Raw genomic sequence first — 125,909 nt, forward strand, 5'->3', positions numbered from 1 at the left:
GTAAAATAACATAACTTATTATAACTCAAAAGAAAAAAGAACGTAGAAGATGGTTATAATCCTAACAAAAAGTGTATCCTATAAAAGGCATAGTTCCAGAAAAGGGGAAAAAGAAAATGAGAAGTATAACTAAAAACCTGGACCACCATATTCAAATTATACCTAAAAAATTTGACACAAGACATTATTATCCATAACGTAACTATAGAGTAATAGGGTTGAGTAATAGAATCTAGGACCTCTTTTTTGTGGATAAATATGACAAAATAGAAATAGAAACTATTATAGCTTATAGTAATATAATGTTTTTTTCTATCAATTGGATAATGTTAATTTAATATTTATTATATCTTGCAGTGTATTTTTTTATCTTAAAGAAAGAGAGCTAAGTTTAAGAAAGTATAGAATAAACTCGCTTTTTATATATGTAATATTCACATAAATTTAAGAAAAGACAATTTATCATTATAATCAAATATATATTTTAAAGAAAAATATTTGTATAATTATATCATTTATTTATAATTTAATATAACTTATATAATTTTAAGAAAAAAACTATATAAAATAAAATATTGTATAATTTGTTTGAATTTTATGATAATATGTATCACAATTTTTCATTTATCATCTTTTCTTATATATAATTATTGTGAGATATGAATTCAAACTATATTTTTTATTTAAATTTAACTTAAATAATAATTATTTAAATTTTTTATGTATAAATTAGTTACAATTTATTATATAAGAGAACAAATGTAAATTTTGTGAATATAATTATTTATTATTTATGTTATGATAATATAGAAGCATGTAATGCCCCGTACAAACTGCTCCAACAAACCATGCACGTGTCATTTCTCATGCGTCACGTTTGTGTCCTCTTATGACAAACACAAACTCAACACAATTTCAGTCTTTTTCAACCTTTATTTTTGAGGCCCAGATTCTACACTTATTCTTATCCATTCAAATTTCCAACCCTTCGTTTTATCATTCACTTCCAAAATGCTCAATAATTATATTAAAAAACAAATATTACTACTCCAATAAATATAACTAACCATATTAAATCATAAAAAAATTGCATATGAGAGATATAAAAATTAATATTTCCATTAAATCAACGTCTTATATTTTCAATAAAAAAAGTTCAGTTCATAATATTACAAAATATATATATTCAATAATCAAGTATTTTGACACCTAAGCTTATTCATATTCAATAATCCGAATATTTAAGTTTATATGATTGGACATGTCCTTTTCAAAATATAGACGTAGTGGAAACATACTTTTGCTTTGAAGCCTTGTGCAGATGCCACTCTCTTTGTCCTGTTTAATGTCTTGCTCTGCAAATAAACCCATTCTTGATATGCTCTAAGATATTTTTCCTGCTATTTTAATATAATTCTATACTTAAGACAATTAAATAAATTTAAACGATCTAAGACGATTCACGTGTACAGTAGTTTATTTTGTTATTATATTGCTGCCAGATATTTTACTAATGTTGTTTTAATTTAATGCATTCTTTAGAATTAGACTCCAAATTTTATGAAAAGAATGTCCGGCGCCTGTGACACTTGTCACGCGATCAACAAAGGATATTATATTGGATAAACTTTTAAGATATGTTTTATAACAAATACAAACCACATGGTTTTTTTTATTTTTATTATTATCATTAAGAGAGAGAAAAATACAATGATGATGTGATAAAAAATTAGAGAAAAAAATAAAAATAACAATATTAATGTTAGTTTAAACAAAATGATAGTATCTTGTGTTAAGCAACTGATTAAAGTTCGAAAACTAGTGATGATTTTACTTTAAATATAAAATAATAAATGCTGAGGAAAAATATATAAATGTTTAAGGTTTTTCAAACTCCATAGAAATTCATTATTTAAAAAACGGTTAAATATCTTTTAGTCCTTAAAGTATAAAAATTTTATTTATGTTTTAAACTTTAATAGTATTTGGTCTCTAAACATAAATATAGTGATGGAGCTCCTTGCAGGGTTTTTAGAAAGGAGAAGCTCCTTGATGCAACGAGAATGGAATGGAAGCAAGGTTGAAGATCCTTGAGTCTTTTAAGGTCTTGGATTAAATCAAATGTTAGTTTCTGATAAAATATGTTTAATATGAGTATTTTAGAATGTGTCTTTTGATATTTCTCTTCTTAAATATTTTTAATGATGTATTAGATCCATGTGTGTGTTTAAGTTTGATTGATTAGAATTGTTCATGAATTGATAAGGAAGTTGTTCCTTTTATATCACTCTTTTACCTTGTAAAAGTTTATTTTCAATAAACTATCTTTGTATGTGTTTTTGTTTTGTGAAATATTATGAATGTACAGTATACACTATTATATATAGAGTTATAAGAAAAAGTTTGGAGGTGAATAAAGTTTTTTATTTTATTTTAATTCTCTTTCTATACATATTTGTATCTATATATCACTTCAATAAGATGTCTCATTAACAATTAATATTGGTGATTAAAAGTTCTTAGTCACTACTAATTTAGATGTCAATTTATAAAATAAAAAATTATTGGTTACTAAAATAATTATTATCATGAATAAAAAATTATAATTGGTTGTTAAATTGGTCCCTAATTAATTAGAGACTAATTTAGAGATTAATTCCTTTTGATAGAAAAAGTCGTAGTAGTTAATGTTTAGTGACCAATTTCTTTTGACAGTTAAAATCTTAGTAACAAAATTTTAAAAACAAATTTAGAGACCAATTATAATTTTTTATTTATAATAGTAACTAATAATATTTTATTTATTAAATTAGTATCTAGATTGATCACTATGCTAACTTACAAATTTTGACCAATAAAATTTGTTGATGAGATTTTTTCTTATAGTGTATATTTTTGTGTATATGTAGACTTGTGTTGAGAAAAATATTTGATAAGTTTATGTTATAATTAAGATTTTAACGGTTAAAAAAAAACGAGTGTTTGGTGAAAAAAAAAACATGAAATTATAATTTTTGAAAATAGTAAAATACCTTTTTTTTTGTTTATTTTTATTTCAATGAATCAAAATGAGTTGAGAAACTGAAAATGTCAACCTATTTCATGAGTCTTATCAATTTTATCACTAGTAAGTTGATTCTGACAATATTTATTCATAAATATTAATTTATTTATAATACAATTACAGTGAATTTAAGTGCCTAAACACATGTTTATCAAATGAAAGAGGAAGAGATAAATTTGAGTAAGAAGAAATATGAGGAGAGGAAATTTTTTTGTTATTTAGTTGGAACATAATTTTAAAAAAGTTGATTTTCTTTACATTTTATAATTTGTAATTTGAAAATATTTTCTAATACATCTAAAATTGTTAAAGAACGATGAAAACATGAGAAATATAAGGGAATTGAAAAGGGCACGAGAGAAGGGTGAGTGGGAGCGCGATTGGCTCACAAATTTGGACTTTTTTCTATAACTATTAACAACCGCACTCACTCAGTCACTGGTGGCCCGCACAGCCACCACCAATTCCGTTACATGTTTCAATTCAATGCCCTAACTTTTTCTCCCAATAAATCTTCTTTATTCTTTCTTTTTCTTTGCTAGGTTTAACATGATGTTATTATATCATAATAATATTATGCCTTATTTGAATTTTTTTTATAAAGACTAAAATTATAACTCTTAAATTTTCATTTTGCAGGAATTCAAATATAATTAGGGAAAAAAGTTATATAAACAATATATTATAATTATAAAAAATATCAAAGCAATGAAATGTTTTTTAAGTTCAAAGTTGATAGTTATACTTATAAAAAAAATATTCAGGATCTAAATTAACAAACTTAATATTGATATATAGTAGGAAAACTTGTATTCTATGCTTAACTAATTAGGAGGATTGAAAAAAAAAAGTTGTGTTATCACCAGCTAGATTAAATCTTTACCATAATAAATTAAAAAAGTTGTTAAGAAATATTATTTAAGCAAAAATAATGTAATTAGTGTGCTTTAACTGTATTCTCTTTTTTAAATATGAAAAGGAATAAACAACTTTTAAATAAACATTAATAGTTACAATTATCAAAAATCAATACAGTATCTTAATTTAGGAATCAAGCATAAAAATATACTATTTGAAAATATTTATTAATTTCTTAATCGATTTCCTTTAGTTTTTAATGAAATTTTTTTATTGGAAATCACCTTTTAGAGTAAGGATTAATCAAAAATAAGATTGCAAATGAATTCATCTGTGTTACTTTTTCATTTTATTAAGATTATTTATAGTAAAATAAGTTATTAATGTAAGACCTATTAATCAGATATATTATGCTTAATCATATGAATTACACTTAACATTTTATCATGTATAAATAAAGAAATATACAATCCTCCATGGGTAGTTTTTAGATCTCTAATCTCGATTGACAAGTATGACTGTCTCTTACATAATCCTCTGTTCCCGTGCGCCACAAAATCATTACAACCAACCATAAACAAGACCCAAAGTATTTTTTTTTTATAAAGTTCTAACATAAATTTTATAATTAAAACAAACTTTAACAAATCAATCATAAATTTCTAACGCGTAATCGTTAATAAGAAACAATCAATTTGCTAAGTAATTGTCATTATCTAGGATTAAGCTAAATACGCATTAAGTCACATTATGTTCATAAAATTTTTTATCATGGATTTGAGTTAAATAAACGATGTGGCTTCGGTTGACTCATGTATATTATAATATGGTTAATTTTTTATAGCATCGCTGCTAGACTAATTTTATTTCAAATTAAAATTTTGCTATAGAAACCTTCTCTAACTTTCACCACATAAACTTCAGTCTCTATATGAGTATGAGTTTAGTAGAGTTAGGATGACTCAAAGTCGGGACTCTCGCTCAATACATATAATAACCCATTCATAAGTAAAGCAATTATCCTTAGAATTTCTTTCATTAATTGCAAAACAAACAAGAGAATTCTTCATAGAGCATAAAGCATCCCTAATTCCAATTTTAGAAGATAAAATAGAGTACACCTACGCTCAACACAAAAACCAGGGCTCAACGCCAAGTGCCTAGTGCCACCAAGCTAGCACACAACATTAAGACCACTAGAGCTCTCAGTTAAATGAGTGTTTGGTAATCCCTACAACACCTAGCATCCCAATCCACGAAAAGTTCAATGTGCCCAACGATATATGGACAGCAGTCGATTTCAGGAACCCCTGGAACTCACTGTCTAGAAGGCACCTAGTGATGCTTAGGTGGCACCCAATGCCGGAGCCCTTGGAGCTCCTTGCGCTTAGCCCATATCAGTTACTTGATTCCTATTCTTATGTTATCAATTTGATTCAACAGTTTATCTAAGCAAGTTTTCCTTTCTTCAATTCCTAATTAAGTGCCATTTGACTTAAAGCATCCTTAGATAATATCATTCAACAAATTTGATAACATCACACTTCAAAATTTCATAATTAAATCAAATAATCCATCACAAAGCAATCAATTAAATTTCACAATTTTAATAATACAACTATATCAGTTATAAACCAAATCAAGTCACTACATCACAGTTCACCAACCAATTAAGAAATCATTTAGTTCATTCACATGCATCAACCACACATAGTTTTGAACTTGAACAAAATAAAAATTATATGCTTCCATTACCTTTAGAAGATTAGTCTTTGACTTCAATTGCTTCTTAGAACTTTATTTCCCACAAGAGGAACTAACTATATAAACAAAAATCCAATTAAAAATCTAAGCATATCCATAAGTTCACAAATAAACAGGATTCACTTTGAATTATTGAGTCACATGCATTCGACTATAAATCACATGCAACTCATAAGCCTCATTCTCCTATGAAAGGGCAAAATATGAACTGATTATGTTATCAACTCTGATCAGATGGATGTGTAGTGTTATCTGCTAATGGCCTTTGATCTTCAAAATGATGAATAGAAAAAAAAAACATCATATAACAATACACTTAGACAAAATTAATAACATTTAAAAATTTTAAAAGTCATTAATAATACCATATAAAATAGGGGAACATTGCTCAAATGAGACATTCTTGTTAGGGTGATATTATTTTGTATGAGAGAAAATAAATGTAGTACCTTCCTTGTTCAAATGATTGACCATTAATTGAGTGACAAAACTTAATCATTTAAGTGACTCTCAAGCACTTAAACAATATTCTTCTTACACGAAAAAATTGATACGATTTATTTCTCATTTAAATGGGAAACAAACGTTTTGATAATGAGATTATCGCTTGGATAATACTTTATCTCTTGGTCAAGAAGCTTTAAAATTAAAACTCTTGCATTCAACCTTTATCTCTCATTTGAGATAGTACTTAATTAAAATATACATACAATAACAATTATTATTTCTACCAAATCATTTATCTAATTGTTTCTAATTTACTGAATGGTTTTCAATAAGATATCGCAAGTTAACAGTTTGATCATGAGTTTCAAAATGTTAATTCAAAACAATTACAATTTAACCATGAAAATTAATAAAATGAGTAACCAAAGTAAACTTGTTAATGTAATTCAAATATATGTCTAAATACTATCATATTCTTATTTGTCAAATTAAATTAAGGATAGGTATGGATTAAATTTTTAAAGATCCAATCAAAATCCATTTTAGAATAATTGGATCAGATTTTCAATCCAAATATATTTTTGTTGCATAATTAGAATAGATTTTTTTAAATCAATATCCAAATATTTGAATCAAGATTTGAATCCAAATCTAAATATTTAGATTAAGTTCAAAATTCAAAACATACTTTGTATAAAAGAAATTTAAATTGATTTTTTTAGAACATGTGTTGTTGGCTCAACCCAGTCTATCTCCATCTCGACTCTGTCCAACAAGTCTCAATCACCACCTTCGGCCAGCTCATCTCGACTCTCGATCCAGGCCAGATCCTCTCACCCTTCAATCCACGTCATCTTGTCTCGACCTTCAACCCAATCCAACCCCTCTCGATCTCATGCCCATATTGACTAGTCTCGACCTTTTGGTTGGAGCCGACTCGGTCGAGTTTCGTTCAGGGTCGATTCGGTAAAATTCAGTCGAAATTGAATCTGCTAAACTTGGTTGAGTTTCTATCAGAGCCAACTTGGTCGAATTTTGGTTGGGGATGGCTTAGTCGAATTTAACCAGAGTCGAATCAACCGAGTTTTAGTCGGAGGCAACTCCACCAAATTCGGCCAAATCTTGGTTGGAGTCGACTCGGCCGAATTTTGCCGAGTTCTAATCGAGGCGAATTCGTCCAAATTTGGCCGAGGCTGACTCGATTGAATCTGACCAAAATTTGGTCGATGCTGACTTGATTAATTTCGACTGAATTTTGATCGAGGCTGATTCAATTGAGTTTTTGCTAGGGCGACTTGGTCAGGGTTGACTCGACCAAATTTGGGCAAGTTTTGGTGGGCTTCGACTTGGTCGAAATATAGTCAAGTTTCAGTCGGGACTGACTCGGCTGAATTTGGTCGTGATTGACTCTGCCCAATGTTGTTGGGGCCAAATTCAGTCGAGTTTCGACCGTAGCCGTCTCGCCCTAATTTGGTAGAGTTTCGGTCAAAGCTGACTTGACTGAATTTTGGTTGAATCTGACTCGACCGAATTCGGCCAAATTATCGAGGTCGACTCAGCAAAATTTAGTCGAATTTCGGCCGGGAAGGACTCGGTTAAAATACACAAAATTTTGGCTAGGACCGACTCGGTCAAGATCGACCAAATATTTTTCAAGGTTTACTCGGCCAAATTTTGGTCGGGACCGACCTAGAAAAATTGTCCCGGGACAACTAAGTTCAACCTTGTGTTCTGGACGACCCATCTTGACTTTCAATTTAAACTTATCCGTCTCGACCTTTAGTATGGGCTAGTCCATCTCGACTTTCAACTCATCCCAATTAAAATTTTAAATTAAAATTTGGATTGGATATTTAAATTGTTTATATTTTAAAATATGAATTCAAAAAATGATATCCAATTGAAAATTTTATAAAATTTAAATAAGATTAAATCTAATTTTAATAAAATAAATTTTAAATGGATTAAATTTTTAATAAAATGAATTTTAAATAAATTAGAGTAAAAGTGAATAGATAAAGAAAAGTGATTTTTCTCTAACTCCTAAATTAAATAGTTAATATCAGATCATCAATCCACACGTGAACTCAACAAACTATTACAATTTAGTATTCAAAACTATTACAATTCTTGAAACATTACAACCAAAATTGAAACCAATTTTTTTAATTTAAAAAGCATGACAACTTTTCCAATATCAAATCATCCAACACAACCCACTTAGTTTAACAACTTCTAAAGCTTTGCTCTATAAAAAAATAAAATCATCACCTAAAACCTAAATAAGAATTTTGAAAATAGTTTGCTTCCGTTGCTTAAAAATCTTTTACTTTCCAAGAAATCTAATCTTAATGAAAGATAATAAAGATAATGAGTAAAGAGTGTTAAGAAATTTTCAAAAAGTAAAACCTAAAAAACAAATAGAATACGGTAAACTCAAACTACTTAAAAATCCATTTTTTTTTTCTCAATTGATCATATATGCTGCTACTATCGGCACATGCAAGCACAAATAGAAATGAGAACTTGAAAAATAAAAAAATGAATAAGAATTCTTAAGTGGATCCAAGTCTTCTTTACGTGTTAGAATTACTTTTAGTTATGTCGTAACTTGTAACGTCAGGAAGAGAAGATGATGATTGTATATTAAATAAAAAAAGAAACTAAGAGATTTACTAAAATAAAATATCTTTCAATGACTAATTTCAGAGATAAAAAATAATTAATTATTATAGTGATCAATTTAAATATTAATTTATAAATTAAAAATTATTTAATTTTTAAATTGATCATTATAGTGAATTGATGTCTAAATTGGTCATTAACATTAACAATCAAGGTTTTAGCTAAAAAAATTAATTTTTCTAAATTTGTTCCATCAATGACCAATTTAGATATAAATTTAAAGACATTTTTTATAACTAAAACATTAATAACTAATATTAGTGTCCAATTTAGAAACAAATTCATTATAGTGACCAATTTAAAAATTATTTTAGTTATTAATAATTTTTAATTTTTAAATTAATCTCTAAATTAGTTAGTATATAATGACTAATTATTATTTTTATTAAAATTAATTACTAATAATATATTTTCTTATAGTGATTTATATGTTTTAGAAATGGTGATTTTTTTTTATAAATGAAGAATGCAATTGTTTGGTTTTAAATTCTATAACCTTTACAGTCTACTAAAACATGTATACGTATTTTTTTTATCAACTTGTATCTCTCTTTTCTAATACTCATAATGGTGGATTCTTAATACATACATGCGTGTGTGTATATTCACTTTATAATAATTTTTTAATATTTAATATAATAAATTAATACCAATTTTCATCAAATAATTTAACTAGTGATATTTAATGATACATTTTGAAGAGTAGATTTTAAGTTTAACTCAGTCCTATCAAATGATTTATAAAGTGAAATTCTTATTTACTTATATATTATAATTTGAAGTTTCTAATCAATATAAATCTCTAATTAGAGCTCTCAATTTGGGTTGACTAGTCTCAACCTTTGATTCGAGCTGGTCCGTCTCAGCCTTTGGTCCTGGTGAGACCGTCTCGGCCTTCGACCTGAGATGACCCGAGTTGATCTTCAACTTAAACTCAAAATATTGTTTTCAAAAGTTAATTAAAATATTTTAGTGGGACTTAACTCACCTTAGCCTTACTCCAAACTCACTTGAGAAGAAAGCTTTGGGGATTAAGACTAATTTTTTGACCCCTCATTTAGAGATCCCTAAAAGAGACTTAATGAGGGGTGGAATAGGGTGACCTATGAATCATCGGTCAAATTGACCAAATTAACATCTCTATGTCTAATACATCATTTCACACTAATAACTAATTACATAAAAACGTGAAAATAGATATCTCAATAACACAAAACACTATAGATTTAAAACATAATATTAATATGGACTATAATATCATCTTAAAAAATAATTTTTTTCTCAAAAAATAGTTTTGTTTTAAATATAACTAATCCTTAGCATAACTTGTAAAATGAGATATGTCGATAATTATATATTATAATTTTGTCATATATTTAAAAAATTTGTTAAACATTTTGAATTTACATCTTTAAAAAGTTGAACCAACGTCTGCTTATTACTTTTTTCATGCTTAGACAATTACGGTTTATTATTGATTTATTTAAAACATTTATTTTAATCTTTTTTGTAGCATTTTATCTTTAAAAATTTAAATAATAAGGCTAAAAGATATTAAAATTATATAGATAAAGTAAAGGATTAAAGTAATATATATGTAGGAAATAATAAATTATTAAGTTAAAAGAAAAGGTTTACACAATTTATGAAGAGTGAACAAAAAATTAAGGAGAATGATCCCATGAGTCCTCTATTATTCTTTAATTTTTGAGGTGATTTAGTGTAGATTATTAATTAATATACTATTATTTTTTAAAAATAATAAATAATTCACACTAAATCACATAAAAAATGAAAGATATAAGTAACAAATGGAATCAAAGTATAATTTTCTAAAAATTAAATCTATAATTATTCATCTGCACAAATGAATAAATAATGTAGTGAGCTTTTATTTTACAGGAACAATGTAAAAAATGTAAAAAATGTGTGCATTGTTTTGTTTTGCTACTATAGATAAAGAGAAGGGTTACGTGTCATTTTACGAGTGCCGAGGGTTTTGTGTGAGCAGTCAAATAAGAGAATGCGACACACAGTTTGGTCCTTTTGAAAACAAACGCCATTCGATCTCTTTCCCTCTTGTTTCCGGTAGAGTAACCGACACAACCATACAACGTTGAAAACATGATACCACATCATCCCTTTCAAAATCCTAAAATGCCCTTCTCTTACTCTTAAACTCTGAGGTCAAAGAGAAATACCCACAACTATTTATTTCAGCAAAAGTGACGTAGAAAAGCAAAACAAGATGGGATAAAAATATTAATTTTACTTTTTATTTAACAAAATAAAAAGAAGAAAATTTAATTTTGTGAAACTAATGACAATATATCCACTTCCCAACTTACAATGAAAGAGCAAGAAAACTGACTTCTCTCATGGTGATATTACTTTAAATACCTAATAAATTATATTAATTATTATTTTCGACATTTCAATCATTCCTGTAAATTTCATGATTAAAAAATTAAAATAAATAAACGATCTTTTTTGTCTTTTGATAAATCCATCTCATCTAAAGTTTTGAGAAGAAATTGTTAAACAATATCAAAGATTCAAACTCTATATGAAGCTTGGCTGTAAGAAACTTGACCACATTTAGGATGTTCAAGTTATTATAATAATTTTCAAAGAATTTTTTAGTATAAATATTATCGTATGTCTATTATGCTCAATATTTTTTGTTTAAATGCAAATGATTATTTCTTTTTCTATTTACTTTTTTTCTATATAAGTGATGATGCTCATTTTTATTGTGCTTCCTTATTCTTTCGTTGAAATTTTGTTGCTATTATATTCTCGCACCACATTTTGGCGTTAGTGTTATCTTCGAGTGTACTCTTTCCTTGAGGTCAATTAGTACCACTCCAAATTAGTATAGGTTAGGATTATATTTTTTTAATTATATTCTCCCACCATTTATAGTGTAATAGCACAATTGAATTTTATAGTAAAGTTAGATAAACGGAGGTTTAATTTGTTAATATTCATACATTTAATTAGAAAGTCTTATATTCAATGTATTTGTAGTTGGAGTTATTTTTTAGAATGATATTTAACAAAGATTTTTTTAACAAATTTTGACAAACTAATTATTTAGGTAAAAAAAAAAACTCATTATTACTTCATTTTGGTTAAATAATAAAAAATAATAATCTATTATGTAAATTTTGTCAAATTTATACAAAAAAAAAATTGTCAAAATTTTTTTTTCTATTTTTTTATGTCCTTATTAAAGTATTACAAGTGACCATTTGACGAATTAGAACTTGATTTATTGATTTTTTTTCTTTTGCATAAAAATTTGATTGAATTATTATATAATTTGTATGTTAATTTTGTGTGCAAGATCATGAGAATGTGGAATTCCACATTTATAATTGTGATGTGCAATCTTATTCAAATTAACATTGTTTCTATTTATTCTTCTATTAAACCTATTTTAAACCTATTTGTATAAGTCTCGAGATATTTGACTTTGACAAATTTTATTATTTATATTTTAATAAGTTCATAACTGAAGTGTTATGATGCTAAAATTTTGGAAGAATTGCGTTATATATATTTAACATGGAGTGAATCTTAATTACTATTTGATATTTAATACAAAAAGTTATGTATTGTCTTAATTCTAAATTGTCACTATGATTTAATTTATACAAAAACAAGAGAGAAATAACATCCATTGTATTGAATCTTAAATGTTTGGTTGACAATTTGGATAGATCAATTATAATAGTTCATTAGTACATATTTTAATTTACATCTCATATTTTATGGAACTTCAATTGATTGCCTTTTGTGTTAATCTTCACTTGCATTTTATTGTAGTTGAGTTTATGTCATTATTGTTATTTTGTGTCACTTAAAAGAACAAAACAAAATGTTCCTATTTTTTTTTTTTTATGAAATATGAGAAAATGATTAAAGTTTACATGCTAATAAACTATTAAAAAATGGGTTTTCCTAAAAGGGACAAGGTCACATGTTTTGATTTTAAAAATGAGTTTACATGATTTTTAACAAAACTAAATTTCAATCATCCACGTAAAAGCTTAAATATAAAATGAAGTTGGATTAACCCAATACACATAAGTGATTATTATTATAGAAGATTAGAAAATTTTATACAATGTGCTCAACATCATGTTGATCGTAATGAGGATGGAGTGTAATGATTAGGTATCCTTGTGTGAATTGTTTGAACAACAAAAAAAAAATTATATGTTACAAAATTATGTTAAATAATGCACAGGCTCTACTAAATTTACACAATTATTAACAACATTAAGGTTGATGAATTTAAAAACAACAAATGGGTTGACAGATAAAAGTTTCACATAATTGTTGTAGTTGTTAAATTTTTTTTAGAAGGAAATACACTACCCAATCAAAATTATCAAACAAAGAAAAATTTTATTTTGTGAGAGTATGTAGTATATAAGAATACATTTATGTCCTAATGAGTGTATTGTATATAAACAAATGTTTGAAGAATTGAAAAACATATCTCTAGTATGGATCATCATATTGTATTTTAAATTTTTTTTTGAAGAATTGAAAAATTTGTCTCTAGTATGGATCATCATGTTACAAGATCAGGGACTGATAAAGACAATAACGGGGAGGTGGCAAAAAATAGTTCCCTATCAAGTTTGTTTGGTATTTTAAAATAATTTTAAGGCTACATGTTTGTTTTCAAATTCAAATGTCACAAAAAATCTTATATGACATGTAGATGAGAGAAATGTAATGGACTGCTTTGTCATAAATCTAGAAATCTAAGACTTGTACTACCAATAAATGAAATGAATTTATTTAGTAATGTAAGTATCAATCATAGTTCATGACATATTTTTTTTAATTATTTGTAACTTACCTATATGGTTGTATATAGAGTGAAAATATGCGATGCTCTCTATGATAATTCCTAGTTCAAGACAACCATAAATTGGTATAAATGTTTATCATAGTTAGTTGATTGAAGATTTAAGATTGTTGTGTAATAAGGCAATTGAAGTATTTGATGAGTTTTCCAATGGGTTATTTTAGATGTATGGCATGTGCTATTTTATACATTTAATGACTTTTATACATATGTGAACTTATTAAGTTATAGTGTTAAAGATCATGGAGCATGTCATGTGTGTGTAGAGAACATGTTGCATAAGTAGTCGAAACATGGAAGGAACATAATATATTCACAACATTAGAGATTTCTAAAGGTCCTCCCATAATGTAGATGAAGAAAAACTTGTAACGAACACCAAGACAATGTCATATGGATGTCCATCTTATTTGATCTCCCATATTGGTGCAAGTTAAACATCAGACATTGTATAAATGTAATGCATGTGAAGAAAAATGTGATAAGGAATCTTCAAGTGAGACAAATTTGAGAATAAATTGTCTTTAAGAAGGAGGGTATGATAAAGGATTATCTCCTAAATTTCAAGTGATATGAATTTAAGGACAAATTCTCTTTAAGAATGAGGGAATGATAGAGGATTATCCCAAAATTTCATACAAGAAGAACTTGAAGATGAATCTTTACACTTTAAAGGACCTATGACAAGGCCAATGAGCAAGAGATTGGAAGATCAAATCTATTCAAGGCTCATGATGCTACAAATAATTGGAAATTCAAAGGATATGAATATCATGGCTTGAAGCACATTTGAAGGATAGTTTTTAGGAAAACTAGTTTATGTTTCATTTGCTTAAACAGTGACCTATCAACCACTACTACAACCTTTCAAGGATTGAATTGGATATTTATACATGAAACAACTTACCTCCCTACACATCCCAACCTAATCACTCACACCATTCTCTTTTCCTTTGACACATGCTATGTTTGTTTCTAATGATGTCTTGTATATGAAGAAAGAAAAATAAGTGGCACGCTTGTTTGTTTAAAGCAAAATGTGTTGATTTGAGAGCACGAATTTAAGGGAAAATATTGAAGAAGTACTCTTGCTTGGGTGATGAGAAGAGGTGAGAAAGAAATGTCACCATGATTGAAGTTACAAAATTACCCTATAATATTCACAACCCTTCTTCGTGTTTTTTGCAGATAGGTGTTTTGTGAGTGGAATTGTGTAAAGAGGGGTTGAAAGATAGTCTTGTGTGGTATTGTGAAGATGAATGGAGGTAAGTGGATGGTTTGTGTGTGAATGAAGAGGGAGGTTTAGAACTCTCTGAAAGTGGTGTCCAATGTAGATGGAATATGTAATAATAAAAAAATAACAAGTATAATAATAATAATAATTTACACTAATTATGTTTTATTTCAAATTACTTTTATGACTGAGGATAAAATGATAATATTTCATTTTTATCAATTAAAAAATATATTTTTAGTATATCTCGTCCATCATACCACTCACTAACTTTTACAAATTTTCATTTCAAATCCCTTTATTTCTCACTATCTTTTTGTTAATCTAAAGGACCTTATTTTCACCTTTCTTTTTTCTCAAATCCACTCTCCCAAATCAATCTTCCAAATAAACACACTCCAAGTCAAACAAAACTCCACAAACAACAATTTCATGTCACAAAACAAAACATCAACTACACAACATCCTTTGAATCATTAAAAATAAAATCAAACATATCTTCCATAAATAGAAAATTAAGGTTGACTTTCTTAAACCAATAAGCAAAACTCGTGGGAAATGGGAAAGGGGTAGGACATTAAATTGATTTTGAAAACTTTCTAAATAAAACTTCTTTCTTCAATTTTTTTATTTATAAATTACAATTTCTTGAATTCTAGTTGATACAAGAATTGAAAAAGTAAATAAAATATGATAGAGAAGAATGAAGGGCACATAATAAATCATACTAATTCGGATAACCACTAATCTTAAATCTAGTCTTAACTTTTTTCTTAAAAAAAATTAGTTTCACTATCAACAAAAGGGTTTATAGAAAGCAACAAAACAATTACAAACACACTAAAATATATCAGCCTTAATGAATTCAATATCCTAAAGTGAATATCAACTTATCAATTATTGAATAACTTTACAAGGATTTGTGCCTTATCCATTTTTTAGTTATCCAAAAAGATGTTTAGTCTCATAAAATCTCTTTCGGACAATCCAAAAAAACTCTAATAGAACATCAAGTATATAACAATACAAAAAAAAAAAAAACTTGGAAACACCTCTAAGAAAACAAATTGATAAAAAGTTACCATAGCAAAAACACATTTTGAAATCTTTCACACAACACAACCTTTGGATGATTTTAAAAACTTTTGAGAGCACTTGCAAATTGCATTTAGATCTTAGAAAATGTGAGCATAATTCCTTCCCTATAATTGTAAAAATTACCTCAAAGAAATTGATTATCTACTTATAGAGTTTTAAAAATATAAATTGAAAATGTACTAATATTCATAATCTATTATTTTACTTGTTAACATTATCTTGACATATTTTTCAAAATATTTTGCAACGTCTATATGTTATAATTGATTATTACACAATTTAATTGATTAAATATGTTATTCACTAATTACAAAAATAATTTTAATTGATTCAAAAAATCATAATTAATTATATTATGACAAGTTAAAAAACTTGCAAATGATTTTTGTTTCAATCGATTATTTATCTAGATTATTTTGTTTTTAGAACATCTCAAGATCAAATTAATTGATTATTTAAACCTTTCATTGATTAATCGGTTAAAAGCATTAAATTTCGTTTCAAGCTTAATTTTAGTTTATAGAAAACGTTTTCACTCGTTACCATAGGGTGTATTGGTTTAAAAAATTCTAATAAATACCTTATATGAAGAGTCAAATAGAAACAAAAATAGATACTAAATTAAAATACTTTCACACATGCAAACATAAACACAAAATATTAAATAAACCTTTATGCCAACTTTAAAGTCAACAATCAAAACTATGAAACATACATTTTTAAGCTTCTAGGGTTCTTTGAACATTCTTCACACGATTCAATTTATAATATAAAAATAAATATGATAAAGTAATTACTAAAAAAATAATAACTTATTTGCACAAAATCTATTATTGGATAAAAGTGTAAAGTTTGTTGTCGCCATCATTAAATTTTAATTAAATTACAATATGGTACTTAGTATTAGGATTATAAAAACTTATCATAAATTTGAATATTTTTAAATATTGATTTTTCGAAGCAATGATAACAAATCCAAAAAACTGAACACGTATGCGATGTTTGAATTTTTTCTGAATGAGATTGGACATGGCGTGGTCAAGAATGTGATAAGAAGTTGAAAATAGAAAATATATAATTAATTTAATACGTTAAAATAAAATATTTAATAATATATATTTTATTTACATTACATTTGCGATTACCCACTAAAATAATAAAATAACATTTACAAAAGTATAATGAATAAATAAGATGGCGTCATGTTTTATTATTTAAATAGCATATTTTATATCTGTTTTTCATATATAGAGTATGTTAACTTTAAGTATAAAGAGTATAATAAAACAAACTGTTACATGACGCATGATAAGTTTAGTTTTCATTTATCTTTCTGAAATGAGATAATTATAATAAGGGTTTTAGTGTGTGTATTCTTAGAGTATGAATTCTCTTTCACGGTCAAAATATTTCAGTAGAAGAGAGATGAATATAATATATTTAAAAGATATGTTAGGAAATTATAATAACTCAAGTTGTATGACTTTTTTTCTTCTTGTAATAATATACAAAGATAAAACGTTTTAATAAGATGAATAAATTATTTAAAAGTATGAAAAAGCAATCCAAAATCACGAAAATCACTTGGTGGAGATTACCGTGTTTAAGGGAGGGTATTCTCGTCCTAAAAATACCTGTGATGAAGCTAAAAGGGAACAATGGCGGAAGGAAAGGAAAGTGAATAGAGGCCTCAAAAACCTCAAAAACCCTCTCTCTGTTTCTCTCTCTGTCTCTCTGTGTCTCACTCACTCACTCACCCAAACACACACACACACACACTCGAACTTCACTGTGGAAGCTTCATCCATTCATCATTGAAGGGTAGTACTAGTAATTTGACCGAAGAAATGGCGACTCATCATCTTCCCGACCACTTCAAGTGTCCAATTTCCCTAGAAATAATGTCGGACCCTGTAATCCTGTCTTCGGGTCACACCTTCGACCGTTCCTCAATCCAACGTTGGCTAGACGCAGGCTACAGAACATGTCCAATTACCAAGTTGCCCCTCCCCGACCAACCTTCCCTCATTCCCAACCACGCGCTCCGAAGCTTAATCTCCAACTACACCCTCCTACCTCCTCTCCACCAAACCATTTCCCAACCTCAAACCCTAATTTCCACCCTCACCTCTCCAGCTTCTTCCTCCGATTCCAAAATCGATTCCCTCCGCCACCTCACGCGCCTCTCCAAGCGTGACTCCGCCTTCCGCCGCCACCTCGCGGACTCAGCCGCCGTCCCCGCCGTCCTCGCCGCCGTCGTCGACCCTGCTCTCCAGGAGACGGCGCTCCCGCTTCTGCTCAACCTCACCCTCGACGACGACTCCAAGGTCGGCCTCGTCGCCGAGGGCGTCGTCGCGCGCCTCGTCGCCGTTCTACTCAACGCGCCGCCTGACTGCCGTGCCGTCGCGGCCACCATCGTCACCAGCCTCTCCGTCGTCGAGGTCAACAAGGCCACCATCGGCGCTTTCCCGGCGGCGATCGCGGCGCTCGTGGCGATAATCCGTGACGGAAAAGGAAGGGAGAGGAAGGAGGCCGCCACCGCGCTTTACGCGCTCTGCTCCTTTCCGGATAACCGGAGAAGAGCCGTGAGTTGCGGCGCTGTGCCGATTCTGTTGCGGAACGTAGAAATTGGATTGGAACGGTGCGTTGAGGTAATTGGCGTTCTGGCGAAGTGTAAGGAAGGGAGGGAGCAAATGGAAGGTTATAACGGTTGTGTTCAGATTCTGGCTAGCGTTTTGAGGAACGGAAGCTCCAGGGGGATTCAGTATGCGCTTTTCGCACTTACTTCACTTTGCTTGTACAGTCAGGAAATGGTGCTGTTAGCTCTTGAAGAAGGTGTTCTGGAAGCTTCTATTGTGTTCGTGGAAGATGATAATGAGAAGGTAAGGAGGAATGCGTGTAATTTGATTCGGGCTCTCCGTGGCAACAACAGCAACCACGATCGGGTGGAGTGATTATGGAAAATGAATGGAACTGGGATGTATGAAGTATCAGTTTTGATGGGAAGAAAGATTTGTTTGTCTCTCCTCAGTGGAGGTGAGTTGTTGTTTTTTGTTTATTGGTTCTGCCATGTTGGGTGGGTCCTCTGTACAAAATGGAAAGAAGATCATTTTTTTTTTGTTTTGAATGTGATAGGGTTCTTTTGTATGTTGTATATTGAATAATGATGATGATGGGCTAGCTCTCTGTTGTTAGTTTAGCTGTTCGAAATGGGAAAGTTAAATCCTTTGAACTGTAGTGCTTCATAGTTAGAACATTTCTTCTGGTTTCTTCGTAATTTTACTGGGTTAATTCTTAACATCTTGATTTTAACTTCCAAGTTGTGTTTTTTTATGTCTTTCCTTCGTATGTAAGTAGTAGTTCTGTTGCTGTGCATTTGAAATTTTAGTGTAACTCATGAATCGTTTGAATGAAAGAAAAAAAAAAAAGTGATTGAAATGAAGCTTGAATTCAGGATATGATTTTGGAATGTTATGTTTCAACATTTTTATTTCTTCACTGCTTTCCTCTCCAACAAAACAAATTAATTTTCAAGCTCAAATTTTAATTTCTTCCGTATGTATAATTTTTATGTTTCCTGAATCAAACATAAATGTGCATTTCAATAAGTTTAGAAAACAGAACCTGTCAGGCTAGAATTGAAAGTCAAATTTGTGAAGACTTATGAGACATGGTTTTCATTGAGCTATAATTGCCTTGGATGGTTGATTTAGACCCGAATGCTCTATATGCTTTTATTGTTTATGTTAATAGGAAATCAGCATTTTTTTACTTGTGAGGTACATTTTAACTGGGAGGATATTGACTTGCAAGTTAGTTTTCTTTTCACTTTTCACCCTTAAAATGTGTTCAGCAACCAGTCATTCCTACTATATCAATTGCAAGTAAAATATCTTGTTCTTTTGAATTGGCATGCACAGTTTGTTCATTCAGTTTTATGTCCTTCATTTTATTACACCAATATGACTATTTCTGGACTTGGAATTGTTTTTGCATATGAATATGTACATGCATGAAATAAATTCCGAACAAATGAAATTTTAGAAATCCATCTGATGTAGTTATTGCTTTAATCTTAATATTGGTAAGATGCCAAGGTTTTAATGTTTTTGTTCAACAACAAATGACGATGTTGGCCTGCCAATTTGGGAAAATGTGTTTATTTTAGCATGATTGTATGCAAGTAAATGTGCAGTTTATCCGTGAAAGTTCTTACTAATAATTTTTCAGATGGCAACAAACAAAATACTTAAGTTCGAAAGCTATCACTGCTAATATCATATGGATATGAACTTAAAAGGTCACAGGAAAACATTTTTAGCCGTCAAATACACCGGTTGGAGTACAGATTCTTCACTGAATTTTTTGGTATTGTCTTCTGCTGTATTAAAGTATATTATATTGATACTTTAATATATTTTAAAATTTCAAAATTAATTGTCATAAATATATTTTGAAAGCAGGTATAACAGAGGAATAGTATAGGAAAACCGACCATAGAATCCAAATTCCACTGGCCGTAAAAGTATTTCAAACTAGTGGTTTATGTTTAATAGTTCTATACCACTGGTTTTCAGTTTACTTCAATTTTCTGACAACTTCTTTCTCTTCTAAATAGATTTTGCTCTGATTACTATGTGATATATACGAATTAAGAAAGTAATGCCGAGTGCTTTTGAGACAGGTAATTAGGGATTCGTTGCTTCTACCCCTCTCCCATCCTCTTCTCTTTTTTTCTATTTTTTTTTAAATTTTATTAATTGGTGTGATTTACTATAGGGTTGTGATTTTTTTGGAACATTTAATTTTTTTTACTCTCAAGATGAGGATAGCTACTTGAAATGGGAGGGGACTGATGGGTTAGTCCGATGCATTTTCTGCATTTTGGTAAATTCTTTACAAGATATGTTGACAAATTGGGTTAGGGCCCTGCATCATGTGATCAGTAGTGCTGCTTTATTAATATTTAAGTATTTTGAATTGTGGTTGGCATGTAGCGTTGAGAACTTCACCCATGCAATAAAATTGCTTTTTATCCATTAAAAAATGCGCTGTCTTGGAGTAAGGGAAGAGTTATGAATAGTTGGTCCTTGCAGAACTTATTGCAGCCTTACAAAAAAAAAAAACTTTCTGCAATATATTAGTACTGCAAACATTTTTTCGCCAATTGAGTACACTGACACGGTTTCAGTGAGGTTTGTACCCATGCCATGTTGTTAACATTAGTTTTAATATCAAGATTTTAGTTCATGTCTAGCGGAAAGACTTCTGTTCGCTTTAATTATGTGCTAATTCTCTATCGATTGTGATATTGTTAAAGTTTGTCAGAAATACTAATTGAAGATTGAGGATGTGCTGAGGGTATATCCTTTGCAGGTGCTATTTTCCTTGTGTTTTGAATTCATAGTGATTTCCAATATGCATGCCATCTAACTCTTAAAGTTTGGTTGGGCTGATTTAATGGAAAATTGCATCATAAAGTTTTCTGATTTCCCTACACATAAATACCCATGCACGCTTCTCCACCTGTTAAAGGAGGCTCTGCCAAGTGGTTAAACTTCAGCAGATAACACCGGGCAAGTTGCTACTTTGTTCGGTTTTGTAGTGTGGATAGCAAAACATTTGTGTTTCCAATGATGGTATTTGGCAGGTAATTTGGCTTGACGTCAGAAGTTTTTACCTGAAATCGTTACTACATGTTATTTAAAGTCCTGGATTTACAATATTGATGCAGAATTTGATGCAGAATTTAGTGCAATGGTTTGTTACAGGGCATACGATTCTCAGGGAATTTATTTTTGATTCACTTTATACGAGTTTTTACTCCAGTGGTGTGTATTACACTTTCAAACACCATTTGATGTTGGATTCATTTGTCCTAATATTGGTTTGGTCAGCACACTTTTTCTGGCATTTGGTACCTTTCTACACATCTCGATTCTTTTCATATACCTCGCGTCTTCCTTTTTTGATTGTTTGTTTCTGGGTTTTCTTTTTCATAACGATTCCCTGCAGGAGAGTGCAACGGGGTTTATGGAATCATTCTTATATTAAAAGAGTTGTCTTAAACAGACCTAGATATGTTTGGGATTAAGAACATAAAAACATTTTAATACAAACTTCTATTATACTATGTAGCAGGTAGCATCATCGGATCATGGTTGCAATGATTATTATAAAACTCTTAGCAATCCGTTTGGCTTTACATTTTACAATAAACAATGCGTAGCTCACGAATCTATGTGATAGCTAGCCGGATATGTTAACTGTGTGGTGGAGGGTTTTATCCGCGTGCGTAGAATTTTCTTTCACTTTTTTTTTACATTATCGCGTCACATCTCAGATGCTTCCAGGATTAGAAAATTATAATTTAGCTCTTAACTTTTAGTTAGAGTGTACGTTTCCACATACAGTTACTCTAGCTTGTATTGCTTCTGTCACACTTCATATATATATAATTAATTTAGTAAGTGGTTTTATCTTGTTTTTCAAATGACACTTGAAATATGGTTTTAATTGACTAATATTTTTATCAAGTTTTATTAAAATCATTAGACAATGGCCATTGGACTATTTGAGAAGATCGTTTGATGGCTGAGAATTTTGTTAAATTGTTTTCAAAAGCAATTTATAAAGGATAGTCAAAGGTTCAGAATAGGTGCAATAGAAAGTAATACTGGTTTGATTATAAAAGTATCCCCAAGTCAATAATTAATTATAAATATTTTCAATGTATCTTTTGGCTTAGAATTGCAAATGTTATTATTATTTCTGTCTTAGGATATACAATCAATTTTAGTTATATAAAATAAGTTTTTACGAAACCGCATTTAACTTTTTATAATATTGTTCAACTCTTATTTCTATCAATAACAAAAGAATTTATTTGAATATTATAAGGATAACTCTAAAAGGAAATATAAATTATTTGTTAAAGCATATAGAAGTGGATAAACAATTCTTCATGGATAGTCTAATCTTTATCAATTAATATTATCGTTTAAGATAATTCCAAGTAATATTATATTTTAATGATCTAATAATATATTTCGTAAGCATGAAAACAAGTATTTATAAGATGAGCGTACACGAATACTTGATCCTCCAAAGCAAGAACATATGAACTATGTAGAACAATTAAATAATGATTACCATAAAACGTTATCAACAAAGTAGCAAACACTAAAAATGTATAACACAAAATAAAAATTTAATTTGCTATACTATCAAATCTTCACTATACTCGACTCAAATCCTCATGTTGATCTAACATAGTAAACTAACTCATCCTAAGGTCGCAATTCCAATGGTCTTATTCGATATATTTATTGTATAATTTTTTTTGTGGATAAAAAATGATTCAAAGTGATTTGTTTGACTTTACGTGCTATATTCAATAATGTTGTAAAACTTCTCTTAGTGCAAGATCTTTCTTTATAGCATCTAAAAAGCTGACTACAAAATATTTCTTATTTGTAAAATCTTCACTTTGTGAAATTTTCTCACTTAAGTAGTTATTATTAATAGATTATATCCTCTCTACTAAGAAATTTTTCTATAATAATTCAAACAACTCTCTTGATGGCAGAAGTGACAACTAAAAGATATTTCAGAAAGCTATAGAATAGAAGTGGCTTTGTGAAAAAGAATACTTGCTCTTCATCTTAGGAGATAATAAATAAGATCAAGGAATAATTTTGTATACTCGTTGCAAGTTATAAGTGACGTTGATAATATTTCTAATCAATTTCTGATTAGAGAAACTTTTTATAATTTGTAAACGAGAACTAGACATATTGAGGTGAATCAATATAAAAATTTAAAAGTATTACACTATGTGCTCTGTTATACTTATACTTGTCCTTAATTGTATTTGTAAGTTGTTTGTGATTTTTTTTTTTGAAATCATTTTGTATTATTGAAAATTTATCAAAATCACTAATAATTATCTGAATTGAAGAGTTTCTATATATAGACATTTTGCATAAGATCATTGAAGCTTGCATGCAAATGTTTTGCCCTTTGTTAGAAGGGGTGGCAATGCGGGTTGACCCGGTCCATATTTGGTCAATACTATGCAGGTCGGCTTGTCCCGTCCCGCATTTTAACTGCGGACTGAAAAGTCTGGTCCATCCTGCATAAGTGTGGGCTAGTGGGCTCGTGGGTGAGTCCGTTTTTTTTCTTAAAAAAATTCTTATGATAAAACTTTCAATGTTCAAAAAATTGGAAAACTTTAAGAAGTTCACAAAATTAAGCAAAATTTTTGGAGAGTTGGATGATAAATTAATAATTCAAACATTTTCATCATATTCACATTCGTACTATGACATATACAAATGTATTCTTTAAATTTTAGCACATTAAAAAATACACAATACTTATCTTTTCTAATCATATAAAAATTTGGAACGTTAATACAATAGTCAATAAAGAAAGTAATTGATATACATAAGTATAAATTTTTTTATGCGGGCTTGTGGGCCAGCCTGCGCAGGCCACAGGTCATTACGAGCCTGCAGATTCACTATCCTGGCCCGCCTCGTGTTATTTTTTTTGGGTCTGCGAACTGGTCCAACGGGCCAGTCCCATATTGCCACCCCTATTTGTTAGCACTTTATCAAATGTCTATATCTTGTGAGATGATACTTTTTTAGTTACACTGAATTTTATAAGCAAATAACAACTTTTTCTCTAAACATCCCTACATAGTATTAATATGATCAAATTAAGCATATATTTTCAGAACAAGTTGGATTATTATGTTAGAATCAATGTGTGAGTAGATGGTCTAGCAAATTAATGTACATCTTGTGCTAAATACATGTCTTTAGTCTCTACTTATTGTGCTAAATACAATTGTGCTATATCTTCTTGTTGTCATCATCTAGTTGTTGTATGATGTCTAAATACTTCCATTTTAGATGATCTAATAATCTGTGTAGACTCATATTTTTTTAAGCTAAAGACTTATATTTCTTAAAGCACTCTTAAAAAATATGTGATTAACTTGCCAAAATTTTTGTATTGTTTGTTATGATAAAATAATTAATTATTTTGACAAGATTGCATTACGTAATGAGAATTATATGATTTATTATATATATATATATATATATATATAATAAATGGTTTTTATCTTAGGAATTATTAATTTTTCTTTTTTTTGGTGCTTTTAAGATCTTATCACTTTTGTTAAAATAAAGAATTTTATAAGATACATACATAGTAAAACTTTACATAGTTTTTTATGCTTTTAAAGTAAATGATAAAATCTTATAAATCCAGATCTTAAAACTTTGAGTATGATTGATTTCTAGAACAAATATGTTTATAAATGATATAATATTAAATTTGTTAATAAATAGCAGGTTGTATACTTTTACATCAACAATATTTTCTGAGTATGTGAAACTACTTTGACATTGTTTAAGTATTAATTGAGGTGTTTATGGTTGTCTTAGAACTTGAAAGCTCTAGGTATTAAACCCTATTTAGACCTATCTAATCTACCAGACCATCATTAGTTGTAACTCACAATTGTAGGAGATTTCATGTTAATTTTATTTACTTAAAACAGTACATAGAGTGTTGAGAAGGACCATAGCATTATTAAAATTGACCTGTCATAAATATGCATATTGCGTTGGCTAAAATACTTCAATTTCATACCTCTTCGGTTAATGTCACCAATTTGCTAAAATCTCCAATTGTTGGTTACAATAGTTTCCTAAAAGTCATTCAACACAAAAAACAAGGTTCGTGAGCATTACACAAGCGTTTGGTGAAACTGTGAATTTAGTTGGACCAAGTTCAATTAACTTTTAGGCTTTAATTTAAATTAATATTTTCTTCCTAAGATAGAAATTCCATTAACAAAACTATTAAATAATTTGATGTTATTTCCCTTTGTAACATCTCTTATACGCGCACGTCTATGTCCACGTCCACACGCATGCATACAAGCACACACACCACATAGGTGATTACATGCACATGCACACGCGCACACGCAAACACACATATACACCACGAAGGCAATTACACACACACACACACATGCACACACAAGCACACACCATGAAGGCGATTAGTTTCATTTTGATGTAATTTGAAACATCTTTACAAAAATTAGTATATATGAAAAGTGTATCTTAAGAAAATATCTTGGGTTTTTGTTCCAAAATTTTGGTTCAACTTGGATAACAGACAAAATCCATTCTTTGGAATGTAGTGAGTTTGAACTTTTGAGGTTGAATGGTTGGAACTGGTTTGGATTTCTTGATTTTGTTTTTTGGTTTACAACTTGTTTGGCTATTTTTGAAAAAATATATATAAAGAGTGCTAAATTCATATTTCCTTCCTTTTTGTTCTTCATATGAGGCAATTTCTGCCCAAGTTTTGTGTGGTAAGGATGTTAAGCCTTGCTCTTGAAGGGCTAATAAAGTTTGAATTTGTAAAACATAGTCCATCTTGGTTTGTTTGGTTGTTTAGATAGGACTCGATGATTGAATTCATGACTCAACAATTTGTTTTGATGTTTGTTGGATTGTTGACATAAACTACTTTGAAGGGGTTTGTGACCTTGGTGGTTGGCTAGGCCTTTGTAGTGCCAATCAAATGTCTCAACTTCTAGTTGAAGCCAAAGTTGCCTTTTAAAGGCATGTTGCTTTCAACTATTTTTTCCCTAAAAATATTCATGAGTGATGTAATTAGGGAGAGAATTTGAGGTGCCTCTAAGATATTTAATTTTAAAATAAAAAACACTTAAATTGCTTGTCATCTAGAAAAAAAAATTGTTTTGATGCTAAATTTTTAACATCTTTTTCTAAAATGTCTTTTGTAGATTTTCAATCAACACAGATAAGAAATTCATTAGCAATCAAGTAATGAGGATAAAGGTAATCATGTGACAGTTGCACATTTTAAGATAAAATATCTAGGCGAAGAAGTCTCTTCTAGAGATATTAGAAGTCTTATGGAACAAGCTAATTATACAAACAAATATCTTCAAATTTTTGGAGATAAATTAATCTTCCCTAAATCTGAACTCTTAAAATTAGGTAATTCCTCTTCTGTCCAGGTGTTTACCTCAAAGCAATTAGAGAAAACTCTATTTAAACCTTTTAAAACTAAAGTTAAAAGGCCAAGAAAATTTTCAAAAAACGTGAACCAAAGCTAATTATGATCAAAATCGCAATGATTTATTAAGTAAAATTAATAATTTACTAAATACAACTATTATTCCTGACACTCTATAAAATGTTGAAGAAGTCTCTTCAATACTCAAAATTAGAGAACCAACAAAATCCATAGTTGTCCACGATCAAAGTTTGGATTATGATTTCGAACCCAATACTAATCTTCCCTAAATTAACCCAATTAATATTACCACAAATAGACAATGGAACAACTTAACCAAACGAACAACTCTAGACCTCACCATAGAAAATATATACCCGAATCTTAGTAGTTTTAATGCCAACAATGTTTATGAATAGATCATTGATGGAAAATCTGAATATAACATCATGAAAATGCTTCAACATATGGCTATGGTTTGTACAACCTATGAAACTTCAGAGGAAGTTATAGCCAACATCATATTATTTGGATTTATCGGACAACTCAGAGGATGGTAGGATCAATATCTCATAAAGGACTAAAAATCATCAATCTTTTCAGTCATTAAAGTAGATGAAAATAGTGATTTTTTTAAATGGTGAAACTATCCCAAATGTTGTTAACACATTAATGTTTACCATAACACACCACTTCATAGGAGATCCCCCCTTGGGGAAGGACAGACATGTAAAATTATTTTTGAACCTTAGGTGCAAAACTTTAGGAGATTTTAAATGGTATAAAGACAACTTCATTACAAGAATTTATACTTAGAAAGATAGTCAACAACCTTTCTGAAATGAAAACCTTTTAGCCTATTTTCCTAGATCATTGGAAGATAAGGTTATGTATAAGATTGGAAGTTAACTCCTAATAATATTATTCCGTATGATTACCTAGACATACTAAAACAAGAGTTCAGAAATCTAGAAGACAATTTCAAAAAGAAAAATAACAAAAAAACCACTAGGACAAAAGTCTTCAAAAATTATGTTATAATTGTAGAAATCTTGGTTACATGTAAGTATAGGACAAAAGTAATATATATATATATTACTTTCTGTTACATGAGATTAGAATATAATATAATTTTGTATGAGAGTATCACTAAAAGAAATTCACTAATTACCTACGAAATATTATTGATGCTTAAAAATCTATCATTAAATTCTAATTCATCGATGAATTTTTTTTGATGAATTTCATATTTTAATTTATTGACAAATCACTAGAAAATTTGATTGTAAAATTCGTTGGAAATAGTTGCTACTAAATTATAATAATTATTATTAATAGATATTTTTATTGGTAACTTTTTATCGTAATTATTGATGATCATATTCTGTCGGTAAATCCATTAATATTTTGGGCGACAAATTTTCCACCCAATTTGATGGAGTTTATATATATATAATGGTGAGGGGAATAAGATAATAATAATAATAATAATAATAATAATAATAATAATAATAATAATAATAATAATAATAATAAGAAGAAGAAGAAGAAGAAGAAGAAGAAGAAGAAGAAGAAGAAGAGGAGGAGGAGGAGGGGGTGGTGCATGGGAGTGACGATGGTGGCCTAGGGTTGACTTTAAGGATGACAAAAATACTCGTACTCGTAGATATTTATGGATAAAATTTATGGCAGATAGTTAGTATGCATGAGTACACGTTTATAAACAAATCAGGGGCGGATATCATTGTACACATGAGTATCTAATACCTGCAAAAAATTAAAATTAAAATTAATTTATATTTTATTTAGTTAAATTTCAATTAAAACTAAAATTTATTTTATACTTTGGATGATTAAATTTAATTAACATTAAAATTTATTTTATATTTTATTTATTTATTTTTGTAATTTTAATTAAATTTTACTTAAAAAAGACTTAATTATGTTTTGGGTCCCTCATAAATTTGGGAACTTTCAATTGTATCCCTAATAAATTTTTGTAGTCTATTGAATCCTAAAATTTTAAAACTTTTCAATTGAGTCCCTATAGTTAAATGTTGTTGTTAACTTTGTGAGGTGACAGTTGCATTGTCACCTTCCTTGAATGTCGCCCACATAGTATTTTGTTATAAGAGTTCATGATGACAAAATTTTTATGAAATATTTACTGTTTTTGACAAAAAATATTTTTAAATTTAATTAATATTATAAAATTAAAAATTAGAAAAAACATCATATAATATAAAATATGAAATTATAAAATTAAAAAAAAAACTAAAAGATATAAATTACAAAAGTTAACATATTACAAAATTATAAAAATATATAATTTCATAATTACAAAATTATCAAATATATAAATATAAATTATATAAGTATATAATTATTAAATTAAATTATGAAATTATGAAATTATAAAAATAAAAAATTATGAAATTGTAAAATTGTAAAATTTTTAATTTTTGTAATTTTATAAGTTTATAGGTATGTATTTAATATTTTTACAATTTCTATTTTTTTATTTTAAAATTTATAATTTTAATTAAAGTTAAAATCAAATTTTGTTAAATACAATGAATATTTGGGAAAGATCTCATGATCAAGGTGTCTCCTAAGAAAATATTATGTGGCAATATGTAACGACATTTAAAGAGGGTAACAGTCCAAGATAACTGCCACATAATAACATTAACAATAAAATTTAACTGCAGAGACTAAATTGAAAAGGTTTAAAATAGCAATGATTCAATAGGCCATAAAAATTTATTAGGGACGCAGTTTAAAATTCTCAAATTTATTAAGTACTCAAAACATAATTAAGCCTTTAAAAAATTTATAAAATATCTTTTTTTAAGCGCAAAAACCGTGGGTATTTTTTAAGCGCGTACCCACACGAGTAACAAGTGGATTTTTTTTGTTAGGGTCGGGTTGCATGTAGGTACTATCCGCGTTTGACCTGACCTGTTGCCATTCCTAGGTGACATAGAGATTTGCTAGTGATGTCGGTGACACTAATGATTGTAGATGACATATAGATAAATGATGTTAATGACAGTGACAATGGTAGTGCAAAGACTGGCTACAATGATGAATGAAAAGATGATAAAAATAAGAGTAAGACGATGAGGAAACAAGATATTCAATCACCAATTTTATTGACGGATGTTACGAATAAATATTTATTAATAGTCATTTATCGACGAATTTGTGATAGTTGGTACTTATTGATCGATGTTTGTATTCATCATGATATCTATATAACTTGATGTTCAAAATTTATAGTATACGTATGAGAAAACTTTCATCTTACTAAACATGAAAAATATTCTTTAGCTTGTTCCTTTTACACCTCTTACGATATTTTAATAAGATATGATTTCTTAGACTTAGCATTTGCGTGACTACTTTGACATTAGGGGAAGAAACACTCTGAATTGTCAAAAAGTATTAACGCGGTGCACTATTATATAAATCATTACAACAACTGAAACAAAGTACGTCTTAAGCTAAGTTTAGTAGTGTACACACATTCACAGACATACTCAACAAAAGAAATCAAATTATGAATAATCATGTACATTGTAGCCGTCAAAAGCCAAAGAGTGTATTAGACGTTGGAACCATTCAAATTACAATGGCATACCCGTATCAAATATGCTGTAAATAACATAAATATTATAGATAACTATAAGAGTCATCAATTCAAATGTAAATGTATTTTCATATAACTAGATCACTGAAAAATCATTCTCTCAAACTCTTTATATATACATTCATAAGATCCTTGTCAACCAAGTTAAACGTAAAATAAAATAAATTATAAAAAAACTTAGACGTGTTTTAATAGTTTTAAATTAAATCTGTTTTTAATATTTCAAATTTAAAATTGGTGTCTCTATATTTCAAATTATTTTAACTCCTTCGTCTAAACATTAACAAATGAATATTTTAAAAATAATGTAAACGTATATTTCAAATTATAAGATGGTGAGTTAGGGATGATACCAATCACTTAATAAGTTTGACTCATAATCCATCCTATAAAAAGACCCAATACAAACTATGGCTAATATTTAAAATAGACATATTTCTTCTTAAAAATATAACATTTCAAGTTAATGTAACCTAGAACAATGTAAATAACTTATAATTATCTTTTGGTATGGTAAAAATATTTAATCACAATTTTAAATCCATCAAAATAACTTGAAAATCCTTTCCAACTTGGATCATGTAAGTAACACCATCTCCACTAGCTAAAGCCACAGATGGCGGGTGGCGACAATGATCACCACCAATAATTTTTAATTTATAAATTAGTATCTAAATTGATCACTATAGTGACTAATTATTTTTTGTCACTAAATTTGGTCATTATTTAAGATTTCCTAATGGTGGAAGTTCTTAATCATATATTGAAAAGATAAAATTATTTGAAATGATTATTAAAAAAATTACATTAAAAATTCAGTAATAAAAGTTTAAAATGATTAACAATGAATATATGGCTAAAATTAAACTATACAAATAAAAAAAAAAGTATACTTAACATTTATTTTATTTATTTAATGAAATATAAAAATAAATTATGTAAAAATGTGTAGAATAGAAACAATACATATACCCTAGATGTGTAATAGCTTTTAGTTACAACTAATTAAAACAGATAATTCATTTGAGGTTAGAGGTACAGAAATTTTATTTAAGAATTTTAAATTATTTTTCTTTATTATAATTTTTTATTTTTTTATTTTCTATTTTTTCTTCTTTTCAAAAAAATTGAATAATTTAATATTTAGGAGAGCTTAACTAAATTCTAAACATACAACCCAATCAGTCAAAATCTAATCTAAAAACTAAGATCAGAAAGTGGTAGGGAACTTTTCCAAATATCCATATCTAAGTTCTTGATATTTGTTCCAAATTTTAGTACTTTGGTCATTTTACGTTTATATGATGAATATTATTATACCCATCAATTTTTGGTTTGAATATGAGATTCGTGCCTCTGCTTTCCAAACCCTAAGCATTCTCTTCTTCTATAAAAATAGAAACTGGTAGGGAATTTCCCTAAATATCCATATCTAAGTTCATGAAACTTGTCCCAAATTTTGGTATTTTGGTCATGTCACGTTTATATGATGAATTATTATTATACCCACCAGTTTGGTTTGAATATGAGATTCATGCCTATTCTTTCCAAACCCTAAGCGTTCTCTTACTTCATCATTGCATTCCTTTTCAAGCTAATATTTCATATTAACAAAGAAAGATTTTTCTTTCGCAATTGCATTAGTAGAATTTGAATTCTCACTGGGCTGGGTCACCTTCAACTAAAGTTGTCGCGCGATTGGCTTCCTTGGATTTGCCTTCCCATTGGTCGTTCTTGCTCTGTTAAACTCGCCATTGACTACTCCTTTCTTGCATGTTTTGGTTTTCTTTTCATAAACGTTCTTTCTTGACAACTTTTTAATAAATGTAGTTGTATTTGTTGAAGAAAAGGTAATATTTTTTTAGTGTTTTTCTATTTGTTCTTCTTTTTGCAAATGTATTGTTATCCGTTTTGTTGATAGAAGGCACTTTTTGTTGTTTTGTTTCACTTTTATAAACTTTTTTGGTTTTTAAAGTGTTTCATAAACCTATGCCTCGAGTGAAGAAAAGGTAATCATGTTTGATCTTAGAAGGTAAATCTTTGGCTTTTGGGTTTTAAGGATTATTGTTTTTTTTTCTTTGTAGAAATTATATTTACAATTTTTTATTTTGTAATGTATGGCTTTGTTCATCAAACACAAATAGCATGTAGTGAAAAGGTAAGTTTTTAGAGTTTAGGATTTTGTTTGGTTAATTTATTTTATGGTTTTAGATATTATTATCTAGTTTAATTGGTATAATGTTTAGCTTCATCCAATAACCAACATCATTTGATTCATCTTTTAGAAAAAATTATGCATGATACTATTTTTTTTTGCGTATATAGCCTCCAATATTCTTTTGTCCAGATAAAAGATGGGTACTACGCTACTTCATTATTGGTAAGATCCTAGATTTTCAATAATTTTACTAATATAATAATCTTTTGTGCCTTTATTTGAATTGCTACAACAGTAGCAAGAAAAAAAATGGGAAAAAATATAATTTTGCTTATATTGTATTATGGTTACAATCACACTAGTTGCACATTAGTTAAATATTCATTTTTATTATCTTGGTTGTCATTTCTTCTATGATGTTTGGTTTGTGACATGTGTACGAAACACAAGTTTCTTGTATTTCTAATGGAATTTGAACTACTAGTAACCATATTTTTCACATTATAGAATGAAGCTATCGGGCCTAATAGAACCATGCCTCCAATAAGGAATTGGGTTGCTTCCTAGGATAACAAGTTTTTGGAGGTCTGTTTTACTTCTTGAACACTAGAATCAGCTGCCTTATGATATTAGCACAACGTTTTAAGCTTATATCAAGAAACTCTAAATGATAGGTTGTTGCTGTAAATCCAATACAATAATACCTTTTTTCTAAAAATGTTATTTTTAGGGTATGTGGTTTTGTTTCATTTTCTAAGGTTTGTGTTTTCTTTAACCATGTTTATTTTTTATTCCAGTTCATGTTTGTTTCATTTTCTAAGTATTCTTACTCCCCTTAATTGTGATTATTGTAGGCCTTTACTCTAAAAGATTTTCTTGCACCAATGTCGTTGTGTTTAATACTAAAATATTATTTGGCCTTTTTGTATGCATTTGAATTTATGAGTTATTTGGGTTCTAAAATTGTTTTACTTGTTGTTAGTTTTTTCTTTAATATTATTGATATTGACATTAATAGTTATCATGTGTTCTACAAGTGTTGGTATGGAAACTGGGGTTGTCTAAATGTGCTTTTACTTTTCTTCAAAGTTGAATGTCTTTTGAATAGTAAAAGTTTTTCTTTTTGTTTAACTATGATTTGTGAACTGATATTTTGATGCTTTGGAAAGTTTTACATGTTTGTTAGTCAATTTCCACGAATTGGCGAGGCGTGAAATTTTTGTCTTTGTTACTAATTGGTCTTTTGTTCAAGTTTTTTTTTTAGGATAATTATTCGGTGTTAGCAAGTATTCTTTCTCCATATTTTATTTTTTAAAATATGGAATTTTTATTGCTTGCAAAAGGAGTGGTTGGTTGTTTGGTAACATTTCTTTATTTCATATACATGCATAGCCTAATTTCTTGCATAATTCTATATTTTCATTATCAAAATATGCATGGAAGCATGTTACATCTCAAATGTAAAATAGCGTCCCATGTCGGTCGGTGAAGAACAGTGAAAATAATACTATGAAGTATAGTAGTATTATATGCAAATAATATAGGTCAAGATTTTACATGTTTTTGTTTGTGATTGATGCTCTATGAAAACTTGAAGTGATTCCTTTTGCCAATCATATTTGACTTTAAAAATAAAGCAATTTTGCGGTGCTTTAAATAATGGTTTGAACATCACATAAATGCCAATCAACTTAGTTTATTATATGCAAAAACAATTTGTAGTAATTTGATTACTTGACAATGTTATTATAAGACCGTGGAATTTAATTAATTAAATAAATAAATAATTAATAAATGCGGGTAGTGGAAGCCTTTATGACATTAAATTCTAACTTGTATGAAGTAGAAAAGTACTAGCTCAAATGGTTGACCAAGTCCTATGTATGCCAATTGTGTTAATTGTTTAATTATTATTATTTTAAATAGGGTTAAATATGTTTTTGGTCCCTAAGTTTTAGCAAAATTTGGAATTAGTCTCTCATCAAAACTTTTGACTAATTTAGTCTTTCATCTTTCAAAATGCATGAATCTAGTCCTTTTAACCAAATTTTGTTAAGTTTATTTGACGTTTTAAGCGCATTTCATGATCATATTTAAATTATTTACACTGTTTGACACATTTTTGCTTCAATGTTAACTTAAATACTATTATGAAATGTGCTTGAAACGTCAAATAAACTTAACAAAATTTGGTTAAAAGGACTAAATTCACGCATTTTGAAAGATGAAAGACTAAATTGGTATAAAGTTTTGATGAGTGACTAATTCCAAAATTCATTGAAACTTGAGGGACCAAAAACATATTTAACCCTTTTAAATATATGTTGATCATGTTGAGGGATAATATAATCATTGAATTATATTTGTCCATAGTCAATATGGACATTTGAAGGTATTAAGAGGTGCACGAGATCAGAGGCTGGACAGTGGAAGAACTTAGAGGAACCATTGAAAATCAAGAAAAGGACTCAAGCACTATATCTTAAGCAAGAAAACCAGATTAGGGGAACCTTTGAGAAACCGCATGGCGGTGAAGCCCTATACCACCAGGCAACGCAAGCTTGTAACCCATTTCTAGGTTCTCTAATGAAGGGCTTGACGGTGGTGATTGAACTATAATATAACTCAAAAATTGAATTATAAATTTTAATAATATAACAATATTATTTTCTACACATCACCTGTCAATGTCAATTTTATAATTTAAAAGAAAAAATTTCAAATCCAAATATTATCTTTTAATTTTATTATTGTTATTTGTATTATTATTGATATTATTAATTATACTTTTAATAATATATTATTTTAACATAATAAAATTAAAATTAAAATAACTTTATGTAATTTTTTATAGAAAATACCAATAATTCATTATTTATGTTTTTCTCATATCATTAAATTTTTATTATAATTTTATTTTTATAATTATATATAATTATAACACTTAATTATAATTATATAAATAAATTATTTATTTAAATATAAGAATAATTAAATTAATTTTTTAATATAAAATAAAATAAAAATTATTTTTTAAATATAATAAAAATAATTATTATTTTTAACACAAAATTAAAAAAATAAAATAAAACAAAGACCTGTTGCACGGGTCGAGTACTAAATTAGGAAATAAAGTAAAGTAACTGAAATTTGGGGAAATCCTTTTTTAAATTGAATTTACTTTAGAAAAAGAAATCGTATTTATTGATAATTATAGGAGAATTTAAGGACAAATAAAATAAAATGAAGGCAAGAACTGATTTACAGCTTGTCCTAGGGCATGCAGGAGAGATGTTAAAATGGGTTGTCCCGTCTGGTCCGACCTGATTCATTATGGATTGGTCATTTAGTGGATTAACTCAATCCAGTTCATTTATAAGTGAGTTAAAAAATTTCGAATTCGATCTGGTTCACCACATATTGATAGGTTAAATAGGTTGGCTTACTGGTCATCTTAATTAAAATAAAATATAATATTTTTTTCATAAGTCATAAATTATAATTCGGATTAAAATTTAAATATACTTCAATACAATCTAAGTACAATCCAAAATGATGTTAAACTTCAATACAAATCAAAATTAAAAAAAAAAATTACTATCTAAGATCAAAACATTCTTGTCACTTATCCAACTATACTATTAGAGTCTATAATGGATAAATCCACAACATTCATTTTTATCTCTTGAAGCATCTTCTTTATCCTTATCTATTTGAAATTAAGGTTAGGTTTCCATTTGCTGACTCACTAATGTATTCGGTTTAAAATATAGTCTAACATTGCAAAATCCAACCTTTATGACCTTACGAATTGGTGAACCGTTCACCACTGATTCAATTCGAATGAACCTGGTCAAAAATTGATTTATAAATTTTTTTTAACTCAAGTCAATCCAAACCCATGATGGACAGGCTGGCCCACGGGTGATGACCTACTTTAACAGCTCTAGCATGCTGTATATAAGCAGAAGTACCCTGTCAACCTTCTCATCCACCCATCAACGCCAATACCCAAACCTTCTTTTCTTCTCTACAGAGTAACACCCTCACACCCTTCAATGGCCACCAAAGTCTACATTGTGTAAGCCATTCTTTCTCCTTTTTTCCCTTTTTTTCTTTATTTTCTCATACCCAAGTTTGTAATGCCACTCTAATTTCACTGGGGCATCTGTCCCCATTCGTTTTCACTCTCTCTGCCTTTGCTTTATTTTCTTCCCTCTAACATGTTTGCATACATATGATGAGTGATACCACGATTGTTATTGTTGTTTCCCCCTCTTTATTGTTCTCTGATTCTTCAGTTTCTCTCTCTCTGCTTATCATTTTCGGTCACTATGGCTATGTGCTTCGTTTCCCAGTTTGTCAATTTGGTATTGACCCTGGTAAGTGCTGAAATATCGATAATTGGGAAGTGGGTGTTTCAGCGTGCACTATCATTATTTTGTGTCGTATATACGGCTTTCTATCAAGGAAAGTCAACTCTGCGTGTTAGTGCCATTAAGTCATTTTTCATTTTGGTATTTGAAGCTAGTCAGTTCTCTGTTTGTTTTTCGATAAAATACTGTTCTCAGAATTGCATGCGTTCTTTTGGGCCCTTGAAAAAGTTGAGGGACTGTGCCGTTTCTCATCGATTCACTTTCTTTTTTTGCAACTAATAGCTTATTTCTGTTGTGTCTATTTCCAGAATTTTTCTTCAGTATGATGATAAATTAGTTTTTCCTTCAAGGAGAAATATTGACACAGATCTGTTTCCTTATTCTCCGTTGATTGATCGTTTCTTTTACCTGTTCTTTTTCCTTTGAGAATGATTTGGGGGTATACAACTTGAGAGTTTTGATGTTCAGGATTTTTTTTTTCTATTAGGAAAGGAAAACCTTGGGGGTGAGGAGAGAGTGGTTGTATGGGGAAATTAACAATAACAACTAAGAAAGGTATGATTCTGAATCACCTCCCCCAGACCTACTTTTTCTCAAGAAGGTTGTAAAGGCAAGGCAATATCTCTATCCAAGGAAATGAGAGTGCAAGCCCCACGCACTTCAATACAGTGTGGTCCTGAAATTCATTATTATTGATGACTCTTCCTTTTCTTGCAAATTCCGATATAACTTTAGTATTTGAAAATGTTTCTTTGGCCCCAACCAGTTCAATTATGAGTTGTGCAAATACAAACGAGGCAGGCCTTGTTAAATGGTTTCTCACTGTACAGAGCGATCTGTCAATGTCATCATGTCCTGTCTGGTGGTACTAAAATTCCTATACTTGTCCTTGGTGATAACATAGTGCCACCATAATCCTCTGTTGATGCTTTAGTGGTAGGTGCAATAATCTTTCATGAATCAGTGAATCACGCCTTGTTTTGGGTTATGATGACTTTGATTGAGCTTTGGTGTTTTTGACCCGAATTTTAAGTTTTACTGCTGAGTTCTTTTGTCTGTGCTTTTTTATAAAAAAATAGTGTCTCGACCCTTTTCTGGTTCGGGGTCATTATTGATTTAGTACCTTACGGCCTATGATAACGTCCTTCTGAAGTTGTACTTAATGTCAATCATAATGCGGTAGAATGAATGTGATTAAAATTTACATTGCTTGTTTATTGTTTAGTTACTATTCTATGTACGGACATGTTGAGAAGCTAGCTGAAGAGATTAAAAAAGGAGCTGCTTCCGTTGAAGGAGTGGAAGCTAAGCTATGGCAGGTTTGTAATGACAAGTTTTCGGGTTATAAACCTCTCTGTTGAACTCTTGTGGTCAGTTATTTCACATTTGGAGATTAGTTATCTATCTGTCCAAGATTTGCTGTCAGTAATCAAAATGTTCAAATAATTATTATGCTTTAACCTACCTAGCTAAGAAATTCAGCAGTAGTAGTAGTAGTATCTTACACACTCTTTGTTCTTAGGTTGAATTCACAAGGGACCTATGTGTGTTACTTTCCCATCTATTATTTAGTAAGACTAGGATAAATTTCACTCATCAGGGAGGAGAGGAGTAGGATAAAAGAATGAGTTACAAAATATGTTGCAAGCACTTTCTAACCAAGTTTTGTATTTTCCACAATCCATTAATCAAAACAATCTGGGAATTCTCATTCTGTATTTACATGTTCTTATTCATACAGGTGCCTGAAACACTGCCTGAAGAGGTCCTTGGGAAAATGGGAGCACCTCCAAAGAGTGACGTTCCAATTATTACACCCAATGAGTTACCTGAGGCTGATGGCTTATTGCTTGGTTTCCCCACAAGGTTTGGACTAATGGCTGCTCAATTCAAAGCTTTCATGGATGCAACAGGAGGCCTATGGCGTACACAGGCACTAGCTGGAAAGCCTGCCGGAATTTTTTACAGCACCGGTTCTCAAGGAGGAGGACAAGAGACAACACCGTGAGTCACCTATTATTAATGTGGCTTTTTAAACAATTCTTTTTTTCGCATATTCCAATGATCCCAAGTTGCTTTCTGATTTTAAATTGTGCAGGTTGACATCTATCACTCAGCTTGTTCATCACGGGCTGATTTTTGTGCCCATTGGTTACACATTTGGTTCTGGAATGTTTGAAATCGAGAACGTGAAGGGTGGTTCCCCATACGGTGCAGGTACCTACGCTGGGGATGGCTCCAGACAACCTACTGAGTTAGAATTGGCTCAAGCTTTCCATCAGGGGAAGTACTTTGCTGGCATTGCTAAGAAGCTCAAGGCATCATCGTCTCAGTGATCTTAATACATCTACCATTACGACATCCAGTTTCAAGTTCCCGTGATGTCGAACAGAATAAGATTTTATTCAGAGAAAGAGAGAGAGAGAAATAATCAATACTTGGGTTCAATACCAGTGTGTTGTCATTTGTCATAATGTGTCCCCAAATACAATGTTGTTGTCAGTAACAAGAATTTGGTTATTGTTTGTATTTTCATTTGGAACAATTTTGTTTGGCATAATATTGATAGTACGGTGCCAATCAATTACAGTGAAAGTATATTTTGTTTTTACGATATGATAAACCGATAAGTCATAAGTGCATGACATTGATCATCTAACTAACTTTGATTAGTTCATTCTTGATGAGCAAAAGAACTAACCTAGCTTGGTAGAAAAGATTTCCCTTCCGTGTATAGTTGCCGACAATGGTTGATGAACACTAGATCCTCTTTGACGTAACCTAAATCAAAATTAAACTTGAAAAATGTTACTATAGAGTGGTGCATTAGTGTTTCCCTGTTGGCAATGAAAGTTAAGATATCAAATCGGGTTGTTATGCTTAACAACAAAAGGAATCAGTGTTGTATGATTTTTGACATGAAAATTAGACAATACACTTGGAAGCAGATAACACGCCCGTGCCCAATGAACTGTGAACGCTGTGTCAATACCTCTTGGCTTTTTTGTTCTTGTCTTTCAATCTTATTACCAACCACAACTTAATTGATGGATCGTCTCACGCGTAAACATCATTTTTCAATCTATCTGCTTGGAATTTTTTTAAAGGAACCTCACATTATAAGAGAGGTTTGGGTCATTCATATGAGAGATATTATAAGTTTAAAGTTTAAATATCATTGTCGTCGGTATTTTTCAAGGGTGACAAAATTTTTATATAAATATATAATATTTTATTAAACTGTCAAATATATAAAATATATTAAAATTAAAAAAATATTTTATGCATTAATTTTTATATATATAAAGAAAAAAATTAGTGAGCTAAACTGCCCCAATAAAGTTGTCTTTGTTTGTACTTTTAGTTGAAAGAATTGAAATCCAAAACCTTTGGCTGAGGTTGTTCTACTCACTACCAATGTCTTCGTAATATATACTTCTAATATATATTATAATTTGTTAAAGTTTACGTGGGTCTCATACTAGAATACTTTTCAAAATTTTCAATTTTTTTACTAAAAAATAAAGTTGTTTCAGTAAATATTTTATTTTATTACTAATGATTCAAACCATCGATAATTTTAAGGACTTAGGTTGGGCATATACTTTAAAATCGCTCTTCATCTTAATTATTTTCTCATTGTTACTTTTATACATTCGTGTTCCCATTTGGAGTAATTCTTGGCTTTTTATTTTTCAGTAGTGTTCTATTTATCATCATCATATCATATCTAATACCAGAAATATTAACATCTTTAGTTTAAAAATGGATAATTAAAAAGGCCTTTGTTATTGGACAATTGGGTTAATTATTGGGTTCTCCATGGGTGGCCGGGAATTTCTTCCTGCAACCCATGTTTTCTTCTTCACCTGCATATCTTTTAAAATTTCAATTATACCTCTATTATAATTATTGTTTCAGATTGTACGATTCATAGATATTTCAGATTATCGTAATGTAAATTTACATTTTATATTATACAATCCGTAATATAAATTTGGAAGACACAAATTTTTATTTGATTAGAAATATACACCAGATTCTACAGACATGTGATTTTGGATTTGAACAAGTTTCAAATTGTACAATCGGTATGTAAAAAATATGTAGCAGATTGTAGAATTTTCGAAATCATGTGTCATACTGTAGAATGTGTTATGTTAGTATTCCAAAATGAGTTGGGAATGCAAAATCTACACTGGAAAGTGACTTTGGGTAGTAGGGGGATCGAATTGGTTTGTTTTTGTTTCTTCGTTTGCACTAATTGATGAGATCTGAGGCTGTAAATAGAATGCAGCAGCCTCAACCTTCCAAAGCTAGAATTCATTTGAATAGAGATGCACTTGATGATTCTATGCACTTACTTTGAAGAATCCCTTGTAATGATGCACTTGTTAAATGGCACCAATTTTTGAAATGCAGCAGCCTCAATCTCAGAATTCAGTACTTCCTTAGGCTTGTGTTGTTCGACTTTATGAAGTTCGAACACAAGAAATCAGCAAATTTAAGAGAGAATGTGGAAGGGAGGTGCGGCGGTGCAGGTGAGTGAAGATTTTGGATTTTAGGATTTTTTAGTTTAAGGGTAAAGTGGAGATTTAAAATTTTATAGGGGTATAAGAAGAAAAAAGGGAGCTAATTTCTTAATTGTTTGATTAAGAATAATAACAAGAGGAAATCGTTTCTTCTAATTACATAATTCAAAAGTATCATACATATTACTGTCAGGTTTTACAGAGGGGTTTCACTGGGGAGATACAACACCAATGAGACCTGAGCCTAACCAGATAAGATACTGACACCACTCTCAACCCAAAACCTTAAGGTAATGGGTTTATGGGCCTTGATCCTTATATGGTGCTCTACTTTCTCAATTCTGGTCAATGTGGGACTTAGACTCACACTTGGATTCCTAACAATTACTAAATACCATATAATCTTGAGTACAACTTTATATTCCACAACATACAATTTTTTATTTCCTAATTGCATTTCTTCTTTAAGGTTCCAACTCTTAGTTTTCAATTTTAAGATTGCACTTTTATGGTAATACGATATTAACTTGACGAGGAAAGTGGAAGTGAACGAACACGTATAATTTGGAATTTACCAGCTAATAAAAACTCACATATTAAAATCTAAACTAACAGTATAAAACTCACATAAATTTCCAAGTTTCTAAATTACACATATTTATATGTTGCATAGAGTTTTGTTAAATATAAATGCTTTCTAAAATTGTTGGCACTTAATCCGTATAAAGAAAAGTTGAATTATTCATTTCGTTCATCTTCGTTTAAAAATATTAAGTTGGTTATTCAACAATTTGATTACAATTTGTGAAAATTGGTGCAATTTCGTCATGACTTTTGAAAAATTGATACAATTTAGTCATTTTTGTTAATTTCTTGAAATGGATCAAGATTTTTTCATGACACTACAATTATGTTAATTACACCAACAAAACAAAACATCTTTATTAATAACTTCAATTTTGATGAGAAATCATTGATTCATTTTAGGGATGTCAACAAGGTGGGTAGTAGGAATGACAAAAATACCCGCGCTCACGGATATCCGCGGCGGATAGTTACTACCCACAGGTATTTATTACCCGCGAGTAGTGAGTAGCGGGTATTTTAATACCCGCTTATAAACGGGTCGGGTACAGGTATCATATTATCCGTACCCGCGGATACCCGTTATACCAAAAAATTAAAATTAAAATTTAATTTATATTTTATTAAGTTAAATTTAATTAAAATTAAAATTAACAGTATATTTTATTATGTCAAATTTAATTATAATTAAAATTTAATTTAATTTATGTTTTACTTTTATAATTTTACATTACAAAATTTATAAAATATAATTATTTTTAAATATATGCGGGTATCGGGTATCTACGGGTACCTGCAGGTTTTAAAAATATTCGCGGGTATTTTTTAAACGGATACCCGACGGGTAAACGGGCGGGTAGCAGGTGGATTTTTTTTGGCGAGTCGGGTTGCGGGTAGGCACTATCCGTGCTCGACCTGACCCGTTGCCATCCCTAGCGGGTAGGGTACGTGTACTCTCCCATACCCTATCCACTAGATAAATATTCGTCCCGTATCCATCTTCATATTTGTGTGGGTATCCGTTATGCAAGTACATGCATATTTTTTAATATATCCGGATACCGGTGGGTACCTACTAGTATTTAAAAAAATTCTAAAAATATTTAACAACATATTATAAGCATAAATTCAAATGAAATAAAATAATCACTATCATAAATTTTCAAACAAAGTCCAAATAAACTCAAATTCATATAAGTGCAAATGAAATTACAAAAGTAGATTAATGACGTTGTACCCGCCTCCTTAACATACGAGTGTAAAAAACATTTGTACTCGTTACCCGCGAGTATCCATTTATGATATTCATCTCCTACTTGTTGCAAGTTTTATCTATGGATACCTGCTAGTACGAATTTTTTTAATATCTCTAATTCATTTCAAAAAATTTAACAAAAATTACTAAATTACATCAATTTTTCACAAGTCAAAACTAAATTGGATCAATTTTCACAAATAAAAAATGTTGAGAAAAACACTGCAGTTTAATCTCTAAGAATAATCTGACTAACAGAGAAATTAAAACAAAAACAAGGATACACGTCATATAACGTGGAAACTCCAAATACAGAGAAAAATCACGACCGTTGTCAAAAGACAACCAGACAATATTTATTATATGCAAATTTATACAATACACAACCTAACTCTCAACCCTTAACCCCAATTACACCCACACTCACTAAAGTAAGAACTTGGCTATATCTCACAACAATCTACTTACAAGAGTATAAGAAAGTCGACAGTAACTCAAAGTGGTAAGACTTGAGACAACTAAAACTATTAACCTAGAGTCTATTATATAACTATGAACACCCACTCTCTTACTTATACTAAGAGAAATGGAATTTTACAAAATATATATTTTCATCATACTCAACAAAAATCAAAGATTAAAAAAAAATTGAAAGACAAACTTAAAACAGAAGCAAATGATTAAACCTAAACAAAACTATTGATGTCACATACGCAGACATTAAATACATTAAAAATATTCAGTCTTTGAATGGAAGCAAAAGAAAAAGAAAAGGCTTAGAGTTTAACATTTGTGGTCTCTCTCACTTCATGGAATCACATCAATATTCTGCATTTATTCTTCCTATTATTGCAACTTTGGGAATAACCAATGTCAACTACCATTATTATGCTTAAGTCAGTATCTGAAGGTCTTTCACCCAAAAATAGTAAAATCCTTTTCATCTTCTTTACAAATGTAATCATCTCATTTACGTCAACCAGCAACTTGACAACACTGAAAGGAAAAGCTTCATGCATTTGGATGGAAGAGAACCAAAGAAAAGGGACATTTCAGAGTTCTTTTAATTTTAGGAGATTTTGAACCTCCAAATGAAAAAAAAAGAATAATTTTTAAGTGTTAGCCCTCATGATTTGTCATTCCATCTTTATTTTTTGAACAAATTCTTGTCTTCTATTTTGTTTCCTTCCTAACGTTGAAATATTAATAATATTGGTAGATCAAAGTTCTTCAGAAGCTTGGAAGATCAGATTCAAAGTACCAACAAAGAAGGAATAACATCTTTTTTCCTTTGTGAAAAGAAGGAACCCTTTTCAGGTGGGAAGAAAAACTTGTACTATAAGATAGATATATATTGTCATCATTGATTAGCCAAAACAAGAAAAAGAGAAAGTTTTCTATCAAAGAAAATAAGTGAAGACTCATAATTCGCATACTTTAATAAATAATGCCTCATGCCTTTTCGTTCCCCAACTTTTTGAAATTGGATGGACAATTTGGGGACTAAGAATAATGATATATTTAATAAATTTGTGACGATTTGTTATGTCATATTACACTTCAAGATTTCATGTATCATTTCAAAAAGGGATGGAAAAGGTTTAATATGTTTTAGAAAATTATTTTTTGACAAATTTGACAAAATTTTCATAAATAAAATTAAATAGATTAATTTTTTATTTTTTAATTAAAATGAAGTAATAAAATAGCACTTTTTTACCTAAATCGGTACTTTGTCAAAGTTTGTCAAAAAATTTCTCGTCAAACTATCACTTTCCTTATGTTTTTGTGTGTTAAACAATGGAAAAAAATTAGACGAAGATATGTATGTTTTTATTTTGTAAAAGAAAAATAATGATATTTATAATAAAAATATTTAAGTATTTATAGGTAACTATAAATTAAAATTACGTTATTCCTACAAATTACCATTTATTTTGAACAGAAATAAAATTATTAAATATTCATAAATTAGCATTTGGGTTTTATGATGAAAATTGTCCAAATCCAGCGGTATTTTTATCTTTTAATGTTCTCTACAATTGTTTGATTGTAAGTTTCATATTTTACGAAAGTTCTATTCAGTTATTAATTTGTCATATTTTGTTGGTTACAATGGTATAAATCAAATATAATGTGTGAGTTGATGAATGTAGTTCTTAATTTCTTGAATGTATATTTTATATAAATAATTTGCTATTGGTATAATAACCTTTTCTTGCACCAAATACATATGTGGTCATGTTTTGCTTGGATTGGCTAAATCTTTTTGTGAATAAAGAAAGAACATTTGATATATCATTATGAATCTATATTGAAAATAAACAAAATACTATTGTTCAAAAACTTATCAAGGATCTTAAAGACTGAAGAACTTATCTTGTATTTTTTATGATGAAACACAATGTATTGAGTGTTAATAGATTTCATGTGTGAATTTATGAGTCGTGCATTTACCTTAAAATAGCGAATATGTTCACACTGAAGCCTTCATTTTACTTAAGGTTTTTTCAAAAATATTTAAGAAAGGTTTTTATAACGTATTAATTGGTTATCACTTAATATAGTGAATTATCTTCAATTAATATGTGATAAATTATTTTTAAAAATAATCAATTATATTATAATTGTTTAAAACACGCATTTGCTCTTTAATTTTGGTTTAATAAAAATTGAATACAATTATTACTTAAATATGGTGAGATCGTTTTAGAATACCTATAAGATTTTTGAAGTTTGATATATGAGTGTCCTCAAATCCTAGAGATTTTTTTTTTTAAGTTAGATGATTTGGTAGTACTTAAAGCTTTAAAATAATATTTTTTTTTTTTGTATACATAATATAGAAGTCATAAGGGATTTAAATTTTGTATGATTTTAACTATTATAAATTTATATTACTCTTTTGAATATCATTTTCATTAATTATGTATATAGACTCATTAAAAGACATATTTAAGTTTGTTCAATCAACCATTGGATGATGACATTTTCTTTAATATTGAATGGACAAAAGAAGATCCATGTACAACTTTGTTTAAAGAGTGCAAAATTTAAACTTGTTTCCTTCAATTTCTTCAAATTTCATCATATAAGGTAAATTATAAACAAATGAAAAATCTTGGTTAAACTTATTTAAAGAAAATAAAAACTTGAAGGATATAATATATATCGATCTTCTAAGCAAAGTTGAAGGATAAAACAAGACAAACATTTTCACTAGTTAAACCTCCTCCTTCACTACAAAATGAGGATGAATCAAATGGTATTGACAATTGGTCATTGTAATTTTATGATATGTAGTTTTAACACATGTAAAACAATGTCTATTTACGTGAAACATTATATGAATTGCACATTTAAACTTTGTTTTCTTAAATATTTAGTATATTATTTTGATTAGAGTTTCATTCAAATTTTGGAAGTCATCAATATTTAATAGTTGAATCAAAACTCTAATTTTTAATTATTTATTTCTCAAATAATCACATTATTCATAAGAAATTCATTTTTTTTATTTTGCAATATTATTTTACTAATGTTAATCGCAAAAAGGATTTTTATGTTATAACCGTAGAAACAAGAAGAGTTAATAAGACGAACTAAATTATTTATCAAGTAAAATTTATTTGACTTCTCTATTGTTGTCAAAGATTGATAAAATTCAAATATAATTGATTAATTCTTCAAATCTAAATGGTTAAGAGCATCATCAATAAATGGTTAAGAGCATCACCAAGTTGAAATTTTAAACTAATATTCTTTTATTCATTAAAATCCAAAGGATAAAATTTGTTACAAAAGTGTATATATCTCGAATGTTGAAAGGAAAATTTTTTATATAATTAATTTGATTTTGAACTAAAAAGAAAAATTAAATATTGATAATCTATTAACTTTTTCCTTGTATATTCTTTCCTAGGAAGAATTACTATTGAAAATACTTATGAAATAAAAAATATTATACTATGAAATTAATATTTTACTATTAAGTGGTACAATAAAGTGTTATCTTTTTCTTCAAGAATAAAACATAATAGACGAGAAATAAAAATAAAATAATAAGTTTGTATTTAACTTTTTTTTCTTGAAAAATAATAGATAAGATGATGTTAACAAATAGATTTTAAGTCTAATTTAATCCTACAAAATTAACTTGTACGGCGATCTCCTATGCACCCCTTTCATTTTAAGGTACATCTCGAACGTGAGAGTAGACATTAATAAATTATCTGATAGCGTCTGATAGGCCTAACAAACAATGAATTTTGCTAGAAACTTTAATCCATAACTCTAATACCATGTTAAGAAATAAATTTTAAGTCTAATTCAATCTCGTAAAACTAACTTGTAAGATATGGTTTGCACCTACTTATATACTATAAAATTATCTTATCTTTAATCGATGTGAAATTTTTAACACATAATGATAATAAGAAAGGAATTGAAACAAAACAATTAGTCATTCAAAAATAAAAATAAAAAAATATATCTTAATCAATTCTTTTTACAATATTTAATTTTACATTTTACTACTTATTAATATCAAATAACTTATTTTATGTAAAAATAAATAAAAATTACTAAATTTAATTGTTATGAATTTCATAATGCATAAATTGTTAGGATCACACGAATTGTGACTTAACCCACCAAGAATCAAACTTGTAATATTGGCTCTAATACCAATTGATATAACCAAGTACTTACCACTAGGCCAAAAGTTATAGCTATTAGTGAGGGTGCAACTCTTTTTACTTAAGAGTGTAACACAAGCTCAAACACCATGATTCAATTGTGACTTGGTCCACCACTACTATGGTGGTTCCATATCTACTGTAGCTCATTTTGAGAAAATGGTACTTATTATATTTTTGTATATTTAATTGAAATATAATATATTAGACTTAAGATGCTAACTTTTACTTATGTTTAAATATATGTAGTCTAGGCAACTTGAACGAGAACCAACTGCTTGGGAGATTGTAGAAAGAACAAAGAAACTAAAGATTGGAGAATGGGTCAATGACAAGACTCGTGACCTTGCAATATGTTTAACATTTAATGTTATAATTTAGTGTTTGTTGTGTGTTTCCTTCTTGAGAATAGTTTACATTATTATTTTTCAGGAAAAATATAAGCAACGCCGAGCAGAAGTCCAACAACAACACATGCATGAAGGGTCATCTTTACAAAACGCTCATGTTCCCTCTATTGATGACAATGAAATATACTTTAGTGTTGTTGGAGGTGAAAGTAAGAAAGGGAATGTGTATGGACTTGGTACATTAAGCAAAAAGTTTTATAGTTATGCAGGTGCTCACTCTTCTACTAGCCAAGCTCCAGTAGTACATCAAATAGAAGAGATGCGTGAGACTATTCAGAAGTTGAATGTTGAACTTATGGCAAAGAATGCCAAGGAGAAGATACTTGAAGAAAAGGTTGAACACTTGCTGAAAAATCTTGCCGAACAGAGTGAATGTATGCATGAACAAAATGAATGTATGCGCCAACAAGATTAACAAATGAAACTTATTTTGCAACATATTCATTTGAAAAATGTTGTGGCAGGTCCTACTAATCCTACTACTATTGGAGATGGTAGAGTAGACCATATCAGTGATAGTAGACCAGGAGATCATTAGTTTCATGTTTAGTTATTTTGTGTGTTTCAATGTTGCACACTTTCAAACTATTTTTTTTTTGTTCTTTTGGATCATGTTATATATTTATCACTTGTAATGTGTGTACTACACTTTACTATATTATGTAATGTAGTTTGTTATTACTTAGCTAGATTAAATTTTGTCATTCATAAATAAGTAAAAATATTGTTTTTAAGCAGGTAAAAATCGTAAATAATACCAATAATATTTTTTTTTGTTTTTTTGCTAATCAACGACCGATTTTATGGGTCGCTATTAGTCTTCGAACTTTGTCACCAATTTAGCGACCAACCAATATTAGTCCCTATTGATAAAAAATTTGCCACCATTTCAGCGCAAAAAGAAAATCGTATATCAAGAGAATAATCATACTTTAGTGACTGATATAATTGGTCATTGTTTGTCTCACAACTTTGCCACCAAATTTAGCTACCAAAAGAAAACTGTACATAAATATAATAATCATACTTTAGCGACCGAAATAGTTGGTCACTAACTACCTACCTTCCACGACCAAACTAGCAACCGAATTTAGTATCACTTTTGGTTACTAAATTGGTCTCTTATGCTTGGGAAGTGACCAAACTTTTAGGGACCAAATAGCGACTCATATTTCGGTATCTATTTAGTGACTACATAAAAATTGGTTGCTATTATTTCTACAACTAAGGTTTTTCTTACCACATAAATTCAGTCGCTAATTCAGTCACAAATGGTATTAGCGATTGATTTATGTTATTTAGCGATCGAATTTGGTGGTCACTAAATTATATTTTTTTAATAGTGCATTTGACCTCTGTCATAATACAATTGATGTCACATGCAACATAAAAAAAAATCTAGATTATTTAAAGGTTTGGGTACTAATAGCGCCTCTAATCCTCCACCTACGGCTTCCAGGGAGAAATACACATTTCAAATAACTATCTCTTTCCATCTCATCTATAATGTTGTATTTGTCATTATCATTAATATAATGCACACGTGAAAAATAAGCACAAATTGAATCACATATATTTATCATTCTCCTATTAAATTAATGAAAGTTGAGAATGAGCTACACCTTCAAAGTAACCAACTCTTCCCATCTCATTTCTAATGTTTTTTCTTTTAATCAATGATTTATTTTATTCTCTTTTTTCTTTAAAACGGTTTATTTTATTCTGATAATTTTATGAGAAGAAGACTGGCCGACTAATGAACATTTCATTAAAATAATTACTCACAAGAGTGGATTTTAATTTTTTAGGACCACTTTTGGCTTTAAATTTACAATGTAAAGGTGCTATTGCAGAACCGGTTAAAGACAAAACAGCTGCCATCACTTACCTAGCAAAATGAACAACAAGACAATAAAATTAATTAAGCCTTTAAGGCAAAGAAATTATAAGATCCTCCATCTTTTATAATCATTTATCTATCTTTATACATTATAGTTAATTAATCATTATTAATTATTTTATTTTAAATTTAAAAACTTAAATCCATGTCACTTGATCGTCCAGACCACCCAATTAAATGATATCTTAGAAAGGTGAGTGAAGGGAAACACCTTACACCATTAAAATAATTGAAAGATAAAAATTACATTAACCAAAAAAATATGAATATTATGTACTGTTTAAATATTTTATTTTTCTCTTAAACAAAAAAAAAAAAGAATCTGTGCTAGACATGAATTTTTCCCAAAAGTAAATCGATTTAAAGAAAAGTTATGGAAATAAACTTATTTCCTTTTTAATTCTTAAATTAGACTCATTTATTATTCAAGAATTTGGTTTTCAGAAAATTGAATTATCAACCATAAACAATATCACTCAATTTTGTTTTCTCTTAAACAAAAAAAAAGAAAAGAAAATAAAGAAGTGGCGTTATTTCATGTTGAAAATTCAATCAACCGAAGATCGAACTGTCAGGGTGATAATAAAACTGTCTAATTTGATAATTAAAGGGGAATGTATTTATCTAAGTATTTTTATTAAAATAAGTTTATTTTTGTGACAAAAAACTGCTAAACAGAAATTGGAACAAAATATATTACGAGGCCAGATTTTTAATATTTTAGAAGCTTCAAAATACACTAATGTTATAATTAAAAAAAATCAATATATTTTAAAACATAATATCTATTAATATATTTTCAAAATAGAAGAGAAATACAATATAAAAAATAAGTAGAGAATCTAAATTGATATATTAATGTGATAATAAATAAGAAAAATGATTTTTTAATAACTAAATTGACAACTTTCTCATTAAAAATTGTTAAAATTTAGTTGTAAAAATATAAACAACGATCGAGTGGAAGAAATTAAAAGGCATTAAATTAGCCCATAGGCTGTGAATTGTCTAGAAGCAACAACTAATACGAAATGTGGGTGAATTTATATATGATTCTACTCTCACCAACCACAAATTAACTAAGATATGGGATGATAAAATATATGTATGGAAGTTAAATATTTTCTGTTCCAGTGGTCACTAATGATTTGGAAGCGCACATCATTGTGGTCGAGGGTGGCCCAGCTTCCCTGGTGAGGTTTGAAGGGTCACTTCCTTCGTTTCTTTTCTCACTTTTCCTTCTTTTTGATCCTTTGTTTTCTTCACCTTTTCTCATCTCCTTCATCATCTTACACATGCAAATAGTTAACAATACGTCATCAATTCTCCACTTTGCCTTTATCTTCCCTATCTCAACAGAGCGCCCCTGAATGTAGGCGTCCACAATTCACCACTGCTACTGCTTTCTGTTGCAACTGGAAATGTGCTTGAAATCGGTACCAGACACAGACCTCGGCTTTTTAAATCTTCATGTGCTCCTTCTGACTCTTTCAGATCATCACACTCCTTTCAACAAACATATAATTAATAAATCTTTCACTACAACAAAAACTAATCTCCTACTATCTCTTCAAAAACTAACATAACCACCTAATTCTAATCAAAACATACTGCATCTAATCATTTTAATTCATGTCATATCACCTACTATATTCATAAAACACATTTTTACTACCTGCTGCACTTGGATGGGAGCTCCGTTTTTCATATATGAGGTACTCAAAACCTGTAATTCATGTCAAGATAATATTTAAAACACAGCATAAAAAGGGTCTTACAGTAAAACCATTTTCCTATTAAAGATTTCTACATGGTACTCAAATAATTAGGGTTTTGTTCAAAACAATGTTGGGTCAATGGAAACATACATTGACTTGATCATGAAGGAACTTGATGTACTCGATGGCTTCGTGAAGAACGGATGCGGTGTCGGTCTGTTGAGATGAACAAGAGTAAAATATCTGAGTGAGTTTTTACATTTTTACCTATCAACGTGCTCTGAGAAAGTAAAGGTCTCAATTCTATCGTAGTCGTATGTGGAAATTAAAAAATAAAAATAAAAGTGAAAGAGACATATCCGAAAATGTTCACCTTTCCGAAAGGTGAAACCAATTGCTGAAGAGCAGTGACCCGGTCCCCTAGCTTCTCTTTCCGAACCTGTCCATACATGTCAAGTTGATTAAAATCTAAAGTGAAATTATTATAAAGGTTGAACAATATTGTTGCATAGTAAACAAAAACAGTACAATACCTTAAAAGTCGGTAATGGGGACGGAGTTTCAATCCTTGGCCTCTTTAATGCTGGTTCACAAGCATCTTTCCTCGCCATTGTTGCTGAATCTATAGTTTCTTCACTGTTGAGCTGCACTTCAGTACATATTTATCAATTACAGTGCTCAACGGAAAACCCTAGCTAGCTAGAGATATATATGGATATATATTTTTAAGCCAACATGAAAAACTGTACTAACTGAAACATATATATACCTTGTTTAATGGAGTACTTGGGAAATTGTGTTTCTCTGGATCGAAGGTTGGTGTTTGATATTGTGATTGCGATGAAGTAAAGGTACCTGCTCTTATGTCGTTAAGTGCGTCGGCGGAAGCATTCCAGAAAGTGGTGTTGTTAGAAAAGTGAAGTCCAATAGGGTGTTGCTTTGCTGTTGTTGTGGGCTTCAAAAAAGTAGAGACTTTAGACCATGTTGGTGCTAGTTCAGTGCAGGGTGTCCCATAACTTGCTTTTGATGAATAGGACATTGAACGGTTGGTGAAAAGTGAGTGCTGTGGTAATTGTGGGTGAGGATCAGGTTCATATAAGCTTTGTAACGTTGAAGGGTTACCATAGGAGGCTGATCCAATTGCAAAATCACGATTTGATGACAACCCATTGCTGGTTAAAGAACTTAGACTCTGGTAATCTACTGAAAATTCTTGGTTCAATGGTTTGAAATTATCAATTTGTTGGTCTCCTCCACCAGCAGAGGAGAAGCTCTTCGGAGTCCAATCCCTGCGGATTTGTGAATTAGAAGAATCTATTCCCGTTTCTTCCTGAAGCACGGAATCAAAATTGCTCTCTGGCCTTCCATTATTACATCGACTATGGGATAAAAAAAAAGAGACAAAATATAAGGTCATGATTAGGAGAATCCAATAGCTAAAGAAAAAATTGAGAGCTATAGTATAAGCTATATATGCTTTGATAAGATCAAGTTCCCTTTTTCAAATGAAATCAATGAGAAAAAGTTAAGAGAAATAAACTTTTTTGAACCCTAGTGGAAACGCTGGACCATATACTAGAAACCTTTCCACCCACACATATATTACATAAAAAATTTAATTAAAGTTCTCTTTGACAAGAAAATGTTAGCAAAAGTAAAGCATATATGATCATATACATATTACTTTTGGCGATGTCTTACACTAATAGAGGTTGATTCCAATTCTCTGATGTTGAAGATGTGAGGCCAAAACCCATCATCTGTATGGTAGAATCGATCAACAAGCTACCACTTCCACTGCTTCCACTGGCTGATTCACTCTTGGGTGGCTTGTGTGCATCAGAAAAACCCAGGTAAGTAGTGTTAGAAAGTAAATTGTTAGTCTCTTCAACACAACACTTGGTAGCCTTCAAATCTGTTTGGCGAGTGCTGTAGATTCCTGCATCATTATGAGCTGCCACGGAACAAGGAGAAGAAGCAATCGATGATGAGGTTACTGGGAATACACTTCTTGCTGAATCAATAGTACTACTCCACCAGTTTTCACCACAAATCCTAGCTTGAAACTCCTCAGCCATGGCAAGCCTTTACTTCTTCTTCTTCTTATGAAATTGCAGACTTGTTTGTATCTATGAGGTTTGCTAGGTTCTTGAGTTACGTGGTGAATATAAAAATATATGACTGACAAATATAGGTTTATTCGCAAAAGAAAGGGTTGGGGTTAAGTGATTTTATATATGAAACGGTTAAAAAGGTACGAACAATGGTGATTACCGGAATCCGGTTGACATTACAACGGGATGATTGGACAAATGAGAGAGAGAGAATTTTGAATCATATTCTAATTCTCCTTTTCTTTAAAAACAAATACAACTATATGTACTTGGCTCTGAATTTGTTTCTTTCATAATTGGCTTTGCTCTTTGTTTTATTTTCGTATTTTTATAAGTAAAGTTATGTAATATTTTTGTATTTAGGAAATTGATATGTAATAGTAGAGGATTCTATATTAAAATTAAAACAAATTCGTACGATATTCAAAAGCCTATTCATTTATCATTTTCTAATTCTAACCTCGAAATTGTTTCCTTTTTGTAGTGACTTTGTTAAATAATTAAAATTTAAGTAATGAATTCCAAATATATAATTTCATTTCATTTTTTTTAACTTTTATGAACTCGTGAAACTATTTTACCAACATAATTTTGTTATATAAAAATTAACAAATTATTATTATATATTTATTTTTAAATGTTAAGTATAATTAATTATTGTTTTGTGGAAGCTAGAGTTCTTATTTAAGCAAAAAGGGTTGAGAAAGAAAGGTTATCTTAGAATATTTATCAAAATTATTAACAATAATATGAAGAACTATTCCCAAAATTTAAGAGCACAAAACAATTTTGGGAACGTAGTTTTAAGAGCACATTTTGTTTTTTGAACTAAATACGTAATTTTATTTTGTTTTTTAGTGTATTTTTAATTACTCATCCAGGTGACTCATTTCAATCTGATCATACTATTAAAAAAAAATCTATTGTATTAAAACAGATTTGTTATTGTATCAAAAAAATAAATGTTTTTTTTGTACGAATGTATGTGTATGAAAGAATGTGGGCGGTATAATAATATTCATGTAGTGAGATTTTCTTTGCAGAGTCCAGCCACGTCATGATTTGTATATATAGAGTTCAAACCCTAGATTAAAATAAAACAATCATAACCTAATCATTTTTTTAGAGGAGTAAACTGTTTTTTACATTATCTTTCTGGAAAGATCTTAAAATATTGAGTTCCCTCCTCAAATTATGAATTCGAAAATGAAAAATGGAACTACAAAAAGAATAGCTAATTAATAATGAATCTAACTATATAAGACTAGGTGAGCTACTTATCTTCATTTCCTCAGTTTGAAAAAAAAAAAACATATTGAATAATAAAAGTTATATATCTATAGAAAATTATATATTTGTATAACTTAGTTCGTATAATTTAATAATTTAAAATAGTGATATGTTTTTAAAAGGACAGAAAAAGAATCTCTTTCCCTTGCACACTAACCTTTTTAAGTACTCGGTTTCTTTTTCCTCACAAAGGATCATAATCCAAAAATGTGTACCGTGAGATAAAATTGAGGACCATTTTCATGGTAATGTTATGATTGCAGAGGAGGTAGTACCTAGCAGTACTAGTACAACTAGCTGGGCCAGTAACCTAGTTCTTAGTGTGTACTAATGTTGTCATTTTTCCAAAGAACTACTACTTGGCCAAGGAACAGTGGGGTCGCACCAAGACGTCATGTAGGTCACTGAATCTTAAACCAAACTCAGAATATAATTAATTATCAAAGTATAAAAACATATTTTGAAATTATGGTTTTGAATTAACGCATTTAGATAACTTACTTTATGCCATAAACTCTTTATCAAAGATTGGAACATGGCAGAGCGGTTTATGCCATAAACTCTTTATTAGGGATGGGTAGAGTGGATATGTGTATTATGATCTTATTTTTATAATAAAAATTCATCTTTATCTACATTTTCAATACTAAACCTAATGAATATATAATTTTTAACTCATATTCATCTCTACCATCTCTACCGAATAACAAATATATTCCTATATTCATACTCACTATTTTTTTAATGTTTCAAATATCAATTAAATAATTTTTATAAAAAATTTTAAAAATCACATTAAGGGAATCATGATACTATCAAAATATTCAATATTAAAATAATATATTTTTTCTTTTCTTTTCATGATGTCAACTATTAAGAAAAATATTATAGTAGTATAATCTCAAATTAAATTATCAAATAACAACTAGAGAAAATTCAAATAATTGTATAAAAACTAAACAATTACACATTACTAAAATTTTATAATAACCAAAATATTTATTAATTTTACAAATGACTAGTGGTTTCATTTGCATTCGATCCACCTACATATAGAAAAAAGGTTAAAATGCCTTTTTGATCTTAATTTTTGTTTGGTTTTACAAATCCTAATTTTGTTTGTGTGTGCTCTAATACGTCCTAATTGTCGCCAATTTTGTTCAATTAGGTCATTTTTTGCTAACATCGTTTAAATCATTAACGACCATGAGCGGTGAATATCATGTGTCACTTTGTGGTTTTTTAATTTTTTTTTTAATTTTTAAAATTTTTTTAAATGTTCGTGTGTTAATCCAGTTGTGTGTTACGTATTAGAGTAAATGTTTTATATTCAATCTGGTCTTTATATTTGTTATTTTTATTCAATTTAGTCCCAATTTTGATTAAAATTGATCAATTTTGTCCTTATCGAATATGAGATCAAATTTAATTTTTATATAAAAATTATAATGATGTCAATTTTAATATATTATATAAAAATATTTATTTAAAAATTAGAATTTTATATTTGTTTCTTAAATTACTATTATTTAAAAAATAATATATATATATATATATATATTGATAATACAAAAAAAATTGTTATGTAATAAATTTCTCTTGCAAAAAATTGTCTATAAAAAATATATTTAACATGTTTATATTAAATATCTTATAATCTAAAAAAAATATTAAAAAATTTACTTTACTACCCATTTGTTGACAAGTGTCCAAATGTTGGTTTTTAAGTCATTTAATATTGTTAATTTATGTTTTTACGCATATTTATTTTGCTATCACATGATCATAGAGAGTTATTTTATTATTTTACCCTTTTTTTTACCTTGTTATTCATATTTATTTTAGTGTCACATGTCTCTAAAGAGTTATTGTATTCTTTTACCCATTTATTATGTTACACAATAACATATTTAAAATATTTATTCTTGTTTTCTATACTATTATTTTATTTTTAATTATATTCTTTAATGATTTCTAATTACTTGGTCATTTAAATTAAATTTTAAAAAATATATTCTACTTTTGTTTCTTAAATTAATATTTTTTGATAAATAAAATATATTTATTGATAATACAAAAATTGTTTAATATTTTTCATATTTAAAAAAAAAATGTATATCTATTATCCATTATCTGTTATATGTTATCTATTATCTATTATAATATCTATTATAATTTAATTTATCTAAATAAAAAAACTGAAATCTAAGATATTTTAATAAATAAAGATAATTAAATTGTAAATAATTCAAATGTTATGTATTTTAATTTTTTGAAATTGTTGAAAACCATCGTCTAAATACAAGATGAGGGTTATACAATATAGGCATACAAAGCAAATTGCTATATTTGTTAAGTATGTGTCAAACTAAGAATTTTATTGATTCAACAATGAATTACAAACAAGAAGACACAATATGGAATGTTAGAATAAAATATTTTACTCAAAAAATTATGTATGAAAATATGTCCCAATATAAAAATTTTATTGTACATAGTTTAACTAACTTCACACAATCATCATTATTGAGAATATTTGTTTAATATCTTTTTATTTAAATTAGAATTTAGGAAAACCTTTCGTTTTCATAAATATCTTTTACATAAAATTAAAGATATTTTTATTTATTATTTAGATTAAAGAAATTAAAATTGAGATATTATAAATATTTATATTTTGTCATATTTTGTTTTATACATAGAGTGTATGAATAAAATAAATTGACAAACTCCTTTATATCACATGTATTTCATATTTCTATAACTCGAATCTCATTAATGATATTGAGAATCATCATTCTTGTGGAATGTGTAGAATGGAAGAAAAACTATTACATGTTACTATTTCACTTTATGATGGTGAAAGTTATGATTTATGAAAGATAAGATTGCAAACTTATATTAGAATCTAGACTTATTGAATGTTGTGGAAGAGGATTACATTGTTGATATGTTACTTAAAAATTCCATCATGGTTCAAATTAATATGTAAAAGGAGAAAAAGACAAATAAGGAAAATGTGAAGTCATACTTGTTTGTTGGTGTTTAATGATCCTCACTAAGATGAGGTTCCTAAATTCACTCAAATAAATTTAGGATTACTTGGAAGAAGAATACAAGGAAAATGAGAAGAATTGAGACATGAACGTGTTAAATTTGATAAGGGAATTTGAGTTACAAATGATGAAAGAATTTAAAGGAATAATCGAACGAATTGTTGGATATTTCTAACAAGATAAAATTATTGGGTAAGGAGATTCTAGACTTGTGGATAAAATTGCTACAAAGATTAATGAGAGAAAATCATGCAATTAAAGGTACTTTACTTCTTACTAATGGAAGTGTTTTCACAATCAAAAATTACAAAGGAGAAAATGTAACAAAAAAACAACAGACAAGTTTTTCCATTTTGTCCCATTACAAGGAAAATAATCACCAACACTACAAGTATTGGTAAAGGCCAAATGCAAAATACCACAAATGTAGTCAATTTGGACATGTAAAAAAGGTATACAAATCCCAACCACCTAAATAAGAGGTCAAGATTGTAAATGACGAATTAAAAGATGAAATACCTCTCGCAATATTATGTGTTACAACTAATAAATCTACAAAAAGGTTTAATTATAGATAGTTGTACAAATACATGACTCATAATCAAGAAATTTTCAAAAAGTTCAACAAATCGTAATTTTTAGAGTAAGAATTTCAAATGAAGAACAACTTATTAGGAAAGGTACACAAACAATTGCACTTAAAATTTATTCAAGTGCCAATTTAATTGTTGATATCTTATATGTTCTTGAGATTAATCAAAATTTGTTAAATGTTTCTCATGTGTTAAAAATAGTTCATAAGATGACATTTGAAAACAAATTTTGTGTGATTAAAGGTATAAACAACAAAGAAGTATTCAAACTTAATATAAAAGATAAAAATTTTGTTTTATATTTTATAAGAGAGGAGTTTATTATTACAAAGGAAGAAGAAGAATCAAAATTAAAAGAAGAGGAATATCTCTTAAAGAATATTAATGTTCATAAAAAGAAAGTAGATGAATAACTACATTTTATCATCTATAAAGCCTAACTTTACTAACACTATAGACAAAAAAGATGAAATTGATAGAATAAAAATACAATAAAAAAATGTCAAATCAAATGAAGATGTAATCCATAGAAGAAAAAGAAAGACAAATTACAAATCAAAAAGAGAAAAAAAAAGAGAAAAAAAGGATGAGAATTAAATTTAAAATTTAAATTTCAAATAAATAGATATTAAAAGAAGAAAAATGTTACAAATATTTACTTTATATTTTGTATTTATATTAGATTTGAGAATTTTTTTTTCCGTTTTTCAAACATATATTTTACAATAAAAATACATTTCTTTATTATTTAAATTTATTAAGATTAAGATAATATAAATATTTATATCATATCACATTTTACTCTAAATACATAGAGTGCATGTTGATTCATTCATGTAGATATGTTTGTTTGTAAAACCTAAATCACATACATCAGGTGTATTAAAAAGTAACAATATACATAATTAATGATTTACGTTAACTACTAAAATTCAAAGTAGTACAAAAAAAAGTTGTGATAAGTACTTGACACAATCACGAAAGCGAAAGTATTAATATGTTTAAAAGTCAAAAGCATTTTATTATAAATTATTGTCATAAACGTCCATTTCTCCTTCCAAATGCTACAATCCAGCTGCTCCACCATAGAAGGTTAAACTGCTCCTTCCTATAAATTTATAACACCAAAAATAATAATCATCTTGTCTTATTATGCATTAATCTAAAAGATATATTTATACACTACTAAAATAAATATATTTCCTGTGAATTTTATTTTAAATTTTTTTAATAAAAAAATACGTATGAATTTATTATAAAAAACTTTTACAAAAAATTATTAACAATTTTTTTACAAAATATTTTAAATAAAATATTTTGTATAAAAATATTTGTAAATTTTATAATTTTATAGAAAATAATTATCCATGAAAAAATTATCTGTCAATCAAAATTTTTTAAAAAAATTACAAAAGATGTTTTTTTTGTAAAACTTTTTAATAAATTTTTGCAAGAACTTTTTTATGAAATATGAGAATTTTAGTAATAATATAATATAAAATTGAAAGAATTTTGAGTTGAAAGAAAGGACCAGCACAAATAATCAATTTTTTAATTATAGATACTAATTGCTTCAACATGTTACGGCAATAGATAAACTGTTTTGACGTTAATAAAACAAGGTTTGGTGTGTTATCTTGTTTGTGGTGGCTTCTTTCTTAATTATCATCTTAATATCCCCTAGTAATCGAGTTCTGATCAACTACGTACTTATACAATACCAAATTTAGAAGAAAAAAAAAAGTCTCAATTTTACATGTTACACACAATTACTTTTTGTTGTTTCTTCTTTCCAATCATTAAAATACAAGTTGGGTACTTAAGAATTGTTCGGTAATGCAAGGTTTCAATTTTTTATTTTAAAATATAAATTTTAAAATCAAATATATTAAGCTATAATAAAATTAACTTAAATATAAACTGAATTTTGTACTAAACCTTTGAAATTAAAAAGGTTCATGTTGTTTTTAAGGTTTTAGCTGTACAATCAAATTGTTCAACTTTATCTTATTTTCTTAACACACAAAAATAATCTTCATCATCACGTTTACGATCAAGCAAAAGTAATCATTAACTAAAGGTAAACTCAACCACCGTTTTGGTATCTCTGTTTGACCATTGTTTTGAAATTTATATTATTATTTTGAGTTGTTAATGTTGAAATAGATTCAAAAAAGTAGTAGACGGTTCCATTTTTATAAAATAAGAAAGAGAATTAATAGTATATTTATAACACTTAACTAAATTTAAGTATTTTTAATTGATTTCTTATTATTTTTTATATATATTAGATTCTCAAATTTGTTTTACGTTTTTCAATTGAGTTTTTTATTTTTTTATTTTTGTTATTTGATGATATCTTTATTATTATTTTATTTTCTTACTTATTTGTTTCCACGTCTTAATAAATATGAGATTTTATGATTAACATAAAATAATATTGAAGGAATAAAAATTATTTATCATTTTATATTAAAAAAAATCTCATATTATCAAAATAAGATGATAGAATGAAACAAAAATCACATTTTTATTTAATGAAAAAAGTGAATGACGAAAACTTAATTAAAAGATATAAATATTTTGAATAAGAAATGATGAAACAAATTTAATACAACTCCCATGATTTATTTGGGGTCAAATATGAACCCAAATTTATGAGTTCATTGAAGCCCAAATTAATTGGGTATTGAAAAACCGGCCCTGCTACTGACACTTCTGATATTGCTCTTCGAACTCAACCATTCAGAGTAAAGTTGATGCAGGCAGCATCAAACACCAACTTCAAATATTAGAAGGTCGACCAAGACATGTTATATTTTATGGATTATGCTGACAGGTTAAGTATTGTTAATGGCCTAAACTAATTCATATTTTATGTAAGAAAAGTTAGTGAAATTTTGTGGTTAGTTGCCAACACTAATTAACGTTTTATAAATAATTTCTGTTTATTCGTTAAAATTCTTTGCTAAATCTTTGTGTAACAAAAAAATGATTGTAAACATTACAAAGCCTATACATTTTATATGTAGATCATAATTAAGGATGAAGACCAAGACTTAAATAGAATAAATGTTATAACTGAATAATGATGAATGCAACTAAGTAATCATACATCTAAATAAAGAATCATAAACAATATAGTGTAGTAAATCATATGCGACTAACCATTCGAGAGGTAGAGTATAATGCACGATCATCGATCAACATTGTCATCAATATGATAAGTACGGTTAATCAATTAGGGTTTTATGATATTTTGATTAATATAAAATCTTTAAATAATGATAAAATTTAGTGATAAAAAATAATTAGTCACTATAGTGATCAATTATTAATCAATTATTAATGTAGATATCAATTTATAAACTAAAAATTATTGGTAACTAAAATATTTTCTATTATAAATAAATTATTATAATTGATTTGTGAATTGGTTTTTAAACTCGTCACTAATATTAGCTATCAAAATTTTGATTATAAAATGAATTGGTCTCTAAATTTATATTTAATTGGAGATTAATTTAAAGACCAATTTCGTTGTTAAGCAAAACTTTTTATTTTTAACTTTAGACAACATTAAACTTGATCACGGATACAAAACTATTGGCAAAATATAATATAGACATTTTTAGGGTCGTGACTTAACAGTTACTAAATGATGTCTTATGTTACATTTATATAAGTGTACTCTTTAGAATGTATAGGCTCAAAATTGAAAATATGGTCTAAAATAGATTAAAAAAAAAATCCACCAAAATTTTCGTGTTCCCTCCCTCTGTCCCTTGTATCAAACTAATAGATTTAGAAAACCATTTCATTTTTCCCTCACGCTCATAAACCCAAAAAATCCCTTCTCACCCACCCTCCCTCCCTCGTTGACCGAAAATCTCTTTCCCCCTCAGAGTATCCCTATGTTTACCTCATCCCTCATACCACACCATATTGTGCGTTGTGTAACCTTATCACCATTGGCACCTTAAAATTTTATCACCATTATCGCACTGCAACTTTGACCATTGTTTGTCACCTTGCAACTTTGACTGTTGTGCAAATTTGATCGTCGCTTTGCAAGTTCGATCGTCAAGCTTAGCTTTGGTACGTGTTGTTGTATGGATGTTGTATGGTGAAGAAAGTTTAGTATGTAACTAAGGGTTTTGCCTTTAGTTTGGTCAATTTGTTTGATTTTGTAAATGTCCAAATATATCTATATAAAGTAATTCCAAAGGTCTTTCAGTTGAAACATAATTTTTAGATTTAAAAGATATTTTGATTTGCTTTCCTTTTGACAAGTTTCACATACTTTGTTCTTCTTAATAATATTTAGGAATTGTAATAATATTTTAATGAAGGATAAAATGGTATATTAACTTTTATGGGGTACAGTAAGAAACAAGTGGGGTGCTGGAAGCAATGCCGCACTTGAGGACTTTGGGGTCGGGACAATTTTAGCCCATCTATTAAGTGGGTTAATAAAATAACACTTATTTGGAAATTACTTCATGCACCATATCCTGAAACACAATAAATAATTCTGAAATTTTTTGTTTTGAAAGAAAACATTCACTGGAAAGCATTTCCGGAAGCATTTTGACGAGGTGGGAGAAGAAATTTGATGACTACAAGAAGCAATTGTCCCTTATGTTTAGAGAATAAAGTTGACCCTGGGTTAAATCCACAACATATTTGTTTACTTAGTCAATATCAACCCATTTCCAACCTAATTCAGAAACAAATCTTCTTGGTAAAAATCATAACTAAGTGCATCACAAGCTTAATCTTTAATCACCTAGATTAATCCCAGTAATGAAGAAACTTGTTGGATAGAACTTTTATAATCATATAAGAGGGACTATGATATGTCACCATTTGTTTTTAAAAAGAATACATATTCAATGTTCAATTGAAACTAAAAGTGAAAATAATAATTCTAATAAACGTTAAAATATTAATTTATTGGAAACTTATATTATTTATGTAATTTAATCATAGTACGTATATAATATTGTGTTTTTAGGTTTAATTAAGTTTAAGTTCCAAATAAATTTAGATATTTTTAATTTTATTTAATTTTGTGGTCTATTTATTACAAATTTTTATATTTTTCAATTTAATCTTTATAGTTTAACTTTTTTGTATATCATTTTATTACTTATCTTCACATGACAAGGCATAGATAAGTGTCACATCATTCACTTAGTAAAAAAAAATTAAATATTAGAATAACCATAATATTATTTTACAATAATCAGAATATCTCATATTTTTTTAACACATGAAGAAAATAAATAAGTGACACACGAAAACAAGTAAATAAAAATACATGTTAACTACAAATAATAAATACTCAATTAAAAATATATAAAAAATAGAATACTTAATAGATATTTTTTTAATAAAATTTTAATTAAAAATGCTATGAAAGAATTTAAAACTTAATTAAATCCTATTTTCATTATAATTCAGACAAATTAAATGATTTAATGGTCTAAGACTAAGTAGCAATAGAAAAGAAAAGAAAAGTCATATCTCAGGTAAGATTTCACATGGCTTTTGTCCCACGAAAATCTCCCCATTTGAAACTTCAGACCTACCTTTTTTTTTAATTTTTTTATTACTTAATACCGTCCTCTTATTTCTAATCAAGGACTGAGATTTCATTTGATGCAAACAAACCCACTTAAATCCTCTCTCATCTACTTTTACCATTTATAAAATCGAAAAAAGTCATTAGAAGAGTATAATTATACAATTATACAAGGAAAGATAAAAATCAAAATATACTTTAATCTAAATATGACCAAAATTAAGTATCACATAGTTACTTAATGAGAAGTCACATTCAACTATAAGACCATAATGGCAGAATTAATAATCAGTTTAAAATTGTAGGTTGGAAATGCTGCAGACTTTAAAGTGTTGTTTTCTAAAAATATAATCTTTAAACCTTGCAGTTATTATATAACTTTAACGTCCATCGTCATTACCTAACGAATTTAATTTTATTCCTTTTCCAGCTTAGCATTTTCAAATTCATGGCTTTTACTGATAGTTATGAAACAAGACAGACCAGGCGGGTCGATCGATCGGACCGTGACTCGGTAAAAGAAATTGGTTTCTTCTACGAATCAGACACAAATACAAGGGAAGGGTATTATGGTCATCTCGCATCATGATGCCAACTCAGATCCTGACAACTCTGCCGAGTGTCCTTTCTGGCAGACACACACAATCACATCACATCGAGTTTAGATTCGAACATCAAAATGAAACCTTAAAATCCCAAAAGCGGTGTCCTCAATCATCGTCACCACGATGTCACTGACACTCAGATCTTCTGCTGTTCCCATATCGACACCCCTCTCTCTTCTTCTTGTTGTTATCGTGATCCTTCTTCCTCTCAGTGGGACAGCAACACCACAACATTCATCTGATCTTCACAAGGTGCTCCGGAGGCATGGGTTGCCGGCGGGGCTCTTCCCTCAGAGTGTGAGGTCATACGATTTGGACCGAACCGGTCGGTTGGAGGTGCACCTGGATCGTCCCTGTCTGGCTCAGTACGAGACCAGGGTGTTCTTTGACAGCGTGGTCAGGGCTAACCTAAGTTTCGGACAACTGAAGGTGTTGGAAGGGATGTCTCGGCAAGAGCTTTTCCTGTGGCTACCTGTCAAAGATATCATCGTCACCGATCCTTCCTCCGGAGTCATTCTTATCGATATCGGTCTTGCCTTTAAACACCTTTCATTCTCTCGCTTTGAAGATTCTCCGGTTTGTAGATCTCAGTCGGGTACATATTCTCTCTCTCTTTATTACTCTCATTCATGCATTTTCTTTCTGTTGAGTTCATTCAATGTAAGATTTTGACTGATTTTGTACGTAAAACAATGGAAGAGTTGATGAAGTTATTACTATTTGATTATGCGTTTTGACGTTGAAAAATTGGATCGATGTGGTGCAGCTCTTATGCTAAAGGTTAGTGGAAGGAAGGGTGTTGGATTTTAGAGATCAGTGACGAGGGTGTACGTGTGCCTGAGGATGGCTGCTTTTCTTTTTCTCTTCTGTTTCTTTGGGTTCTGGTTTTCCATATATGTGAAGAATCACCCAAAATTTATAATGTCATCCAATAATTTCATGAAGTCTATCACATGACAACCAGTATTACCTTGCACAAGAGAATGAATTCAATTCTAGCTAGAAAATACTTGTTAATTATGTATGTGTGGGTCCTTTAATTTTATAATTTTGTTTAGTGTTTCCTTCTAGTTTAGTTAAAAGGACTAAAATGTTAATTTGAAGCAAATTGATAGAATAAACTCACACGGGACCAAATTCATAATAAACTCTCTTCTTTTAAAAGCCTTATGTACAGTTTTGTTTTACTTCTAGAATGTACAAGTTATATATGTTTGTTTCCATTTTAGCACATTTTATAGTGCTTGATACTGTGGGGCCAGAGGTGGTGGGGTTTCTGAGAATGTTGTTCTGATAAATGGACAGTTACAGTGCTAAGCTGTTGAGAAGAGAATGTAGTTGTTGCACTTTCAAAGGTTTTGTGAGTGACGGTATTTAGATGAAGCTACGTAAGGGTTTGAATGTTTAGTGAATTAGTAAATTGTAGCAGTAAAAAAAGAAAAGGGTTGATTATAACCAAAAGAAATATCTGTATTGGATTTCAATCTCTAATTACATCTTAAACAAACATGAATTCTACAAATTGCAAGATTTTAACCTACTAAGATGGAATCAAACTTCTTATTACACATTCAAATCAAATATATAAGCATAAGGTGAAGTTTCTCAGTGTAGCAGCACATTGTAAAGTTTCATCATTCATGCGAACTATTCTCTGTTGTGATCATATGTTCTCATCCTTCATAATATGTCACCCTGCATGAAGGTTTGTAATCAGATATGCTTCTTTTGTGGTTCTAACATTGGTGTCTATTCGTTCAATACCACAAGTATTCATGAGCTTCGCATTATGCATTAAATAAACGTTTTTTCAGTTAATTTTAGTTGTACTAACTTAGATTGTATTCAGTAATAATACTAGCATTTACTCAAATATTCAATTTTAATTTCACAATTATGTTTGGAAATTTTGTGAAGCTTTTTCGTTATTCAAAGGGATAATATATATGAAAAATAATGATTAACTATTTAGTTTTTTATTAGTTCATTTTGTATGATTGGATTTTAGATGTCTCTCTCGTCACAAAACACTATTTATATGTAGTCCTAGGTAGGAATGACAAGGGAAGTATGGATGGATTTCACTATCCCACATTCATTTATAGAGAAAAAATTCATCTTCATTTTTATATCCAAACTCGACTGATATCAAATTTTTGTTTCATTTTTATTCCTACCGAGTAACGAATATATACTCGTACTCGTACCCATTCCATGTTCTTGTTGTTTCAATATTAAATAATTAAATTTTATAAAATAATACAAAATTACGGTAAAATAATACATAATATTATAAATAATCAATGATGTTTGTTTCTTTAATATCAAATATTTAAAAAGAAATTATAATTATATATCTTTCAAATTAGAATACCACATAAAATTTCATAAGAAACAAAATTTAAAAATGCTTTTGAGAAAATATAAAAAGAAAACAAATATTCAAATTAAAAAATATTTTAAATGTCTGTTTACTTTAATTTTTTAAATTCTAATGAAATTTCTTTTTTAATATTCTAATAAAAATTATAATACATTACTTGATCAAAATCAACAAAGAAGAAAGATTAAACTATTAATAATAAAATTTTAACATAGATTTTTTCTCTTTTAAACTTAGATATATATATTGAATGATGATAAAAGGGATTCATGACAATTACATTAAATTATTATTTCATAGTGAATAAAGTTAATTTATACAATTATAATGATAAAATTACACGAATGATAATGAGTTAGAAAATAAAAATAATTATATAAAAGTATCAAAATATCAAAATAGTACTATACATAATAAAAATAAATAACGAATAAAAATATTAAAAAAATAATCAAATATGTCTTAGAAACAATTTAAAAGACCATTGAATGAAATCGCACAAAAAGAAAACAAATGTATAATTAAGAGTATAATAAAATAAAAAATACCTTAAAGATCTAAGAAAATTTTTCAATTATCAATTTTATGACATAACTATATGAAGGTTGTGATAAGGAAAAAATATCTTGGAGATGTGGATGAATTTTATGACAAGTCAAACAATTAGAGAAAATAAAAATAGTAAGTGTGTAATATATATATATATATATATATATATATATATATATATATATATATATATATATATATATATATATATATATATAACATGAAAGTATATATAATTTAGTATTGACATCTCCTTCCCCTTCAAAAAATGATAATTTTGAAGTTGTTTTGATATGAAACTCATTTTAAACAAGCTTTATAATTTTATCTCTTTCACTCATTAGATATTTCCATATTCGAGAACCTTTTCCTAGAATGAGTTCTAGTAATTCTTTGAATCTTAAGGAGGGGTTCCTCTAATTCAACAATTGGATCCTTTAGTATCATGGTTCCTCTGATTCAACAATAGGATCCTTGGATCCTTAGTATCATGAAAATATGTAAAAATGTAAATTTGTATTACTTTTATCTCCGCATGTATATTTTCTTTTATTAGTATAAAAGAAATAAATATATTATTTTATTCTGCGTTAATGTACTTATTAAAAAAATTAATAAAACTAAAAAATAATTTATCAAAATCTAATTAAAAATTAAAAAATTTACTTACTAAAAAAAATATTTAATAATCAAGTCACATTTAAAAAATAGTTATGAAAAAAAACATATAATAAATAATTTTTCCTTCTATATTCATAAGAAAATATAAAAAAAACTCATGAGATGAAAAAAATACTAAATATCGAACTAGTATTTCATTATCAAGATACAAAATAGTTACATTTTTTTTATATTTAGAAATAGAATAAAACTGATGAGAAATGAAAAATGAGAAATTGGTATATAACTTTCAATTTTTTTTTTCAAAAACAAGATAAAATACGTAAGAGTAAAAAATGAATACATTAAAATAAGAAAAGAGTAAGGAAAATATCTCAATAAATTTTATTTTTTTATGGTATGTTTAATTTTATATTTTATTATTTATTAATATTAAATACTATATTTTATAAAAGAAATAAAAATTCATCTAAAAACTTTATTTTAAAAAATTTAACATATATTTTTAAAATATTTTAAAACTTTTGCTGGGAGTCATGCCCCTACAAATCTCTTAATATCCGTCTATATATATATATATATATTAGAAAATTGAGTGGGTTTCATTAAATAAAATATATTTTATTTCAAAAATTTGAAATTCGAATATTTAGAATTATAGAAAATTAAAATCAATAGACTCAGAATCAAAACATAAAATTAGCATAGAAAATTAGAAAATATTACAAGAAGAATTATTTAAACAGAGATTTGTTGTTACTTTACTAAAGGCTAAAACTTCCTTAAATTATTTATATGTGTTACAGTTTCCGACGTCAAACTGTTCCTTGAAATTGTGTTTCCCGATATTTTTTTGAACTCTGTGAAACACTAATCAATTGTCACGGTTTTTATCCTTTAGTATTTAATGGATGTTTGAAAACCCTTGTTAAGTTATGTGGGTTTAAAAACCCTACCACAGGTTTTAAAACCTCAAAAAATACTATGACTTTCAATTTTTTCATAAACTACCGTGTTTTAAAATCTTCATAAAATATCATAAATTTTAAAAATATTAATATTAATTTATTTTACTCATTTATCATGTATTCATATATATTTTTTCGGCTACAGTTATTTACATTTATTGTATTGGTTGACATTCACATATACTTTTCTCTTATTTAAAAGTTTTGATTCTTACAAAATATATTTAAAACACATTTGTTTAAACACTTTCTAACATGCATTCTTTTTAGAAGTGTTATTATCATAGACTATATTCAATCCTTGCTGATGTACACTAATTAGGTGATGAATGTTACTTGACTTTCCATTTCATATATAAATAAATTACCAATGAGTATAGTATAATACTAAGATAACAATAACAATTTTAAATTTTAGAAGGACTAAAAATAAATATTTTTTAACATAAAATACATTCATTTTACATGACTAAAAATTTGTTTAACCCTTAATCGCCTTTAGTTTTTTTAGTAAAGTTTCTGTCATTAAAATTTGATACCAAAATAAGAAAATATTTACAAATATAACTTCAATTAATTGAATAGTACTTTTGGGGTAGTATATATATTATTAATTAGATTAAAAGTAGTTTAGATTTTCTTATAATCTAGTATAAAAGTTTGCCAAAATGAGTCAACTTAAGTTAAGTAAAAGAAAACATGGTTGGTCTTAGATTAAATAGATCAATAGCCATAACTTATAAGCTGACTGTTCTTTTTAAATAATAATAATTATTTTATAAAATATTAGTTTATAGAAACATATTTAAGTATTATAATTTTATAAATCAAATTATTTTACATAAAAATAAAGATTAATTTCATAAATATAACTTTAAGAAAATATTTTATTTTAATTTTTATGCACATTATTTTTATTTTTTGAGGTATCCCAATGGCTTGTTGGTCACCAACATGTGGTAAAAAAATTATGTCAACTTTTCAAAATTTTATTTGTTGATCATTTGAAGCCTTGCGTTATTGATGGTAAAAAAATCATGTCTAACTTTTCACAATTTTATTTGTTGATCCATTTGAAGCCTTGGGTTATTGTACGGGTTCAAATAAGTTAAATTTAAAATTCTATAATATTTTATTTAATTAATTAAAATAAATATAAATTTAATAAATAATTGTGTTAGTGACGTTGCACATTAGAATTGACTTTGATTTTAACACAGCATAACAAATTAAATTTTTTTAAAAGTTAAAAGTATAAAATTATTTTTAATTAATTTAATGGCAGTTTAATAAATATTAATTAAAATAAATAAGTTAGTAGACATTAATTCAAATAAAAATTAAAAATTAATGTCAACTAAATGAATATCCTAACTAAAATAATTATTAAAAATAAATAAAGTTACATTGATTTTACAAAAAATGATTTTATTTATTTTTAATATTTATATTTATTTAGTTTCAGCTTAGCTAATACTAATATATATTATAAATTCATATATGATGATGGTAAGAACATTTAATCTAATGACATATTTAAAATGATAAGTTTTCTCATTTATATTTTCTTTTTTTTACTTATTGTATAAATCTCATTAAATTTATATTTTTTATTCACATTCATAAATCTCATTATATTTGTTTAGACAAATCTTCTTCACTCGTATTCATTTTTTTTACATACACACATCATTTTCGTTTACACATTTTCTCTCATTTCCTTAATCTACATTCTTTTCTTTATCTCCATCCACATTATTCTCTTCATATTTTTCATTCATACTAATCACCTTCACCCATATTTATCTCTTTCCTACACGTTCATCTACATTGATTCACTTCGTCCATTATAACTTATTTTTCTACTTTTTATTTATATTTTTTGAATATTTACTATACAAGACTTATTTTGTTGAAGTTATTATCATTAGGGTCAACCAAAATGATGCAAATTAAATTAATATCAAAAATATATTTTATTTAGTGTTACCAATGTTAAATTAAATAAATTTTAAAATAAAAACACATTAGTGTCGACCTGGTCAGAGTTAAACTATTTTAATTAAAAAATCAATTTAAAGTTTAGTGATGAATTAGTCAATTCACCATGAAGTGAGACTTGTTTTGCTTGATCATCTTCCTTGTATGTCTTCTCCAAAATACATTTCATGCTTCTTTTAAAGCTTTAGTGCTTGCTATCTTCTTAAAGTTGACTCATCAAAAGTTCGATATAACATGTACAAAATTGTCTTATCCTTCATGTTCATTGTTTTCATCATATTTGGACTATCATAAGTCTCGATGCTTGTTAGTTTTTCAAAACCATTTTAAACCATCTCTCAATTATCTTGGAAACTAAGAAGGACATTTATATGGGGACTCTAATTGTCATAATTGACCATCTTTGTCTTTGTTTATCAAGACCATCAGAAATCTCTTTAAACATTCAAACACTCAAATTTTGATGCTAATTTGAAGACAAGTTTTGTTTTTTTTTTTTTTGTGAATATTTTGATTCACGTTTTCATATATCAATAAAAACAAATACAAGTGTGAAGTTATAAATTGAAATTTGGCATTTCAATTTCAAACTTGAAGTCTATTAATTATATAAGTAAAGGTACAAAACAAAAAATTGCTAATAACTCTCATTTATGTTTATTGAACATAGTGGCTTGTTCACCTTTGCTAAATTAGGGAACCAGGTTGAGCAACCTTCTTCACTACGAGGAACATTTATGCCATCTTCTTCTTAAAAATAACTTTACCTCTTTTGCAAGTTACACAACCAACTCCTGTCTGCCCCCTCCGCTTACACCACCAAAGCCTTGTATTTGGAATTTTTGTATACATGTTGATATACGTTGCTATAATACAAGTTAATTTCTTTTAAGTAAGTCAAATTATTCAACTTACCAATCTGTGGTGCTTTGTTCAGACTCATTATTTTGTTGTTTTATTCTCAATGAATTAAGACAAATTAAAGTGGATTAGGTTAAATGGTCTAGAGGATCTAATTTTAAAAGTCCTATTTTACATTAACCATCATTTTTTCAAAAAAGTAAATCAAGACTTCTATTAAAAAGCCTATTTAGTTTAAAAAGGTCAATTTTAGGTCATTTAAAAAATCTTTTAAGTTCACCCGTTACAGAAAAATTATGGATGCAAGAAAAAAAGGCCATAAAAACAAAATATTTTTAATTGTTCACAACCATAGGAAGCTAAAATAGAGGATGTACTACCTATAAATTTCTAGGACACCCCCAATTTATTATTTTGCTAATGGAATTTTGGAAATGTATATTCCTGAGTATATTCCAAAAAGAGGAGATGCTCAAGAATTTTGAAGTGCACAAGGAAAAACCTAAAATAGATAGTCCAAATTGTTTGGGCCGAATGTGCTCCAAGCCCAACTTTAAAATATTTGCAAAAGCACGAGCACCAGACCTTGTTTTGTTCTAGTGCTTCGTACTGGTAGAAGAAACAGAAAACATCACAAAATGTATCGCGTTCTTCACCGCGCTTTGTGCACTGCGGCAGAGCCCGCCACCGTGAGCATCAAGTCTATTTCGGAGGATCTGTACAAGGAAGTGAAGTTAAAAACGTTGGTGGAGAAGTTCAAGAAAGCTTCCGACATCGATCGGTTCCGCAAAAAAACCGGCATTTACGAGGACACAGTGCGGCGCCTCGCCGGCGCCAAGCGCTTCCGGTGGGTCCGCGACATCCTCGAACACCAAAAGCAGTATTCCGACATTTCCAACGAGGGTTTCTCTGCGCGCCTCATATCCCTTTATGGCAAATCTGGCATGGCCAAACACGCGCGCACGGTGTTCGACGAAATGCCCCAGCGAAAATGCGATCGCACCGTGCTCTCTCTCAATGCCCTCTTGGCCGCATACCTCCGCTCCAGGAAGTACGACGTCGTTGAAGAGCTTTTTAGGACCCTCCCTACTCAGCTCTCAATCGAGCCTGATTTGGTGACGTACAACACTCTCATTAAGGCGTTTTGTGAAAAGGGTTCCTTTGATTCGGCATTGTCAGTGCTTAAGGAGATGGAGGAGAAGGGTGTGAACCCTGATTCCATCACGTTTAACACTTTGCTTGATGGGTTGTACTCAAAGGGTTGTTTTGAGGATGGTGAGAAAGTGTGGGGGCAAATGGGTGCAAAGAATGTTGCTCCTGATGTGAGGAGTTACTGTTCCAAGTTGGTGGGGTTGGCCGGGGAGAAGAAAGCGGGTGAAGCTGTTGAGCTTTTTAGGGAAATGGAGAAGGTGGGTCTGAAGCCTGACCTCTTTTGCATCAATGCTGTCATCAAAAGTTTTGTGAATGAGGGTAATTTGGATGAGGCTAAGAAGTGGTTTGGTGAGATTGCAAACTCTGATTTTGATCCCCATAAGAGCACTTACTCCACCCTTGTTCCCTTCCTGTGTGAGAAGGGTGATTTGAAGACCGCAATTGAGATGTGCAAGGAGATTTTCAATAACCGGTGCCGTGTTGACGCGTCGTTGCTGCAGCTTGTGGTGGATAAGCTGGTGAGTGAGGGCATGATTTCAGAGGCGAAGGAGATTGTGGAGATAGGGAAAACCAATAGGTACTGTCGCTATAGGCTAAATTTGCCTGCAGAAGAGTAGAGTTATGTTAGTTCTTAGTTGCACTTTATTATTGTTCTTGCAATTTGATTTGTTTTGTTATAATGGTGATTGGGAAATTGCCAAGAATGGCTTTTGTTTGGCATTGTGAGCTTAGTAACTGGTTTCTTCAAAAATGGCTTGCGTTGTCTGATTTCAATGGTTCTGTACACTGGTTAGCGATATTAGCCCTTAAACTCTCCACCCGAATGAAATTTTCCTTTGTGAATTTACATTTAGCAATTTATATATGGAATGCATATTCCTGCATGCAAATATGAACTAATATGTGGATATGTTAGAGTTTGGTCTTCCTACTTTTATCTTGGCATCCTATGTGCTATATAGAAATATAGATTCGGTTTTAACCAAGGGCATTAAAGAAGATGTTGAAGAGCGATATCCCTGGCAACGACCTATGTAAGTTTAGTTTCGGTAATGTGTAATTTTTTTAAGCAATGTTAGTGTGTAAAACTTCTGAAAATTTGCTAAGACCTAAAACCTTATCTATTTTTTCTTAACAGAGGCCTCCATATTTTAATTCAAAAGGATTTATTTGATAATTATTTGATATCTTTAAAAATAATTAAATTAGTGCCTTTTGTTCCTCTAGAGAAATACTATCGAGATATTATGATTTTTGATTGTAGAAATTAGTAGAGTAAATATTCACACACGATGTGTCTTACACAAAGACCTATAATATTAATATAAATATAAATATAAATATTCCAATAAAAGCAGTATTCCGACATAATTTTTGAGGTGAACCAATATAAATATATACGTTCTTCTGGTACTTATAGACAAATATATGATTACACGGTCTACTGATTTGCATGAAAGAAAATCGTAGACTTTATTCAACCCGTTTTAGAGCCAACTTGTAATTTTAATCGGTATGGTAGTTAAACTCTCGATATTAGTTTTTGACAAGGTATGAGGAAAATATTATTGAGACTAGAGAATAAAAGACAAGTGGTAAAAGTAGCTCCCTTGTTCAAATGTATCAAGTCTTATAACTAGAAAGAAAAATGTGACATTCTTTTAATTTTGTCATATTGAAATTGTGAAAAATAGAAACTACATTTCATGTGATACTAAACATAAATTTTTGCATGTCATATTGACATGTTAAATATCGTAAAAAATAGAAATTACATTTCATGTAATACTACATAATTTTTTGCCTAGATTTGCATGGATAAACAAACAAAGTACATGTACTTTATTAACTTTAAAGTTAGGAACCACCTATACAATTAAGGCTTTTTACGTATGTTATTTTGAACTTTTGATGTTTATTTTAGGTTCAATGTCAATGCAAAATATGTAGATTTATGTTATGTGAAAAACAATCGATGTAAATTTACGTCAAATTATACAAGGTCTGACGCGAAAGCCAAAATTTACGTCGAACAATATCATGTCTAATGTAAAAAAGTTAGTGACCAATAAAAAAATTATAATGAAATGAATATTTTTGGACATCTTTCACTTCTACTTGTGACGTATCAAATGAAGGATTTTGATAAAGTTGAAGAAAAGTTGGTGAACAGAGAAGTCAAACTTAGGACAAAAGTTAAGCCATAGAAAAAGAAGATTGAGCTACAAACATTGAAGTTAAACAAAGGTTGAAATCTCCAATTTTCAATTCATACTCGGCTTCAATACACCAACCCAATCTTCTCCCTGAGTGGCACAATTATCATCTTTGTTGTGGCACAAGTAGGATTGAGAAGTCATTTATTCTTGAATTGTTTTGATAAGTTGGCTTGAATTTTCTAATCAATAATTCTAAGCTTTCATGAGGAGATGGAGACGTTTAAGTTTAGGGTATTTTGATAATTGACATTATCATGTTTTTATTTTTGTTTATTTTTTTCTTTCTTTATTATTTGACCATTATCTTTTGGATATTTCAAGTTTCATTTAATAAATTTGGAAATGATAAATATTTGGTTTATATTTTACAAATAAGTAAAACATCTTAAAGATTTTGGAAGATTATCAACAGATTAGTGGAGTACTATCGACCAAGTTGGTTACTTCAATTACCAGACATAATATTTGAAGAATATCTTAAAGATATTAAGCTTCAAAAGATTAAAAGATATACATTCAAGATATTCAAACCAATCCCGATGAATGTTTTATCTTATATTTTCCTCAATCAAGCTATTTGATCTTGATTCCATTGTGTTAATTGTTGTTATTCTTTACATTTAATTTCAAATTTATCTTTTATTTAAACTCAAAAGAAAATTTTGTTATTCTCCCCTCCTTTATCATTCAAACAATGATATGTTGACAACTAAATTTTGACAACTTTCTCTTATAACTTGAGGTGTCATCTTTTATTTTGTTTAGAAATATAAAAAAAATGAAAAATGGGAGACCATTTAAAAGATGACACATCAAGTTGTAAGAGAAAGTTGTCAAAATTTAGTTGTTAAAAAATTATTTTCCTTATCATAAACTAACCAATTAATTTAAATCACATTAGTCCTTGTGGGAGATGATAACTGAACTTTTTTACTGTATTACTTATGTGTTAGTACACTTGTCAATTTCGTAACATTAACTTATCTTCTTTACTTTTGCTTTAATATATTTTTATCTTTTTTCAATATTATTTTATTTGACCGTCTCCTTTTATATATTTTTTTATAAGAACTAATCTATTAGGAATGGGAAAACATGGTTAATAGACGACAACAAGTCTAGTTGAGGTATTTCGGACCAAACAACACATAAATGGTCATCTAAGCCTTTCAAGAAACATATTATGAAGTCTTATTGATGATAAAGTCTGACAAAGCATGTGCAAAATATTGGGAAATCATGCACTAAAAATAATAATCTCTTCAAGCGGAAGCACACCCAAAATAAGAGCAGAAAAATCAATAAAAACACACAGGAAATTTAACGTGGTTCGACACCTCAAGGCCTACATCTACAAACTCAACAATAAGTATTATCTCCCAAGTGCAATTTTTCTAGCAAAAATTGCAAACCTTCTTACAATTTTTTATGGACCAAAATTACAAATCCTTCATAGTGCAATTTTTCTAGCAAAAATTGCAAACTTTCAAATGACACACAACTACCCAAGCCCCTCATACACCCAAGAGACCTATTGAGTTGTGGTGACAACTCCAAAACTAACTCTTCACTTTTATAGTATTTTTCTGCTACTCTCTTCTTCATATTACTCAATGTGGGACTTTGGTGAATACCCACTTGAGAACCAACATATCCTCCCTTCACCAAAAGTCTCACATGCTATGAAACAAACATTTGACACACTATCAACAAATTTGCTTGAACTGCTCTTGCTACTAGTGATTTGCACGGACTCTTTAAATATGACAATCTTTCCCATCAACGACCCTCATCGCCTTGCACATTAGACTCGTTGTTGGCAACTTTCACATCTTTATCCCTAACAATTCACTGATACTCAAGGAGAATCCATCATAACGCCACCTTGGTCAAGCCACGACACCGCCACAACATAACAACGCAACACCCACGGTTGATGAAGCATCGCGTGAGTCATGCAAAACACCACTGTTGGAGATCTCGAGCTCCACCCTCACCATGCATATCCAACGTTACCAAACAACGCAGTCCACCAGACGCAACAATCAGAGCATATCTATAAGCCGTAGAGCACTTCCTCCACGCACATGTCACAAATCGTGACTCACACATATCAGATCTCGGTCGTACATCACTCACGAGCCATGCGAGCACCAACTGCGACCTCCTCCGCATATCCAAGAGCATCTCACCACACACGAACTTTGCGACCTACCCCGCAGATCTGGGAGCATCTTGCCATACACGAACTTCACTTTCTTCAAAGGCGCAAGACAAAAGGTTGACTATGGTCTGTATGCCAAACTGCTCCTCTTACTCCCTTGATTAGAAACCCTTGGTCAAAACCTTAGCTCTGATACCACAGTTGAGAAATCACGCACTAAAAATAATAATCTCTTCAAGCGGAAGCACACCCAAAATAAGAGCAGAAAAATCAATAAAAACACACAGGAAATTTAACGTGGTTCGACACCTCAAGGCCTACATCTACAAACTCAACAATAAGTATTATCTCCCAAGTGCAATTTTTCTAGCAAAAATTACAAACCTTCTTACAATTTTTTATGGACCAAAATTACAAATCCTTCATAGTGCAATTTTTCTAGCAAAAATTGCAAACTTTCAAATGACACACAACTACCCAAGTCCCTCATACACCCAAGAGACCTATTGAGTTGTGGTGACAACTCCAAAACTAACTCTTCACTTTTATAGTATTTTTCTGCTACTCTCTTCTTCATATTACTCAATGTGGGACTTTGGTGAATACCCACTTGAGAACCAACATATCCTCCCTTCACCAAAAGTCTCACATGCTATGAAACAAACATTTGACACACTATCAACAAATTTGCTTGAACTGCTCTTGCTACTAGTGATTTGCACGAACTCTTTAAATATGACAATCTTTCCCATCAACGACCCTCATCGCCTTGCACATTAGACTCGTTGTTGGCAACTTTCACATCTTTGTCCCTAACAATTCACTGATACTCAAGGAGAATCCATCATAACGCCACCTTGGTCAAGCCACGACACCACCACAACATAACAACGCAACACCCACGGTTGACGAAGCATCGCGTGAGCCATGCAAAACACCACTGTTGGAGATCTCGAGCTCCACCCTCACCATGCATATCCAACGTTACCAAACATCGCAGTCCACCAGACGCAACAATCAGAGCATATCTATAAGCCGTAGAGCACTTCCTCCACGCACATGTCACAAATCGTGACTCACACATATCAGATCTCGGTCGTACATCACTCACGAGTCATGCGAGCACCAACTGCGAGCACCAACTGCGACCTCCTCCGCATATCCAAGAGCATCTCGCCACACACGAACTTTGCGACCTACCCCGCAGATCTGGGAGCATCTTGCCACACACAAACTTCACTTTCTTCAAAGGCGCAAGACAAAAGGTTGACTATGGTCTGTATGCCAAATTACTCCTCTTACTCCCTTGATTAGAAACCCTTGGTCAAAACCTTAGCTCTGATACCACAGTTGAGAAATCACGCACTAAAAATAATAATCTCTTCAAGCGGAAGCACACCCAAAATAAGAGCAGAAAAATCAATAAAAACACACAGGAAATTTAACGTGGTTCGGTACCTCAAGGCCTACATCCACAAACTCAACAATAAGTATTATCACCCAAGTGCAATTTTTGTGCAATTTTTCTGGCAAAAATTGCAAACCTTCTTACAATTTTTTATGGACCAAAATTGCAAACCCTTCATAGTGCAATTTTTCTAGCAAAAATTGCAAACTTTCAAATGACACACAACTACCCAAGCCCCTCATACACCCAAGAGACTTATTGAGTTGTGGTGACAACTCCAAAACTAACTATTTACTTTTATACGGAGTAGGTCTAGGACTAAATCAAGACTAAAGTAAGTAAAACACTAGTTTTAAATCTAAAAAAAAAAGAAAACTTCAAAAATTTATTTTTTAATACTAATATTTTTTTTATTAAATTTATTATAAAATCATGTTTAAGAAAAAAAGTCTTAATTTTTTTGTAATACTAATATATCTTTACTAATTTAATTATAAATCACTACTAAAAAAACTCATATTTCCTACCAATTTTGTTTTGAAATTTTTTTCGTAGGAAATACTTATAAATTTTGTTGTGGAAAAAATTGCAAGAAGTTGCTTCCAATTTTCTTGCAAAATATTTTGTATAAAACACTTTTTCCAACAAATTTTGTAGGAAATACTTGCAAATTTTATAATTTTTTAGGAAATGATTACCTACGAAGGAATTACTTGCCAATTAAAATTCTTAAAAAAATGGCAGAAAAAAGTCTTTTCTTGCAAATTTTTTTAACAAATTGGCAAAAAGAATTTCATGTAATATGAAAATTTCTAGTAATGAATTATATTTAAGAAAAAAAGGTCTCAAAATTTTTTTTAGTACTAATATACTTTTATTAAATTAATTATATGTTTATGTTTGAGAATAAATTTTAATTAAATTATTATTATGGTCTATTAATTTTTATTGGTATTAAAATAATATTTAATGAGTTAGAATTTTTTTTTAGTAAATTATAATTTTGTTTACGAAAAAGAGAATGATTAGTTATTTTTATTCTCTTATCATCAATTTTAATTATATTTTCTTTTTTTTTTATCTCTATGTAATTTCTTTTGTCTAGATTTTATTTTTTGTGCTTTGGATTTATGAGTTTCGAAAGTTTTTTTACATATATCTTGATGAGGAACTAATTTTTCTACATAACTATTAATAGAATAACATATTAATTGGAACATAAGAATTAACAAACCATAAGTGACAGAAAAATAAGATCTAGATTTAAACTCTACGTTCAAAATTGGGTTTTATGTAAAAATTCATTTATTTCTGCCAAGGATATTGCTTTTGAAATGAATATAGAAACTAAGCTTCATGAAAAAACGTATTACTCACCGAAAGAAACAATTTCATGAAAATGTTAAGAACAAAATTGTAAGATCTCTTCAATAATAATTTAGAATTGATTACTTTTTGTATATTGTAGATAAAACAATTACCACATTTCAAAGTAGATTTGAAAAAGTTAAAATATATAAAGATATTTTTGGATTTTACTTAGTGTTAAAAAATTAAAGTCACTGAATTATATACTATTGTAAGAAAAATGTTAAACCTTACAAAATCTTTAAAATATGATATTGCTGGATATTGAAGAATTTGATTTATTTTTATTAAAATTAAATATCTTAAGAGAGATTAGAAATTTAAAAAATATAAACCAGTTAACATTCTTAATTATATAAAAATAATAGTTTTTTTTCAAATACATTATCTTATATAATAATGTTAACAATTCTTGCTTTCAAAAGAAGTTTTTCAAAATTAAAGATAATAAAAACTTATTTAATATTAATCATGTCTCAAAAAAGATTAAAAAATTAGTTTTATTATATATTAAAAAACAATGTTGAATGAAATTAATTATGATAATTTAATAAATAATTTAAAAATTTTGAAAAACAAATTTTAAATAAAAAAATCTCATTTTTAAATTTGTTTTCAAGTCTTCCAAACTCTTAAATCACTCTTAAGTAAGTAACTTTGGAAGAATTGTTCATAAAGGCCTGTCCATGTAAAAGAAAATTACATTATGCACTATTGATGGAGATAAAGAGTTTATCAACTAAGAGATGACAAGGCTGTTACAACGTTCCCATGATGGATATAAATGGGATCTGTGTTAGCTGGAACTCGTTCAAGAAACATATCTTATTTTTAGATATTAAGACCATTTTAATGGAGCCGAATGCGTAATCAAAAGAAGAAAAAAAAGAATAACAAAAGAAAATATACCTCAACATAAGTTGTAGGATCTAGTAACATATTACACTTATGAATAAAAACAAAAGAGAGCGAAGACAAAAATGCTACAGATTTATGGGATAAAGATAATGTTTCTTGTTTAATTGTCATTTGCTTCTTCTTTTAGAGGTACAATTAGGTATATTTAATGCATTCCTTGATTTAAGAAATATAATTATTTGTACACTTAATTTTGTATTTCTTTTTGGTCCTACCTTACACGTGTATATTTATTTTTTCTCAAAAACGTACTTGAGCTTTTCAATAAAACGTGTGGTCCAAAGAAAACAAGAAAAATAATACGTACGTGAGGTCAAAATGTAATGTACGTAAGGGGTATATGAAATATGTCATTATTTTCCAGACACGACAGGTTGTGGTTTGTTGTAACAGTATCATAATATAATAATAATAATAATAATAATAATTATTATTATTATTATTATTTAAACTTTAGTGGCTATTGAAGTCTATGTATGTGTACAACGATGAGTTCGTCAAAATAAGATCATAAATTAGATTTTCTAAGATGCCGCGAAAGCGATGACTTGGAAAAATAGAAATGATCTTGAAAAATGTTTACACACCCCATTAATTGCATCGTTATTCGTCAAATATTCCACATTCTGAAATTTCTAAGAAGTTGTTATTTTGCTTCGCCGATTTTATAAATTCATTTTGAATTAAATGGTTAATTCAACTTATAAATATTCATTAGGTTTTTATCTGCAAATATTCATTTGTTGAATTAGATATATTCATACACTAAATTTCAAGAAGTCATTGGACAGCCCAGTTCAAAAGCTAGGGTTTCTTAAAATATTCTTAGTCAATATTTTCTAAAAAAAGTTATTTAATACTAAATTTTGTGATAATATTTATTAAAATTATTCAATATGATTATTTTTTTAGTGTAGTTCTAATATTTATTAAAAAGAATCAATATATTAAATTCGTATGGATGCTGTTTGAAATATAATAATATGACAATGTGACAGTGTAAATAACGTGTAATAACAATGAAGGAACAATGTCACATTGGATAATCCATGTTTTTGACAATAACACATGACATTTACAACCTGAGAGTGAAGAGTTGGCAATGCATTAGATAATTTAAATAAATTGGACTTCAACATCAATTTAACGAAAATAATAACAATGGTTCTTTGTAACAAATGCAAGGACAACGTTGAATTAAATTTGACATTGAACAATTAAACAAATATTAGAAACAAAAATAGTATTAAACAATATAATTATCTAAAAGAAATAAAATTAACTTATCCCTAATTTATTTAATAGAAACTCCATTTTAATTTTTTTTCTCATTTTTATCTTCTAAACATTTTTATGAAAAAATTATCTCAACATATTCCCGATGAATCCATGCACAACAACATTTTCAAGTCAGAGGTAAATATCTAAGGGTTACATCACACTTTCATGTCACTAAACGAAAACTTGTGTCAAATTTTGCTACCGTTTTCCATTTGTAAAATAATTCCAAAGTGGATGCAACATTGCTTTCAGTTTGAATTCATTACCTCGTTAGGATTCGAAACTGCGTATATTAGAAAAAAGAGCATGCATGTTACACGGTCCTAATATAGCAAAAATAATGTATATATTTGTCTCTATTGTGAAGAGAGAAAAAATACTGATCTCGGTAACTAAAATTTTTTCTATAGAAATAATAGTGTGATTAAATTTTCCTTCGTTAATTATATATATATATATAATATACCATTTTTTTTAGTATTTCAGTTTTAACTTTAATTATTATTTTAAAAATTAATTATTTTATAAATAATTTACCTTTAATTGTTATTATAATTTTTTTTTAAATTTTCATATTTTATTTTTTTAATTTTATATTTTAAAATTATTCATATATATATATATATATATATATATTTAATTTTATTTTTTATAAAATTAAAATATACAAACACAGTACGACAACATCTATGTTTTTAAAAAAAAATCGTTCATATATTTTTTTTTACAAAATATTTATGATTGAGTTGATTCAAATATACATATGCTTTAACATGAAGTACACTACCAATAAAACTTCATTATCTCATTTTGTTCAAGCTAGCCATTGTGTAGAAAAAAAATATCATGTTCTATTTGATATTAATTTATTTTAAGTTAAATTACTTATTTTTTTCATCTGTTTACTAAAAATTACTATTTTTTTCATCTGTTTACTAAAAAATCAATTTGTTCTTGTATTTATTTAAAAAAATAAATATGTTCAGTATAGTTTTTCAACTTTTGAGACTGATACAATGTTGTCCTTTATACCAAATTAGACGGGACCGACATTGTTATTGTTTTTAATACTTATATACTGATTTAGTTAAATTTTTCTTCCACTTTTTTTTAATTTGATCATACTTTTTTTAAATTTGTTTTAATATTTTTTAATTTTATTCAATTTAGTAATTTTTGTTAATACCATTTAAATAACCAATAGACCGTGGATAATGACTATTATATGTCATTTTGTGATATCTTTCTAATTTTTTAACTTTTTTAATTTTTTATTGAAAAAATATTCACTTGTCAAGAAAGTATCATGTGTTAGGACTAGTACCACATGTCAAAAGTCAAATTTTTAAATTCATTTCATCTTGATATTTGTTATTTTTTTTTCAATTTAGTCTCTTTTTTTTTTAAAATTAAACAATTTTGTCCATCTTTCAAACGAGACCAAATTTAACTTTATATAAATGTTATAATGATATTTTTGTTAAAATTTACATTTTTATTAAAAAAAAATTATTTAGGGAAAGTTGGTTTAAAATTAAAATCAAAATTTTAAAAGTGAGAAATAACGTCATTAATTTTAAATTTTAAGAGTCACATCAAGTTTTAAAAATCACATAAAAATGTCATACAACATTATATTAATCGATTATATTACTTATTTAATTTTTAATCTTTTACAATCTTAAACTAATGGAGTTATTCTCTATTAGGAATGTCAACATGACGAATATGGTACATGGCTCGTACCTATTCACTAGATAAATATATGTTTTGTACCTGTCTCCATATTCGTGCCGGTATCCGCATAATTCTTTAATATCCATAGGTGTTTACAAAAAAAATATAATATTTAAGAACATATTTTAAACATAAATTTAAATAAAATACAATACAAAACATTCATAAATCTCAAACAAAGTTCAAATAATTCATTTAAATAATGTTGAATGACAGTTTACTACACATAAATGAAATTTTTTTAAATCCAATCAATAAAAAATAACTTAGTCAAAATCAATGTGTTAATATTTCAATTATGTTTTGTTTTATTTCTTTAATTTAAATTAAAGTACAATGGGTACGTTTATCATGAATACATATATTATGATATCCGTATCCACCATATTAATATGCAAATATAAAAAGTACTAATACATGTTATCCACTAGTATCATTTACAATTTTCATTTTGTACCCGTTACGAATTTTATCCATGGATACTCTCGGAACAAATATTTTTGACATGTCTCTTTTTCACTTTTAACAAAAAAGATTAAATTGAACAAAATTAACGAATATTTTCAACAAACTAAAAAAATAATATGACCAACTTAAAAAGACACACAAATTTAGACCAAATCCATCTATAATTATGAATATTTATTGGTTTCTGTTTTATTTTTAATTATTTAAACATTAAAAACACAAATAGGAATTGTTGACATGGTTTTTAAATAAAACTTCACTATCTAAAATAGAAATAGTGAGATTTAACAATATCAGTAGATATCAATCAAGGGACAATTTAAATTTTTTCGAAATTATAAATTCTTCCTTCTTCAACTTTAACTGGACTGAGAGAGGGAATTTTAAACATAATGGGCCAAATAATACATTTTTTTAATACAAAACAAATTGATTTTTGATAATAAACAGGAGATAGAAATAACGATTTAATGTTTATTTTAATTTATTTATGTGTTTTTCTTCTATAATATGAAGTAAATCCCTTAGTTGGAGAGTTAAAATTTCATCCCTCTTATTCTATCAATCAGAGATTTCTCAGTACACTCCTTTTAAGGGGTATTTCTGATATTTATCCTGCATTAACTAGTTATGTAGTTTCTCTTTAAACATCACCCTCCACATATCCTTAGCAACATACTAAATTTTTTAATTCACTACCCTTTATGATTTTACGACAAATTAATATCATGATTTAAATTATTTATTATAAATTTTAAATATCATTAATATATTTAAAAATTTATTTCTAATGATTTACAACTATAATACGTTTATAATGAAAAATAATTTCCTATCATGAATTATTATTACAATAATATACAAGATTATTCTTTTTTAGATTCATTAGCTCTGTTTATTGAATTAATAAACTAAAGTATTTGCATGATTGCCTTAATATTCCAAATTCGTTTAGTTACCAAATTCATTTTAATTAGAAAATACACCTTTTTATATTTAACAAATAAACTTATAACTATTGTGTTTAGTTTGTTGGATGGAAATATTTGGAAAGTCTCCAGCCAATAGTGCACTTTGTCTTTGGACTGCGATGGGAATAGTGTGAACCAGCTCATACAAAATCTTATTTGTTAAAATGTGGCAGAAAATATAAAAGTATGTCATAACTAACTGGTGTGTACCTTTGTAACATACCCTACCATTTGTTCATCAATCACGTGTTTTTTATACGGAATATTCGTTCACATGTTGTAACTGAAACGTCCGTACGTACATGATTATCACGATAGACTTTCGAGTCAAGATATTTTGAAAATAGATTTAAATATATATTTACTTTCTATTTGTGATAATTTATTTATTTTGGTCCTTAATTTTATTTTGTGTTCAATTATATTATCATTTTTGTTAAATTTTGGTTAAATTAATTTTTTTATTAATAGTGTTTAAATAATTTTTGAATGACAGTTCATGATTTTTTTAATTTTTTAATTTTTTTTTAATTTTAAAAAAATTATTCACGTATTAAATCATAATTGTAATGTGTCAATGTCATTACCATGTGTCAATTTGTGATTGTGTTATTTTTTTTTCTAGAATTTATATTCTAAACTATTGATATTTTTAAAATTGATATTTAAAAATATTTCAGAAATATTTTAGAAAATTAAACTAATATTAATAAAATTAACACTGAAATATAAAAAAATTATATTCTAATATCTAAAATGCAATAAAAATATTAAATATTTTAAATTTAAATGTCAATTTTACAAATGTTAATATATATTTTTAAAACTTTTAGTAATTATATTTTAAATAATTATATTCTATTTAATAATTGAATCTAAGAATTATATTCAATTTATAATTAAATATAATAATTTATAATTGAATTTAAAAAATAATTAATAATAATAATATCAATTTTAACAATAAATATACAATTTATAAAAAAATAAATTTGGTCTTAGTTTGAAAATGAAAAAATTGTTCCATTATAATAAAAATTATGATTAAATTGAACAAAAATAACGAATAGGAGCTCAATTGAAACCAAATAATGAATATCGAGACTAAATTGAACAAAAAGAAATAATACAACCTCAAGTTGATACGTGACACTAGCATTGACACATGGTATAACTATGACTTGACACGTGGACAATTTTTTTTTAAAAAAAAAAAAAACAGAAACTGACATGTGGCATGTACTGTTCAAAAACGTTAACTATTTAAATACCGTTCGTAAAAAGAACCAAATTGACTAAAATTTGACGAAAATGAAGACTTAATTGAATGCAAAACAAAAACGATGATCAAATTAAACAAACACAACAAAAATAGGACCAAATATATATATATATATATATATATATATATATATATATATATATATATATATTTAAGCCTTATTGAGACATGCTTATTCACACGTTACTTGTACTTTTTAAACTCGTTTTGTTAATAAAACCACTCACTTTTTTAACTATTTTTTAAGCCAAAATTAATTTATATTCACCAATTTTTTTAAATAATATGTATATGTATTAAAAAAAGATTATTTTTTTTAATTTTTTAAATTATATAAAGAGTATAACGAGAATGGATGAAAATTAAATTAGGTATCTTTTTATTTCTTTTTAAAAAAACACAATGTTAATAAATTAAAATCAAATATAACAAAGAATAAAAATATTTATTGAGATATTTCTTTTTTTCATAAATCATACTCATCTTTTACTTTCACTTGTTTTCTTTTTGTTTACGAGAAAAAAAAAATACTTCATACTTAAATATTAGTTTAATAGTTAGCATTATCTTTTATCTCATAACCTTTTTATATATTATTTTTTATGAACATAGAAGAAAACATAATGTACGATGTGTTTTTTTATAATCGGGTATTAATTGTGCCTTGATTATCATATATTTTTCTTTTAGTATTTACATCTCAATTTTTATTAGATTATGATAACTTGTTTTTTAGTTTTAAACTTAAAAAAAAGTATATTGATGATGAGAAGATTGGTTAACAAATTTATTATTGATGCTCCTAACCATCTAGATATGAAGAATTTATCAATCATGCTTGAATTATACCAATCTTTGGCAAAAACATGAAAGTCAATAACATTTTACTTAATTGATCGTCTAATTCTTCTTATTTTAAGTCTTTCTTTTCTACAGCTAAAATAATTTTCTACAATGAAAATTATCAATTCAAATTACAGAATAAAATAAAAAATGAATTTATTGTCGGCAATACGATTATTTACATCGAAAACGAAATATCTGAAAATTTTAATTCTAATTCAATTATTGATGAGTTCAATAATCTAAATTAATAGATTTTAGATGTGTGATTTTTTTTTAGTTACAAGTATACTAAATTATGTAACTTATTAAATATATAAATTTTAAGTATATTATTTTTGTTTCTAAAAATATCGGTCAAGATCTACTAGCATATATATCAATGGATATATAATTTAAAATATATTTGTTAATCTTAATATATTTTACATATTTAGCACTTTCAAAATATTTATATACTTATATATAGATTTCGCATCTCAACACTTTCACTTCACACTTAATCTTATTAAAGGCTTAAGCATGCCATTAATTAAGTTTAAAGTTTAAGATTTAAGGTTTAATAAGTAAAAAAAAAATTAAAAGTTTTGTATTAAAATTAAATTTTTTTATTTTATTATATTAAAAATGAAATATATAAATATTTTTTGATTTGAAATGATTCTTTGCTCCATTTTTAAATAAAAGTAACAAATAGTTGAATAAAAAATTATCAATATTATATAGAGATTGAATAAAGCTTAATTTAAGTTTATTTTCAAAAAATAATTTCTTACTCTTATTAACTTTTAAGAAACTCCCGTGAATATATTGATGTGGCTTGTTTTGACTTAAAGTGATCTCAAGTTCTAAACTTCAAATACATTTGTGTCTCCCATGATAATTTTATCTAGTGACTCATGGATTACTCTTATTTTGTAAAAGACGCATATGGTGCTATGAACACAAGAGATCTTTTCAAAAATCAAATTGTTTTCTTAAAAGTAATCAAAATTACAGATACACTAAATTGAAAATTTCTTACATTCATAGGAAGCCTTCTATAATTGATCCAAAAAATATATATTTGGCTTGATTGATGCAAGAATTAAAATTAAATACAAATTTATATAGCAACATATTATTTTTTTTTACAGGAGTCTAACTTACTCTTATTTAAACATCAACATTTTTATTTGGTTGTGATCTACATTGTGTCAGTTGATGTAAGATTATTGGATGAAACAGTGGTTTGATCTTGCGCAATACTTTGCATGGCACCACCATGAAGCAACGATTTAACATACTCTTCTAGCTTGGATGGAGTATTTTTGTCGTAACTGTACATGAGAGGTACCATGCGAGCAGCATTGAGGCAAACTTTAGCGAAAGATGATGGTAACGGATTTGCATCTCTGAGACATTCTTGGTTCAGACGTTTCCATGCATTCGAAATCAATTCAGTGGCATGCTCCCGTGCCTCTTCAATGGAGGCTTCTGGGTGCTCCATCATGTAGCACTTCAGATACGACCCATCATTGTCATCACCTTTAACATCCTGCATTAATTATTTTCTTATAAGTAAACAATTTTACATACATCATGGGTAACATCCTACGTGTTAATGATGTTGTTGATGCACATGTGTGTTTCAAGGAAAAATGGTGAAGTTAACTGATTATTTGTGGTCCACACCCAAATAATAATTTAGAAGGAGATGAATGGTGACGTAAGAAAAAGAAGGTTTTCTTCCTACCTGGTCCCCTTCCAGGTCATCACACAACCTTAGAATGGTGGCTGTTGTAGATATCAGAGTCGGTAATCCCTCCATTACAGCGACTGTCTCCTCCGTTATTCCCTCACCTATGAAAAAGAAAGCATGCACAAGGATCATATGCACCCCAGTGCTCACTATTCCGTTCTTCAAATACTCCTCTGCCTTCGGCACGTACCCTGATGTAAACCATTTTGCTTCTTCCAGAAAAGCATTGATGAGCATTACCCACTGTAACAACCAAATTAGAATAACAATTATCATTGATATTCTTGAAAATAACCTCGTGTGTTGTGTGTGTTTTCTCACAAAGAACAAATATATTTGTATGTAACAGTTATATAATTGTAACGAGATTTTACCGATTTTACTAAGGTTGTTATAGGATTCCATCCGTGTTTGATGTTGACCTTGAAAGCAAATTCGTTAGTTATGCCATAAAGAGCCCTAAAACACCCTTTCATGTATTCTGGTAATTGCTCCACGGCAGCAATGTCCCACCTGCACATGTCCAAACAGTGAGTTGTCTTAGTTACAGAATATATGCAAAGTAATGACCAGACATTTTTTTTCTTCACCTTTCATTTTACCATGAAAAGGGTGTGTGGCAGCATATTCTAAAAAAAAAAGAAAAGAATAGCTTGTATAATACCTCTTGACAGCTTCTGTAAAGAGAGTGAGTTCATCAATATTTGCACAAAAATCAAATATATCATCCATGATGTAAATCAGGGAGAGTGGTTTTGTGAGCTCAATCCTTTCTTCTGAGAATCGCGGGTCTGGGAGGCATGCCATTGACCACATGTACCATTTAATTGGTTCGTCTCTCGCGAAAGTCAACTCATTTGCCAGACCTAGCTCTTTCCACCATCTATAATTAAGCACACATTGTTAATATAATTCCCCATGAATCATTAATGATGCTACTATTATATAGAACGCTATATACTCAAAGAAATTATATTTATTAACTTCTTTTTCATATAATTCATTATTAATAATGATAATTTAATAATACAACAAGTAATGAAAAAAAGGGGTTATTGAATTGATTGCGTACTTAACATGAGTTACCACCATGTTATTTCTCTTAAATTAACTGCAACTTACTTGGAAACTGCAAAAATCTCCTTGAGATGCAAAGAGCTGATCATTTCAGTGTCAATTCTGCATAATTCTTTTAACGAGCTTGTCCACCCTGTGTTTTGTAATTGCAAATTCGTGGATGTGAACCTTGGCAAGCTTTTACGAATAGGATATCTTAATGAATCAGCCACAACTTTCATTTGAGGATGGTCATGAAATCTAGACAACAACATATTTAGATATTGGCGGCTAGATTCCTCTGCCTCATGAAGATAATCTTCTCCTTCAATGCTTAATTGAGAAGCTTCAAACAAAGCAATTAACCCATTGATGTCCTCACACAATGTTTGTTTGAGTTTTCTGTTATTGTCCCAGAAGTTGTCAAATATGTCTGCAAGATGCAGCAACAATAATACTTACGTCAGTACAAAAAAACTTCCAAAACATTAGCATTGAACTTTCTATATATCCTTACCTAGCTCTATCTGATCAATGTTAAAATGTTAATAGTTTATGTCTCGTTTTTATTTCACGTACTCTCATGTTGAGACATTAAGGAACACAAACCTGCATGGATGTAATACCCCTCTTGCCTCAACAGACGAAATTGAAGTGCAACTTCTGACAGTTCTTGACACTCATTTCCTCGATGGTTGTTAACTCTGAGCATGAGTTCTTTCTTTCTAAGAATTGCTTGAATTTCCTCTGCAAAATGGTGCTCAATACCTAATCTTTGGATGGAGTCCACCATAAGTAAACCATGGTCAGAACTTTGTATTGCCTTGCCAACAAGTCCTCGCTTAACTTCCTCCAATGTTTTAGCATGTCTTATTTGAAGTTCATCCTGAAAGATTAATATTGGAAGGGTGAACTAGCCACAAATAATCTCAAACACTGCCATGTGAAGCATAAATAAAGTGGCCCTTACCCTAGCTTTTCCATTTTTAGAAATATGGATATCTTTCTGCAATGCAATAGTAAAATGGTTTTTACTACAGTGGGCATGCTCAGGGCTCAGCTTTACAGCCAGAATTGCTGAGCATTTGTTTGGTAAAGCAAAGATAGAGTTAATGAAAGCCATTGTAGTATATGCTAAGGTTCGTGTTATAGAGAAAGATGAATGGGAGAGTATGAGAGGAATGTATAATACATGGAATTTGACTCTATTTATAAGGTTTCGCACGCATGGAGCCACGACTATTCTTTTTTGGTGAACCATGAGAAACATGAGTTGTTGGGATAAGGTAAGTAAACTCTGAAGTCTGTTTCGGACCATTTCCTGTGTGGTAATGTTTTGACATAAAAAAATATTTATCTAATAATGTAAAATATTGATTTTTTTATATATTTAAAATAGTTATACTAATTCTTATATTTTAAAGTGGATTTTAGTTAGGTACCATTTTCTAATCACAATAATGCAAAAAGCATAATAATCTACCACTGTGATGGAAACCAAAGCTATCCGGACTCCGACAAGCTCTGCCACTGCAGTCACTTCTTTCTTCCTTTATCTTTTCCTTCCTTCACCTCCACCACACAGTTTTATAAAATCTCATTTCCTTCAAAAATATAGGGGCCATTTGTTAGAACAGAAGAATTTTAGTTTCTTAAAATCTGAAATTAAGAATATTTGTTTCTTTTGTTTTGATTTTATTTTTTAAAAATAAAAATTTCAAGAAAAAATGATCCCAAAGAGAAAGTAAAAAAATAATCTTTCAGAAAAATGCTTAGTTATAGTGAAAGTACCATATCACTTATTTTCACCTAAACAAAAGCAAACGAAGATTTGAAAAAAAAAAATTCAAATTTTAACGTGAAAAAAACGAGACAACTTTTCTTTTAATTTTTTTTTTCATGCGAATTTCTGCGAAGAAATGATATAAATAATAATAACAATAATTATAATGATAAATAAATATAAATAATAATTGTTTTATCAATTAAAATGTTATTTCAATTTATTAAAATTATTAAATTACTCATCAATTTCTAGAATTTTTTTTTATCTAAAATCTTTTTATTTTTATTATTTTTCCTTTAATATAAAGAACATCTTTCTTCTTATTAAATTCATACTTCTGAATCCATGTTCATAAACAAACTCATGTTTGTTATGAGAAATAATTTTATTTTTAAAGATCATGTTACTGTTAAAAGACATATTTATATAAGTACACTTTTAAACTTATATAGAAAACTCTTTGGAGTGAATATTCATGCCTGATATATAAGATGTCAGAAGAAAAGACAAGATATCATCATGAAAGATGATTGTTCTACAACAATAACTCTTAATAAAGTATTGAGACCCATCATTAAAGCAAAAATTCAATCAGAAACATATTATGTCGTACTTGTGGCATTGTAAGACCCACGGGGAAAGTAGTCTAGGATGTGATTTTAAAATTTTGTACAAAAGATGGTTTTATATTTCCGTGACTTCTAAAATTTACAAATTTAATCATTGTCAACAATAATGATTTTAATTTTATTTTTTGTACGTAGTAAACTTCTTTTAAGACTCCTTTTACTGTTTTAAATAAGATTAAGAAGTATAATATTTTTCATAAAATAGTTATTAAGTTTCTGATTAATTTTTATTTCTATTCAAAGTGTATGTATGCATATAAAACTCTTCTCCTTGATTTTGTAAAGTTCATATGCATTTTGAACAAGAAATATATTTGTTAAAGTCTGTAAGATTACAAAGTATTTGTCGGAGTTTTTATTCCCACTTTCAAAATAAATATTCAAATTATTTTTAAAAAAAACATGTAGAAAATAGGAGTATATTTGTTTAATAAATAGTTAACATAATTTCAAAGGAACCAACTCTTAAAATTGGAACGGAGCAACAAATTATCAAACATTGTTAATCATTAAATTAATTTATTTTTAATTCAATAATTTTATTAACTAATTTAATCGTTTGCCCACTTATTTCACTCAGATAGAAGGTGGAAAATTTCGTATCACCCCTTTCTCCATAAAGCACTTTTTATGTATTTCTTAAACAGCTTGACTTACTATATATATATATATATATATATATATATATATATATATATATATATATATATATATATATATATATATATATATATATATATATATATATTTTGTGGAGGAACTTTTTTTAAGGAAATATATATATATAAAAGAGATAAGAATAAAAAAAAAACTAGTGTCTCTAAAAATTAAAATTAATTTATATAAGTTAATTTGGATTTGTTTGGAGCAACCTCTATACTCTTCTAAAAAAGAAATAATTTGGCTAATCTTGTGTAAAAAAATTATCTAAATATATATTTGAAATTAATTAATTTGAGAAGAAATGTATGAATGAAGAGCACTAATCTTGAGTCAGAAAATTGGTATAGAATTTCATTGATGAACCTCTGTGGTCAACTTTTTCGGTTTGAACGTACTTGTCTTGGAAATGTTATGTGCATATATAGTGAAACATATTTAAGGAAGCATGTGCCTAAGTAGATACGACAAATAGTGGTTTGGTAAAGTACATACGTGATTGGTATAAGCATCACTCTCAAAAAAACATGACCACAAAATATTTATGATATTACATATATAGCGATGACTACTTGGCCCAGCCGAAAAGATAAAAAAAAATTACGCAATTGCATGCACATCGTGAATTTCGTAACTGTTATTCATCAAGTATTCCTTCATCATCTATGTGACTTCACAAAAGTTTAAGAAAATTATCTTTTAATTTCCTTGGCTAAAGAATTGAAACCTAGTTTTTGGTGTTCTTCGTGGAAGTCTTAGTTGTTTACTTGTTATTACATTTGTTATTTGGCTACCAACTCTAACTCTGTTTCTTAAGTAATTAATTCAACGAACAGGGCACTAAAAACCAAGCAGCAAAACCCACGACACCATTTAACACATTCACATACTAAATTTGATGAAGTTGTCGCATGATAATAGTAGGTGTTTTTAGAAGTTCATAACCACACGACTTGCATAAAGCGACTTTTTCCCGATAAATTAATTAAGCTTCATGTCCAATTCTGTACACTCATTTTAATTTCAAATAATAAATCACAGGAACTGCATTATTGATCATATTGAATGTCACCTAATTCCACGTCCACTAACGTACACCATTCATGTCCATGTGTTTGAGAAAACATCTTAGTTGTTGGTTCAACAAAAAATGTTTGAAATTTTTCTCTCCTTTTAAAAGGCACGTTTTAATAAAAATAATAAAAAAAAATAAATATAAACTAAGATATAATAATGCAAGCCATCCTATGTTTTTTTTTTCTGATATATTCAATAAATCTTACGTCACTTCAAGATCAAAATGAAGTTCAAACACAATTTAAATATTCCTACATCTCTTTTTCAAATGAAATAAATTACACAAATTATACTTCAACTTTAAATAAAATATACTTGATACCCATTTGTGTTTAACATTGCAACGCTGATATTTTTTTTCTTCATGACATGTTGCAGGCATCTTCTAGTACGGGTATGTTCGCAAGTATTTTTTCTTGTTTCCTTCTTTAAGTGGTTAGTTATTTTGGATGTGTCTTAAAGTTTTTTGAAATTTTGAGTGTTGACTTTTTACGTTGGGAGATTATTTTATCAAATATAGCGGTGAAGATTATTGATGTTAGAAGAGAGAGAAATCTCAACAGAAAAACATTGAAAACCAAGAAAGGATGAATATTATAGTTGTAGGTTAAGTGGGTTTTACATGGAGGATTTTGAAGGGTTTTTTGACAAGATTGTAGATTATATCGAATTTGTATGTTTCAAGCGAGCCACCACTAGTCGGTGATACGTGAGTATCTCTACCTTTCTTCTATTAGGTGGTGGTAGTTAATATCATTCTTTTACGTATCACTCTTTATCAATAGATTTATACGCAATTATTTATTACTAGAAAATTATTAAATAATAATTAAATTTAAAAATAAAAAGAATAAGCTTTTACCGTGATTAAAATTAATTATATCTAAAATAATCTATGTATCTAAACAAAAAATTATAAATGATTAGTAAATTAGAGTAAAAACTAACATCTAATATTAACTACTATGATTTAAGCTATGTACTATTATTGATTTTAAATTCTTTTGTATTTTTGAATTAGAGACTAATTTAGAATTAATAATAATAATAGCTAATATTTTGGTAATTAATGTTTGACACTGATTTAGATTCTAATTCATAAGCTAATTATAATTTTTATTAATAATGGAGACTATTTTAAATATTAATAACTTTTAGTTTATAAAATAGTCTCTAATTTAGTTAATATAATGACTAATGATTTTTTGTCTTTAAATTTTATTGGTATTTAATGATTTTCTTTAATGCTTGTTGGTAAATGAGATTTTTGAAATTGTACACATCACATATCTTCTTGATAAAACTTTTGCCTTGGTGATTTAATATATCTTCCCACCCAACATTCACACCAATGATTTATTCGACTTAGTTTGTTGGCTTGGCATAGTTTTTTAAATGATTCATCTTCTATACGAAAGTAATTGGTTGATTGTTATATCTCACCAAAACATACCGAGACATTACTAGTGTTATCCAACATCTTAGTCAATTCATCTCCTACACCATTTTGTAATTTAAACAACAATTTAAAAATGTTGTCTAAAGTAAAAAAAATCATGGTTTTAAGTTTAGACAACGATTTTATCACAATTTTTCAACCATAGAATATACCGTCGTGGCCATTGCTAAAAAACAACGATTTTTTTTTCTATGGCTACAAAATTTTATAAAACCATTGCCTTAGAAGCAAATAATAGAGCACACTTTTTAGCCAACGTGTTATTTCATAGTTTTATGCAAAACAATTTAAAATATTGAGAATCAAACTTGTGACCTTGATTCTAATACCAATTATTGGATTAAGTTTTATCATTAAGCCAAAAGTTATAGCTAATAGTTAAATTGTAACTCTTTTTTCTTAAGATTGTAGCAACTAAAGTGTCATGATTTGATTGTGACTTGACCCAGTACCCTCCATCATAAGACAATTGATCCATCTTACAATAATTTAATTAAGTTACATGATGATAATTTTAAAATATTTAAAGTTAAATTATCACACTTAAAAAATGTGGTATAAACTATCCACATTTTAACAACTTTTGCCTACAACTATCATTATTTCTACCATATTGCTTAAAATAAATAGACAACATTTTTTGTATATTCTCTAGGTTTAAGGCAAATAAAACTCACTATATAAGTTACAATAAAAAAAATTGTGACTTATTCCTATTTTATGCAATGGTTTTCTATTTGTCGTTGTGCCAGCATTGCCTAATCTATAGGCACGAAGAAGATTCATAGTATATAGTATAACCGATAAGGAAACAACATAAGGAAGATGCCACAATTTTATTAGTTTGTCCACATTTTCTATGGGTAACTTTTAAAAAAAAGTTGCCTAAATAATTAACGATTTATAAAATATGGCCTTTAGTAGTTTTAACTCACACCCATATATTTGTGGTAATTTCTATTTAGGCAATACTTTTATAAATGTGGGCTAGTTCAGTGTGGTCTAAAGTAGAAAATGGTGTCCATTCTCACTTCTGTTCATTACCAAGTAGTATTTCATATACTTCATTATTTGAAAAAGCACTTGGTTTTAGTTTTTCTTTTTCTCATTGTCAATGACACTCTTTAACTTACGACTTTTGTTGATAAAAGAAGAAGATGAATATCTTTTTTCAAGAGAAAGCTTTGATAATGATTATCAAGTTGAAAAATGCAAGCTTAAGTGAAGACAAGAAATGCTTGAAGACTTGTAAACTTTTGTAATAAGCTTTTTGTATTTTGGTTAAGTCTACTATTTAGAATTGTGTCTAAAAGAACCAAGCAGCTGCTCACTGAAAAATTTCTAAAAATGTTTTTAATTTTGCTAATACCGCTAGAGTAATTGATTTTACCTTAAGATAGAACTGCCACCACAGTTGACTCCTCATTCTCTTTCTCCTCCTCCTTTCACTCTTCTTTTTTTCTCCTTGCTACCACTGCCACCTCCACCATTGACACCAATCTGCTGCCATTTTTGCACTATTGTCAATGCTATATTGTGAGGCTCATTTCCTTTTCCTCCTTCCCTCCACCTTCTTCTTGTTCTTCTTTTTCTTCTCCTTTTACTACTACATCTCTTTTTTTTCTTACACATTTATAATTCATTTATAAAAATTTATCGTCAGATTAGGCAGGAAATTTGGTAACTAATTTATTAACAAATTTTGATCGATAATCAAAGTTTTATTTTATCGACAAATTTTTAATGGTGGATTTCATAAAATTAATTTATAAACATATTTCGCTAAATTGAGTGAAAAATTTGACGCCTAATTTAGTGGCAATTCTTTCTTCAATAATTAATTTTATTTGATTGGTGGATTTTAAGAAATTCATATCGACGGATTTATTGAAAATTTTTATCATGAATCAAAGCGGGAACATATGGTCATTTCATTGATAGATTTTACCGACAGGAAAATTGTTAGTATTAACAATTCTAGATTATCAACAAATTTTATCGACTGATATTTTTTGTCAATAATTCACATTTTATTTTACCTACAAATTTTGTTAACGAATTTACTTATGTTGATAAAATTCATTGATAAATGATGTTTTTTGGACGAATTTATTTCTATTAGTAAAATTCTATCACTTTTCATTCACTCGTTTAATCTCTTGTCTCTATTAAATTAATCAATTATCTTTATAAATTACTTTTAATTAAGTGTTTCATGAAAGTATAAAGCATGTTGAAATACATTTCAACATCATACAAGAATAAAGTACTACATTAGGTTGATTAAATTTCATTTTCTCTTCGGTTGGTGTATATCTTTACGATAGATCTTTCTCCTTCAATATTTTATGACTTTTGTTCTAAGTTGAGATGCCAAATATTTATTCTCAGTTTGAAAGTGAGTCTTTCCAATAGTTTATTAATTACTATATTAATAATACTTTCTTATTGTAATCGTTTTTTTAACTCCTAATATTTTTATACGCACATACAAATACACACATCTGTTTATCATCAATAAAAATAATAATATATTTTTATCCTCTTAGCATGCATAGTCTTTCCATGGTATTGGAATCTATTCTAATAAAAAAATTTAGATCTATCATATCCTAACGAGAAGTTGTTATAAATTCCAAATCAACTAAAATAGATATTTTAATAGTTAGAATAGACAGTTGTTATATTTTAAATCAAAATGGACCTGTTTACTCTTATGTATCACAAGTTTGGAAAGTCCTATTTGTTTTTCTATGCAACAACTTTCTATTTGTCAGCAGTGTAGGCTCCGGCATTTCAAATTATATGAACTTGCTTCTCATTCATTATACACACTTTGGCTCTTAAATCCAATTTTATGAAATGAAGTTGGCTTTTACTTCTCAAAATTTGTAAGTTTTTTAATGAAGAAAGATACGAGAATATATTCTCAAATAACTATGAAAGTTGGTGAACCTAATTGTGGCAAAGAAATTTCATTATCAGAAAAAGAGGCCTGGCAAGAATTTAGCCGCAATAGCGGTGTTGTTGGGGCGGTGTTGTTGGGTGGAGAAAGAGAACTTTTGTTATTTGTTATGTTCGTTAAATACAACAATATAAACATTTTAATGTTTTTTATGTCGATTAATAAACTAACGTAAAAAAATTTTCTCCATTGCATGGCAGTATTCCACCTATATCAGACGTAATTCTTAGGCAAAAATATTAAAAAAAATATATATTTATATTTTTAAATAATTTTAAACTTTACTAAAAGTTAATAATATATTTAAACAGAATCTATTATTAATTATATAAATATGGCAATCCTAACATGATAGTTTACAATTGATACTTAAAAAATTATGCACACTCAAGTTAAATGTATTTTAATATCTTATCTCTTTATGAGTATGAGTCACCTCATATTTATATAATATAATACTTTTAGTCAATTATAAAAGTTTAAATTTATGTCTAATTATTTTAGAAATTTAAATTAATTCCGTATTACTTCCTTTCATAAGTCAATAATATTTGAAGCTAGAATTATATATATATATATATATATATATATATATATATATATATATATATATATATATATATTCACATTTACGACTCTCTAATTAACATAAGTTAAATACAGATAATAATAATATATTATATATTTTTTAATTCAATCTTGTTAATAACTTATTGAAGCCCTTACAATCAAATACATTTCCATAACCCTATAAAAATAATGTAAATTAAAATTGTATTAATCATTAAATTTATTAGTATTAAATTATATAAAATAAGAAACAAAATAGAATTGAAAACTCACACGTAAAATATGTTCGTAATTATTAAATTGTTAGCTTTTTTCGCAATGAACAAAGAAAAATCTTAAGAATTTGATCAATAATTATTATCAACTTCCAATTAGTCTTATAAGTTTTAATAATCTTAGTAGTAATTATAAGTTTTATATTAATTTAGAAATTGTATACTAACTAGGGTAAAATTCATCAATGTAAACATTTTTATTTTCTATGCTCTTAATGTGAATAAGGTTACAAAAATTCATAAATGTAAACATTATTCCACGCAATTGAGGTAATGTAAAACCTTGAACATTCAAAAAGTTAATTTTAGAATAATGTGACGACAATTTTTTTTTTTTTACTTATTTTTATTATTTCCTATAATATACTTATAAAATTTAAAGGTAAAATTATACATAATATATATATATATATATATATATATATATATATATATATATTTACAGTACTGTATGCAACTTATATCTACACCGTTTAGTACATCTTATATTTTCTACACTACAAGAGAAAGAAAAATATTTATTTATATACAGTTTTCCCCTCATATATTGGCTTTCAAACAGGTGGAGGGAAAATGTTATGGATAGGGTTCACTTGAACTGTTGGGGGTAAATAAAAGGTAACTCCGATTTGTCCTTCGATGACAATTGGCGCATTCGGAGCAGATAGAAAAGTAATGGTAGAGTTTCCCGTTCCCTGAAATGTTACAGAATTATTCACTGTATTGGTTTACCATGCATCTCCCGGAAAAATAGCCACAATATCAGCGAAGAAGGGATCAGGCATGTTGGGAGCAGCCATCTATGATAATGTTATAAAATTTTGTTTTTCACACACAATCATAAAATAGGGAAGTGAGACAAATATAAAATAAAAACAGCATATCATAATAAAATAAAATGAAATGAAAATTCTCCCAAATCCATAAAAATGGATTTTTATTATACTTTTATAAAAATATTGATTAATTTTGTAGTGACTAGTCAGGATAAATGAGCTCATGGCCAACAAAGTGAACATATCAACTTGAGTAATACTAACTCGTTTAAATCTCCAAGGTCATACCTCCAACTACAATAATCAAATTTTTATTTATCATAAATTTTATTTTAATATTAAACTATAATAAATAAATAAATAGATAGGATCAATGAATAACTAAAATAAATATAAATAAATAAAAAGAGTCGGTACGTAATTGAGGATAAATATAAATAAGTAAATGAGAGTAAATATAAATTGAATAAATAGGACCAGTGCACAACTAAAGATGAATATAAATAAATAAATAGGAACAAGAACTAAATATAAATTAGAATGAGGTTAGAGACACCTCACTTAAAGTAAATATAGAGATAAAAGTAATTATAAACAGATAAAAAATAATCAAAGTAAAAAGATTTTTTTTTTCTTTCGTTCTCAATATCTCTCCTCTCTTCCTATTCATCCTATTTATACTCTTATTTGTAATGATTACATTAGTTCAAATTTAACCTCATTTCCTTTGGTTTCGCTAATTACGTTTCAATTGAATTACTGGTTCGCACATTTTTTTTTTCTTCACACTAACATGATAGAATGACATTTATTATTACTTTATCCTTTCATATTTATTTTTTTAATAACTTTTACACGTTATCTACTTGTTACCCTTTTATTCTATTTTTATTATTATTTTTTCTTGCTTTAATAAAATTACCTTATACGGTAATAATTTAATATTAATTCCCATGTATAAAATCTTATAGTTTAATTTGAAAATATATATTTCATATATAAGTGATTTGTTTTTTAAAAATCTAATTAATCTTATTAGGATATATTTTAAAATTGTCCTCGATAATTCTTAAATTATATGAAAAAGATAATTATAATTTCATAAAATATTCTTACTAAAAAAATATATCTCTTTTATTTTATTTATTTATATTATTATTATTTTGGATGTTACAAATAATATACTAAATATATTAAAATTAGTATAAGCTTTTAATAAAGTATATTTACATTTAAAAAAATTGTATTATTGATGCACATAACACATCAGTAGAAGTCACAACAAGAAATGTGATGGAAAAACAATTATTGGTAAAATAAAATTTATAAACGAATATTATTGATGAATTTTAAAAATTTTATTATAAATGTTTTTTTAATAATTGATCTGTCTAAAATCTGCAGATAAAATAGAATTTATATCATTAACCAAAATTTGTTGTTGGTAAAATTCATTAGAAATTCAGATTTTCTTTTTATAGATAAGTATTTTTGTTGATAAATTTCGATAATAAAATGAACACCATGTTTTTTAAATATGTTGGTAAACACATTTTGTTGAAAATCTATTGGTAACTGTACTTTTTGAAAAGTGTCAATAATTTTTTTTTCTTCTAAATTTGTTTGTAATTTATTCGATATAAATGGGTGCAAATTTTTCTGTCATATTTGATAATTTGTTTTTATAAATTAATTGAAGATTTGTGTGACAAAGAAGAGAAGAAGAAAGAAGAAGAGAAAAAGAAAGAAGAAGAGGAGAAGGAAGTGACAACAACAACGATAGAGACAGTTATAACAACAATAATAGAGTTGTGACAACAATAGAAGTAGTGACAATATGGACAATGGATGGGGATGAGGAGGAGGAAGAGGAGAATGAGGAAGAGTCACAACGAAATGTTGCAGCATTAACGACGTAAGAGGAGGAGGAAAAAAAGAGGAAGTAGAGGAAGAAAAGAAAAGGAAGAAGAAAAAGGAAAAAAATGGAAGAAGAAAATGAAAAAAAAAAAGAATACGAGGATGAAAAAAAAAATCAAATCAAGATTTTTACCGACAGATAATTACTAATGAATTTTGGTTGTCAATAATTACCAACTGTCACATATGTAATTACTAACTGCAAAGAAAATCTATCGATAAAAGTTATAACTAAGATCTTAATAATAGATGTTTTGTCATTAATAACCGTCGATAATTTTAATTTACTAACAAATTCTTTTATAATACCAAAAATTTTTGTCCATCAATACACCTTTTCGAGTAAGAATATAAAAACATCCCATTCACATATAAAAAAAGAGGATATTACTAGCATTTGCTATGACTTTATAGGTATACTTAGAAACGGATATTGAGTAGAATACAAAACATTTTTACAAGAACAAAAGATGATCTAATAGAAGTAGGACTGGACAAAATTATTTGAACTGTTTCAAAATATAAAGTGTACTATATTAAACTAAATTTACCGAATTATTTAGAGTAGAAATTTAACTAAACTATTTAATAGTTCACTTTTAAAAAATTGAACCACCGAAAATACAGTTCACTTAATTGATGAGGTAACTAAAACTGCTTTTAAGTGTTGATTGATTTGAGTGCTGCAAACTTGAGGCTCGCTCACTTGGCCTTCAAGCTCACAATGCAATTCACCAATTACAGATGCATTAATTGAGAGCTCCTGATGATATTATTGGAAGGCGTCTCGTCTTAACCAGAAAATCATTTCAAGTTTCGTAGTTACGGAAGTTGAAACATTCTTTTACACCCATTTCTTCACTATCCTTTATTTTTTATTTTTCTTTAGATATACAAAAGTTCATTTTTATTTAAACCATTTCATCCAGTAAAAGATTTATTATGTCAAATAATTCTAAACTAGTAGTTAATGCAACTAGAGGCTCTACAAACTATATAAAACCTACGACAAAAGAATAAATTAAAACTTTGATGGATTTTTTTCTATTTACATTCACCCTCTTTGATTTATTTTTGCTGTAATTTTTTTCAAATTATATAGTATAATGGTGTATGCAGTTATTATTTACATATTATAATAATATCAATAAGGTAACATCTCTTGTTATCCTCTACATTTTTTAACCGTTGATAAATGTATATTGTAAAATTGTACTAATTTAAATTGCATTAATTTAATTATGGTGCCGTGATTTAAAATAAAATTGATATTATATTTCTTCATCATAACTAAGTGATAATTATTTTCACTTTATCATAATATTGATAATGATTATATATGTTTAAGAATATATTATGTAATATTCGAATGTGATACGACTAACATGTTTTTCAGATATATATAATAAATCAATAGTTATATTAATTTAATTAAAAAACTCTAATTCTGAAATAGTAAAATAGATATGGTATCGTGAAAACATATTTTGCACAAATTCAATAATCTAAGTATAAAATAAAAATAGAAGATGCATTTTCAAAATAATGCAGTTCGGAAAAAATATTTAATTTATAATAATTCAGTTTATATTAGAGTCCAATTCATTTTAGTGATTCAGTTAATTTTTTAGAATAAAAAAAAGGTAAATTCAGTTTATTTGAATGATTTTTCAATTCAGTTTACTACAGTTTGAACAGTACAGTGTACTTCAATTCATTTTAACGAGTCCTAAATAGAAGTCATCTAAAAAGCAATAATTACATAGAGTTTATAGTAATTCACCCTTAACTCTTATGATACGTTATTTGTTTATTTTTATTTTTTCAAAACTAGTTAAAAAGTTGATTACAAACGAACTATACAAGACATTCTTGACAATCACAAATATAAGTCATTATTGATTATTCCTTCTTAATCTCTCTTTTAAACTAAAAAAATCTAAATATTTTCTAACAAGTAAAACAAGCTCTGAAACTAAAAGGTTAAATGGAAAATAATTAGTTCAATATTATATTATTATCATCAACCCTTTTAATACAAGAGTCATTTAGGATTCACGGTATGCTATTTGAATCGTAGCATATATAATTCTATAGGTTATTTCTCGCTAGATTTCGCCATTGCACTAAACTGTTGAAGAGTTAGTTATGGTTTTGAAAAGTTGCAAGTTCCTTTCGTTTTTATAAGCACTCCATACATTTATAAAAATTTAAATAGTAGTTCTCAGTGGAACTTAGTAAGGCAAAGTGGTAAAACCATTAAGGAGGTGTTCCTTGAATGAGTGTGGTCACCTAAACCCAACATAGGGATTACTTGGAGTGCTATAAATTAAAGAAAACTATCATAAAGCAGAGACTTCACTTGCTCCTCTAGTCCTGGAAGGGACTGTTTTTCGTCGTAACTATACATCAATGGTACAATCCTTGCCAGATTCAGTGAAGCCTTCGTGAATGTTGGATGAAACTGTTTATGAAACAAGCATTCTTGGTTCAGTCTCTTCCATGCATCACAAATCTTACTCATCGCTCTTTCTCTTGCTACTTCTCTCGTGTACTCTGGCTTATCCATCATCACATAATCCACGTACGATCCATCATTGCCTTTTTGATTCTCATCCTTTACAGCAATACCACTGTGGTAATATTATAGACTCAAATTTATAATATTAACTCTATCAACACATAAAATTTGTTTACCTGTGCACTTCCCAAGTCATCCCAGAGTCGAAGAATTGTTCCTGGGGAAGAAATGATGTTAGGATTTCTGTCTATGATCTCAACATTTTCCTCGGTTAATCCCTCACCCAAAAGAAAAAAACTGTGAACCAACATAATATGCACTCCAGAGCTAACACTCCCATTCTCTAAGTATTCTTCAGCACCGGGCAACTTCCCAGACCCAAACCATTTTGCTTCAACTAGGAAGGCTTTGCACAGACTCTTCCACTGCACAAAAATCACCATCTATTTTACATTCTATATATATGATCATCAAGATATCAATGTTCAATTATGATAAAATTCTCAATATGTAGATATAAACCAAACTTCTTGCACATGCATCACTGAAAACTTCACATGAATCTTAGTAAACTAAGGATTTACAGTAGAGTATAAAATGAATCATATGCGGGTATTCTTTTACCGCATTTTGTAGTGGGTGTATGGGGTTCCACCCGTGCTTCTGATACACCTTGGAGCTGATTTCATTAGTGAGATTATAGAGGACCCTGAAACATGTCTTCATGTAATCTGGTAGTTGTTCAAGGGCTGTAATATCCCATCTGCACGGTTCTTTATTAATCTTTGTTTGTAATTTGATCTATGAAAGTTCTTATAGTAAATAAGTGGATTCATTTACCCACCTGCAAACGGCTTCTGTGAAAAGAGTTAACTCGTCTAGAGTCCCATAAACATCGAAAATGTCATCTATTATGTAGATCAAAGATATTGGTTTTGTGAGTTCAATCCTTTCCTCTGATAAAGTAGGATCCGCGAAGCATGCCAACGACCAAATGTACCATTTAAGGGGTTGGTTTCTCGCATACACTAACTCGTTGGCTAAACCAAGCCCGCTCCACCATCTGCAAAAATGATTGAACTGTGAGGACTCATCATGATAGCAAAATACCTTAGTTTATCAATAATATTAAACTTCCATCATACTTCGAAATTTGATCAATCTCTCGATGGTACGAGCATTGTAGCAAACTGAAATTCATTTTCGCAATCTCTCGAAAGGAACTTAGCCATAGATTCTTGTTATGAAAATCGCCCAAGAAATTTCTAGCGGTAAACAAGGCGAAGCTTTTGTGAAAAGGGTGTTCTAAGGTTCTCTTCACAAGCTTATCTCCATGACTATCGATGCAATCAACCTTTTCCTTTAGGACCTTGCCACTAAATTTTTCAGCTTCAGCAAGTATGTGTTCCCCTCTTTATGCCTAACTGTGAAGCTTCATATATGTCTACCATCCCCTTTATATTTTCACTAAGTTCTGGCTTGAATTTTCCCTCCTTGTTGGTGAACTTTTCAAACACTTCTGTGATGTTTCCAATGAACAAACATTAGCCCTCACATAATATAAAAAGGGAAAAGCAATCATTTGGCCCGTGTTTGTTTCGGTAGAAGTGAATGAGGAGAAAAGAGCATCCAAGAGAAAGAAGCAAAAAACGATAAAAACTGTGCCTCTTGGTGTTGCAGGATTAGAAAAATAAAATTACAAAACGGATCACACTCACATCCGAAAACTTCCACTCTTTTGTGTGAAGATTTGCGCATGAATTTTCGTGCAGTTCATATTTATGCAAGTAGTTTTCGAAACCAGATTCTCTATTAATCTTTTTGATACGGTTCTTTGCTGACCATTAAAAATAAATGTTTAATATTTTAAATATTTTTTTAATATATTTTAAAATATTAAAATTAGTGATAATTAATGTATTATAAAAATAATAATCAATATATTAATAAAAAAATAACACAAAACATCCAGGAGAGAATCCAAATTCGTAATTTTCATTTAGTAGACGATTTAATATAATCAGCTTTACATAAAAGTTAATCCATCGGAGAAAATAAACAGCAACAAATATTTTTAATATTAGAATAGAATGGAATTTTATTAACAATACAATTTCAAACCTAATTTATTACTTTCATATATTTCTATTCCATTTTTCTTTATTAATTAACAACTTATATTTTCTTCTTTTTTCTTCTCTTACTTTTCTCATCTATGTATTCTAATCTCTTTCATAGAGCATAACATAAACTTTGTCACGATGGAAAGGAAAAAGAATAACATGTTTCAACGTGTTTAATTTTGTGTTCTATGCGCAACTAGAAATCATTACATATATAGGAAGAGGAACGTCTCCATAATTTAGATATTTTTTTATCCAAAAACATACGCAAATATGAAAGTATTTGAAGTTATCCAACCCACATAATTTAACTAAGTTTTCTCATTAATTAGTCGAGTGTTTTGGACTTAAATAAAACTTTCTTCAAGAATCTATACACAGGTAATAATACTTTCTTGCTGCTAGGTGATCATTGGATTTTGAATAATCCAATCCACAATCATTTTAGATTTCAAATTTATTTATTTTTCAACTGAACTAGTTTAAATTTTTTTAAAGTATAAATCAAAATATTTGAATTAAGATTTAAATCCAGATCTAAATATTTAAATCAAGTTCAAGATCTAGAATCCATTTTTTATAATAGAAATTTAAATTGAATTTTCTTAAACTTGTCTCCTTAGGACTCTAACACTATCGAATTTGATAAAATTTTGGTCGGGTCAACTCGGCTGAATTTCAACATGGGGCCGACTTGGTTAACTTTCAGTCGTGGCCGACTCGATCGAATATGCCAAAATTTTGGTCAAGCTCAACTCGGTAAAATTTGACCACATACAACCGAATTTTGATCAGGATGGACTTGGTCAAATACGATCAAATTTGGGTCAAGACTGACTCAAAAAGATTTCGGTTGGGATTGACTTGACTGGATTTTTTTGATTATCTATATTTGAAAATCTGGAGTTAGAGAATGGATATTTATTCCATAAAATATATTAAATGTAGATTATATTGAAATCCAGATCCAATAAAATGAATTTTAAATAGACTAAATTTTTTGTAAAATGAATCTTAAATGGATTAGATCAAAGAAAAATAGATTAAATTAAGAAAATTGATTTTTTTAGCCACTCCTACTTGTTACACATTTGTGTGGCTTTTAGCATATACATATTTGTTGAAAATAATCTGAATAAAAAATCCACATTAAATATAAAAAAATAAAATTAAACACTAAATAAACTAAAAGACTCATAAATTCATTATATTAAAATTTTGAATTAAAAATAATATAAAATTCTTATATGTGTAAAAATAATATAATATATATAAAATTAAAGTCTCTAAATGATAACCCCGGTGTCAGTATGGGAATGATTAGATGAAGATATCAAGACACGTGGAAGTATAAAGTTTAGTAGAACCAACCTTGGGACGCAAAGTAACCATGTTGTCTGAATAGCCTGAATCGAAGTGCAATCTGATGAATATGATTACCATAACCACTCCCAACACTACTACAATTCGCGTATTGCTTCCCTATCAATGCTTCTATTTCGTCTTGGAAGTAGTAATCAATGTTTAAGCGCTGCATTACATCAATCATCTGCAAACCTTTGAATGAGCTTTCATCCACACTCTTCCACAATTCATTCTTCACCACCTCCACTTTCTCCCTCAGATTCCTCCTCAGATTTCCCTGCCAAGGAAATTCATAATCACTTCAACCCTTCATGTATATGATTGTGTTTGTTTTTTGTGTGTGTGATGTGGTTATCATTTTCAGGTTCCAACAACAAGATTAGCAAAACATGAAATTTTGACCTACCGTTTTGTATACTTCTGCGCTAGACCTTTCCTCCGGAACAATGTTCCATTTGTTGGAAATGTGAAGAGCATCAAGTTTGGAAGAGTTGAAATATTGAGAATGTTGAGCCTTTGGTGCAACAATTTGAGGTTTGGAAGAAAAAATGCAGGACACGAAATGCAGTGCCATGGCCAAAACATATGTGCTTAATAGATAGATAGACACACTTGTGAGATGATGAATCACCGTAGTTTGGTACATTTATAGGGTGAGGAGTGAAAATGTTAAATAGTGCATTTAGATATTTTAAAGTGACAACAAGACTTCATGTACGATATTGTAAAGTGATAAGACATCATGTACAGTATATTATTATTCGACAGTTCATTGTATACGGTAGCGGTTTGAAGACGTTGAGTCAGTGAGAGTAACTAGAAACAATCACAATTTTAAGATAAAAATAAAGAATTAGGGGTATAAATATGTAAAAGTAAAAAATTAGGAAAATAAATATATAAAAATAGAAGAAATAAAATATATATTTTTAAATATTTATTAAATATTTTAACAAAATCAGAAAATATAGTTACACATTTCTTATATATACCAACTTCACCACCCCACCGACAATATTGTTGATGACGAATGACTATACATAGAACACAAAACTAACGAAACTGAGCCATTATTTCCAACTTTGCATTGTTGGATGGTACAATACAATCCCATCAAACTAACCCATACATTGTTTTCAAAACGAGTTAAGCATGGAGTATCTATTCAAAACAATGACATTATCTCTTACGATTGAGGTCGTAATTAATTTGGATACGAAAGATAACTTAAATTGACCGAATTATTAATTAATCATTAATAATAATAATGTATTATCTTTTTTCATATATAATAATCGTTTTTTTATTAATTTCTTTATCTGTTATCGTTAAAATTTCATGATTACATATTTTTTAAATTATATTTCCATTTTTATTATGCATTCAAAATTCTTTGAAAACTAAAAGGAGAGAGAAAATTAAAGGGAATATAATAAGCAAAACTTATTTAAAATTACATTAAAAAACAGAAGAAATTAAATGTATTCTTTAGTGAAAATCCTTAAACACATTTATATAGGAATAAAGGGAATAACTATTATTGAATCTACTATATTATATTAATTATGTATATTTAAATATTACAGCAGGTGACTCATTAACCGATTTTAATTCAGTGTGGACCAGTTAATCGAATTTGAGATTTTCTTATTGACTTTAGGTGATGGTTTTTTCAAACACGATATCTAATCCTGTCTACAAAGCCCTTACGTACACGTTATGAAGCATTTTTTAATTAAACTACCTTTAAAAGGTGGAATATATTATAACCGATTGAAGCATATGCATTGTATGTCCTATCATATATAGTACTACTACTGTTCCTGTCCTAAGAGTTGATGATGATTCTTAATTTAGCTACTTGAAATTGTGCAAGAAGATGTCCCAACTAAAGCAATTTTGTTGGATATGATCATGCACAAAGTTTATGTCAAGTTCAAAATGCTTTTAAATGGAAAATCATATTTTGACAAAGTCTAGGTGGCTGCTATGTGGCACAAGGTTAATTAACCCCTATTTTCGTGTGTTTTATTTTTGCTAGATGTATGTCATTTTGTAATTTTAGGGTTTTATTTGTATCTGGGTCTTGGTTCTCAAGATTTTGTTTTTGTAATTTGAGAAAAGTGTTAATTTTTCGCTAGATGGTGATGATGGTTATGTGAAACTAAGCGTATTGGCGTGTGTTGTTTCTGTGTATAACACACAATGTTGTTGCGTTATGTATGAATGTCATGAATAGGGATTTGGTTAGATTATGTACAGTTGAATTTTAGTTTGGTTCCATACGGATGGTATAACGTAAAACAAGATCTTTGTTAGAATTGTTAAAATGAGTAATCCGGCTAGTCTCATATCATTTAGTGAGTCAATCCAACTCGATTCACTTATATTAGCAAGTCAAAAAAATTCGAACCTGTCTCGGTCCAGCCTACCACAGGTTGGTGGATTAAACGAGTTGGCTCACGGACTCACTTAATTAAAAATAATACAATTTGTTTTATTTTTTTGTCAGTTAAAACTAAATTATAAATTAAAATCTAAATAAACTTTATACAATCCAAATAAAAACCAAATCACAAAAATACAAATTATCTATGTGTTGGCTAAAAAAAACAATTTAATATGATCCAAATGCAAAGCTCAACTTAACATAAAACACTTGTGTAACTCTTTATTTGCGGTTAGTGAGTCAATCCGGCTCACCACGGACTCAATCCGGGTGAGCTGGGTTCTAGATGAACTGGATCAAAAATTAATCTGTATTGAAATTTATAAAAAAAATTTAAACTAAATCAGCACGAATCCGTAATAAATTTGGTTGACTCGCAGGTTCCAATCTATTTTGACGCCTCTAATCTATGCTCGGGAAGAATAATTCGATACAAACTACACTGATTTGAAGTATTGGACCTTTATAGTGGTATGGAAACTCCTCGCTTAAGTTTCTTTCAATCTGGTAACAGGCTTAATTTAATCAAGTTTATTACTTTTATGTGTTGGCTACTTTAATTGTGACTGCTATTTGTCTTGGAAAAAGTTATAAATCTTGACATTTTCTTTTTGAATATTTCAGGAGGGTAACATTGCACAATATGTGAAATCTAAACCTATTCCTGAAACTAACAATGAACCAGTTAAAGAGGTAGTTGGGGAAAGTTTTTCAAGACATCGTTTTCAAGTCTCGGAAGAATGGTATACTTGTTCCTTTTTTCTATTTTAGTTTTATTCCATGGATTATTAGATTTTTGGTACACACTGTATTCTTAAAAAATATCACATTTGTAATATTCCTTGTTTTTTTATGGAGCATCTTTCAATCTAGATAATAAGTACATCTTTAGTTTGTACAATATCATCGACCTTTACGTGAAGCACATAAATATGATTTTATATTTTTACCACATTTAATTTTCTACTTACTAAAAAACTCATATTTTCAGTCAATTTTGTTTCGAACTTTTTTCATAGGAGATACTTATAAATTTTTTATGAAAAATTTTTTTATAGAAAATTGCTGTCAATATTTTTGTAAAATATTTTATATAAAATACTTTTCACAATAAATTTTGTAACAAATACTTACAAATTTTATAATTTTATAGGAAATAATTACGAATTTTATAATTTTGTAAGAAATAATTACGCACACAGGAATTATCTGTCAATTAATATTCTTAGAAAAATTAGTAAAAAAAGTATTTTCTTACAAATTTTTTTTAATAATTTTGCAAGAAAAATCTTATATAATATGAGAATTCTTAGTAAGACCAGTTCTATTTGTATAATCATTGCAAACTATATATGAAGGATATAACTTGGATTTTTTCTACCGAAAGGTGTTCTAAACATTAAAAATATTAGGCTTAATTATCGATTTAATCCTCTAACTTGTTTTGGTTTAGTTTGGTGCCTTTATTATTTTTGGGCTTAATTTAGTACTCTATTTTTTAAAAGATTTAATTTGGTTCCCTTATTATTTTTAATTCAATTTAGTCCTCATTCTTTTTAAAACGATCCAACTTTTTCCTCTCCAAATTGAGATTAAATTAGTAATTAAGTTTAATTACAACTTATATATACATGTTAAAATAATTTTTTAGAATTTATACATCAAACCACTCCTCCTAAATGTAAAAAAATTTAGTATTTAGGTAGAGTGTAAAAAATAAAATAATTTTAGTATTTAGGTGAAATAATTTGATATATAAATTATAAAAAATTATTTTAACATGTATATATAAGTTGTAATTAAACTTAATTACCAATTTTGTTTTAAATAGAAGAAGAAAAGATTGGATCGTTTAAAAAAAAAGAATAATAATAATAATTAAGGAGAGCAAATCGAACCTTTTTAAAAAATTAGAGGTCTAAATTAAATCCAAAAATAATAAATGGATCAAAATAAACAAAACATACAAATTAGAAAACTAAATAATTAAGCCAAAATATTATTTAGTACATTTTGCCCATAGGTGGTATTTATGTTGGAGTGGTTTATAGTTGTTTTGTTTCAATGTGTTTTCTTACAATTTCAACACTTTATGCATCTTTTAGACCTTATATTCTTTTTTATCAACAAAAAATTAAAAAATTAAAAAGAACAAACGAGGGATGCTCTAACCTTTGTACAAAAGACTAGACTTGTCCAATAAATACCGAAACTTGGCATCATGGCCAAACAGCAGGAAGTCTACAAGAAAAATCTGGGAACATATAAAGAAAAAACTTTAATAGTAATCGATTTAAATATAAGAATAGCAAAAGCTAATCCTCTATAATCATCCCAACAGAACCAGCATTGACAGTGGTTAAAACACATAGGGTAAGGGTATATTCTAAGTGTAGCTTCTTTGAATTATTCAAGTAAGTTGCTACTTTTGAGTTATATGCAGAGTGCAAAAGGAGTTTGGCTAGAAGCAACAGATTATTGCCAAACCACAATAAATTTCCCTGGTGACACAATCCTAAAATGTGTAAATATTCCTAATCATTCACTGACCATATTCGAATGCTAGTATCCAATCTTTGGAAAGATTTGGGATGCTTGAAGGAACTTCTTCATAGACCATTTTATGCAAGAGAAATTAGAATAGAAAAATGAATGTGACTTCTTCATAAGCTAAATTTAGTATATGCATGTGTTAAAAATAAGTAGAGGAACTATGATAAAGGTTCTACAAAGTTACCTAGTGCATAAACTAGTTTTAGTTTATGAAAAGACTAATTTCAATTTTATTCTTATATTTCTCTTTTATTGGAGTTTATAAACAAGCTCATCCAAAGAGGCTCCTGGTATTCAATTAGTCACCATTTGTTTTCTCGTAATTTATGTTGCAGATTAAATGGATTTGTCCAATTGCTCCTACACGTCCTGTAGCTATATTTGGTGGGTCATCTTTCTTTTCTTGTTTGATAAAGTAATATTTTTATGGTGTGCTCCCAAATTTCATAATTGAAGAAGTTCTTAGCAATTTTCTGAAGTATGATATAATTTAATTTCCTTTATGAACATTAAGAATTCAGTTGTACTTGATGACCATTCCATTTGCTTAATTAATCTAGAATTAGGGAAAGACATTAGCCACTTAAGTCATTGGCTTGATTATCTTTATGACTTTAATTCTTTTTAATAAGGAGACTTGGTGCTCCAAATTATATGATAAGGAAGTTTCGCACAATCACATTCCTATGCTCTCCAGTGGACAAGAGGTAGGTCAACTAGGTTGCTCTGATGGGTTTTACCATGAAGATCAATTTATAGGTCAACATATTATTTTAATGTTATTATTAAAAGAAGAAATTGGGTTAAGCTGTTCACATGATTTCAATATTTGACAAAAATGAAAAAAAATAACAAATGTGTTTCAAAAACTAAGTACGAAATATAAATTTATTATGTAGTTAACTGAGTTACGAAATATAAATTTATTATGTAGTTAATTGAGTTACGATTTTAAACACTTATATGATATGTATGTTATAGGTTAACATGTATCAACAATCACAAATGATGACATGATAATTATTTACACAAAAATGAACTTTAAGAAATTACCATGTTATCGTTTGTGGTTGTTCATGTATGTTAACTTATAACTTAAACATAAGTATACAAAAGTAGTAACTCAGTTTGTCACATAATTTATATTTGGTACTTAATTCTTAGAACACATTTTTTTTTTTAATTTAAACCATGTGAACCTCACAAAATTACCACATCAGAATTTGGAGTTGCTCATTTGTTAACATTTAACATACGCATAAGTGTGCAAAAATTGTAACTTCGTTTGCCACAATGAATTTATACTTGGTACTTAGTTCTTAGAACATAATATTCCTTTTTAAAAACAAAATATAAAGCTCAAATGGTACAAACTTTGGTAGAGGTGTCTAAATCTGATATTTGCTTTTAGTGGCGGATCTTGACCAACATTGTTAGAGAAACCAAAATAATACATCCAAAATTTATACATTTAATTATTGGCATTAATACCGTAAAAATGAATACATAACTTAGTATAACAATAAACTACATCATTAACGAGAATCAAACCACACTTAAAATCCAAAAGAAAAATTGATGATAATCAAACCACACTTAAAATCCAATTATAAGAAACACAGAGTACAATCCATTTTCTTCTATGTTCATAAAATAAAAAATTAATATACAATAGACTCATTAAATAAATTATTAAACTAATATTTCACTATCAAGTGACACAAAAGATAATTACCTTCTTCTTTATTTCTTTGAGAATAGAGGAGAATAACTAAGATATGAGAGCAAAAATAATATATCTTTTTCTCTTGAGAAACAAAAGAATATTGACATATAATGGAACCACAATTAAAATCTGATTATAAAAAACACATAGTACAATACTTTTTCTTCTATGTTCATAAAATAAAAAAATAATATAAAAGAGATTCATTAAATAAATTATTAAACTAATATCTCACCATCAAGTGAGACGAAAGAATTACCTTCTTATTTTCTTTCTCGAGAATGAAAGAGAACAAAGGAAAAATAAGAACAAAAATAAAAATATTTTGTTCTTTTCAGATACAAAAGAAAACGAAAACAGGTAAAAATGAAATATGAGAACAATTTATGAGAAACTCAAACTATAATGAAAAATAATAATAAAAATATCTTGATAAATTTTTTTATTCTTTATTATGTATGGTTTTATATTTTATTATTTATTATCATCAATTATTATTTTTATAAAAGAAAAGAATATTTGATTTAATATTTATAATAAAAAAATCAAAATACATAATATCTATCATAAAAAAAAATTAAAATACCTATCATAAAAAAAAATTCTAAATTTTTGGGGGGGCCATGGCCCTCTCTTGCTACCATTATCCTCCGCCACTGCTTGCTTTTAAAAAATATAAATTGTATCCCAACTTTTAAAAAAAATGCTTCAATTAAAAACATTTTAGACAAAAATTATCAACGTCGTTAACGATGTGCCACGTGAGTATGTGAGTTTTTTTTAATTTTTAATTTTTTTAGCAAAATAAAATGTCACATGTCAAGTCCCTAGTGTGCCACATGGCATTTTCGGTGCCATGTGACAATGTAATGTCACGTGTGAGTGTTACTATCAAATGTCATTGTGTTGATTTCAATTTGGTTTCCATATATGTCTTCTTAATTCAATTTAGTCCCTGCTTATGTATATTTGAATTAATTTTGTCCCAATATTTTTTATAACTAAATAATTTTTGTAATTCATTTTTTATAAGATTAAAACTAATTAAGTATAAACATTTTTTACAAAATTAAGTTTAAAGTTATAAGGTTTAATAATCCAAATAAAAATAAACTTTTGCATTAAAATTAAAATTTTATTTTTCATTATATTAAAAATGAAATACAGCAATACTTATTTATTTGAAATGGTTATTTACCCATTTTTTTAAATAAAACAAATAGTTAAATGAAAAAATTTCCAATATTATATAGAGATTTAATAGAACTTATTTTAAGTTTTTTTTTTGTTCAAAAAATTATTTCTTATTTTTTTAATTTTTAGAAACTCCCGTGAATCTATTGATGTGGCTTGTTTTTGATTTAAGTGATCTCAAGATCTAAACTTAAAATACATCCTGTCTCACTCCCATGATAATTTTCTTCTGAGTGAGTCATGGATGAATCTTATTTTATAAAAGACGCATATGGTTCTTAAAAGTAATTAAAATTAAAGATGCATTAAATTGAAAATTTCTTAACATTTATAGAAGCCTTCAATCATTGATCGAAAAATTTACAGCTTCTTTTAGCTTGATTGATGCAAGAATTAAAATTAAATAAACATATTAATTTTTTTAAACAGGATTCTAACTTACCCTTATTTGAACACCAACAATTTTATTTGGCTGTGATCTACATTATGTCAGTTGATGTAAGATTATTTGATGAAACACTAGTCTGATCTTGCAGAATACTTTGCATGGCACCACCATGAAGCAACGATTTAACATACTCTTCTAGCTTGGACAGAGTATTTTTGTCATAACTGTACATGAGAGGTACCATGCGAGCAGCATCGAGGCAAACTTTGGTGAAAGATGATGGTAACGGATTTGCATCTCTGAGACATTCTTGGTTCAGACGTTTCCATGCATTCGAAATCAATTCAGTGGCATGCTCCCGTGCCTCTTCAATGGAGGCTTCTGGGTGCTCCATCATGTAGCACTTCAGATACGACCCATCATTGTCATCACCTTTAACATCCTGCATTAATTATTTTCTTGTAAGTAAACAATTTTACATACATCATGGGTAACATCCTACGTGTTAATGATGTTGTTGATGCACATGTGTGTTTCAAGGAAAAATGGTGAAGTTAACTGATATTTGTGGTCCACACCCAAATAAGAAAAGGATGTTTCTCTTCCTACCTGGTCCCCTTCCAGGTCATCACACAACCTTAGAATGGTGGCGGTTGTAGATATCAGTGTCGGCAATCCCTCCATTACAGCGACTGTTTCCTCCGTTATACCCTCACCTATGAAAAAGAAAGCGTGCACAAGAATCATATGCACCCCAGTGCTCACTATTCCGTTCTTCAAGTACTCCTCTGTCTTCGGCACGTGCCCTGATCTGAACCATTTTGCTTCTTCCAGAAAAGCATTAATGAGCATTACCCACTGTAAGCCCAATTAGAAAAAACAATTATCATGATTCTTGAAGGATGTTATACGAGGGTGTTTGTAGTTAATGAAAATAACCTCGTGTGTTGTGTGTTTTCTCACAAAGAGAAAATATATTGGTATGTAATAGTTATAGTTTTAACGAGATTTTACCAATTTTACTAATGTTGTTATAGGATTCCATCCGTGTTTGAGTTGGACCTTGAAAGCAAATTCGTTAGTTATGCCATAAAGAGCCCTAAAACACCCTTTCATGTATTCTGGTAATTGTTCCACGGCAGCAATGTCCCACCTGCACATGTCCAAAACAGTCACTTATCTTAGCTAGAGAATATACGCAAAGCAATAAGCAAATATTTTGTCCTTCTCCTTTCCTTTTACCATGAAAACTTCCAAAAGAAAAAAACAAGCTTGTGTAATACCTCTTGACAGCTTCTGTAAAGAGAGTGAGTTCATCAATATTTGCACAAAAATCAAACATATCATCGATGATGTAAGCCAGGGAGAGTGGTTTTGTGATTTCAATCCTTGCTTCTGAGAATCGTGGGTCTGGAAGGCATGCCATGGACCACATGTACCATTTGATTGGTTCGTCTCTCGCGAAAGTCAAATCATTTCCCAGACCTAGCTCTTTCCACCATCTATAATTTAACACACATTGTTAATTTAATACCCTATGAATCATTAATATTATATAAAGGATGCTACTATTATATAGAACGCTACATTCAAATTATATTAAACAACTTGTTTTTCATATAATTCATTAATGATAACGATAATTTAATAATACAAGAAGTAATGTAATTATTGAATTGATTGCATAATTAACGAATTATCACCGTTTTATTTCTCTTATATTAACTGCAACTTACTTGGAAAGTGCAAAAATTTCCTTCAGATACATAGAGCTGATGATTTCAGTGTCTGTTCTGAATAATTGTTTTAAAGAGATTGTCGATTCTGACTTTTGTACCGCCTTGCCAAGAAGTTCCCGCTTAACTTCCTCCAATGTTTTAGCATGTCTTATTTGAAGTTCATCCTGAAAGATTAATATTGGAAGGGTGAGCTAGTTACAAAAAATCTCAAACACCGCCATGTGAAGCATAAATAAAGAAAGTGACCCTTACCCTAGCTTTTCCCTTTTTAGAAATGTCGATATCTTGCTGCAATGCAATGGTGAAATGGCTTTTACTACAGTGGGCATGCTCAGGGCTCAGCTTTACAGCCAGAATTGCTGAGCATTTGTTTGGTAAAGCAAAGATAGAGTGAAGGAAAGCCATTGTAGGATATATTAAGGTTCGGTGTCGTTGAGAAAGACGAATGAGAGAGTATGAGAGGAATGTAGAATAACATGGAATTTGACTCTATTTGTAAGGTTTCACCGGCATGGACCACGCCGTATTACACTATTTGGAAAAGGACAATGATACTTTAACCCACTTTTTTTGACCCACTATTTCAATCACCATTAGATCATACATCACATCACCAAAAAGAATAAAAGAATAAAAAAAGATGATCTAATGGTGATTAAAGCAATGGGTTAAAAGTGGGTCAAAAAAAAGTGGGTTAAAATATCATTTTCTATTTGGAAAATTGTATATTTACACTCAACTTTGCTCTTACTTCCACATAAAATATTGTATTTAATAAATATAAATAAAATTTTGCAATAAAATAATAATATTTATGAATGTCAAGTCAAGTGGGAGTATAATAAAACAAACTACCAAGTAGCATGATTTTTTGGTGAACCATAAGAAACATGCGTGGGAAATAGGGTTCGTAAAATCTGATGTCATTTTGGAACCATTTCATCATTGAACACGACTTCATCTTATCTTATCCTATGGTGATATTTTGACCTCAAAAAATATTTATCAAATAATCTAAAAATATTGATACTTTTTTATATTTAAAATAGTTATACTAATTCTTATATTTTAAAGTGGGTTTTATTTAGAGTATCATTTTCTTATCACAATAATGCAAAAACTATAATAACCTTCAGCTTTTGCGGTGTTACATAATGGAGACAAGGTTCCACAGCCTTGACTTTCAAAAACTTCCTGTCTTCCTGTGTTTTAGTTATTAGGGTAAGTTCTTTTTTAGAGGAAGGATTTGAGAGAGAAAAACGATGGATTTGAATGAATTTGAGAACGAAGGTTATGTTATTTTTTTTAAAAGAATTTAAAAGTGATTGTAAAGTAAATTTGAAAATAAAGTTTGTTAAAGTTTACCAGTGACTTAATTAAAGTGAAAAAAAAAGATTTAATAGATAGAAATAAAAAATGATTGAATTTTCCCTTGATGTTGAAAATATGAAATGAATTTTAGATGAGTTAAATTTTTTAACATCAATAGCGAAAATACAAGCGTTGTCACACATGTGTGTTCACATTTTCATAAAAAATTATTAATTTTTAAAATAGTTATTAAATGTAAAATTAGAAAAATAAAATATGTACACAAAAAATGTTTTTAAAATAATTGTTAAAGAAAAAGAAGATTTTAGAATAAGAGTAGGTAAACTATTTATAAAATAATTAATTTTTAAAATAATAATTAAGGGTAAAACTGGAATAACAAAATGTGGACACCAAAAAGGATATCCACTTTATGTATTGTTATAGATTATTCATTAATTTTGAAAAAAAAATTAATTTTTAAATAATCCCTTTATTTATGAAAAGAAAAATTAAATATTTAGATATTAATAATTATTGTGAACAAAGAAAGCTATATTTTTATGATATAATTAATATTTAATTCAAAAATGATTTAAACGGTGTTACAGAAAAGAACCAAATAAAACACAAATTGTGAAAATGAGGATCATTTTAAACATTCTGTAAAAATGACGACCATCCGCAATAAATACTACGGAAATGAGGACTAAATATGTATTTAAGTAAAAGAATATTCAACTTTCATTTTTACTTAAAGAAACCGCGTAACCGCACGTATCATATGATTTAACAAAATAATAGCGAATAAAATATTACAATATCAAATCAATGTACTAAATTTAAAAATATCACAAGATATATATCAAATTTATCTAAATTTTTAAATATCTTAAAATATATGTCACACTCTACCAAAAATTACTATCAAGTGATGATCTCTTCATAATATTGACACTTCTTCTCCATTTTTTTTTTCATCCGTGAAATTAAAATTATATCATCTTAACACCGTTAAAAATAATTAAAAATAGTGCACAAGTGAAAAAAGAGTACATGTTTTAAAATCTATAATTCCTTTTTCTGGTATACAAGGTCAAATAATAATGCATCAACCCATATCAAACTATAACTAAAGGTAAACTCAACATTTTAAATTAATCTAAGAAGATAAATTTAGGAATATAACCAAACGTTTTATAAATATCTCATTTCCTTTATAATATTTAAGGGGCCATTTGATAGAAAAATAAAATTTTAGTTTCTTAAAATCTGAAATTAGGAATGTTTGTATTCTTTGGTTTGATTTAATTTTTTAAAATAAAGATTTCAAGAAAAAAATGCTCCCAAAGAGAAGCTGAAAAAATAATCTTTCCGAAAAATGTTTAGTCATAGTTTAAGTACCATATCATTTATTGTGGTAAATAATTAAATTTTATTTAAAAATATCATGTACTATTAAAAAAATATTTATATAAACTTTTAAAAATATCTAGAGAATTTTTGGTGGTTGATGTTCAACAAGGTCTGAAGTATAAGATTTACATTTACAAAATATTGCATCGAAGAAAAGAGAGAAGATATTCATGAAAGATGAGGAGTTGTACCACATTTTAAAAAGGGTTTTGAGACCCACAAAGAAAGTGACTCATCATTAAAGCACAAACTCAATGAGATTTTGAGACCCACAAAATAAGTAGTACAAGATCTTATTTTAAAATTTTCTACTTATGAACCACCATCTAAATTTCAGTCACTTCTAAAAATTACAATTCTCATTATTAATCATTGTCAACAATAATGATTTTTTAATATGACCTTTTTTTTTCATATTAAACCTCTTTTAAGAGTTCTTTAACTGTTTTAGATAAGATTAAGGAGTGTAATATTTTTTGATAAAATAGTTATTAAGCTTCTGATTCATTTTTATTTCTATTCAACAAAAGTGTATGTATGCATATAAAACTTTTCTCCTTGATTTGGTAAAGGGCATATGCATTTTGCACAAGAAATAATCTCTGTTGAAGTCTGTAAAATTACAAAGTATTTTGTCAGATTTTTTATTGTCACTTTCAAAATAAGTATTGAAATTATTAAAAAAAATGTAGAAAATAGGAGTATATTTGAAAAAGAAATGTTGTCTCAAACATTGAAATAATAAATAATTAACAGAATTTCAATGGAACCAACACTTCAATAGGAACATTAGGAGCACCGTCCAGCGCAATATCTAACGCTCAGTGTGAACGCAGAGTATTTTTGGCCAAGCCGGAAGAAGAGGAGGAAGAATTGGAATCGAAAACGACAAATATTGTGTTGTCGGTCGGAAATAGTATGAGTTAAAATTATATTAGATAGGAAAATGATTTTAATGAAGCCTCGGCGAACGTTGAATGGAAATGTTTATGAAACAAGCACTCTTGGTTCAGACTCTTCCATGCATCACAGATCTTACTCATCACTCTCTCTCTTGCTATTTCTCTTGTGTACTCTGGCTTATCCCTCATCGAACAATTCAGGTATTTTTTCCATTGTAGGCAAATGGCTTTGGTTTATTACGGACATGGGCAAGTTTTTTTAAAATTATAGAACTAGGCAAAACGTGTTGGGGGTGCACGTTTTCATATGAAGAAATCGTGTAGTCCCCATACATTTTTGTGGGTCAGCATGGTCAGAGGCGAAATCGTGTGGGAGGTGAACGTTTTTGGTGTCGTAATCGATTACCGTTTGTTGTAATCGATTAGTGCATGCTGTAATCGTGCAGGGGTTTAACGTTTTTTAAGCAGTAATCGATTACCGTAGTTTGTAATCGATTACTGAATGTGTTGCAGTTTTCTGGGTATTGTGTAATCGATTACGCACGAAGTGTAATCGATTACATGCGTAATTTTTTGAAAAAAAAAAACATTTCACTCGATAGGAAAATAATGATGTATAATATAGTTGAATATGAGAGTAAAAAATAATGATATTAGTGAAAAAAAAGATTACAATCAATTAAAGTACTAACATAATAATATCAATGTCAAAGTGCATTAAAGAAATACAAAGTTTTTGAATGAAAATAAACATTGAAATGCATCTAAGATGGAGGAAATTGGCGCCGCACATAAGCCATGTCTTCCTCAAGTTGTCCAACCCGAGCATCTATACTGTCAAATCTTGAACCAACAAAAGCCCGGAGATCGCGGATTTCATGGATAATATCATTAAGCATAGCAGCAGATGCATCCTGGGTAGGCTGAGGCGGTGGAGATGGTGTTCGGTCATCATGAATAGGTGCATCCTGCATATCACGTTTATGAATCCATTCACCATTTTGGTTTTTTACAAAACCAAAGGAATGAATCACTTCAGCACCAATTAGACCTGTTCTCCAATTAATCTCCTCAAATGGTTCATCATCTAGAGGAACATTAAACTTAATAAAAATGTCAGTAATATGATTAGCATATGGTAAAGGGGCATGGTCTTTTAATGCCTTTTTCATCCGATATCTAATCAGATGACCCCAGTTAAGCTGCCTTCCGGTCAGCATTGCCCACATTAAGATAATGTCTTCTTCAGTAGCTTGGGCAAGGTTAGTTGATCGGGGCACCAGGCATCGACATAAGATGTAGTGCAGGATACGTGTTTCCACTCTCATTTGCCCTGCCAGTATTCTTCCTCCAATATTTACATTGTCACGACAAATCATCATTTTTGCATTGTGACTTGAATAATCATCTCTCCATTCCTGAACTATGTTTCCCTCAAAATAGACCCTTTGAGTGCCCAATTGAGTGATACGATAAAACATATCTATATCCATCCTAATTTTCACATGCTTAACTTCACTAAGAATAACCCCTTCCTCAGTAATTTGTAAGTTGGAATAAAATACCCTAACTAATTCCGGATAATAACGTTGACGATTAGTCAAAAAAGATAATAATCCCAAGTTGTGGAGTATATCATAGCACTCAAAATTTTGCTCAGCAATAAAATCATCAGGATATCTGGGTTCAAGAATATCTCCGGCAGAAAATTTTGAAGTATACCTCTTGTATTGTGCTACGGAAGAGAAAAGTCTATGTGGTTGTGAAGGTGCGATTATTTCTTCAGGTTCGTTGACGGCGGGACCGCGGCGGCGAGCACCGACTTGAGTCTTGTGTTTCCTTGACGATTCTGCCATTTTAGGGTGTTTATGAAGATTTGAATCGGTGAGTTTTGTAGAGAATTGAAAATGAGAAAGATTGCAACAAACAGGAGGTGATTTGGTGAAGATATGAAGGCAGAATGATGAATTCACGGAGGAGAGAATGGAGGCGCGGGTGGGGTTTTTGGGATGCAGCGGCGGAGAGAGAAAATGTTGTTTTTATAATGGAAGACGAGTCGTAATCGATTACAGGGTTTGTGTAATCGATTACGACGTTAAAAATAACATTCCAAGGGCTCCTGAAAGTTGTGTAATCGATTACAGGGTTTCGGTAATCGATTACGAAGGAAAAGAATCAGTTCCAGTGGTTCGTGGTAGAGTGGTAATCGATTACAGTGTTTATGTAATCGATTATGAATGTAGAAATAAATTTTGGCAAATTCTCCTGTTAATCGATTACGAGAGGGGTTGTAATCGATTACGAAGGTATTATTTGTGTTCCAGGTTGTCGTGTTACTTGCGTAATTGATAATGTTAATTTTTACCATTATCCAAGCTATATTTCATTAGCAAAATCATCTCTTCCAAAGCTTTTAACCTACTTAATCCTCAATTTTACCTTACTTTTGTAAATAAATACATTGTGGGTTAC

General features: G+C 28.4%; 8 protein-coding genes, 1 long non-coding RNA gene and 1 pseudogene across 10 annotated transcripts; 6 read left to right on the forward strand and 4 right to left on the reverse strand.

Moving 5' to 3' along the window:
• Positions 1–17,622: 17,622 nt before the first annotated feature.
• On the forward strand, positions 17,623–19,270 carry PUB8 (plant U-box 8). Its single transcript, XM_028064335.2, has one exon. The coding sequence runs from the start codon at positions 17,886–17,888 to the stop codon at positions 18,990–18,992; it is 1,107 nt and encodes a 368-aa protein (XP_027920136.1). The 5' UTR covers positions 17,623–17,885; the 3' UTR covers positions 18,993–19,270.
• A 17,594-nt stretch (positions 19,271–36,864) lies between these two features.
• On the forward strand, positions 36,865–39,962 carry LOC114178973 (NAD(P)H dehydrogenase (quinone) FQR1-like). Its single transcript, XM_028065141.2, has 4 exons — positions 36,865–37,008; positions 38,529–38,622; positions 39,045–39,307; positions 39,402–39,962. Exons 1-4 carry the CDS (start codon positions 36,986–36,988, stop codon positions 39,637–39,639), a joined length of 618 nt encoding a protein of 205 aa, XP_027920942.1. The 5' UTR covers positions 36,865–36,985; the 3' UTR covers positions 39,640–39,962.
• An 8,509-nt stretch (positions 39,963–48,471) lies between these two features.
• LOC146887460 (uncharacterized) lies at positions 48,472–49,197 on the forward strand (the record flags this gene model as incomplete). Its single annotated transcript, XM_085671541.1, has 3 exons — positions 48,472–48,534; positions 48,622–48,741; positions 48,805–49,197. Coding segments are annotated over 3 exons (576 nt in total), but the record flags the coding sequence as incomplete, so codon positions are not given.
• A 2,446-nt stretch (positions 49,198–51,643) lies between these two features.
• LOC114176205 (transcription factor bHLH112-like) lies at positions 51,644–54,478 on the reverse strand. The gene is made up of 7 exons (XM_028061162.2): positions 54,102–54,478; positions 53,170–53,779; positions 52,934–53,044; positions 52,774–52,839; positions 52,551–52,616; positions 52,358–52,408; positions 51,644–52,188 (listed from the first exon to the last, which is right to left on the reverse strand). The coding sequence occupies exons 1-7, from the start codon at positions 54,476–54,478 to the stop codon at positions 52,030–52,032; spliced, it is 1,440 nt and encodes a 479-aa protein (XP_027916963.1). The 3' UTR covers positions 51,644–52,029.
• On the forward strand, positions 54,111–54,831 carry LOC146887461 (uncharacterized). Its single transcript, XR_014993379.1, has 2 exons — positions 54,111–54,253; positions 54,336–54,831. It is a non-coding gene; the product is annotated as an uncharacterized LOC146887461 (long non-coding RNA).
• Positions 54,832–65,665: 10,834 nt separating this feature from the next.
• Positions 65,666–66,788, forward strand: LOC114179923 (uncharacterized). Its single transcript, XM_028066429.2, has 2 exons — positions 65,666–66,240; positions 66,412–66,788. Exons 1-2 carry the CDS (start codon positions 65,769–65,771, stop codon positions 66,453–66,455), a joined length of 516 nt encoding a protein of 171 aa, XP_027922230.1. The 5' UTR covers positions 65,666–65,768; the 3' UTR covers positions 66,456–66,788.
• Positions 66,789–73,612: 6,824 nt separating this feature from the next.
• LOC114175682 (uncharacterized) lies at positions 73,613–75,023 on the forward strand. Its single transcript, XM_028060464.2, has one exon. It carries the CDS (start codon positions 73,667–73,669, stop codon positions 74,795–74,797), a length of 1,131 nt encoding a protein of 376 aa, XP_027916265.1. The 5' UTR covers positions 73,613–73,666; the 3' UTR covers positions 74,798–75,023.
• Positions 75,024–89,914: 14,891 nt separating this feature from the next.
• On the reverse strand, positions 89,915–92,816 carry LOC114179677 ((3S,6E)-nerolidol synthase 1-like). Its single transcript, XM_028066089.2, has 7 exons — positions 92,607–92,816; positions 92,246–92,522; positions 91,703–92,069; positions 91,245–91,463; positions 90,955–91,093; positions 90,575–90,823; positions 89,915–90,376 (listed from the first exon to the last, which is right to left on the reverse strand). Exons 1-7 carry the CDS (start codon positions 92,757–92,759, stop codon positions 90,026–90,028), a joined length of 1,755 nt encoding a protein of 584 aa, XP_027921890.2. The 5' UTR covers positions 92,760–92,816; the 3' UTR covers positions 89,915–90,025.
• A 13,080-nt stretch (positions 92,817–105,896) lies between these two features.
• On the reverse strand, positions 105,897–110,333 carry LOC114177509 ((3S,6E)-nerolidol synthase 1-like; annotated as a pseudogene). The gene is made up of 7 exons (XR_014993299.1): positions 110,166–110,333; positions 109,766–110,036; positions 107,417–107,790; positions 107,116–107,334; positions 106,896–107,034; positions 106,448–106,696; positions 105,897–106,367 (listed from the first exon to the last, which is right to left on the reverse strand). The product of XR_014993299.1 is annotated as a (3S,6E)-nerolidol synthase 1-like (transcript).
• Positions 110,334–117,986: 7,653 nt separating this feature from the next.
• Positions 117,987–120,292, reverse strand: LOC114178713 ((3S,6E)-nerolidol synthase 1-like). The gene is made up of 6 exons (XM_028064766.2): positions 120,061–120,292; positions 119,806–119,972; positions 119,353–119,571; positions 119,084–119,222; positions 118,679–118,927; positions 117,987–118,511 (listed from the first exon to the last, which is right to left on the reverse strand). Exons 1-6 carry the CDS (start codon positions 120,211–120,213, stop codon positions 118,161–118,163), a joined length of 1,278 nt encoding a protein of 425 aa, XP_027920567.1. The 5' UTR covers positions 120,214–120,292; the 3' UTR covers positions 117,987–118,160.
• Positions 120,293–125,909: the final 5,617 nt, after the last annotated feature.

The sequence above is a fragment of the Vigna unguiculata genome, chromosome 3, assembly GCF_037176805.1.
Source record: "Vigna unguiculata cultivar grain cowpea cultivar isolate G323 ecotype 2 chromosome 3, ASM3717680v1, whole genome shotgun sequence".
Classification (NCBI taxonomy): Eukaryota; Viridiplantae; Streptophyta; class Magnoliopsida; order Fabales; family Fabaceae; genus Vigna; species Vigna unguiculata.

Bases quoted from the DNA above. Each gene is read 5' to 3' on its own strand.
- PUB8 (XM_028064335.2), top strand. From the start codon at position 17,886: ATGGCGACTCATCATCTTCCCGACCACTTCAAGTGTCCAATTTCCCTA.
- LOC114178973 (XM_028065141.2), top strand. From the start codon at position 36,986: ATGGCCACCAAAGTCTACATTGT. The intron at 38,623-39,044 runs GTTTGTAATGAC...TTATTCATACAG, and splicing joins TGGAAGCTAAGCTATGGCAG to GTGCCTGAAACACTGCCTGA. The intron at 39,308-39,401 runs GTGAGTCACCTA...TAAATTGTGCAG, and splicing joins GGAGGACAAGAGACAACACC to GTTGACATCTATCACTCAGC.
- LOC114176205 (XM_028061162.2), bottom strand. From the start codon at position 54,478: ATGGCTGAGGAGTTTCAAGCTAGGATTTGTGGTGAAAACTGGTGGAGT. The intron at 53,780-54,101 runs GTAAGACATCGC...TTTATCCCATAG, and splicing joins TGGAATCAACCTCTATTAGT to TCGATGTAATAATGGAAGGC. The intron at 52,409-52,550 runs GTATGTTTCCAT...CATGAATTACAG, and splicing joins TCCTTCATGATCAAGTCAAT to GTTTTGAGTACCTCATATAT.
- LOC114179923 (XM_028066429.2), top strand. From the start codon at position 65,769: ATGTCACTGACACTCAGATCTTCTGCTGTTCCCATATCGACACCCCTC. The intron at 66,241-66,411 runs GTACATATTCTC...GATGTGGTGCAG, and splicing joins GGTTTGTAGATCTCAGTCGG to CTCTTATGCTAAAGGTTAGT.
- LOC114175682 (XM_028060464.2), top strand. From the start codon at position 73,667: ATGTATCGCGTTCTTCACCGCGCTTTGTGCACTGCGGCAGAGCCCGCC.
- LOC114179677 (XM_028066089.2), bottom strand. From the start codon at position 92,759: ATGGCTTTCATTAACTCTATCTTTGCTTTACCAAACAAATGCTCAGCA. The intron at 91,094-91,244 runs GTATTATACAAG...GGACATGTGCAG, and splicing joins TTTACAGAAGCTGTCAAGAG to GTGGGACATTGCTGCCGTGG. The intron at 90,824-90,954 runs GTAAAATCTCGT...TGGTTGTTACAG, and splicing joins TAACAACCTTAGTAAAATCG to TGGGTAATGCTCATCAATGC.
- LOC114178713 (XM_028064766.2), bottom strand. From the start codon at position 120,213: ATGGCTTTCCTTCACTCTATCTTTGCTTTACCAAACAAATGCTCAGCA. The intron at 119,223-119,352 runs GTATTACACAAG...GGACATGTGCAG, and splicing joins TTTACAGAAGCTGTCAAGAG to GTGGGACATTGCTGCCGTGG. The intron at 118,512-118,678 runs GTAGGAAGAGAA...TAATTAATGCAG, and splicing joins ATGACCTGGAAGGGGACCAG to GATGTTAAAGGTGATGACAA.